Source organism: Canis aureus, chromosome 1, assembly GCF_053574225.1.
Source record: "Canis aureus isolate CA01 chromosome 1, VMU_Caureus_v.1.0, whole genome shotgun sequence".
In the NCBI taxonomy this organism is placed as follows: Eukaryota; Metazoa; Chordata; class Mammalia; order Carnivora; family Canidae; genus Canis; species Canis aureus.
The window spans coordinates 33,046,839-33,191,017 of NC_135611.1; the positions used below are offsets into that span (position 1 = coordinate 33,046,839).

The window sequence follows — 144,179 nt, forward strand, 5'->3', positions numbered from 1 at the left end:
AGACTGAGATTTGAACACAAGTAATATTCCAGAAGATTCCTAGCTGATACCTACTGAGGCAGGGAGTCAAGTACAGGCTGGTTTGGTCTCAGAGTCTGTCATTGTGTTGATCTATGTGGTTATTCATGGGGATTTGCTTGAGTATCATATCAGAAGTCCCAGGGAGTGCTCTCCAAATTCACAGATATGAATGAAAATCTCCTGACTCATGTCATTTGTGTGGCAGTCACGTATGTCACAAAAATTTCCCAGATGACTTAAATACACACTCTGATTGAGGACTCACATACATGGGGTTATTGGTATGTGAAGACATAGGTGAATACTCGTGTCATTTATTTATTTATTTATTTATTTATTTATTTATTTATTTATTTATTTATTTATTTTTACTCGTGTCATTTAATGAAGACTTTCTTTCTTTCTTTCTTTCTTTTCTTTTTCTTTTCTTTTCTTTTCTTTTCTTTTTTCTTTTCTTTCTTTTCTTTTCTTTCTTTTCTTTTCTTCTTTTCACAAAAGAAAGAGTAACTGGGTGACAAATCCTACAATTCAAATACTAGACATGCCTCCCTCCTGCAGGTACAGCCCATTTCAGGCAGTGCTGGAAATTTTGAGAGTTTCTCTGGATAAATTTCAAGTGCAGCAGGGGAGAGGCACTATAGGACCCATTTCAGACAGATTTTTCAGTGCAGATGAAAAACTCTGTGCTCCAAAGTGATTGAACTTGTCTTTCACTCTTCAAACCCAATGTTTCCATCATAATCCTTTGCTAACAACACTTGCCAGCTACATGGTTCTAATAACATGGTACCTGAAGTAGGAAATCTAGTTCTCATTCTTGCCCTACCCTTGTTTCTCTCCTCTTCCTTCACCTCCTGCTCCCCTTTCTTCTCCTTCTGCTTCTTCCAGCTTCTCTATTTGAGGGGTGACAGGGACTCTGGGGTTCTATTCTGGAAGGCTATATCAAAACAGCCGTGGCTATAGCTGAGACACTCCAATTTGAAGAGTCTTGGACAACTCTCCCTTGCTCCCAATTCCAGCTCTACTGCCCTGGGTATCCAACAAAAATTGTCATCATTTTTAGTATTCTTATTATTTTCTAGATGGGCTGCAAGTGCAGTTTTATCTTTGCAGCTGTTTTTCTGATATCAAGTGAGCTCTGTTGCTGATTCCCTTACATGCTATGTTTTATTAGTTCATTGGATAATTTGATGAGGAGCAGTGGGAAGTGCAATGAATTATTCTGTTCCAGGCTAGTTATAGAGCATCAAGAAGCCTTAATGCCAACTGATTTAGGCTCCAGAGAAGGCCTCTCAGTCCCCCTTACCTCCTTAGGGTCACTCAGTCTCATGGGATGGTGGGGACTTAGCCCATGTCTTCATATCCTCTTAAGTGCCTTCGAAGTGGAGACATGCACCCCAGACTACTGTAGACCTTCTGCCAGAGCTCTACATAAGGGTGCAAAACAGAAACTAGTCAAGATGCTAAAGAACATTCAATTGTAAGGTCATAGGTCATAGTTTTTTAAAAGATCTTATTTATTTATTCATAAGAGACAGAGAGAGAGAGAGGCAGAGACACACACAGGCAGAGGGTGAGGCAGGCTCCATGCAGGGAGCCCAATGTGGGACTCGCTCCCAGGGCTCCTGGATCATGCCCTGGGCGAAAGGCAGCACTCAACTGCTGAGCCACCAGGGATCCCCGAGGTCAAAGTTCATATTTGTATGCTGCATCCAACCACAACAATAATGGATTGAGCTTCTAGGAATAATAACATTTTAAAACACTTGTCCATCTTTTACACCCCACTCTTTTCCTAATTGTTCCTTTTCCTTTTCTTGTTCAGGCAGGAGGGGCCAGTAGGGTGACGATGTGAAGGATGTGAAAGTACCTACTTCCCTCTGGACTGCTCAAATGTAAGTCGAGGCCTAAGGGTCAAAACTGTTTGCCATTGCTCAGCACCTTGGGGTAGAAACAAATGTTTTCAAAAATATGAGGGCACTAGAGATTTAGGCAATGGGGAAAAGATTTTTGGGTCAAAAAATAAGAATGCTTCGTGACTTGACCACCCAGAATCAGATGATAGAATGTTAACTACGGATGATGACAGTGGATAAGAGAGTACCTCAGGCCACATGTCCTTCTATCCAATTCAAGCATTCTCTATTTTCATAGGAAATCCTCAGTAAAGACAGGGAAATCCTTAACTGGCTGATGAAAAGTTACCAAGACCCAATGACATAAAAAAAAATTAGTTAAATTATACATTATCATACAAAGTTACAACGCATACATGCTTGTTTTTCAGACTGAGGTTGTTATTAGAAGACTGCTGTTGTTGATAATGACATCACTGAAAAGATATACTCACCACCATATGCAGTAAGAGTGTACAGGTGGCAGTGATGAGCTTAAACTACATGTAAGTTAGAATCCAATAAGCTCTGGGGCCTTGGAATAATTTGAATATTATCCAGGAATCTTCGCAAGCATGTTTGTTTGCTGTTAAAAAATTTTCCATTAGGACAATATCATCCAAGATTTTCAATTATAAAACTTTCAGTATAATGGATTGTCATAATATAGTGTCATAATTCAGAATTAAAATTATTTTAAAACAACTATTTCATGTAGATCATATTTGTGTAAGAGAATAATCCATTTTTCTAGCATTTATGCATAAGGTGTGAGCAAATATGCAAACATGCAAACAAAATAAATATAATTTATGAATGTCAACACATTATTTACACTTAAAATGCAGTAGACTGCAGAGAAGAAATATGAATGAGAATTTGAGTTACTTAGAAGACAGTCATTTAAATTACCAAATCACTCTGTTACAGGAAATTTAGCTTAATTATTTAAGAAATAGGTCACCATTCTATTTCTTATTGTGGCATTATGCATCATAAAGGACTGAATGATTTTCTTTCAGCTTTTTTTCATATTATTTTGTGTGACTGGCTTTCATTGACTATGCATAAAGGACATTTAATAATTTCATATATATTACAGATTCCTAGTTAATTAAATATGTACAATATAAATTGACTAGAAATATAAATATACCTTTCCAGTTTATTTTAGATTACCACCTTCAAGGTATTATAAGTATATTTTTCCCAATGAGTTAATGAGGCAGAATGATATACTGATGTGAAGAACACATTAGGGACTTTTTTCTTAACTTGATTTGGATAAAGTATCAGAGTAAAAAAGAAAAGTTACTTACAAGTTTCCAATTGACATTTAAATTCTCTATTATGCTATCTTCATTTTCATATCTCTCCATCATGTTGTATTAATTGGACAGCTTCTCTAAAATATGGGCCACCTCTTACTTACGTTAGAATTGCCAGCATCCACTACAGTGAGTGGCACATAGGAGGTATGCTATAATAGCTCTATTTTCTACATGAGCCTCAACAAAATCTTTGCATTGAAATAACAATTATAATATATTGCATTGCCATGACAGAAGGAATACATAAAGCAGTATATTAATTTAAATACTTTCAATTTATAAAACAATACTAATCTTATTAGATTTCATTATGTAGATTCTATCTATCCTTTAAGATGAAGTTGAAAACATCTATTCTCTCTGAAGTTGTTCTGATTACCCAATTTTACAATTATTTCTTCCTTTCCCATGCTCAATTTTCTTTTTTTTAGACAATGATTTTAAAATAGGCTAATGCAAAAAAAAAAAAAAATAGGCTAATGCCATTTTAGAAACAAGACCTTAGTCCAATACACACATTATGTGGAGGAAGAGGCTGAGGCCCAGAGAAACACATGGGAAGAAATGAAATCTTTTGACTTGGGTGACTGCTCTTTCTATGATTGTACATGATTAGGAACTGATTGACAGATCATGTTAAAAACATCTCAATCTCTTTATCTGTAAAATCAGCGGACATTAAAAGAGACTGTCTAGAGAATGTTGTGTTTCAGGACTGATCACAATATGTATGCCATATTGATTCTGTAACACAATTGTTCATTCCTATAGCTGTTACAAATAAATTATACACCAGGGGAAACTGCCTTCAGAAAAAATGCATCTATATTAGCAGATGGCATTCTTCCATTTCATAAGGAAAATGAAGCCGTCAGGCATGACCAGCTTTAACCCTACTCCCTCAAGGAAATAAACAGCAGTACTCTTTCCTATGATACTAAGGTAAGGGGAAAAATCTTCATGTTTGTTTCAGATAGAGTTTTCATTCTCGGTCTTTAACCAAATCCTTTTTTATCTTCTCTGGTACTTTGTTCCATAATTCATAATTCATCCCCATTTTCTATTGAATTTTCACCTTTTCCCTCCCTAATACAACATTTCCTATAAAAACCCTTACTTATTTCTTCTAAATAAGATTTCTTGACCTGAGGTTGCCTATTGCTAGCATCATCTCTTCCTCTTTCTTGCCTCTTGAAAAGTTTCTTTTTCCCAACTTGATGCTTACTATCTAACCCATTGCTTTTAGGCATTGTATCCAGGTGTTGCAGGATGTTATTTGATTTAATGTGACAATCTGATTGGATCATGAGTGCCCAAATATTTGGCTAAATATGATTGCTGGGTGTGTCTTTGTTTCCAGACAGAATCAGCATTTGTATTGGTAAACTCAGTAAAGAGGTTTACACTCTGTGGCATCTTCCAATCCTTTGGGGATCTGAATAGAACAAAAATGTAGAGGCAGAAAGAATTCATCCTTTCTTGCCTGGTTGTTTGAACTGAGACATCGGTCTTCTACTGTTCTTGAGCCTCCTGGTTATCAGTCTTTCCTATCTGGGCTGGAATCTATATCATTGGCTCCCCAGGTTCTTCGTCCTTTGAACTAGGACTTAATTACCTTATGGGATCTCCTGGGCCTTCAGCTTGCAGACAGCAGATGGTGGACTTTTCAGCCTCTATAATTGTCCAAACCAATTTCTTACAATACATATCTTTATACATACACACACATATACATACACACACACAACTATTGTTTCTGTTTCCCTAGAGAACTCTGACTGATATGCTGAAATGCAGGGTCTGAAATTTATATGCAAGTGTAGAGCTTTAAAGTTCAAGCTTCAGTGGCTTCATAATAAATTTGCTTTTGTCTCCATGCTTATGTCTCTTTCACCAACTATCAAGAATGCTCTCATTAGGGTCACCAAATACTTGTCGATGTTAAGAGAGAAGGAACACTTGAAAACTTGTTTGAATGAATTTGTAATTATATATTCAAATTCAATACCTATCCCATAGGGCGTCAAAGGTGTTGATTTTTGTCATCTAGAGTCAGTACTAATTCAGCTTGACAGCCATCTGATTCTCATTCCATGGGAAGTAATCTTTTCTCCTGCTCACCCAAAACTTTCCTAAGGTTTGGGTTCTTATGTTTATGTTCATTATTCTGAAATTCAGAATGATCTCAGCGTGGGTCTGTGTATATACATAATGCTCTACAGTTGGTGGCTTCTTACCATACAAACATTCAGAAATATATCTAGCTCTTGGAAATTTTCTTCTAGTTCACATTAATTATTTTTTCTTAAAATTTGGAAATAATATGAGGCATTTTATAAGTACATAAATATGTGCAAATATGTGTACACAAAATTATTTATATACATTTATTAAAACATATGAAAAAATGACAAAAACAATTAACTTTGATAATCTTTGGGGAGATTTGTATGAGTGAGGAGAGAATAAAGGGAAACATTTACTTTCAGTTTTTTCTTAAACAACTTGTTAAATCATTGAAATTGAGTATACTGGACATATTTAAACTGTATGCTTAGGTAAGTTTTGACATGTGTACAACCATGAAACAATCACCATAAACAAGATAATGAACATATCCATTCTTTCTAGCAGTTTCCTCCAGCCTCTTTATAATGTCTCCCTCTTTTTCCTCCCCATCCACTTCTATTCCAAGGTTATTACTGATCTGTCTCCATCTATTAGTTTGTATTTTCTAGTATTTTATGTAAATGAAATCATAGAGTATATATTCTTTCCTGTCTGGCTTCTTCCAGGTCATTTAATAATTTTGAGATTCACCATGTTACATCAATAGTTAATAGTTCATTAGTTACTCGGCTGAAATTTTTATTAGTATTGCCCATAGTACAGATCAATTTTGAAAGAATTGTCATCTTAACATTTGATCAATGTCCGTATTTAGCCTTTCCTTAAAATTCTAGTGGTGATGGGGCACCTTGGTGGCTCAGTCAGTTCAGTTCCACTCTTGATTTCAGTTCAGGTCATGATCTTGGACTCCTGGGATCCAGCCCCACCTCATAGAGCTCTGTGCTCACTGGGGAGTCTGCTTGAGATTCTCTCTCCTTCTACTTCAGCCCTTGCCCCTGTTTGCACTCTCTCTCTCTCTCTCTCAAATAAATAAATAAACAAATAAAATTCTAATGGCAATGATTTTTAGTTTGCAGTACATAGGTCTGACACATCTTTTGCCAGACATATCCCTAATTATTTCATGTTTTTATGTGAAGAAATATTATTTTATATATCAATTTTTGATTATCTTTGATAATAAATTGAAGTTTAATTTATTTATGTATATTGATCTTATATCATATCCTGTAACTTGCTAAACTTTCTTATTATATTTGGTAACTTTAAGTTCCACTGTATTTTTACATATATGAACATGTAGTCTTCAAATAAAGAGAATTCCTTTAAAACCTGGATAAATTCTATTTTTTCTATTTTTTTCTTTTTTACCTTATTTCACTGGCTGCAATCTTCAGTATAATATTGAAAAGAGACAGTGAAATCAGGCATGTTCTTCTTATTTCTGGTTTTAGAGTAAAAGCATTCGATTACTCACAATTATGTTTTTTTTTTTTTGTGAAAGTTTTTTATCAGGATGAAAGATCTCCACTCTATTTCTAACTTCCAGAAAGTATTAAAAGGAGTGGATGTTAAATTTTGTGGCATACTTGCTCTACTTTTATTGAGATGGTTATTTTTGAAATTATAATTTGTTAAAATGGGGGGCTATTAATTGCTTTTTAACTGTGAAACCAATTCTACTTTTCTCCTCTTGATTACAATCTATTATCATCTTTCTTATTGTTGAATTTAATTTGTTAACATTTAGTTTAAAATTTTTGTATCAAGAGGAGTCTTTATTTATAGTTTCTTTTGATATGTTTGCCTTCTTTTAGTAAGATGGTTGCTTCACAGAATGAGTTGTGAAGTATTTTCTTCTCAACATTTCTCGAAGAGTTTGCTCAGAATTGCTACTATTTCTTTTTTTTTTTTAAAGGATTTTATTTATTTATTCATGAGAGACAGAGAGAGAGAGAGAGAGAGAGAGAGAGAGAGGCAGAAACACAGGCAGAGGGAGAAGCAGGCTCCATGCAGGGAGCCTGACATGGGACTTGATCCGGGATCTCCAGGATCAGGCCCTGGGCTGAAGGCTGCGCTAAACCGCTGAGCCACCGGGGCTGCCCTATTTCTTCTTTTAATTTTATTGAATTGTCCATTAAAACCAATCAGATCTGGGTTTTTCTTTTTGGAGTATCTTTAATAACAAATTCAATTACAGATATTAATTATTCAAAATATTTCTGAGATTGGTGGTTTGCTTCTTTCAAGATATTTTTCCATTTATTCCACATTGTCATATATGTTAGCATAAAATTATTTACATTTACATTATTTACAATTATTGCTGTTGATAATATGAATCTTCTCTCTTTTTTCATGATCCCTCTCACTCAAGCATTATAAATGTATTGATCTTCTCAAGGAATCGATTTGGCTTCATTTTTTCCCATTGTTTATCTGTTTTCCATATCACTGATTTTTGTTCTATTTATTTTCTTTTTACCTTGGGTTTAACTTCTTTTTCCCATTCCTTGTGATTCATGCTGAAGTGCCTATCTTGTTTTCTAGTATAGGCTGTTAGTGCTTTAAATTATCCCTCTAAATATTGCTTTTGATATGCTGTGTTTTCATTTACATTCAGTTCAAATTTCTTATAATTCTCTTTTTGGTTACCTCTTTAATCCATGGATTATTTAGAAGTGTGTTATTTAGTTTCTAATATTTGCACATTTTCCAGAGATCTTTCTGGTATTGACTTCTAATTAATTACACTGTAATCAGAGAACATATTTTGTATTGTTTGAATGCTTTCAGATTTATTGAAATTTATTTTGTGGTGCAAAATGCAGTCTAAATCCTTCTTAATTAAACAGGTTAGCCTCATTCAATATGAGAATGGGCTCTAAGGGCATGGATACCAGGGTGTGTATTGGCAATTATAACTGTTTATTATGTTCTAGTCCTCATGCAACTGGCAACCCAATATGCTCTTATGAAACTTACATTGTACTCAGGGAGGGGCACTAAAATAAAAATGTAAACCAATAAGTGAATAAATGAATTATATATTGTAAAAAGTATAACGGAACATATATACAGGTTACGGTGGCAAAACAGATGCACTGTATGGTGCTGTATTACTAAGGACAACCAGACTGTCTACAGAAGAACAACTGGGTCCTGAGGGTGCAATAAATCAGCAATTCAAATATCTGAGGAAGAAAATACCAACAGAGGGAATGCGAGAAAGAGCCTGGTGTTGGAGTGTCCAAAAGTGTGGATTAGAAGAGTAGGGGTAACTTTAAAGAGTATAATATGGCATGTATTTGTAGAAGTCAATAGAATCCATAGGATAAGTTATTTCAATCTTTTCCCAAGTAAACTAGAAAGTGAGAGAAGAATTTTAAGCAGGGAAAGTGACATAAACTTATTTACCATAAAAAAAAATAACAATCTGGCTGTTGCTTAGAGGATCGAAGCCTAGGGTGAAGTAGAGATAATAACCATTTTGCTGATTAGAATAAAAGTTGACACAAAGATACCAGTTGGGAGACTACACAATTTTCCAGGAAGACTAGGCTACTAGAAGTGGATTAGAGATGTGGATAGATAGTAAATATATTTTTTTGAGATATAGAGCCAACTAGAATTGCTGATGGATTGGATATGGTGGGCGAAAGAAAAGGCAAATGAGTCTCAAAACCATTATACTAAGTGAAAGAAGGCAAACACATAGGACTACATATCTGTATGGTCCATTCATATGAATTTATAGAGAAAGCAAAACTCTAGTGACAGAAAGCTAATCAGTAACTATCTAGGGCTGGAGGTCAGAGAAGGGGTGAAGTCTAAGGTGTCAGAGGAATGTTTAGGGTGATTGAATTTTTCTATATCTTGATGGTGGTGAAGGTTACATGACTATATACAATTACTCAAATTTGTATAACCATACACCTACCCTGAGGAAATGTTATTGTATGTAAATTATACCAAAATATGACTATTAAAAGTAGTCAAATGTAAAACGGAACATATTTCCACCTGCACTATAGATAAGAAGATTACTGTAAGATACAAAAATAGGTAGAATTTTAGTATGCTAAAATGTTCCATAAACACATCTTCTAAGAATATGAAGTATTATAAAAATGGACTAAGCATATAAGAACATAAGAATTATCAAAGAAATTTAAATGGTCAAGGTATAGAAAAATAGTCTTCTGGTTTCATTATTATATGTAGAGTTATTGGAAATCATTGCTCTTTTCCTTATAACATGAATAGGCTGGACAAGAAAAGCTAAAAATCAATGCATTTTCTTAGATTCATCAGAGAATTTGGGTCACAAAGCAAACTACCTTGAAATCTGAAGGTACACTCGCAGAGATAGAGTGCCTAAAATCAGCTCTCCTGTATCAGAAATCATCAGACTCTGTAAAACAGTAGAAGGACTTAAAGAATATTTTGGACAAATTTCTAGAGGCTGAATGTGGATTATTGTGAGGATAAAAAGCTCCTGAGGCTACAGAAAATAATACAAAGTACACTCACAGAGCAATTAAAAACTAGAAATCAGGAAAAAGGAGGTAACTTAAAAATACCCAAATATTTGGAAATTAAATAATACATTTCTTAATAATTTGGGTAAAAGAAGCCTCAGGAGTTAAAAAAAATTGGAATTAAATGGAAATAAAGCTACAACTTACAGTATTTGTGGGATGCATTAAAAATAGTGCTTAAATGGGAATTTATAGCTTTAAATAATTTATATATTATTTATATGTGTGTATACACACATATATACATATATTGAAGATATTCATTATATTATATATGATACAATTATATAATATTCATTATATTATATATATAATGAAGGTATTCATTATATAATATTATACCTTAGAAAATGAGGTAAAAAAAAAACAAGACAAAGATCATAATACATTTTAAGTAGAAATCAATGTTATTGAAACTAGAAAAGTGATAGGGAACACCTTTGAAACCAAAATTTAGTCTCTAGAAAAAAAAATCACTCAAATTGATAAAATTCTAGCCATGTAAACTAAGAAAAAAATAGAAGACAAAGGACTAAGAGTCTTCACTACTGATTCCATTGACATTAAGAGATAATATGGTAATACTTTAATCATTATGTTTGTATTTGGATCTCTTAGATGATAAGGATTACTTCATTGAAAGACACAAACTACAAAAATTCACTCAAGGCAAATTAGATAACTATTAATAAAACTAAAGAAAAAAAAAATTTTCAAAACTCAAAATACCAGACCTAGATGGTTTCAACAGTGAATTGTATCAAAGGTGTAAGGAAGAAATCATATTAACTTTATGTAATGTCTTTCAGAAAACAATGAAGGAGGAAACAGTTCCCAGTTCATTTAAGAAACCTGCATTTTTTAATAGATGTTGACAAACTGATTCTAAAGTTTATATGGAAATAGTCCAAATAATACTAAAGAAGAGCAAAGTTGTAAGCATCATAGTATCTGATTTCAAGAATTACTATAAAAGAACATTAATAAAGATAATGTAGAATTATGAAAGAAGAGACATAAATAAATGCAACAAAATTGAGTACCCAGAATAGACCCAAATATAGTATATTGATTTTTGCAAAGGATCAAAAAGTGTTTCTGGAACAAATGGGTATCCATATGCAAATAATAATAATAATAATAATAATAATAATAATAATAATAAAATTTTAAAATTAAATTTAATTTAAAAACAATTTAAAAAGTGAACTTAGTCATGAAGTTTACACCTTACACAAAATTAGCTCAAAATGTAGAGTGGACCTAAATATAAAACTCAAAAAATAAAACTTTACATGGAAATAAAGGAGGAAATATTTTTGACCTTGAGTTTGGTGTTGAGTTTTTAGATATAATACCAAAAACATAACCCATGAAAACAAAATATGTTGGATTGGACTTCAAATAATGTTAAAAACAAACAAACAAAACTTCTGCTTAAAAAGATACTATTAAGAATGAATAGAAAAGCAACCCAGGCTCGAATATTTTGCAAATACAGAAAATATTTTACAGAATACTTATCTGATGGAAGTTTTCTATCAAAGAACTCTTGAAACTCAACAATAATAACCATATTTAAAAATGAACTAAATTAAAAAAAAAATGAACTAAATTTAAAAAAATAAAAATAAATAAAAATGAACTAAATTGCTGAAACTCACCAAAGTAGATAAAACAAATATGGCAATGTAAGTATACGAAAAGATGCTCAACATCTTTTTTTTTCCCATTAGGGGAATGCAAATTAAAACAATACAGAGATAATACTACAGAGCTATTAGAATGCCTAAAATCCAAACAACTGGTCATATTCAGTGCTGGTAAAAATATGCTACAACAGGAGCTCTCATTTGGTGCCTGAAGAGGCAAATGATAGAGCTTTGGAAGAAAGCTTATCAATCTCATATAAAGCCAAACCTAAATTAACAAATGACACAGAAGTCATACACCAGGTGTTACCCAACTGACTTAAAAACGTATGTCCGTACAAAAACTTGCATGCGAATGTTTATGTCATCTTTATTTATAATCACCAAAACTAGAATCACCAAGATGCTCTTTAATTGGTGAATGAATGAATGAGTTAAGGTACATCGATCCTATGGAATGCTGTTCAACAATCAAAAAGAACAAACTATTATTTCACACAATAATAGGGATGAATTTTAAAGGCAAATTTCTAAGTATAGAATCCAATCTGAGAGGGTGATATCTTGTGTAATTCCATTTATGGCATTTTGGAAGATGCAGAACTAAGAGATAGAGAACAGACTAATGGTTGCGAGGAGTTTTGGAAAGGGGAAGCATTACTCTGGTGAGGCACAGGGGATTTTGAGGATGGTGAAATTATTCTGCAATGGTAAATATATGACACTATTTGTTTCTAAAAATTATCACTTTATAGCATGAGTAAAACTTAAAATTTGTAATTTAAAAACAAATCTACTAGAAGGGTGGGGGATTTCTGGATGGATTTTAAACTTTAGCAAAATATCTAACTGTCCTACAAATATATGACACATCTATACTGAAGACAACAGGAAGAAGAAACTGTAATTCTCATGACAAAAGGAGCTATACATAGTTAATAAAGTCCTTTCTCACGGGGGTATGTATGAGTTAGCAAATTTGAAACTGCAGTGCATAAATACTGGAATTGATCAAATGAATGAATGGATGGTGGATGTTGGGAGCCATATATGTGTATTACGAATATGTGTGGTATATACATATGTGCTCAATATATTTGTATGTGTGCACATGTGTGTATGTGTGTGGACTAAAAATGTAGAGTTTTATAAATACAGAAAGCAGGGAATTAGTATTAGCTAAATTTCAAAATATGCTAATATCATAGTTCTTTTGAGTTTTACAGTAAGGACAGATCATTTGTTTATAGTATTTCTTTATTTCTTTGCTGCAATTGATACTCCTTGTCTTGTTTAATAGCTGTAGTGATAGACTTTATGTTGCTATATGCTGAGCGCATTTTGACAGATTCAGCAAGGAAGTTATTTTGCACATGCTGGTAATTAGGTTTATTGTCAGGCAATACAACAAAATGGATCTTTAACCAAATAATGCAATGCACAGTGTGTTAATTCCAAATGATTTCTTTTGAATGTTAATTCGCTTCTGATTATATTATTATTACCGGTTTGGAGTGTTGAGATTTTTTTTAAAGACCATTTTGAGTAGTTGTAAAATCATGACGAATTTGAAAGGAAGACACAGATTTCCCACATATCCTTTGTCTCACAAATGCACAGCCTTCTGTATTATCAACATCATCCACAAGAGTGGTACATTTGTTATAATTAATGAACCTACATTTTCACATTATAATTACTCAAAGTCTATAATTTACCTTAGGGTTCACTTTTGGTGATGTACATTTTATATATTTGAGTAAATATGTAATGATATGTTTCTATCATTATAGCATCATACAGAGTATTTTCACTGCCCCCAAAACCATCTGTGCTCCAACTATTCATTCATGTTGGGTTTTATTTTGTTTTGTTTTACTGACTCTGCAATTTAATACGATTATATTTTATACACCTTAATATAATTTATGAGCCTTAATATGATGATTTCCTAGGAGCTTTTCTTCCGCCTAACTAAAACTAAATTTATTTGCATCATTTTCAATTCCTTCTGGATATGGTCAATACCTGAGGAGTCATGTGGTTCACAGCCAGCAGTATACTACATATAAAGCAAGAGAGAGAACAAACAGCCTTTGATTGAGAATAAGCAGATTTCATCTCTAAGTCTGTGGTCTGGCTTTTTGGATTCCTGGTTTCTGGATTTCTTCAATTGACAAACATCTATGTTTACTTCTTTTAGTATGTATAATTTAGCTTTATCCTTTATGCTACATGATTTCCCTATGTCATTTCCAATTTTAATGTCTTTCAGAATACAAAATACATTGTGGATTGGTCTGAAAGTTTAGGTCTTAGGCTTGACCTAGAATATGGGACTTTTAGGAGTCCCAACTTCCTGACTTTATAGTAGACTTTCTTGAATTGCAATCATCTATCTAAATGATAGTCTAAAATGGCTACATCTCTTCAATTTTGTAAACCAAACTGAAATCACAATATAGAAATTGACCTAGAATTTAATTAGTCTCTAAGAAATTAATGGGGAGCTGAATCAAGTGTTTTACTTGCCCCCTTTCATTTGTTAAACCCTACAGCAATATTTTTATCTGATCTTACTTTGCTTCTAAAATACAGCTACAATGATAATTATGCAGCACAAATTATACGCTTTTTTTGTATTTCATATGCTTGAGAAGTTTCCCTATTTTGAGTTATCCTATAGCAATACCTGTCTTAAACCGTGTCTCATAAGACACTAGAATCATGTATCCTTACTTGATTATATTCATTAAATCAAGAAATATTTATTGTGTTTAAAGATATTAGGAATAAAATAATGAGAAAGAAATACATAATTCATGCCTCACAGATTCTATCAATTGGAAAGACAGATCTTATCAATTGCTATGATAGAAAATTTCAAGGTTTTGGAATCCATTTTTGCACAGTACTTTGAAAAAGCATTACCAAAAATAAGGGTTATGTAAAAATGAGGTGCTGTAATCAAACAATAACCCGAATCATAAGCTGCCTTTCAAAAATCAGATTATAAATGTCAATCCAAACTGAATTTATTAGACAGAATTGGAAGTTCCAGGTAAAAATAAACCTGAACATATATTATCTTTAATTAAAATTTTATTCACTTTTAAAGATTAAAATATTTCCATCAAATCGAATCCCAAGTGAGTCTCAAAACACTCTAGCTTTCCATAGTAACCTATGTCTCACCACCAACGTATGTATGAAAAATACCTGGTCTACTGTAGCTATATTTTAGCTTCTACAATCTCTTAGAAGTAATACACTTCATTGTATTGTTACCTTTTGTGTGAAATAGTGGTTGAGTTTATTTTTCCTGGATATATGTGTGTGAAACAGTAATTGCATTTATTTAGTGTAAATTTATCAAGGGAATGACTCCCTTTGTACTGCTTTCCTACTCAGCCCGTACCCCTTTTACCAGGGTTCCACAATAAATAGAATTTATAAATTTTTATATAAGTATACTTATATAAATATATAAACTTATAAATTCCTTAGGCACCAATTACATACTATAGTAAATCATGTGGGATCAACAATAAAAATAATAAACTGGGTTCTTATTTCATAGAACATTGAGCTTCATTATGATGGGGAGGGTCTCTAAATACAAATAATTAAACAAGTAGCTATTTACTTGTTACAAGAGATATGAAAGACAAGTAAAAAATGCTATCAAAGTGGTAATATGTAAATCAATAAGTTTCACAGAAATTAATTCTAAGTAAAGGAAATTGAATCTAAGACAAGAAAGGTAAACAGATGTTGAGAGGCACTGATTTGGATGCAGGCTGTAGGAGGTTTGGATAGAATGGAACAATAGGGGAAGGTTGACTATAAAAGGATTGGGTGCTGTCCAGAAACTCAAAGAACTCAAAATTCTTGCAGTGAAAGAGCAAATGAAAAGAAAAGTATCTGTAACAATAGATCAGATCAATCTGAACTTTGCAGATTATGCTTAGTATATTCACCTACTTGAAGAACACTGTATTTTTAAGGAGTCAATTTACATTCATTGTTTATGTTTTCTTAACCTTTCTTGCTTTGTTATTTTTCTTTATTTTAATTTAAATTCAATTAGACAACATATTCTTTTTTTCAAGTAATCTCTATACCCAATGTTGGGCTCAAACTCACCACCTCAAGATCAAGAGTCATATGCTTGGGACACCTGGGTGGCTCAGCAGTTGAGTGCCAGCCTTCTGCTCAGGTCGTGATCCCTGGGGATCTGGGATTGAGTCCTGCATTTGTCTCCTTGTATGGAGCCTGCTTCTCCCTCTGCTTGTGTCTCTGCCTCTCTCTCTGTGTCTTAAATAAATAAATAAATAAATAAATAAATAAATAAATAAATAAAATCTTTAAAAAACAGTCATATGCTCTATCAACTGAGTCAGCAAGGCACCCCAATTATGTTTTTTAAATGTTAATTTTACTGCTGTCTTAGCAGAGTATTGGAGAGAGACAGGAATAGAACCAGACATCAATTAGAAGGCTTTTAAAATATTTCAAATAGCTTGTAATAAGAGAAAAGAAAAAGAAGAAAAGAAGGGGACATTTCAATAGAAATTCACTTAAGTGGGAATGGATTAAGGTGCGTGATGAGACAATGGTTTCTAGAACACTTTCCAGATTTCAACCAGGAGCCCTGGATATATAGTGGAGTTCATTGCTCACATTAGGAAGACAGAGAGAAATATGCTTGGGGGATGATGCTAAGGGTCTGGTTTCACACATGATATATTTGTGACATTTCTTAGTCACTGAAATGATGATATCAGAGAGACAGATGTGCATTCCAGAGCTTAGAAGGGAAGTCAGAATAAAATGTGTGAGTCATCTGCATATTCATGGTGTATGGAGTTATGGTAGTGGACAGTACCTAAAGAGAGGATACAGAGTAAGAAAGAAAGTGGCCTCATATGGAGTCCCAGGTGATGGAAACTTGACTAATTTCCTGAAGCATTCAAGTTGAGGGAAAGTTGACAATAAAGATGTTAATAGACCAGATAGTTGGGTGAAACTACCTGAAGAGTTTTGTGACTCTGAGATGAAGTAAAACGTTTCCAGATAGAATGATAAACTGTGCCAAATGTTACTGAGAAATCCAGATATTTTAAATAAAACAATAACCTCCATTGCCCTCATTCACATTTTTATTCCCCCACTATTTCTCCCTAACCTAGTCCATTTTCTAAAACAAAACAGAAACAAAACAAAACAAAACATCTCTTGATCATTTTCATTTCTCATTTTTCTAGGAAGATTACTCATGCTTCTAAATAATTTGTTTAGACCTTTAGTTTTTGATTCATTAGCTTAAAATATATTCAAATTTCTTAAGAAGTATATCTTTTTCATCATATTACAGAAATAGTTATATTTTAATATGTTTATTTGTCAACTATTGAATTCTTGAGAATACAATTTCTAGGCCTGATTTACTGGAATCATCCTGTAATTTTGCTTGTTTGCTTCCAAAAACATGATGACATCTGGTCCTCATTTTCAAACGATAATTTATATCAATCTACATTAAGATCTTGTTATCCTTTATACTTCTTTAGAACATATATTGGTTTGACCTTCATTTTTCCTATCATTTTTTTCAACTTCTCTTTCACTTGACTTTGTCTTTCAGAAATTAGAATCTTTATTCTGCTTCTATCCATACCTACCATCTGCAAATACACACAGAAGATGTGTTTATTTTGTGTTTTGTACCTATTATTCCAAAGCTTTCAGGAAATAAATTTACATACTCCATATTTTTTGAACTAAAAAGTTGTCCATTGCAACATGGGCTGTCAGAGTGGGTTTAGATACTGATGCTGGTGGGAAAGTTTGAGTCCAGAGTAAGTGAGCTACTGAAGATGCAGGAGAAGGATAAACACAGAAGTGTTTTGATCAGGAAGGAAATTACATCATGTGGAGCTTCACCAGACAGAATTAGTTTTTTCCTCTGAAGTTTGCAGTCCTCTCCTTTCTTGGGAAATTTTAGATGCTTGGAGATTTGGAGATTTCGCATATATGTAGCCTTCTAGTATAGTATAAACGCAGAAGAGTATTGTTAGTAATTTTCCAAATAGCTTGCTTAATGATGATAAGTATTTGCTATATTTAAGTACAATCATTCCTCTTTCTTTCTGTCTTGAAGGATATGTTTTGTAACAATGCCAAGGTCCATGACCTATGTAAAAACTGATATTTACAAACTGAGCATCCTCTGCATATGATTTTAATTTTTTTCTAAGTAAAATGCTCCAATTTAAAATTATTTTGCCATTTATAAGCCAAATTACAAAATATTCCTGAGATCACTTAGCTCCAGCAAGTTTGCACTACATAGAAAATCTTCCACAATCTTTGAGATTCCCTTATGCACTTTTCTTCTAAATCATTTATAAAAATGTTAAATAAGGCATATGCTGGCACTGCTCCCTAAGGAGCATTGCTGTTTACACTTCTTTATTTAGAAAAGTGACTACTTATTCCCAACCTTTCCACTTGTCTCTAAGCTAGTTTTGTATCCATGACAAAACAGTTCCCTAGATCCCATGTTTTTTAAATTTTTAATACATTTTGGTACATAATTTTATCAATGAATTTTTTAAAAAGTCCCAGTAGTTATTATTTTTATTGACATGCTTTTGCACTTTTTTTATCTCCCTTTAAAAGCCTTTGTGATTTACCTTTTATAGCTCATTTATACATCCTTTTTATGGGACTCATTAACTATTATACTAATATTTTTTGTTTTCTCTCTTTACTAGACAATCTACTAGTTTTCTTGGAATGTCATTGGAATCTATTATTTAATTTATTTTGGAACATCTTATTCCAGAGGAATGAGAGACCATCACCTTAGTAAGATATAATGATTTTTTTTAACTTCTTAGCTATTTCCCTACAGCTCAGACAGGGCTAGACATGTCCAAAGTATTTACAACATTATTTCATGAATTATTCCATATTTTTCATCAGTACCATGCAAGGTATTTCCTTTTTTGATGTATCCTAAAAGTATAAAATCCCCAACCAGAATTATTGGACTGAAACTTCGATTATTTGGCATATCTTTAGCCCCTTATTCACTAGTCAACCCACTTGAGGAGGGGTTGTCAGATAATTTCAGCAGAAATATAGTAGGTCTCACAATATCAAAGCACACAAATACATTTTGTCTTATAATGCATAGTACAAACTTACAGAGTAAGCAAAAAATAGTTGCATGCAATCCATTTCACACAATGTCCTTGATTCTCAAAAACAAAGCTAAACTATTTTTATCACACAGTTAAAAGAAACACACTTGGGTGTTTGATATGCTTCTATTCTCAGAGCTACAGCTGATAGAGGCAGGTTAATACAAAGTTACTGGTCCAATTTACATTGTTTTCATGAATACTCATTTAGTGCATTTATGCTGGATTGAGGGATGTATATATATATTTCTTATTCCTGATTGCCTCTTTGTCTGGTGCTCTGACCAAGGGATTACACAACATGGTTCATTACAGGTATTTTGTTCCAGATTCTGATTCCTTTAACCTCTCCTACAAGCTGCACGAGCTGCTTCACTACCTATCTCTTCTACTTTGTGACACCCAAATTTTATGGGAATGGCAATCCATTTATAAAAATGACATGTAACAAGAATATCTAGCCATTTAAAAATTAATAGATTTGGCTTATTAAAAATTAATAAATGAGGTAGAGAGACACTAAGTCAAGAGCCTTGGTCTTAAGAGGATGGGCAAAGCAGTTGGGACAAATTTGCTTTCAGTCGGCTCTGCAGAATGGTGTTCCTCAAATGACTGCAAACAACCCAAGCACTAGTTACCAACATGGAAGGCAATTCAGGCTTATATGTCTTACAGGTAATGAAAACCTTTCCCAGATTCTGGTTGCAGTTTGGCTTCTACTATTGAGAGTCGGTTAAAGGTTACGTATGTTTTTGAGTGTAAGGATTTTAAGGATATTTTGGGATACTGAAAAATGATATTGAGCCAGAAAACTGAATGTGTGATTTTTGACATAGAACTTGAAGAATACCTAAAATTTCAACCAGGCAGAGATGGAATGCGAGTGAGGACATCTGAGGTAAAGAAAGCAGAGTGTGCAGAGGAGCACAAAACAAGTAGTGTTAGGAAGAAAATAGATGGTTCAGTTTGACTGCAATGTAGACTATATATGGAGCGTTAATGGGAGGTCAGGATAAAAATGTCGCCGCCATTTAAAAAGTGCATTGTGAAGATTGGGAGTGTGTGTGTAAGTGGTGGCAATGGGAAGCCATTAAAAGTTTTGAGAGCTGGAGTGATGATCAGAGGTGGTCATTTGAAGTCCAAATCTGATTACTGTATATTATGACAGTTGGACCACAGAGATTCTGGAGGCAGGTCATTCATATCAAATATCGGCCTTACTAAGAGGTTATGAAATATAGAAAAAGGATAATGTTTTGGAGAAAAAAAATAGTCAATTGACATTTTATTTCCTGTAAATCTTTTTACCCAGTAGGTTTCCACCTATTGAATATATGCCATGTATTACTTCTGAGGGCAGACAGGTACCGTTTAGTTAGAACAAAGAAGTCATTGCTTAACTTTGGCTTTCAAATCATAAATATTTCTCAGATAAAGTTTAGAGCTTTTAGTACTTTTGTTCATTTTCTCTGAGAATTGATTGGGCAGTTAAGTTGCCATAAATAATTTGGATGTGCATGCTCATCAGATTTCCTAAGGGTGTGTGTCTATAAGACATACTTTAGCAATTGCAGCCCTATGTATCTTTTAAAGAAGGCTGTGATATTTCTTTTGTTTTTCTACTCCAAATCTGACATTTTCTTTCAAAGGAAGTTTGTATTGGCTCACTCTCACCTTGTTATTTAGAAACAGAGCTTCTGAGAACTACACTCCCCAGAGGGTGATAGATCAATGTGGGAGCTCACATTTGTTTGAATGTATGTCAGGTAATCATAGTACAGCCCCTGACTATTGACTGAGCAAAGAGAAAATGAGAAATTCTGGTATTTTCCATTGGAATCACAAATTCTAAGGATATTTCTGCAATAAAATGAAAACGGTGAGTTTTTCTGCTTATGTTCAAAACACAACTTGTTAATCCATGATTCATATAAATAAATCGTGGTTTGGATGATCATTATACCTGAAAGGCTTTATTTAACATTGCACTACTTTATTTCTGTATTGCAATTTTCCCATGGGTAGCTAAAATTACTATTTAATATTGCTCATTTCTATGCTGCCAACTTCTCTAAATATGCATTACTTAAATATTTTGATATATACTAACGCTATTGCTTTCATGTTTATATATATCCCAAAATGGAAACCTAAAATGACTAATAATAGACCATAAAAAACATAGCAAAGTTATAAGACATGAGATTTTGTACTCTTTCTAATTCCCAAGGCCAAGTGTAAAGGCTCAATTATCAGTCAGTTGGTTTCCCTTTCATATGAAATAATTATTAATAATAGGGACAACTGGGTGGCTCAGTGGTTGAGCATCTGCCTTTGGCTCAGGGTATGATCCAGGGTCTGGGGATTGAGTCCCCCATCTGGCTTCCTGTGAGGAGCCCGCTTTTCCCTCATGTTATGTCTCTGTTTCTCTCTCTGTGTCTCTCATGAATAAATAAATAAAATCTTTTAAACAAATATTTAACTAAGACTTAAATAATCCTTTGTAACTTTTCAAATGTTTTCATATGAAGTATAATATTTTCATGATATCCCTTCATAGACAGTATCCTTTGCTCATTTTCCCCTTGGTTCCTTGAACCTCAGTGGGATTAAGTTACTTTTCCATGATGACACTTAGAAACAACCAACAGGTTTCCTTCTCTGGAACAGGTTTTCTTCTCTGCTAGCTGTGCCTGCACTCTTTCCCTAATAATACCTCTATGTTGCCTCTCTCCATCCCTCACCCCACAGCATCACTAGTTCCCATTTCTGAGCTTCTCTCCAATCAGCTGGACCATGATCACATCTCCTAGGCACAAGATCACATGTCCCGGGCACAAATGGGTCGATACATGGGCAAGTAAAGAGGAAATATCTCATAGCACTATTTTTTTAGCAAGTCAGTAGCATCATCTTTGTGGATGGCCTCCCGCCTGCGTATTTGTTTCATGAGTGAAAGCATCTCTACAGCTTTTATGCAAAATGAAAGCATCATTATGAACACCAATTTAAATCAGAGTAGGCAGCGTAAATCTGTAAAAGACCAAAAGAAATTAATCACCTGTGGCAACTGTCATTTGAAGTTATCCTTCCCTCATTCCACCCCAGCTCATCCACATAAACACAAAGAGAGATCATATTGTTTACTGGTATCAAACTGCAGAATTTGGCTTGCCTCAGGCATTGCTCTAGCCCAGAATCCAAGCCGCCACAAATATCAATTTGGAATGCAGCTTCAGCTCTAGTGGAAAAGCTGTCACAGGCAAGTCTAAAATACTGAGAGTGCTGAGCTACTGACATTGCTAAAGATGATCATGAAGACATTTATCCAGCCTCTCCTACCTCCCCTTCGCCCAGCCCTTCAGAAGCTTATGTCAAGTGTGACAGGCTAGGTGATGAATGGGTAGAAAGTTGACAGGTGACGACAGGCGGCTGAGTAAGTGAAATCCTCTATCGTTAATTCTTGTGATTTTACCTTTCTGACACAATGAACTGATATTAGAATGTGTGACTAAATAAACCACACTGAGAAAAGTCATTCACTAAAAATTAGAGTCCAGAACAGAAAGCCCTGTTCTCTGTTCGGTCAGGCTGCTTGATTGCTGGACCTTTGGAATACACTACACAATCAAGTATACAGTCTTTAGACTTAAGTGGGATGATTAGCTGTGCTGTTTTTCCCAGGAATATGTATCTGGCATACTTAGCTTAAAGTCATGAGTCAGAAAAATCCCATTTCTCATAAATCTCTTCTAGACTAGACTAAAACAGAAATCAGCTCATTGGAATTTTGATTAATGAGAAAAGGAGAAAGGTTTCAGGGTGAGTGCTTTGTTCTATTGATGTCCATGAAATGTTGGTGACTGCCTGACACATCCCAGTCCAAAGCAATTGAAAATCATTTTAACTTTGCTTTGTTTTGAGAGGCTTAGGGGTTATTGAATTGAGAGAAATTGGACTGAAACAAGTAATTTTTTTGACACAGGCCACTAAACAGCTCGGAGACCAAGAGCCTTAAGGCGCCAAGCAGGTCATTTAGTATAGAGTAGTGCCTTTCTCAGGGGGTGCTTTTTTATATAAGTATCCTGAGAAACAGAGGTCTTAGTGATCTTCCAAATTTCTTTATGTCTTTATACTTGCAATTAGCAATTAATAAGGCTTTTGCCTATACCTCTATCACAATTGGGATCAGTATGGACAGAGGAGAGGATAAAGTTGTAACCCTCATTGAAGTAGGGAAAAAGAATTTATAATTCAAGTTCACCAACATAAATTTCTTTTTTTTTTTTTTATTATTTATTTATTTATGATAGTCACAGAGAGAGAGAGAGAGAGACAGAGACACAGGCAGAGGGAGAAGCAGGCTCCATGCACCGGGAGCCCGACGTGGGACTCGATCCCGGGTCTCCAGGATCGCGCCCCGGGCCAAAGGCAGGCGCCAAACCGCTGCGCCACCCAGGGATCCCCATAAATTTCTATTGTAGATAACGTATCATACTCTTTGAGGACCCAAAGGAATTACATTTGCCAGGATTTTTAAATATAGTAGTACTGGGGTAGAGACTAAAAATAATTCTTACATTTCTTTTCTACTTTTTAAATAGTTTTATGACTACAATGTTTTATTTTATGCATTCTTTTATTTGAAAATTCTCATTCTATTGAAAAATATATTTCCATTGGTAAAATAAAAGTGCCCTAATAAAACCAATTTTCAATTCTTTTTCCTCTTTTTCCTGAAAAAATAGTATCATATTATGATACTATGACTTGCTTGCTGATTTCTTCTTGATTTAGGACATTTTATTTTTTATAATACCTTAAATAATTTATTGCAATTATATCCATAAGCTATATATGTTATGTTTCCTATTTTGGAGGCTCCTATAATGCTCCTTCTTGAAAAGTATATTTTGCAATATCTATAGTCCTTATAGATTTATACCCTTTTTTAGTTAAAAACTTTAATGTCAGTTATCTGTTTTTCTTATATTTATGTACCATCTTCTTGGAAAAACTATATTTTTATTATACATGCTCAAATAATTATTAATACTATATATTACAGTATATGTTATGATGGTAAGATATTTTATATATAGCTTTACAAACAAATTCAGTTGTAATCACTGGATTTTTGTTACTATTTTTTTTCTTTTATACCTAAATTTATCTTATGCTTATTTTAAAATTTATCTTTCTAAATTTTATTATTGCCAAATCCTCATTGTCCTACAACTGAGGCAAAGTAGAATTTAAAGCATTATTCCCAATTTATGCTTTCGTGTATCTTAGAGGAATTTTATGATTCTCTTTATTCTAGGGTCAAATCCTTACCCATGATGTCATAAACAGGTTCTAGATCTTTGAGTTTGGCCCAGAAAATTAATGACTCAGAACCTCAAGTTTCTTCTGGAAAATTAACTTAATTATCCATAGTGAGTCTTAAATAACATGAAATGTACCCAGTGCTTAAGAAATAGCATAGCAAGCCTTCACTAATGAGAAATTATTACTTTTCTTCTAGATTCTAGGAATGACTTACAGATTACAAAATGAATTGTCTCCTCTCAACTTAGTTTAAATAGTTTTATTGTGAACCAATTTTGTTTGGGGCATTCTGCACGCCACTGGTGATAGTAGGGAGAATCAAGAACTGTTTCTACTTTCAAGGAAATCTCAGACTATAAAAGAAAAAGAACACATTCTAATGGATAATAGCTCAATATGATGTGTATTTTATAAAAGCATGTAGCATACAGAAGTTTATAGGGGAAGGAGTGATTCACCACTTTGGGGGAGGGCAAAGTTGTAATAACAAGCTACTTATAATGAGCAAATTTGTCATTTGAGCAAGTTTGAGAGGAATGAATATTGTTTACTGGCTATCAAGGTGTGAAGAGGGGAAAAAATTGCAGGTGAAGTAACATCATATAGATAGCATATGTATAAAGCCATATAGTATGAAGATTTTATATGTAATAGCATCACAAATATTACAATAAAACTTAGTCAAATGTGTTGTATATATTTTAAATATTAACGAAGAAATTTATTTGGTTTATCATGCATTTATGTAAGCCTTTTAAGCATAGATATATACATCCTGACAGTAAAAAATGTAAACTTCACAAAGAAGAGTATGAAGTATAAAATTAAGGTCACCTATCACCATCAAAATATTGATATCTATTAAGAATTTTTCAGGAAGCCTTCTAGAAGTACAGATATCCTGTATCAGGATTCACCCACTAGGAGTTTGAGGAAAATTGTTCTTGGTTTTGTATGGGCAATATGGTAGTTTAAAATTTTAAAACTAAATTTGAATTCATTTAAGTGTGAAATTCATCCTACATCCTACCACTACTTCTTACTCTTTACTTAGCTACAGATATTACTAACACTTGCCTGGTCTTTGAAAGATATCTGTGGAATTATGATCCTTGAAGCAAACATGCAAGATTAGAATGTGAGCAGGTATGAATGTGTGTGTGTGTGTGTTGCATGTGTGTGTTTTATGTAAAGAATTGTGTTATGTTTCTGTATTCCACTTTGCTGCTTTTTTTTTTTTATTGGTGTTCAATTTACTAACATACAGAATAACACCCAGTGCCCGTCACCCCTTCACTCCCACCCCCCGCCCTCTTCCCCTTCTACCACCCCTAGTTCGTTTCCCAGAGTTAGCAGTCTTTACGTTCTGTCTCCCTTTCTGATATTTCCCACACATTTCTTCTCCCTTCCCTTATTTTCCCTTTCACTATTATTTATATTCCCCAAATGAATGAGAACATATAATGTTTGTCCTTCTCCGACTGACTTACTTCACTCAGCATAATACCCTCCAGTTCCATCCACGTTGAAGCAAATGGTGGGTATTTGTCATTTCTAATAGCTGAGTAATATTCCATTGTATACATAAACCACATCTTCTTTATCCATTCATCTTTCGTTGGACACCGAGGCTCCTTCCACAGTTTGGCTATCGTGGCCATTGCTGCTAGAAACATCGGGGTGCAGGTGTCCCGGCGTTTCATTGCATTTGTATCTTTGGGGTAAATCCCCAACAGTGCAATTGCTGGGTCGTAGGGCAGGTATATTTTTAACTGTTTGAGGAACCTCCACACAGTTTTCCAGAGTGGCTGCACCAGTTCACATTCCCACCAACAGTGTAAGAGGGTTCCCTTTTCTCCGCATCCTCTCCAACATTTGTTGTTTCCTGCCTTGTTAATTTTCCCCATTCTCACTGGTGTGAGGTGGTATCTCATTGTAGTTTTCATTTGTATTTCCCTGATGGCAAGTGATGCAGAGCATTTTCTCTTTTTAATATTATTTAATGAATATTTTTCATATCAGTAGATATAAATTTACATCATGCTTTTAAAATAATTATACAGTATCCCTTTTTAAGGGTATAACATTATTCATTTAACTGGTCCCTGACTAATAAGCATTGTTTTCTTTTATCTTGTTATTTCAACAATTTTGGAAGCAAGAGTCTGTATATATAAATTCAGGCATTTATACAAATGTATCTATAGATAAATGTATAGAAAGAGATTTAATTGGAAGTGTTTGGGATATTAACCATTTGCCCTTTCGATGTGTTTTAACAAATGGTAAAGAGAAACACAGAGGAAAGGGAAAATATAAAGAAAGCATTTATTAATGATGAGAAATGTGCCAAATTCCATACATTAGGGGTTCTTTGGGAAGCTATAGTGAAACACACAGCTGGACTCTGAAGCCAAATAGTCATCTCTCTCTACCCATTACTGTCTAGACTTCATACCACTCCATGAGAGAGTTTGGCCTTGCCAACCAGGACAACAAGTAGCCAGATGCATGATTGCACATATCCCACCTGCCTTTTGACTCTGGCTCTAGGTGATGACCATATTTAAAGAGGAGATTTGAGTAAGCCAAGCTAGGCCTGCTGACAGACCAGGAAATAGGCAGGCCCTGGGTGAGATCTAGTCGAATATGCTTCTAAGGGAAAATATCTTATCCACTAATGGTGAGATCACGTGTTTCTTTTTTATTTGGATAGTAATCAATGATTGCTTTCAAAAAGCAATTGCTAAAAAAAAAAAAAAAAGCAATTGCTTATAGCAATTTAGGGTCAACTAAAAATCCTCAGCAATAGTTGGTATTACTTAATATTTACCAATCTAATGGGCAAAGGAGACTTCTCTAACTGTTTAGAATTGTACCACTTTAAATATCAATAAAGTTGAGGAGGATTTTTTCTGTAAATTTATTGACCACTTATATTTTTTACCTCTAAACTTTTATATACATAAGTACTCATTTTTAGGGAGTTAATATATATTAAAGCAGCCATAAAAAAGTGACATCTTGCCATTTGCAACAATTTGGATGGACCTAGAGGGTATCCTGCTAAGTAAGTCAAACAAAAACAAATATCATATGATTTCACTTACATGTGGAAAAACTAAAAACAAACAGTAGCCAAACCAAACAACAACAACCACCACCACCCAAAATCAGGTTTATGAATTCAGAGAACTGATGATTGCCAGAGGTGAGGGGTAGGGGAATGGGCAAAATGGATGAAGGAGAATTGGATACACAAGATTCCAATTACAGAATGAATAAGTTATGGGAATAAAAAGTACAGAATAGGGAAAATAGTCAATGATGCTGTAGCAGCGTTTCCAGGGACAGATAGCATATACACTTGGGGTGAGCCCAACATAATGTATAGGCTTGTTAAATCACTATATTGTATACTTGAAACTAGTGCAACATTGTGTGTCAACTATACTCGAATGAAAAAGAATAAGTAAGTGGGTCATCAAGAATAAAACACAGACTAGACAGATAATTGTATTAGGTCTTTAGTTTTCCTAGGAAACACTGACCAAAATGAAATGTCACTAAATATGCTATAGTGATAGGAATATTGGAGAAAAATGTCACATACTCTTTAGTTCATTGATATTGAGTAGAATCTTCAGATCTTTCTATATCTTTCAGTAAAATTGAATTTCATAAATATGGGTGTTTGGAAAAAAGGAATGAAATGGAGAAAGCTTCAAAAAATGTGTGCTCCATTTCAAATACTACTTATTATAAGGAAAACTATATTGTTTTCTGGCTACTCCATTTTACCAATGCTGTAATGAATAATCCAAAAATGTTCATCTTTATTAGACACTAAATTCCCATATAAACTTGGAGACCCTTCTTTTTAAAAAATATTAATTGACTTTTCTGGTTATTTTTCTGCCTATACCATGCTCTTTATAATAATGTAACTTTATACTTTATTTTATTACTAGTAATATCTTTTTGTTTTGGTTTTCCTCAGATCTTTATTTTTCCAGGTGAACTATCAGAATCATTTCTAAAGACAGTTGATAATAATTAAAGAAATTAAAGATCATTAACATTTTCACAGCACTGAAACTTCATATCCCAAAAAAGGTTATTTGTGTTTTGATTTTTTAAGGAAATCTTGTACATGTTTATCATTTTTTTAAAAAATGTAGGTTCTGTTACATTATTGTTTTCAGTATATTTCACAAAGAATAATAGAAGAAATGTGTTTCTATTTGCCTAATTTTGACTAAATTTGCAGTATCAATTTTTAACTATGTGTTCCTGAGCTTAGTTCTTGTCTCTCTCATGGTTGTATATGTTTTAAACACTAGTTTAGGCTTCAGTTTTTTGTTGGTGGTGGGATGACTTAAATTATCTTCTACGACTGGTTCTAGGTTACTTTTCCTTTATGCATCAGTGCTCTTAAAGTTACCATGAGTTTTATGATGAAGACCTCTAGAGATGTCTTAATGGAAACGCCATGAACTTCCTTGACATATTCAAATAGCTCATTTTATTTCTTTATTCTGCATTCATTTAGAATGGATATCTTAGTCGTATTTTTACATTTTAGTCTCTATCTGCTGACAAAACGTTACATGAAATATTCAGGGTTACATTTAATATGTAAGTACTTTTCCAGAACTAATATGAAAGTACTCTTCCCGAACTCCAGGTAAGAAGATGGCTAATAAGCCATCCTACCTTTTTCCTTTCATCTTATATGATTTTACAATAAACTTCATTTCATTATCTTGTTCTTTCTATAAAATAACCTCTCCTGAGCTCATCCAGCAGTAAAAACAGGTCACTTGGGAAACAATTTGGGTGTCATATACTTTTAGAGACAATTATCTAAACTCCAAGGAAAAAAGTAATGTAATTTGACATATAAGATGAAGTTGGTACTATAGTGCATGGAAACAATAGCATTATCTAGTTTGGAGCCCAAAGCATATTCTGCACAAAGAATGCACACAGGGCTGGTAGCTATGCAACATCTCCAAGACTGTAGAAAAGTACACCGCCATCTTTTCTGAGGGGATTTGTGTAGTCAGCATGTACTGTCAGGTCATAAGCCAATCATGGGAGAGAAGGGAAGAAAAGCAGCCTCTGGAAAGGATATTGAAGATCTTTTACAGCTGGGTTAGCAAACAGGCCAACATTAGTGATCAAGCAAGCATGCTACTTGCAGAGTAGCATACATTTACTGTGTATCATAAACACATACACACAATTGTAGTTATCCAGTGGACTGGACTTCTTAAGCATTTAAAATTGTATACTGTTAAGATAACATTGACCACAAACCTTTAATAATCTGTTTTGTTTTGTATTCCAACAGGGCTTTGAGGCTATCCATTTTAGCCTGTTTCATGTTTTGAGATTATCTTTTAAAAGTTTTATCTTTTGCAATTTGCCATGATCTCCTTGAGAACATGGACCTGTGTAATTTCAGCACTTAGTGAGAGTCTGAAGTTGTAAAGCATTAACAGGAGGTCTTTTATTGAGAAAAGTCCTCTTCTTAAGGGAATGGCTTGAGCTGCAAATATCCTGTACCCTGGAAGATACCATGACACCTCCTAGGTAGAGTTGCCCTTCTTAGGTATATGTAAAATTTATATACTTTCTAGGTATTAGAGATTTGGAAACTTAACTGTAATATTATTCTTTGCAGAAAATCCCCTTCACACTATGAATAACTTTCTAACTTTTTTGAACTCAATTGTGAAATTAAACACATACTAATTTTGTACTCTACCATGCTTCCAGATGAAGTTGAACAAAAAAAATATCAAAACTGATCACTAAACTGATGACTTTAGATGAGTGTAATTTTATGTAAATTCTAAAAGATTTGGTAATTAAGAATGAGTTTGATTTTAACTACATTCTTCATTTGCTCTTAATTGTTATAACAATTTAATTCCAAAAATGATAAAATGGCATCTTTCCCTGATACACCTGCAAGTTTTTAAAAATTTGTTCAAACTTTAGGTCAATTAAGAAATAAAGGGAGGAATACCAGACAAAAATCATGATGTATTTGAAGATTACATTTTCTGGCTCTAAAACACTGAGTTTATTTATTCCTGTAAAGTTATATCAATATCAAATTCATCTATTCAAATTTCTGATTTTGTATCAAATAGGAAAATTGCCCCCTCAAAGCAGGAAAAAATGTGGAGTCATATTGTTTTCAATTTATAAAATATATCTCAGTTGCCTATAGCAGATATTTATTATCGTAACAATTCCTATTAATATTAAAAATTTAAAGTGCTTTTTCAAACATCTCCTTTGATTCTGAAATCATATATCTGCAAGAAAGGTTTATTACCTCCATGTTAGAAATGAGGTAATTAAAACACCAAGAGTCAAGCTAATCAAGGAACCAGGGTTATTATATCAATTGATAATACAATCCCCTTTTTCTGCTGCTTTCTCCACTGTTCTCTGCTGTAATCTGCATGACATTTGAAATGTTAATTAAACTTTAAAATCTGCCAGACATACAAACAAATAAATATATATCCCACATTAGGAAGATACAATAGTTTATTTAAAAAGTAATAGATTGGGGTGCCTGGGTGGCTCAGCGGTTTGGCGCCTGTCTGGCCCAGGGCGTGATCTTTGAGACCCAGGGTGAAGTCCTGAGTCGGGCTCCCTGCATGGAACCTGCTTCTCCCTCTGCCTATGTCTCTGCCCCTCTCTGTGTGTCTCATGAATAAATAAATAAAATCTTAAAAAAATAAAAAAAATAAAAAGTAATAGATTTTTGTAACAACTCTTATTAAATTATTTGAGACTAAGACCTAACATTAGACCATGAAAAAAGAATTGCGGAAGATGTTAAATAAGTATGAACAATAACAACTGTGCTAACTAGGGCTGTTACATAAACAACATTTAAAAGCTATTATATAAAATGAACTTTTGGCATTAAGGAAATGGCAAGAACCTTGGGCTTAAAAAATGTATAAAAAATAAGTGGGATACTTACGGACTAGATAGAGCCAATAGTTTTCCCTAAAATAACTAGGAAAACGTCATCAAATATCCTTTATCTCACATATTAATTTTATTTTAGAAAAATACATACTCTCTTAAATGATTAAAAAAAGACAAATAAAAAACATTTTATGATAAAAATGCAATGCAACTCATTAAGAGATAATTATCTCAATTAGAATATAATTTTAAAACATTCTTTAAGGGAGATCTTATTTCTTCTAAGAAAAATATTTTCATGATTTTTGCTTTTATTTCCCTTGCTCGGGAAGAAAACATATCTAGAACATATCTAGAAAAAAAGTTGTTATGGCTTATGTCAAAGAAGTTACTACCTGTGTTTTCTTCTAGGATTTTTATGGTTACAAGTCTCACATTTAGGTCTTTAATTAATTTTGAATTTATTTTTGTGGATGATGTAAGAAAGTGGTCTAGTTTCATTCTTCTGCATGTTGCTGTCCAGTTTTCCCAACACCATTTATTTTTCCCCCCATTGGATATTCTTTCTTGCTTTGTTGAGGGTTAACTGACCACATAATTGTAGGTTTATTTCCAGGTTTTCTATCCTGTTTCATCATTTTCTGTTCTGTGTCTATTTTTGTGCCAGTACCATACTGTTTTGATTACTACACCATTGTAATATAACTTGAAGTCTGGAATTGTCCAGCTTCGTTTTCTTTTTCAGATTGCTTTGGCTATTCAGGGTCTTTTGTGGTTTTATACAAATTTTAGGATGTTTAGTCTAGTTCCATAAAAAATGTTGTTGGTTTTTTATAGGGATTATATTAAATTAAATATGTAGATTGCTTTGGATAGTATGGATATTTTAACAATATTTGTTCTTCTAAACCATGAGCACGGAATGTCTTTGGTTTAGACATTTGGTTATGTTTATCCTAGGTATCTTATTATTTTGGTGCAACTATAACATTTTTTTAATTTTTATTTATTTATGATAGTTACAGAGAGAGAGAGAGGGAGGCAGAGACACAGGCAGAGGGAGAAGCAGGCTCCATGCACCGGGAGCCCGATGTGGGATTCGATCCCGGGTCTCCGGGATCACGCCCTGGGCCAAAGACAGGCGCCAAACCGCTGCGCCACCCAGGGATCCCTTGGTGCAACTATACATGAGATTGTTTTCTTAATTTCTCTTTCCGATGCTTCTTTGTGTATAAAAGTGAAACTAATGTAACAGTATATGTTTTCTAACTGGAATTAAAATAAAAACTTTAAAATTATATTTTTCATTATTTAACATTTTACTCCCCATAGGGGTATGTATATCTCAGTGGAGCTCATTGAAAGTCAATGAAAAATTTAAGAACATCCATGCCCTGAACCAAAGGCAGACACTCACCATTGAGCCACCCAGGCGTCCCAGAATTGCCTATTTTATTTATTTAAAGATTTTGCTTATTTATTCATGACAGACACACACACACAGAATGAGAGAGAGGCAAAGACATAGGCAGAGGGAGAAGTAGGCTCGAAGCAGGAACCCAAGTGGGATTCCATCCCAGGTCCCAGAATCATTCCCTGAGCCGAAAGCAGATGCTCAACCTATGAGCCACCCAGGCATCCCAAATTTTTAACTTGGAACTAGGAATTTTTTTAAATTTTTATTTATTTATTCATGAGAGACACAGAGAGAGGCAGAGAAAGGCAGAGGCAGGAGAAGCAGGCTCCATGCAGAGAGCCTGATCTGGGACTTGATCCCAGAACTCTGGGATCATGTCCTGAGCTGAAGGCAGATCTCAACCACTGAGCCACCCAGGCATCCCAAATTGCCTATTTTAAACATAGTTTTAAAGAAAATATTTTATTATTTAAATTTCAATTCAAACTTACAAAAAACTATAACAGGGAAAACAGATGAATAAATAAATACATAAAATTCAAAATTAAAGCATCTAGAAATAACCTGGTTCTATATTTTATTAACATCATTCTAAAATTTACTTTATGTATACATACAGATTTTTTTTTAAAGATTTTATTGCTTATTCTTGAGAGACACACAGAGAAAGAGCAGAGACACAGGCAGAGGGAGAAGCAGGCTCTACACAGGGACCCCGATGTGGGATTCAATCCCTGGACTCCAGGATCACGCCCAGAGCCAAAGGCTGACACTCCACCACTGAGCCATCCAGGCGTCCCGCATACAGATTTTATAATAGTATCAGTTATACTATAATTCTATCTAATAAATATATGATTTATTTTTGTTTAATTAAACAAAAAACTGAATCTGAAGAGGATTAGAATGGCAAATATTAATGCTAATTAATGTTTTAGCTATGTCAAGAGATATAATTTTTAAAAGACCCTTTTAATATTAGCAAAACAGTTTCATTGTTTTAATGGTTTTCTTAATAAAGTTTTAATTACTTTTACAGAATTTATTGAGTGTTGCTGTAAGAAATAACATGATTGCTACTGTTATATTTTCTCTTCTTCCATTTATTTTCCCATTATTTTCCCATACATAACAGTAGATCCACATGCAATTGAAAGAAACAATACAGAGAAATCCCATGGATCCTTTTCCCAGATTCCCTCCATGGTAGCATTTTGAAAACCCATAGATGATAATACTGACATAGATAAAGGCAAGACACAGAACTTTTCTATCACCTGAATCTTCACAGGTTTTTGTGTGAACACAACTTTTCATTTCTCTGGATGAAAGACCAGCAATGCAATTGCCGGTTACATAGTGATTTCATATGTGGTTTATTAAGACATTGACAAACTGTTTTCAGAGTAGCAGACCATTTTATATTTCCACTGGCAATATATGAGTGGAAGAGTTTCTCCATATCCTCACAAGCATTTGGTGTTGTCATATTTTACTTGAGGAATTCTAGTAGACACATATTCATGCATAATTAAATATGCATTTGCCTAATGAATGATCATGTTGAATATCTTTTTATGTGCTCTTTGCCATCTATATATCCTCTGTAGTAAAAGGCTCTGTCATTTATTTTGCCTAGTCTATAACTGGTTGTCTGTTTTTTATTGTCAAGTTTTTGGAGTTCTTTCTTTAAATACCTTGATAGTAGTCTGGAGTCAGAGATATGGCTTGGAAATATTTTCTCTCAGGCCATAACTTGTCTTTTCACCTCTAAACAGCATCTTTATCAGTTAAAAGTATTTAATTTTCAGGATCCCTGGGTGGCTCAGGGGTTTAGCGCCTGCCTTTGGCCCAGGGCTCGATTCTGGAGTCTTGGGATCGAGTCCCACGACCGGCTCCCTGCATGGAGCCCGCTTCTCCCTCTGCCTGTGTCTCTCATGAATAAATAAATAAATCTTTTTTTAAAAAGTATTTAATTTTAATTATATCCAACTTATCATTTTTTCCTTATATGGGTTACGATTTTGGTATCAATTTATATTTTCGTCTAGATATAGATCATGATTATTTTCCCCTATAGTTTTTTTTCTAAAAGTTCTCTATTTTTACATTTTACATTTAAGTGTGATCTATTTTGAGTTAATTTTTGTATAAGGTTGAGATTTATTTTATTTTTCCTACAAATGTCCAATTTTTCCAACACTATTGAAAAACCTATTCTTCCATTGGATTTCTTTATTACCTTCATGAAAAAATCAGCCAGACATATTTATTTCAATCTATTTCAGGGTTCTCTCATGTTCCACTGATCTGTGTCTACCATTGAACCAGTACCATATAGTTCTGCCTACTGCAACTGAATAATAAAAGTTGAAACTTGGAAGATTTATTTCTCTCATTTTATTTTTTTTTCCAAAATTGCTTAAAAATTGAATTCCTTTAGTTTTCAATTAAAAATTTTGAATTATCGGGCAGCCTGGGTGGCTCAGCGGTTTGGTGTTGCCTTCAGCCCAGGGCGAGATCCTGGAGACTGTCCAGTCCCATGTCCGGCTCCCTGCATGGGGCCTGCTTCTCCCTCTGCCTGTGCCTCTGCCTCCCACTCTCTCTGTGTCTCTCATAAATAAATAAAAATCTTTCAAAACTTTTGTTTTGAATTATCTTCTCTATAACTACAAAAATGTTGGAATTTTCCTGTGCATCAATTGGGAGGAATTGGCATGTTTATTATGCTGAGCTCCTGATCCAAAAACACAGTATGTTTCTCTATTTATTTTGATATTCTTTTTATTTATCAGCATTTTTTTATTGCCCAAATAATTCCACCTTTGGCCACTGGGGGCTCTTCTGGTTGATTCCTTGTCCCTTTGATTTAGCCCCTTGGTGTGTGTGTGTGTGTGTGTGTGTGTGTGTACAGGCTTGCACTTGCATATGTGTATTTAAACTTCCTTACTTTTTTTTTTAAGTTTCCTTTTTTTTTAAAATAATCTCTACGTCCAAGGTGGGCCTCAAATTTATGACCCTGAGTTCAAGAGTTACATAGTCTTCTCACTGAGCCAGCCAGGAGTCCCTAATTTTCTTACTTTTAGACACTACACCTGGCCATCTTGTACATGTCCTGCTCCAGAATTGCAGTCACCCATCTGTCCAAGAATCCTTGGTTCCTTCAACTGGAGAATGGTATTAATAATCAATATCAAGCTACTAGGTATGCTCATGGCTACTGGGTCTTGTTGCCTCTCTGCCTGTTCAGTTGACAGAGTAAGGAAATATACATGCATATATTTACCCATGTATATACACATAAGCTAAAAATTTCTGTATTCATTCATCTATATTTATATTAAAATAAACTAGACTCCCACCAATTTCTGCACTCTCCTCCATTAAACTACAGGGATCATTTTAGCCTTCTGCTTTGCTTCCTTGGTAATCTTCCACACCAAATGAAAAACCTGGTTTCAGTCTTCCGCCATCTGTTTATGTATTGTTCAACTCCAGTTAACAAACAATGGTTTCAAAATTGCCAACCCATACCCTTATAAGACGCAACTTTATTACTGGTTCTTATTCACAGTTCTCTTTATCTTTAATCTTATGTTAACCCATCATTTCCAAAATTACTTAGGTCAACTGAATTTTCCCCTAGCCCCCCTCAGCAAGTTGTTTCATACATTTGTGGTAGATCGATGTCTTTTGTCACAATCTGAATTCTACTCATGGATCTCCTTACTTCTAGCCTGTATTTTACAGCAGAGCCTTCCGGCAAGCATCAGAGAGAGGTAAAAATCTGTTTGATATTGAAATTGCAGTGCTATAGTTAATTTATTACAGTTACTGGTGATATCAGAATGGAGGAACATACAATTTCCTGTTGAAGTATAATACATAACTTTTATATAAAGACTTGGTAAAGCTTTACACTAAGGTTAAGGGTATTATGGACAGTGAGGTCCTTCTCATAAAACATACAATCTCTGAAATATTGGTATTAGCACTATTTTTCCTGTACAAACTTAATCTTGGGAAGACCGAAATTGAGCATCTCTTTGAGTTGACAACTCTTCCCATACAAATATTAACATGGTGCTGAGCTAATTGAGAAATATGAAGCATACAAAACAAATCTATTTCTACCATCTTTATTTTTATAAAATGAAATATTAAAACTTTTTTTTTATTTTCTAGGAGCTCTTGTTACATCTCTAAGATAGTTTTAGAGGTAAAAGAAATCATGAATATGTTTTCTTTATTCTATTTTATTTTTTGATCCTGTTACTGACAAGGTAAAATCAAAAGAGTGGGATCTTGCTCCAAAAGCAAAGGCAACAAAAGTAAAGAGGGACTACATCAAACTCAGAAGTTTCTGCACAGCAAAGGATATTATAAACAAAATGAAAAGTCAACCTACTGAATGGGAAATTATATCTGCAAATAAGGTAGTATCTGATAAGCAGTTACCATCCATAATATATAAAGAATCAATACAGCAAAATAGCATAAAAACAAATGATCTGATTAGAAAATGGACAGAGGAACTGAAAAGACAATTTCCCAAAGAAGACATAGAGATGACCAATAGGTACAGGAAAAAATGCTGAACATCACTAATCAACAGGGAAACACTAATCAAAACCACAATGAGATATTATCTCACATCTATTAGTATGGCTAGTATCAAAAAGAAAGAAATCACAAGTGTTGGCAAGGATGTATTGAAAAAGAATACCCTTGTGCACTGTCGAGCATGTAGATGGTACAACCACTATGGAAAACAGTATGGGCTTTCCTCAAAAAATTAAAAATAGAATTTCTGTATTATCCAGGAGTTGTTCTGGGTATTTATCTAAAGAAAATAAAAACACTAATTTGAAAAGATATATACATTCTTATGTTCATTGCAGCATTATTTACAATAGCCAAAATATGGAAACACCTAAGTGTCCATCAGTGGATGAATGGATAAAGAATAAGTGAGGGATATTATATATATAATATACACATATATATAATGGTATACTATATATATAATGGTGTGTGTGTGTGTGTGTGTATATATGTATATACATATATATATATATATATAATGGTATACTACTCAGCCATAAAAAAGAATGAAACCTGGCCATTTGCAGTAATATTAATGGAACTTGAAGGAATTATGCTAAGTGAAATATATCAGGTATAGACAAATATAGTATGATTTCATTTATATGTTGAATCTAAAAAAAATGTAATAAACTATGAGCAAAAAACAAGCTCAAAGATAGAAAACAGACTGGTGGTTGCCAAGGCAGGGCTGGAGGCAAATGGGAGAAAGGGGTGAAAAATTATAAACTTCAAGTTATAAGTAAATCATGAGGATGTAATGCACAGCATGATGACTACAGTTAATAACACTGTATTGCATATTTGAAAGTTGGTAAGAGAGCAGATCTTAAAAGTCTATCACAAGGAAAAAAAGAGAAACATTTAAGTAACTATATATTATGAAATAAAGAGGAATTGACAGGAGATTTGATTGATTGCTTAAAATATGCTCATGGAGGGAAGCCTGGGTGGCTCAATCGTTGAGTGTCTGCCTTTGCTCAGGGCGTGTCCTGGGATCTGGGATCAAGTCCCACATGGGGGTCCTTGCAGGGAGCCTGTTTCTCCCTCTGCCTGTGTCTTTGCCTCTGTGTGTGTGTGTGTGTGTGTGTGTGTCTCATGAATAAATAAATATAATCTTTAAAAAAAATAAAATATGCTCATGGACACATGAGAAATAGTTACTTGCATTTCAATTTAATCAAAGTGACAATATTTTAAAGTGAAAAAAGGATTAACACAAGTGAGGAGCCTTTTTAAAATTATTTTATAATGTTTTAAAAAATTATTGTTTTATTTTGAAATAATCAAGCACTGCTATTTAGCCACCACAAAACAAAGAAATCATTCAGGTGTGATTTGTTATCTCTTTGATAGTCATATATTAGTTAGGATTTAGGGAATACTTTTCATGGGACTCCTGGGTGGCTCAGTGGTTTAGCATCTGCCTTCAGCCCGGGGGATGATCCTGAGTCCCAGGACTGATGCCCACATCGAGCTCACTGCTTGGAGCCTGCTTCTTTCTCTGCCTTTGTCTCTGCCTCTCTCTCTGAGTCTCATAGGAATAAATAAATAAAATCTTTCTTTTTTTAAAGGAATACTTTTCATTAGCCCATGTTGAGATTTCTAAGACCAATTTACTATTCTAATAAGAAAAAAGACAAATTCTATGTAGATATCAACATAGTGCCTTCCAGTAAATATTTCATAAGTTTCTCTCTCCAATTTTACACAATTATCTTGTCAATAAGCCCCAAAGTAGGGCATGTTAAAAAAATTAAACCTATTTCTTAATTTTTTTACAGACTTACCCATTACAAATAAGAAAAATTAAATTACATTTACCCAAACCCTGTACAACTTGAAAAAATATTCAGGTTTTGTCCTTTGCTATGCTTTCTCATATTTTAGATAAATTGATACTATTTGGGCACAAACTTTCCCTCCTTTTCCTTGAAAAATAAACTCAGTTATCATATATAAATAGTTGTATTTTGATATCACCATTGCTTCTAGAATAGCCTCAATCACTATTACTTGTAAATTTTAATAAAGTAACTTTCAACTTCTATTTGAGGGACAAAATGGTATAAACTGTCGTATGTAGGATTTTAGCAGGCTAGAGAATATTACAATAGAGGTGAAACTTTTGTCAGTCACATCCATCCTTTTTATAACTTCTTAAAGTGTCAAAAAATATGTCAGTTTAGCACACGTCTCAGTTATAGCCTTCTATAGCATATAAAAATAAGAAGCAAACATGTATGAACTTTTGTCTGCATTTATTTTTGTAAATAGTTTTATTTAACATAGTCATACTTGTTCATTTCGCCTTGACTGTGCCTGTTTTTGCATCACTACTCATATTTAAGTAATTGCAAAAGAGACCCTATCTTCTGCAAAGCAATACATATTTACTATCTGGCCCTTTATGGAAAAAGTTTGCCAACTCTTCATTTAGGCATCGGAGGATTTTAAATGTGTTGATTCAATTATCCTAAGGTTTTTACACCATTACCTATGAATCTTAGAAATTATTTTCAAGAAATGCACGGTCAGTTCTGTTCCAACACTTGTTCTAAAAACATGGACTTGTTCCAACGCATTTGATATATTAGGGGACAATTTGAGCATACTGCAAATTTTGCTTTTGTTTCTGCACAATTTATTCTCCAAGAAACACTACTTGAAAACAGAAAAAAAGAAAAAAAGAAAAAAAAAAAAAAAGCTGTACCCAGCTGAGCTGACCTGCATAGGAATACACGAAATACATATACACATGCCTCAAACATCTCCCAACTATTTCTGTTTACTGTGGTGTTGTGAGCCACACTTCCCCAGCTGGTGTTACAACTTCCCATCAGATTTCACATAATCCTCCTTCTACCAATTCATGCTAATCACAAACTGCAATCCCTTTCACACCCTCTTCCCCAAGCAAACTTCTGGTCCTTTCAAGGAAAAAGTGCCAAAATAATTGTAATATTTATGTATCTGTTAATCATTCCGTATGTGAAAAACAGTACATTATTTTAATAGGTTTTTATTCTGTGTATGTGTGACTGTGTGCCTGTTACTAACAAAGTTTCTGAATGTTGTAGTCTTAACTTTATCTTTTCTCATATGCCTTGTGGTTTTTATTGTGTGATTTCTGCACAACAGAGTAATTTTAGAAATACATATTTTCCAGTATAGCAAACTGGCTGTTCTATACCTCTGTTTCTTTATCTATGCATCCATCCACCATCTATCTGATTTCTCACAGAGAATTCAAAGTTTTGTTTTTGTAGTTTTAAGATTTTATTTATTTATTCATGAGAGACACACAGAGAGAGAGAGAGAGGTAGAGACACAGGCAGAGGGAGAAGTAGGCTCCATGCAGGGAGCCCGACATGGGACTCAATCTGGAGTCTCAGGATCACTCCCTGGACTGAAGGCGGCACTAAACTGCTGAGCCACCCGGGCTGCCCGAGAATTCAAAGTTTAACAAGTACTTTAATCAAAGAATGTATCATACAATGGATTCGCATAATGTTCAAATTAATAACTCTTCGGGGATCCCTGGGTGGCTCAGCGGTTTGGCGCCTGCCTTGGGCCTGGGGCGTGATCCTGGAGTCCAGGGATCAAGTCCTGCATCGGGCTGCCTGCATGGAGCCTGCTTCTCCCTCTGCCTCTCTCTTTCTCTCATGAATAAATAAATAAAATCTTTAAAAAAAAAATGACTCTTCAGTACTGCTATTTTTTCAATAATATCCATGATTGTTATATTAAAGGCACATTTCAAAGTAAATACATATATTTTTAGATTTGTTTATTGGAGCACCTGGTGGCTCAGTTGATTAAGTATCTGCCTCTGGCACAGATCATGATCCCAGATCCTGGGATCAAGCCCCACATCTGCTTCTCCCTTTCCTCCCTACTCATGCTTTCTCTCTCTTTCTCTCTCTCTCTCTCTCTCTCTCTCGAGAGAGAGAGAGAGAATGCAAGTGATTGAGGGTGGGTAGAGGGATAGGGAGTGAGCAAATCTTAAGTAGACTCCATGCTGAGTGTGGAGCCCAACATGGGGCTTGATCTCATGACCTGGAAATTATGACTTGAGCAGAAACCAAGAGTCTAATGCTTAACCAACTGAGCTACCCAGGTGCTCCTGAAGGTAAATATTTTTAAAATTTCCTATTAGACTAAAACTTTTAGAATTAATGGATTTTTTTAAGGAAATTCTCAATGTTGGATATTCCAAATTTTTTGAAGCACCAGTTTGGAACAAATATGTCTCCAATTTCTTCAAGTAGCAATGTTTTAATCGACATGTTTTTAAGCATGGTCATCTGTCTAGTTGTACCATTGTGAAGATATAAAATCAGCTTTCCTATGAATTATATCATGGAAGCCTACTGTAGGTAATCTTCAGTATCCTGAGAAGAGTGTCTAAAAAAGTCTGAACGCTGAGATTTTGCACACTTGTCAAATTCAAAGGAAAAAAGTACAGAATATTTTTGTTAAAATATTTTTAACGTGAGCTAACTTTGTATTAAATTAATTAATGAAACATGTTTCCCTTAGTGCACAGCATGTTTAAACTGATTAGTTAATTGGTTGTCTCTTTTTTATTCTGATTACAAATCAAAAAAGAAAAAAAAAGCCAGGTTTCTTATCAGCATTCATTTTATTTTGTGTTCAGTGAATGCTTTTAAAGAATTAAAAGCCATAAATACATCTACATTCTCAATCACCTTAGTACTTTATATAGATAAATTATTATTAGAACTAGAGGTGTTAGCTGACCTGACAAGCATTATAGTAGGTGGAGTTAATTTTCTGATTCTGTGGAAAGAAACTTTTAAGTTTGGTAATTTTTCAACTGATTGAAGAATATGGAAACAAACTTCAGATTAAATATATAGTGTTGCTTAGTGAAAGCAGAATTCTTACTAACTACTCTTCAGAGGTGACTGATTTGTGTGTATATGTGTGTATATGTACACTTAGTTAAAAAGAAAAAATTGGGCTTCAATCAATTCTGTTGTGTATTTCCTGGAGTTCCAAAAACCATAGGTTCTAATAGTGTAAAAAATAAGAAGGTGTCTTTATTCAACATACAACCCATAATTTAAAACAATGAATAGACAATTGTGTCAAATATCAGATTTTAAAAATGTACTCTGTTGAGCCCTGGGGTGGCTCAGTGGTTGAGCATTTGCCTTTGGCTCAGGTCATGATCCCTGGGTCCTGGAATGCAGTCCTGCTTCTCCCTCTGCCTATGTCTCTGCCTCTCTCTCTGTCTCTCATGAATAAATAAATAAAATATTAAATTTTTTTTGCTATGTCTAAAACCATATAGTGTTTCCTTTGAGTATTCTAGGTTCATGAAAAACACAAGTGGTTCTGAGTTTTTAATCAAGTAGCTTTTAATCAAGTTACTTGTATAATGGAGTCAATGAAAGCTCAGAATTTATTAGAATGTAGTGATTTTATTTTGCTTTCCCTCAAAAAAATTATGCTTTTGATTGTTGCAGGGATTAGATTATTAAGTCTAATATTTATTATAACAAATATAATATTTTGAAAAGTAAACACTATTCTTTTAGGTTTAACTTCTCAACAAACTTAATAATATCAAATTAAAAATAAAATAAAGTGATGTTTGTTTCATATGCTTCATATTCCAGATTTCCTTTCAACTACACTTTTAACATTTTGTTTGTTTGTTTGGGGTTTTGTTGGTAAAGTCCAAAATTAAGAAAAATCTTAAAATTGTTAAATGTATGTGTGCTTACTCTCTCTAGTAAATACTGTAAAGAAAAGTAAAACCTCTGTTCGAGTATTGTGATATGCAAGATATTTTGCATTGTTTACCCTCATAAATGTTAATACAAACAAACAGGAAAGGATATTTGGCTAAACGGTATAGATAGTTATCACATTCTATTTTCAAAATAGAAACTTTTAAACTGAGAGTCAAGCTCATATTTAGTGTTCTTAGACAACTAATTTGTAAATGGCAAAATTTATACAAGGAAATCAAATTTTTGAATAAGAGATACATGTGAATTAATATAATTTGTTTCATGCAACAGATGGATAATATGTGAAACTAGAAAACAAATCTAATTTACTCAATGATCAAAGGATAATTCAGAAAACAATCTGCCAAAAAACAAGGAATAAATCCAAAGAAATAAAATATAATCTATCAGCAGATGAACATTAAGTACAAGAACTGACCCTAGGAAAACCACCATCAGAACTTTCTTGACTTTTGAGGGGTCTGCTGACATATATGTCACCCCTAAACATTTTTTAAGTGTTCCTGAGTGCCTGGCACAGAGACAAAGAACCTAAGTAGAAAAGCAGTGTCCTCAGAAAACTGGAGCAAAATGCCCTTTTTTTCTTTTTCTAATTGTAAAGAAATCATTTTCACTTTAAACTTATTTATAGAGATATCTACAATTTAAAAAATCTATGACTATTATCCAGAAAATGATCTTGAGTAAAAGATTTATCAAGTCCATATTTCTTCTGTTTAAACCAATAAACCATTAATTTGTCCTACCAGCTAGACATTAGAAGGAAATAAACATATTTACATAACTCTGTTCATTTTCAACTTGGGAAAAATTAGAAAAAAAAATTTGACCATTTTATCAACCAGTAATCATAGAAATCTTTTCTGGTTGTAAGAAGGAAAACAAAATTGAAGAACAGGGATTTGAGTAGAGATTAAATGTGTGTGTGTGTGCATGTGTGTGCATGTGCATGTATTTATCAACATAATGCCATGCTGCTTTAATCATCTCTTCTAAAATTTTACATATTTCAAAAAGACTCTGATATCTAAATAAAGTAAAATACATTTCATTACTGAGAAGCCTACCAGGATCTAAATATCTAAAAATTATCTTTTTTTCATGATTCCGTTTTTATACGTGAATTGGCTGCCACTAAATCCACTCACACATTTATACTAGGGCTTCAGCATCTCTGATTGCCCTTTTCCCCATGTCTCTGCCTTGGCCATTTCTACTAAATCATGTTCCTGCCAACCTTTGTCTACAATGAATGCCCTATTATTTAGTAATTGAATGTTTATGATGAGTTGTAATCCCATACTGCAACAAAGTGAAGTAGCTCTTGTTTTGATGAAGGCCCAGTCTCCATGCCAGAGACCCCAGAGACAAATAACAGCAGCCTTGATTCACAACTCTTTACCACTTTGGGCCCCTTTTACATTCTTTTTGAGTTTCTGATCTAATTACATATCCCATGGACTGTTTGTAGTTGGTATACCATCTTCCTCTTTTGCCTGTCTCTGGCATCTTTCTTTCTTTTTTCTTTTTTCTTTTTTTAATGTTCATCCTATTTGGCTCACACTTTAATCCTCCATTGGATTCTTTCTTGTCATTGACAAGTCAGTGCTGATCAAGATGGAACCAGGAGAGGTGAAACCCTGAGAATCACAAAGTGTCACTTTTCAAAGAGATGGTTCTAGCTTGACAAAGGTTTGGCTATGTTTCTTAAGCTTTAGATTGGTTTTAACAAGTCTCCTTTTCCTATTTTGGGACCATAAATGGGGAAATTTTCTCCTCTCTATTCACTTATGGATCTGGCCTTGACACGTCTTTCCTGACAACTCCAGGGAAGATTTGTGAATCTAATAGAAATCACTGAGATGCATTCTGTAATAAATGATGGAATCTTAGACGTTATTTATGCAATAATTCATAGTATTTATAGAATCTTGGATCTTTCCTCCACTGGCCTCCTGGTTTATCCTTCCCAAATTCTTTTTTTTTTTAAGATTTTATTTATTTATTTATTCATGAGAGACACAGAGAGAAAGAGGAAGGCAGAGACATAGGCAGAGGGAGAAGCAGGCTCCATGCAGGGAGTGGATGCCGGACTGGATCCTGGAACCGTGGGATCACACACTGAGCCAAAGGCAGATGCTCAACCGCTGAGCTACTCAGGCATCTCTATCCTTTCCAAATTCATGAAAGAGTGATTATCTATCTTCTTCCTTCCTTCTTTCCGTTCTTTTTTTTTTTAAAGATTATTATTATTATATTTTTTTACTTATTCAGAGAGAGAGAGAGAGAGAGAGGCAGAGACACAGGCAGAAGGAGAAGCAAGCTCCATACAGGGAACCCTACATGGGACGCGATCCCGCGACCCCAGGATTACACCCTGGGCTGAGGGCAGCGCTAAACTACTGAGCCACACGGGCTTCCCATCTCCTATTTTTATATATCTATATCTGTATTAGTCTGTTACGTGAAATCTATTTTGATTTTCTTATCAATTTTATGTGACTTTTAGATCTCAAATCCCTGTAGAAGCCCACCAACTGAATTAGTACTTTCTTTGAATACAATTCCAAAAAATATTTTGGCTTTTTAGCATTTAGGACAGACTTTTAGTATTTTAATTTTTAGTAGGGAATTATGTTTGCTCATAGTATGTGTGCTGGGATAGATATTGAGCTGTGGTTAGCTTTGTTTAGGTAAGAGATCTTGGTGATATATATGCTTATATGATGTGGGTTAATTATTTCTCATTCTAATTATACTATTTATTTTATTTTTATTTTTTAAAAAAGATTTTATTTATTCATGATAGACATAGAGAGAGAGAGAAAGAGAGAGAGAGAGAGGGAGAGAGGGAGAGAGGGAGAGAGGGAGGGAGGCAGAGACACAGGCAGAGGGAGAAACAGGCTCCGAGCGGGGAGCCTGATGTGGGACTCCATTCCTGGACCCAGGATCATGCCCATAGCCGAAGGTAGATGCCCAACCGCTGAACCACCCAGGCATCCCTGACTTTACAATTTAAAGAATATAAATCATCAAGATCTAAAATAGAGTGAATTATATCTTCACAATTTCCCAGCCAATTATTAAAATCCAAAACATTATTATCATGAAAAATATCTCATAATATTCAAAATACAGTTTATTTAAACATAGCAGAAATTCAAGGAGAAAATGGATTGCAGTCAACAATATTTTCAAACTGAGCATTATTGGTCATTACAGACTCAAATGAGGTTCATAATATGTGATTGAGTAGTGAAAAGCTCTTTATCCCATTATCAATCCCTTGAGGCAAATGAAAACGATTGGAAAAGGAACCCTAACGCACTATAAATAATATGTGTATATGTGTTCAGGAGTAAGGAGCGATCTAATGTGATTTTGTGGTGGTATATATTAGGGGTTTGCATGGCATATAAAGAGAGTTTAAATTCTGTGGTGTTCACAGATTGTGAACCTTCATAAAATCAGTGGTGCAGGCAGTAGGCACCACAAATGTTTCAAGGGAATTGGTGTACTTATCATAAAGCAGTCACAGATGATAATCTGAAAACTCTAATTACAGGCTTATCGCAGTGTGAAATCTTTCATATTGAAAATAATGCCACAGTATACATTTAGTTGGTATGCGTAAATATCAATGAAAATATCAATAGATGGAACCTGTCCTCTTAATATTCATTAGACACTCCAAACCACAGTTCACCTTTTTCTGTAAATGATAATTATTTTTTGTTGTTGCCATGAGGAGCTATAGAAAAATACCTTATTTTAATTATAAACGCTCACACATTTCTTTGCTGCAGAAGTAGGTCACACTAGCACCTCAGTGTGATTAAAAAATTTTTTTTATCCTATGGCTTTTTTTTTTCTAACATGTGTTGGAACTCCTTGACTACCATATGGGAGCCTGATATAAGCTGTATTCAAAAAAGCTGCACCTGTATGCCTCTCCCGGCCGACGTTGCATGTTGCATGTGTTCATTTTCCAGAGATACAAATGGTATGGAGCGAAGGGAGCATCACCTTTGGGTATTCATTATTCTGGCGATCACCTGGGGATGGCCAATTTGAAACCACCTTGGAGGTAAGAAATCAACTAGGTTTGCAGAAGAGGGTGACGGCTGCAGGGCTTCACTTTTGCTGGATGTCATTTAACATGGATGAACTGTAAGTGCCTAAAATGGGGGTGCTTATCATGGAGAAGCACTGGGTTTATATGGCCACACAGAAAGCTCAGTGCAATATTGTTCAGCATAAAAAGGGAGGAAGGGCAGCAAGCAATGCAGAAAGTGACAAACCATTAAGCTAATCCTATAAAGATCTGGCCTGTCAGGCAGCACATTTCCTGAATACTTAGAAAGCATGAGAGAGGCTTATTAATGGTTCATCACAGTTCTTACACTGCTTACATGGCTAATATGCAAACACTGCCCTTTCTTAGTTGGGATTTTCAGCACATCAGGACGTCACTTCCATGGCTACTGTATTTTTTTTTTCCTCCTGGGTAATTGAAGCATTACCATAGAAGACAATGATTGATGATGTCTTTAAAGGTCTAAAAAAGCACAGGCTATTTTTGAAACTGTGCCATGTCTATATAAGGAGAGAAGAAGGAACAGTCTGAATTCTACAGTCTGCTAGAGCAACAGCAACAAAGCGCTGAGGCATATGCAGAGCACAGGGCTACTTTCGTTTTTTTGTTCCCACTCTGCACCCTTTCCTTCCCCTTTTTGAGTTACTGCCTGCTGCCCATTAGTGCAGGGATGGTCTGGAGTTTGTCACATGCTCAGAGTAATTAGGCCACCGGTGCCAGGAAAGTGTGACTCCACACCTCATCCTTAGGAGCTGCAAAGCTCTTCTCACCTTTGAAGGCTGCTGGAGTGAGTTGAAAACAAGAAATAGTGGTGGTGCTGGTGGGATTACCATAGTTTTGCATTTAGCACAACAGCTTTCTTTGAGGTATTTACAGCACTTTGAAACTACCACCTTATGTCCACGCATCCCTTCCCCTACTTTTTATTTGTCGTTTTCTTCTCTTCAGCTCTTCTGTCAACCTTTATGGGTGTTGGTTCAATCCAATAAACATTTAGGAGGAATCTGCAACACCTTACTAGGTACTGAGAATATGAAACTCTTTATGTATGCTTTTATTTAATTCCTGGAAACAGGATTGTAAGATAGGCACACATGGTAACAAATGTCATTTTAAAATCACTGTGTGTTTTTTTTTTTTCTTTTTTCATCCTTGTACCAATAATGGGTAAAGACACAGAGAGAGGACTTATTTTTGAGGGATAGGAGAGTGAAAGTTGGGAACAAAACATTGGTTTAGGTTAATTCATCTCTATGCCCTCAAAATTACCTTAAAAGATGGAAAAGCTAGGGCCTCGTTCACTAAACCATTTGAGCTGCTCTCCAGTGTTTGATTTAATACATATTTAGTACTTGTCAAATATATAACTAAAGTCATAAAACCTAAGGAAAACAATAGGAAGCACACTATTAAAACTGGTTTTTGTTTCTGTTTGTTTGTTTTGTTTCCCTCAGAGCAATTCTGGCCATGTCAGTTTGGGCAAGTTACCCAAATTTTCTGGGAATTCAGTCCCTCATTTATACAATGAATATAATAATAACTGGCTTAAAAAGTGTTCAGACTATTAAAAGAGAAAATAAAGAGCACAGCGTATGACACACGGTAATGAATTCATATTCCCTTTGAAATTGGGAAGAAACTGTTTTTGCTCAGTATTATTTGGGGAAAGATTCTTTTATAATAAATACAGAACTGTATTTTTCCTCCTCTTTTTGACTATGAAACTTCTTATAACCAGGAATGATATATTTTATTTGGGGAGTATTTTTTTAAAAGATATATTTATTTATTCATGAGAGACAGAGAGAGAGGGGGCAGAGACACAGGCAGAGGGAGAAGCAGGCTCCATGCAGAGAGCATGACGTGGGCCTCGATTCCAGGTCTCCAGGGTCTGGCCCTGGGCTGAAGGTGGCACTAAGCCACTGAGCCACCTGGGCTGCCCTATTTAGGGAGTATTTTTCGTTGGTTGACTATTCCATATTCTTCATGCATCATAGAACGAGGAAGTGCCTAATAATATTATAAGTGAAAATTAGGATGCAGATGAAGCAGTTGAAGTGATTTTTTTTTTGCAGAGAAATTGAGGCAAACAGGATAGGTTGCCTAAAGTCACATTAAAAGATAATGGAAGAGAGGAAAAATAGAAGAATAACAGAAAAAAATTAGAGGACCAGAATAGAGGCTTCAGAACCTTTTCAGCTAATGAGTATTACTTTTGAGGCTTGACCAATACTTTCACAAAAAAAGGGGGGAAAGGAGTAGTGTTTGGGTGGCCCAGTTGGTTGAGTGTCCAACTTTTGATTTCAGTTCAGGTTATGATCTACCAGTCTTGAGATGAAGCACCATGTTAGGCTCTGTGCTTAGCGTGGATTCTGCTTGAGATTCTTTCCCTCTGCCCCTTCCTCTACTCCCTCTCTATCTCTCTCATAAATAAATAAATAAATAAATAAATAAATAAATAAATAAATAAATAAATAAAAATAAATCTTTAAAAAGAAAAGAGGAAGGAAAATTACTCTTCTCTGAATCATAAAATCCTGGAGCATAGCTTCACCACAAATTAAATCAGCTTACAATGTAATGTATCTAAAAATACCACTTTGTGTTTCCAGTTTTCTTCCTCATCATTGTCTTGTGCTAATGCTCCTTTTCATATTTTTCTTCTTTTCATATTGTTAGCTAGGCCTTCTCCAGCTATGTGCTTATGACTCATTTCAAAAAACGGGTGTATGAGTTCATTTGGAATCCAATACCAGAAGTTAGCCCAAATATTCTCTGACCTTCAGGAAATCAAAACTAACTAGAAATAAAAGAAAAAAGAAAAGGTCTCTTCAGACTCAAACCTAATTCAAATACATATTTAAGTGATTATTATACATTTTTTAAGTCTCTGACAGTAGTGACTATGAGAATATTGCCAGCAGATTCACATTAATCTCTCAATATGTTTATTTTCCCATCTGGGCTTTAAACCTAAAATTAAATTTTTATATAATTCTAACCAAGTTGATATCATGCATTCTTTCCATTAATAGTTTTATTCAACTGTCAGTATACCATGCTTTACATGGCAATGGAAAGTTAATTTGATTCACTTGTGATATGCTTTTAGGCTCTGAAGTTCTAACATAATGAGGTAGTGTCTCCTCTGCTTCAATGTTCTACACTGCAGGGTGATCCTGTGGATACCTCAGCGTTCTTGTTAAAAATGCTTTATCTGTATGCCCCATCCCCAGCATGTGCACATACCAGATGTATCATTAAAACTTCAGAAAAAATTGTTCATGGCACAGGGAAAGAGTCTCCAGAATGTCTTGGGAAGAAGAGCAACATATATAACAACTGCTGTATACACTTCAAGCATCAAGATATTTTGGCCATTTGGTGATAGGGGTTGGAGATAGGAAACTTCTTTACAAGTCATCTGAGAGGTTTTTAAATTTCTAGCAATCACATTTTTACAGTGATAGGAATTGGATGACTGTTAGAATCCATCACAAACAGAATAAAAATTAAGCCCAGTAGTTGAAAGAATTTTTGTTTTAATTGATAGAAAGGATTAATGAATAACTAGCTGACTACAAGCTCTCCAGGAAATCTGGATATATCCAAAATAAAATCCTTCTTAGGGCCTGACTTGCATTCCTCCAAAATTCATATGTTGCAGCTCCAAACTTCAGTAGCTCAGCATGTAACTATATTTGGTGTTGGGCCTTTAAACAAGTAAGTAAGTTAAAATGAAGCTGTAGGTGCACCTGGGTGGTTCAGTTGGTTAAGTATCTGCCTTCGGCTCAGATCATGATCCTGAGGTCCTGGGACAGAACCTGTATTGGGCTCCTTGCTTGGCTGAGAGCCTGCTTCTCCCTCTCCTGTTCCCCCTGCTTGTGGTCTTGCTCTCTCTCTCTCTGTCAAAAAAATAAAATCGGGACACCTAGGTGGTTCAGCGGTTGAGCATCTGCCTTTGGCTCAGGGCCAGGTACTGGGGTCCCAGGATCAAGTCCCACATCAGGCTTGATACATGAAGACATGAAGCCTACTTCTCCCTCTGCCTATGTCTCTCTCTCTCTCTCTCTCTCTGTGTTTCTTATGAATAAATAAATAAAAATCTTGAAGATAAATAAGTAAATAAAAAATAAAATCTTTAAAAATAATAATGAAATGAAGCTGCAAGAGTGGGCTCTAATCCAATTCAACTAGTGTCTATAAAAGAGGAATAGAAAACAAAGAGAGACCCCAAGGGTAGGTTGCACAGAGAGATGACTCTAAGGAGATAGCAAGAGGGTGGGTGGCCATCTGCAAGCCAAGGAGGGAGGCTTCAAAAGAAACCAAACCTGCAGACACCTTGACCTTGCACATCTACATTTCAGAACTATAAGAAAGAAATTTTTGTTGTTTAAACAAGCCTCTCTATTATGGCAGTTTACCAAGCTAATATAATCAGAAACATGGAATTCTTTTATCTTTTTAAGATTTATTTATTTATTCATGAGAGACACCAAGAGAGAGAGAGACAGAAACATAGGCAGAGGGAGAAGCAGGCTCCCTGCAGTGCCCCCCATGTGGGACTTGATCCCTGATCCCAGGATCACGCCCTGAGCCAAGGGCAGACGCTGAGCCCTGAGCCACCCAGGCATCCCAGAAACATGGAATTCTTTATTAACATCTACATGAGTTGTTCAAATTATTTACCATATTCCTTAAACTGTAGCATAGCCCATACAACAATATTGATAAATCTAAAAGCCATTCCTCAACCTTGGTTTCTGTTTCATTTTGCATTACTTTTGACCCGTGGATTTTTTTTTTTAACTATTTTCAACCACTGCTATGCAACACTGAATGGCTTTTCAAATTAGTTTTTACTGCAGACTTGATGACTTTTTTTTAATGAATTCAATCTAAAATTACAAGGCAAAACAGTTCTTATATGCAAAACTTACATTGCTGTAAAGTCATTTTGACAACCCAAGTTTTTTGTTTTGTTTTGTTTGTTTTTATTGAAGTATAATTAACATACAGTGCTATATTAGTTTCAAGAGTACAATATAAAGATTTAACAATTCTTTACATTACTCAGTGCTCACCATGATAAGTGTAGTCACCATCTGTCACCAAACAATGCTATTACCATCTTATTGACTATATTCCCTATGCCATACTTTCCATCTATGTTTCTAATTTTGTTACTAGTTTGCACCTCTTAATCCCCTTTATCTATTTCACCCATCCCCTATTCCTTTTCCCCTTGGCAACCACCAGCTTAGTCTCTGTCTTTAGGAGTCTGAGGTTTTTTTGTCTCTTTCTTTCTTTGTTCATTTGTTTTATTTCTTAAATTCCACAAATTAGTGAAATCATATTGTATTTGCTTTTCTCTGTCTGACTTATTTCATTTAGCCTAATACCCACCAGGTCTATCCATGCTGTTGCAAATGACACGTTATCACTCATTTTTATGGGTGAGTAATATTCCATTGTATTTCTATTCCCTTCACTTCAAGATATGATGTTCTGTATTTTCCAACTTTCACACTAACTTTTTTCTCCCTTTCTTCATTGCAGGTTTGTATTTCTAGGATGTTGTGTTTATATTCTTTATCTCCCTCTGCATTCTCTCTCAAGGAAATTTCATATACTCCCACATGCAAAACCTCCAATATTCTATGAATATCAGTGCATTGCCTTACTTCTCTTGTGGTAAAATTAGTTTTTTTCTTTGCTTTTTAGTAATAGATATCTTGACAGGATTTATTAGAGTGAAGATGATATTCAAGGAAGGCACTGTTGGTGCTGCTGTCATTAGCTTTGTGGCCAGGAAGGAATCTTCATCCACTGTGTTTGTTTTAATAAAGACAAGTTGTTAACTCCTCCATAAAATAAGGGTCCAATGGAATCAACATGCCATGTGGGGAGGGGTGGTTGCTCCTGAAGTAGGGTGTTGTATTAGAAACTCAGGTTTTGTTCAGCTCTGACCAAGCAGTGGCTATATTCTGATTGGTCTTAGAGATGAGAGGTTTATAACACTAGGTCAAATATAATTTTTATGTACCATGGCCATTCTGTTATGTAATCCCATTTATAAGCCCTAATGTGATTTTCTATCAAAACCCTGGCAACATTGCTATGATCCTCTCACTGAGACATCAGTGGGCTCCATACAACATTCTGGCACTTCCAGCAACATTGGATCTGCTGAGGTTTAAGAGCAAGGAGTAGAGTCATTCATATTACCATGTAGGTTAGCCAGACAACCATCATGTTCTTTGGATTTCACTAAATGTCAGAAGCATATGGACTAGTTCATCACGAAGTAGGTCTCCTACCTAGTGGTAAAAGTTAACTGGTATAGTAACAAAGAATATTCTATTATGACTCAGACACTGCACCCTAGAAATATCAGATACAAGACAGTACTTCCTGTGTGATTCTATGTACATCAAGCTCAAAATCTGACAAAATAAATGGCTATTGAAGTCAGGATAGTCTTTGTCTTTTGAGAAGATGGGTTATAGTGAATTAGAAGATACACAACATAACATGCAGAGGACTAAGTAAAAATATAAAGTGTATTAGTTGGTGAAGAAAAAATAAAAAAATATCCAACAATAAGGGAAGATGTGGGTATCAGAGATGGACTATTTAATTTAGATAGGAGCATGGTGAGTCTTTGCTGGGAATGAAACAAATGAGGTCAGAGCATACCATGGTGTGATCTAGAGCAGGATCATTTCTGGAAGAGTAAACAGTTCTTTTACCTGTGACATTTGCTGTATAATGGTCTATTATCTCATCAGATTAAAAAAAGCAAAGAAACAACAACAAAAAATTAGAATTGTCCACTGAATTAAGAAAATCATTTGGCATAATATGATTCCATTTATTATGTTAGAGAGATTTTAAATCCATTTAAAAACAGCTTATTACTAGATTTAAAATTACATTGTGCTCTATTTCATCAGTGATAGTATATTGACATGTTAAAAAGCAAAGTTTTAGGATACCACTCTATCAGCAGAATTCTGAGGAAGTTATTCAAGAGTGGCCTGCTGAGATATTTTCCCACAGCAACAGCTCCGTTGCTATGTTCATGAAGAGACCCATTTAAAATTCTTTAAAAATATGCTAAGTGTGCTACTTCTTTTTATGTGCCAAAAGGTCATTGATGTACATAATTAATTGATAGATGATTATCCAAATATACAACTAGATTGATATTTTATCATAGTAACATTTATTTTGTAGAATCCATTACAGTTTTGAAAATGATCTTATATATTAGCCTTCTTGATCCTTATATTAATGCTGCAAGTAGACAAAAAGGTGTCTGTGCTTTATACATCTCAAGTAGAAATTCAAAAAAATTGAGGTTTCTCAGCTTGCAGGTAACAGTATCAAAATCAGAGCTAGAAGCACAAGCTTTCACATGCCTCTTGTAGTGTTCTTTCTACAAGTCCTGCTGCTGACATATTTCAGAGCATCCAACAACAGAAATTCCTGATAGGAAAAGAAAAATGAATCCAAGTGAATACATTCTTGTCAGTTGTGAAAATTATGAGGTTTCCATTTCCTTTTCCAATAAAATCTTTGTCTTCATTAGAAATGTCTTAATTACTGTAAGTAGAAAAATATACAATGTACTATGGCAAATGGAATGATTTTAATAGATTACATAAAAGTGTGATCTCTGGATGACTCAGTGGCTTAGTGTCTGCCTTCAGCCCAGGGCATGGTCCTGGAGTCACGGGATCGAATCCCACATCAGGTTCGCTGCATGGAGCCTGCTTCTCCCTCTGCCTGTGTCTCTGCCTCTCTCTCTCTCTGTGTCTCTCGTGAATAAATAAAATCTTTAAAAAAAAAAAGATGTGACATAAAACAATGCATAAACTGTATAAAAATATGTATGACAAATTTATATTTTTATATAATGAATATTTTTAAATGCATGATATGGAATTTAAAAATCTCCTCATATTAAAAAGCAAAAGGAATGTGTTCACATATCTATGTTTAAGTGTTATTTTTTTCATCTTGAAATCGCTTTGGAAAATTGTATATCCTTTTTGCCCATTAACGCAAGATGAAAAATTCTGTGTTTGTCTTGCTCGGCTGGTGTACAATTTTAGATCTGAAGTCTTAGAGTGATATTTCCTGGGTCTTAGAACAAAAATAATCTCAATACTTCATCAAAAGTCGAATGTGAGTCAAATATATTAAAAAAATAAATGCAATAGCTTCTGGGTTCAAATTTTAACACAATAAATGGCAGACAAGCATAAATATTTCCAAAGGTTATTAGTGACAGTAACTAGTAAATTAGCTCCTTGTGGCTACTCTAACACCACAAACTTGATTACTTAAAATTCCAAGAAAATTTTTCTCAGTCTCTGGAAGCCAGAAATCTAAAATCATTTTTACTGAGCCAAAATCAAGGTGTTGACAGGACTGTGCTCTTTCTGAAGGCTTATAGGGAAATCTGTTCTTTGTCTCTTCCAGAATTCTGAAGACTGCCAGCTTTGCTTGACTTGTGGTCACAGCAAGCCAATTTCTGCCACCCTGGTCATGTTATCTTTGCCTTTTTTGTGTGTATTAAATCTCCCTCTGCTCAATTTGGTAAGGAATGCCAAATTGGATGTAGAGCTGACCAGAATAATCCAGAATAATCTGGCCATGTCAATATCCCTAACTTAATCACATCCACAAAGACCCCCCCCCCTTTTTTTTCCCCCTTACAAGGTAACATTTACAGGTTCCAGGACATGAGACTGGGTATGTTTGGATGGTAAGTATTCAGCTTAATATGAGTAGTCTTAAATTAAAAAAAAAAAAAAACTGTGTAAGAGAATGGAAACAAATTTAGATGGCAGAATGACAGGAGTGTAGCTCTCTACCACCTTACCAGGGGCACCTTAGTCTAAGAAGGAATGTACTCAATAAAAGAAGATAGTATCTTTTATATAATCATCAAATGATGATATATTTTAATCACATTTACATTTTTTAATTTTTAATTTTTATTGGAGTTCGATTTGCCAACATATAGTATAACAACCAGTGTTCATCTCATCAAGTGCCCCCCTCAGTGCCCATCACCCAGTCACCCCATCGCCCCACCCGCCTCTCATTTATAATTTAGAAACTCTGAAAATCAAAACAAGAGTCCAATTTTCATCTATTAACGCTTAATAAAAAATATGATATTCTAAATTATGGCACAACTGCCAGACATTGCTCACAGCATTTTACATTGGCATAAACTTTTTGAAAATATTATAGGTATATGCGTTAAAAAAGTTTATAATTTTTTTTAAGATTTATTAATTTATTTGAGAGAGAGAGAGAGAAAGAGAGAGCAAGAGCAGAGAGATGGGCAAAAGGGACAGATAGAAGCAGACTCCTCACTGGGCAGGGAGCCCGATGAGGGGCTAGACTCCAGGAACCTGGGATCATGACTTGAGCCGAAGGCAGACACTTAGCCAACTGAACCACCCAGGTACCCTTGTTTAAAATTTTTGACAAACTAATTCACTTCTGGAAATATTTCCTAAAGAAATATCCTTAAATACAGAAAATTATAGATTTTCTGTAGAAAATTATGGATTTTCTGTATTTAAGGATATATACATTTAATAATATTTTATTAATAATGCTTTTATTATTAATATATTTTAATAATAAAACTTTGGAAACAATCAAATGACTTTAAAATAGAATGTCACTCATGTTATGGTATAAACAGTCAATTGAGTAAAACGCATCCATTGAAATTATGGTTTTGAAAATAATGAAGCAGGGATCCCTGGGTGGCGCAGCAGTTTGGCGCCTGCCTTTGGCCCAGGGCGCGATCCTGGAGACCCGGGATCGAATCCCACATCGGGCTCCCGGTGCATGGAGCCTGCTTCTCCCTCTGCCTGTGTCTCTGCGCCTCTCTCTCTCTCTCTGTGACTATCATAAATAAATAAAAATTAAAAAAAAAAAAAAAAAGAAAATAATGAAGCAACAAGGAATAGAATAATAATAAAATAGTGAATGTAGTGAGATAGTATAATAACTGACTTTAAAATCTATTTTTATTGTTATGTTTGTATTTTATTACGAAAACATTTTAAATGTATTTGCTTTGTTTACTGATGTCTTACCTTTAACTCATAATTTTTTAGGATCTTCATTACAGTGTTCCTAAAATCATTATTATACATGCATTTTATTTTGGAAAAATCATTATTGTAATAGATTTTTTTTTCTGGCATCTTTCCATGAAACTATTAGCTCATTTTTTCAGCTCATGTTTTGTCATTACAAGCAGAGAACACTTTCTATGAATTCCTATGCCCATGCTTAAAGAGGTAGAACTTTCACAAACCAAAGACAGATACAAATTTTCTTTGGAAATCAAGTCCACAGTTAGTAACTGCACACATATTTATTGCATAATAAATAAGTTTTAAATAATAATTCCAAATATATCCCTTTATGAAATTGTGTTTTTTTACACAAAATTTTATACAAAATGTTATATGTAAATACAGAATTTTCCCTATTTTTGTCCCTATGAATACATTTCATTATCTTAATGTTATTTTAAAAGTCACTTCCTCTATCTAACCATTTTGAGAAATCTGAAATCATTGGTTTATTCATAACTTAATCATGCTATTGATTTTTTAAAATTTGTTTGAAGAAAGTTCTACCCATTAAAGTCATAATCTGGTTTGACATTAACTATTTCTAAAAGACTGTATTAATATTTTTTAAACGCTCTTTACAAGTATTTTGGGAGATTTATTCTAGTGTTTGATCATATTCAGACATAGATTCTGGTTTCTTTATATCCTAACTCATATTGAGGGATTCATCTGGGGAGAGAATATTATCTCTTTTTCCTTCCTTCCTTCCTCCATATAGATAGGCCAAATCGCAAATTAACCAAGTAACCCTGAATGATATGGGAATAGGGACAAAGGGGACCCAGACAGCAGAGGTCCCAAGCATTCACTGGCCAGTTTCTCTAGAGTTCTGAAAGTCTTTAAATATTTACACAGTCAATGGACTTGAGACTTTAACTGCTGACTGGTATCTAGAGGCTTAGTTTATCCGATTGCTTAATAGCTAATGCCTATACACGTTTCAAATGTCCTTGTCTCTGTACATGTGTTACATTTAGTTGGCTTGATCCTTACTATTGCTCATGAAATTCTTAGATCAATAAGTTTAACATTATAGCCCTATGCAGCTTGCAATTCTGCAGACAGTTGGATTTCTTATGCAAAACAAGTCACCTATAAATAGATCCCATGGCCAAAACTTTAGCCTGGATTCTCAGAAAAGTAATGTTTCATGTAAGTTTCATGTTCCTCAGAGTTTGTATTCACTTTGTCTTCATCATTTATCTGCAGTGTTAGTTTTAAAACAGTAATATATTAAATAGTATGGATTTGATCATTCTTTCTAGTTTGCTCTACCTAATCTATTTCGACAATACAATCTTGATGCATCATTGTAACTTCCCTTAGTTTTAGAGGAAATCTGTCAACATTTTCTCAGAAGAGAAAGCTTCCAAAGTTTCCCTGAAGTAGAAAGTTATTTAAAACTAAATGAGATCCTTAGACATCTCTATTTATGTCTTTTATATTCTTCATAGCACTTGGTTTACTGTTAAGGGTGATAACCAAGTTTATGTATGAAATTATGAACTAAAATGAGCAGAGCTCTTAAAACTATAAAACGAAAAATTGGCACTATTTTAATGATTTCTAATGTCAACATGGAAAAATCATGTACAAAAGAATGTATGGAAAATAATTTTTGTTCAGAGATTGAAGGAGAAAATAAAGACAACTTTGTGGCCTTCTGAAGCTATTCAAACAGCATCAGATGAATTATAAGAGGACCTAGCCCCCTTATTCAGAATTTCATAGATTTTAATTGTGTGCTTTCTTCTTTGCTATCACAATGGCTATTGTGAAAGATTCAGTAATACAGTATCCTTTAGCTAATGCAGGACCAAGATCATTATTTTAGAGCTTTCTTCTACGTTAATTTTAGAAATTTATGGCTCGAAAGACTACTACTAGCTTTATAATGTATCTCAAGCTACTGCAAAATTCATTTATACTAAAGATTAAAGACAAAAAAGATGCATTGTTCTGAGTATATTAAAAGCACTAGATTTTTAAGAATTACATTTGAGGTTCAAAAAGTTTGATATTTTATGCCGTATAATATAGACTTACTTATTGTGATAAACTGTACAGATGTAGTAGGTAGGTAATAGATGAGAATGCAGATAGAGCAACCAATAGAATATACTTTACTTTCAAAAGACCCATGAGAAAATTTAACACTTATTAATTTGTTTTCCCTGTATTCATATTTTAGGTAAAAAATTTGCATTACTAGAAAAGTAGATGGTTATTTCTAATTAAAACACAAATACAGTAATTACAGTTTATATGCTATTATCCTGAATCTACACTGGATGAGTTTAAACAGCCAAACAGCTATTAATTTTACTGTTCAAAGAAATGCTTGTAATCTTTTTAAAATGTCATATAAAATATTCATTTCTAAATGCCCTACGGTGATTTTTGAATTTATTTAAAGTGGGCTGTTGATAGCTCTTTTTATAAATAAGCAATTACAGTGAATATATCATGGCCCATCACATTATACATTCTATAATTTCATGGATGAAAGGCCTACAGCTGATCTGCATAAACACAGTGCATATCTCAGCAGGTGAAGGGTTTGATTACACAGGATAATCAGTGTTATTATTTATAGTAACTATTTATGTCTGTTATTTATTAAATCTCTACAAATCAGGTATCTATTTCCCTAGAAGATATATTCAAGGAATATATGAAAAAGGTTATAAACCTTTTGAATATTTTACAAAATGGCCTGAATATGGCCTTTTACATCTGAATTCCCAGTTTCAAGTACTGTTAAGCTGGACATAAAAATTAGGTTTTAAATAATATTGGCTAAAATTAGGCTTTAAGTAATATTGGCTCCCCAGGTATTTTAGAACTTAAGTATGTTTTTATATATTCAATAGCAAGAAGAATTTTCAAATTCAAAGTACATACCTGATTTGATAAGATCAAATTTGGTACTGGTAGAAATCTCACCCTCACTGATAATGATGTTAAAGAGATAAAAGGACTCCCATTTTTATAACATTTATCTAATTACAGTCATTTTGCATCTTATGAGGAAAAGATACAGTGAGAACAATAGTAGGACTTACATAGGTAGCAAGAGAGTGAGAGAGATCTGAAATATGGGTAAAGACTAGTCAGTGTCCAGGGAGGTGGCTGTGTATATGTGTGTGCCCAGGGAACTGGAGAGGAAGGAAGAAGATTGGAAGCTCAGGTCATTGCAAAGAGAAAGAGCCTCCTTAGGCTATGATGTAGCCTCATGTTCTCATTCTCTCTCTGTCTTTCCGTGTGTGTATGTGTGTGTGCAGATGTATGTGTGGTGCACAGGTGTGTGTGAGTGTGTGTGTGTGAGTGTATCTCTTTGGTTTGGCAGTATAGCAGGTTAGTGACCCGGGGGCTACTTTATTTACAAATGTATAGAGCATACTTTTAATGCATTGCTGGGTTTATAAGAAGTAAGGAATACACTCTCCCCAAAACAAACAAAACTTGTAAATTGACACCAGCTGAGAACCTTAAACAAAGCAATATGCTGGTTGCTCTCAAAGCAAATAACAATATCAGCAACAACCTGATGAACAAGACTTGATAATGATTTTCACAGTAAACTTGAGACTTCAAGGAGACTGGCAGCCTACTCTACCCATATTGGATTTCCCAGCCCTAGCTCAACTACTCTCTGTAGACAAACAGCTTCAATTTAGACCTTCAAGTCTCCCAAAGTTCAAAAAAACAAGTTTATAAATAAAAATCAATAAATACATGGAAATTTAAGTCACCTTGGATGAGATTCAGGAGAAACAAAACAAAACAGACTTAGACATTCAAGAATATTACAAAATGAAGTTGCCAGTTTAGAAATATGGCCTAACTATGGATTAAATGTTTAAAGTACTAAAGTCAAATGAAATAAATAAATGGATTACTTAGTCATCAAGCAAAAAGGTACTATTAAATAAATGACCAGACAGATTTAAAACAAAACTATAAAGATACAATAAAAACATACAGTATTGAAATAAAAATAAAGCCTTAATAAAGGAGGTAAAGACAAATTAGCCCCACCTGAATGATGCTAGAATATAAGAAATATTCAGAATACAGGAAGAGCAATAAAGAATTGAAAAATAGGAAAGCAAAAAAAAAAAAATAGGAAAGCAATGGTAAAAACATAAAAGGTCAGCAGAAGATTTTATTTATTTATCTATCTATCTATTTATTTATTTATTTATTTATTTATTTATTTATTTATTTTAAAGATTTTATTTTTTAAGAAAGACTCAGAGAAAGAGGCAGAAACATAGGCAGAGGGAGAAGCAGGATCCTTGCAGGGAGCCTGATGCAGGACTCCATCCCAGGACCCCAGGATCACTACCTGAATAAAGGCAGACACTCAACAACTGAGCCACCCAGGCATTCTTCTATCATGTATTTAATTGGAATCCTCAAAGGAAGACATAGAGTGAAGAGAAGAGAGTAATATATGAAAAGTTAATTTCTGAGACTTTTCCAGACATTTATCTACAGATATAGAAAACTGAGTATAGGGATCCCTGGGTGGCGCAGCGGTTTGGTGCCTGCCTTTGGCCCAGGGTGCGATCCTGGAGACCTGGGATCGAATCCCACGTCGGGCTCCCAGTGCATGGAGCCTGCTTCTCCCTCTGCCTGTGTCTCTGCCTCTCTCTCTCTCTCTCTGTGACTATCATAAATAAATAAAAATTAAAAAAAAAAAAGAAAACTGAGTATATACCAAACAGAAAAAAACATTTAGACTCAGTCACATTTTAGTAAAAATAAAGTACATTAAATCAAAAAGAAGATATTTAAAACAATAATGAGAGAGAAAATAATGAAACAGCTATGAAGGAATAACATGCCACTAGCAGTCTGTACAATATCCACAATAGAGCCTTAAAATACAATTACACTTTATTCAAAATGTTGAAAGAAGGTAGCAGTTAACTTAGAATTCACTTAATAACAACAAAGAATCTTTTAAGAGCAAAAGGATATTAAGGACATAGAGATAAATACAAATTGAAAAGACTATCAAAAAAAAAAAAAGAAAAAGAAAAGACTATCAACAACAGGTATTACTAAGATATTACTAAAAGAATTACATAAGAATGCTCCTCAAGTATAAATATAAGTTATCCTAGATAAGAAGACTGAAATATAGGACATACATTCAGAAAATGAAAATGTAAACATTTAAGTAGACCTTAGCAAACCATATAAGTTATAACCAAACTAATGGCTAATAAGGAGCTAAGAAAAGACAGAACAAAAATACAGAACGTAAAACTATGTAAATTTGGAGAGGGGTAGTTGAAGTAAAAAATGTTTCAATTCCTCGATTGCTAAGACAGATATATAACGTAAAAATACGGTTCATTTTTAAAGATTCATTATACTTTTCAAAGTTATCATTATAATTTTAAAAATTAGGCTGCAAATTTTTTAAATGAGAAAAAGGAAAACAGAGAAATGAAATGCCCCCAAATCAAATATAACAAGGCAATAAAAGAGGGGAGGAAAAGACCTAAAAGTTCCACATAGGAAAACAAAAAGTAAGACAAGAAAAATATACACTGACCATTAATAATTAATGCAAATGGTTTAAACTCACCAGTTTAAGGCCAGAGATGTCATATTTTAAAAAAATACATTCAAATACTTTTTATTAAAGATCTAAAACATGAAAATATGAAAAATAAACAAACAAAAAAGACATCAACAGAATTCTAACCAAAGGAAAATGGAGAAACATAGAGCTTTTCACTACATAATGACAAAATTTCTGACTTATCAGTAAGGATATATAACATCTCTAAATGAGTAATCACATAATAAAATTGCCTCAAATTATACTGAACTATATTCCAGAGAAATAGCAAGAAGTTTTTTTAAATATATTATCATACTTAAAGATTTCAATGTAGCTTTATTATTTATGATCACTTTAAGACAAAAATTATCAAAGACATTTAAAACTTGAACAAGGGGACGCCTGGGTGGCTCAGTGGTTGAGCGCCTGCCTTCCGCCCAGGGCATGATCCCGGAGTCCTGGGATTGAGTTCCACGTTGGGCTCCTGCATGGAGCCCGCTTCTCTCTCTGCCTGTACCTCTCTTGTGTCTTTCATGAATAGGTAAATAAAATCTTAAAAAAATAAATAAATGAAACTTGAACAACATGGCGAATTAGCTTCATTCAGTAGGTATATATAACCCAGAAACCAACAATTAACAAATAAATATTGTTTTAAGGAATACATAGTCGTAAAAGCCATATTCTCTATGAAATCAACAAACCAGCAAATGAAACAAATAAAAAAAATTAAGTAGGATGCCAATAAAAAAGAACATACAAAAATATCTCCATGTGTTTGGAGATTACCAATACACATTAGTAAATGTGATCAAGAAGAAATCATAATGGAAATCAAATCTTACTTTGAATTTTTTTTAAAGGTTTATTTATTTTTTTGTTCATAATAGACATAGAGAGAGAGAGAGAGAGAGAGAGAGGCAGAGACACAGGCAGAGGAAGAAGCAGGCTCCATGCCGGGTGCTCAATGCGGGACTCGATCCGGAGACCCCAGGATTGCGCCCCAGGCCAAAGGCAGGCGCTAAAACGCTGAGCCACCTAGGGATCCCCCTTACTTTGAATTTTAATGAAAATAAGATATAAAACTTTGGACTCCGTGAAGGTGGTTCTTTGAGGAAAATCCTCTAGATGGGTTTGTTAAAAAAACAATTTTCTGGGCAGCCCTGGTGGCTCAGAGGTTTAGTGCCGCCTTCAGCCCAGGGCCTGATCCTGGAGACCCGGGATGGAGTCCCACATCAGGCTCCCTGTATGGAACCTGCTTCTCCCTTTGGCTGTCTCTGCTTTTCTCTCTCCATCTCTGTGTCTCTCATGAATAAATAAATAAAATCTTTAAATAATAATAATAATAATAATAATAATAATAATAATAATAATTTTCTGAAACTGAATGACCTAATTTTTCAACTTAAGAAGTTAGAAAAGAAAAAAAAGAAGATACATATACAAATAAAAAATAATAAAAATTTTCAGATATAACAAAAAAGCAAAAAGTTAGTTTTTAGCAAAAATAGAACTAGAAACTTGGGCAAAACTCAGAGAAAAAGAAAGGGAGGAGTATGGGGTTGGGGGGATATTAATAAATTTTATTATAAGTTAAACTGAAGATATAATTATAGCCCCTACTAAGAAGTTAATAAGGTAGTTTATATCAATAAACTTGAAAACTTAGATGTAAGAAACAAAATCTAGGAAATATAATTAAAAGTGGAATAAAAAATAGAAAGATTGAATTGAAACTGTCATTTACTTTCCAGAAGGAAAATGAGTCAAAACTGCCTTACAGCCAAGCCCAACAATTTTGAAAAGGTATCTCATAGCCAAGTGATACAAACATTTGTGGAGAGAATATTCTCCAAATCATTCTATGAAGATAGCAAAAACCAGTCAAGGACAGTGTAAGAATGGAAAATCACAACTCAAAATTACTCATATACATTTATTCTAAATCATAAACAAAATATTAGCAATCTAAATCCAGCAATGTAAATTTAAAAAGCGTGATAGATATATATTACTTTGCTCAGGTTCGTATAAATATTGCTTAATCTTAGAAATTCCACAAATATAATTAATAACTTTTACTAATTAAAGGAGAAAAAAGAGATGATATCAAAAATGCAACAAATGCAGTTGATAAAATTCTACATCTATAGATGGTACAAACTATATGATCTATAGACTTATCCTTATAAAGGTTGTTACCAAAACCTACACAACATTGTTAATGTTGAAAATTAGAAATATTCTCTTTAAAAAAAGGAACCAAACAAGGGTGTGCATTACTACCATCTTGAAGTGGTATTCTAGTGAAGGTCCTGACTAGTTCAGTAAGATTCAGAGAAGTAGATAAAGGGTTGAAAATGGGGAAGAAAAACTTTATTTACAAAGAATGCATGATTACATAAAAAGAGAATGAGGATCTATAGAAAGAACTAATCTAAATTACTCTGTATATTTAACTTGGAAGACAGATTTCAATGAAGTCTGAGGAAAGTGGAAGGGTGGTATGAGAATGTCAATTCTTTGCAAAACTAGGTTGTGAAAGGAATGAGAAGAGCTTGGGAAGCAGTTAGAGAGAGCTCAAGTGTTAAGTGTAGATTTTGTGTTCTCATTTTTCATATTGTTTTGTTTTGCTTTGTTTGAGACTAAAGCATGTTTCTATGCTGAGGGGAAAGATTTGACTGAAATCATGAGCTAGGTTGTAGCCAAGTACCCTAAGCTAGAACTCATGACCAGTGATTTGTAGTCTAATGCTCTTACCACTCTATTGCTCTGATTTTCCTTATTAGTCATGGTAAACACCTGTATGTTAACATGATTGTTCATATTTCTTTTACATTAATTTTTACCCAACCCATCCATCTTTGATAATTTGGGGTCATTTTATTAAAATAATCTATAGTATTTCACATATCTTCATTGTGTATATGGAAATCTGCGAATAATTTTCTCATTTTATAGAAATAAACTTTTAAATGTACATATTGTAAAATGTAAAACTTAGATATTGGGATCATTTACAACCTTAAGTCTATATCTGGTTACTGTGATCATTGCAATGATTCAACAGAGATATTCGTGTTGCTAAATTCTTTTCTACAGATAGTCTCACATCAAGAATTAAAAATTATTTGGAACTTAGAGAGCTAAATCCACCTGTTATGATCTTTCATCTTAATATTATTTAAAACCTTTCTGACTTGTCCAAGAGAAATTTCCAACCCTGCAGTAAATCAGTAGCTCTTGGGTGACAAGAATTGGTTTGTGGGGCTGGCTGTCTTCCCTGCTCGCTGTGCTCCTTCTGACTGGTTCACGGTGTAACCTATACTCAGTGTTTACTAACTCCTATCTGCCATCAGTTTAGTTGGGCAACTAAATTTTCTGAAAATGTAAAGAATATTCAGGTAAAATATATAAAATACTCTGGTTTAAAATAAATATACTTTGTCATTTTTTTTTCTTTCAGAGTAGACTATTGCCCTCATAGAACAATATGGGAACAGAAATAAAAAGACCCGCTGATAAAAGAAGAAAAATAATTGCCAAAATTAAAGGAAGTATTAAGAGTTGCCACCCAAATTCTGTATCCAGTGAAAATGTCTTTCAAGAATGATGGCAAAATCAAGACCGTTTCAGTTGAAGGAAAACTAAGGCAATTTATTGTCAATAGCTATATCTTAAAGAATGGCTAAAGAAAGTTCTAAAAATACAATGAAATAATGAGAGATGGAATCTTAAAGTGTTAGCTATGAGTGAAGATGAAAAGAAATAGTAAACATAGAAGTTAAATATAGTAAGCAATATTTTTTGACTTCTTTAAAATGTGTTTGACAGTTTAAAGCAAAATAATAAAAATAATATTTTTGTTTTATAGAGTTTTCAGTGTATGTAGATGTAACATATAAGACAACTATAGGTTAAAGCGGGGATAAAGCAATCTGTATGTTAGAAATTTTTCTACATTTCAATAAAAGTAAATTTTGGTTCTAAATAGAATGTGAAAAGATAAGCATGAAATTTGTCATCTTTAGAACAATCATTAAAAAGATTTTACATAGTTAATCAAAATCACAAGTGATAAGGAAAAATGAAATATTTAAAAATGTTCACATAGCCCATAGAAGGCAGTGAGTGGGATACAGAAAAACAAACACAATGAAGAAAATAAATAGTAAAGTGGTAGACTTAGATTCAAACATATCAAATATTGCATTAAATGTAAATTGCACATGCCAATTAAAAGAAAGAGATTCATAAAATGGATTTTTTAAATTAACAATTCTATACTATCTACCATACACTTACTTCAAATATACTGATACAGGTAGCTTCAAAGTAAAAGGTAGAAAAAGATACCATAAAAAAAAAAAAAAAAAAAACAGAGTGATTATATTTAATATTAAGGGAAAAATGATTTATGCGCACAAGGAAATTATCAAGAACAAAGAAAAACATTACTTAATTATAAGATTAATGATACCTTTGATAAAAGGATTAATAAGGTAGCAATCCCAAATGTATACTCACCAAAGACTTCAAAATACATGAGCCAGAAACTGATAGAAATAAAAGGAGGAAAAGAAAAATTCATAATCAATATATTGAGAACATGAACATCTCTCTCTCTTGTTAATTGATAGACTCACTACACAGAAAATCAGCAGAGAATATAGAATAACACCATCAAACAATGGGATCTGATTGGCATAGATAGCATATTCCAAAACAGCAGAACACACATTCTCCTCAAGTTTACATGGAACATTCACCAATACAAGCCCTCTCTGGAATTATAAGACGATAGATTTTAAATAATGAAATTATACAAAGTGTACTCTATAACCATAATGGGATTAATTGAATTCACTCAGAAATCAAAACAAAAAGAAAATGCTCATTTCATTGGGACTTAAATAACACAATTCTAAATAATCCATATCATGGAGTGAACTGTGTCTTCTCAAAATTTATATGTTGAATGCCTCTGAATGTGATGGTATTCAGAGATATTTAAAGAGGCAATTAAATTGAAATGATGCCAATTACAATGGATTCTAACCCAATTTGACCGATGACCTTTTATAAAGATATTTGGATACAGAGAGAGATACCAGAGGTTCCCTTGCACAGAAAGAAAAACCATATGAAGAGGCAGCCAGAGGGTGACCCTCTGTGAGCCAAGAACAGAATCTTCAGGAAAACCAACCCTACTTGTCATCTTAATCTTGGACTTCCAGCCACCAGAACAATGAGAAAATAAATTTATCTCTTTTAAGTCCCATCAGTCTGTGCTATTTTGTTATGGAAGCCCTAGCAAATTGATACAATTCGAGTTAAAGGAGCAAATCTTAGGGGAAATTAAAAAAAAAAAAAAAAAACAAGTTGGGTAGAATGGAAATAAAAATGAAATATTGTTCATAGGGTTCAGGTAAATGGGTACTTAAAGGAAAATTTATAGCCTAATATAGCTTATATTATAAAAGAACAAATATCTCAAAAGAATGCTCTGTTTCTATTTTAATAAATTAAGAAAATAAGGTCGAAATGTACCCAAAGCAAACAGAAGGATGAAAATAATAAAGTAGAAATCAATGCAATTTAAAACCAAGGAAGAAGGACTGTGTGTGAGTGTGTGTGTGTGGGGGGGGGAGGTTAAAAGAGAAGGTCTTAGAAATCAAAAAAGAGGTTCTCTAAAACAATCAATAAAATTGGTACTCCTAGCAATTCCAACAAAGAAAAAGAGTGAAGACATCAATAAAAGGAACTGAATGAGGAGGTAGAACTACAGACTCCAACAGAGATTCAAGGTATTTAAGAGGAGAATGCCATGAACAAATTCAACAACTTAATATTCAAACTACCTATGTTCTTGAATATTAAAACAATGACATTTAAAACTGTATTTGTATAGGATTCATTCAGTTGCTCGGAAACAAAGTCTAAGGCCTAACTCATTTTTCTGTATGAGACTGTGTGTCTTCCCCTCAAGAGAAACCCTGAAGCAATAAATTCTGAAAACTCAGTGGGGCAGACATGGGGATATAGATGGGGAATTCTATGGAAGAGAAATAAGGAAAACTATTTAATCACTCTAATTTTCATTCTATAATTTTAATACCCTCCTGCATTCAGAAGCAGAAGAGCTGATCACTTCTCCTTAACAGCCTAATTCAATTACAGTTGTAAAATCATACCTTTTTACTCTCTCTCCTGAAAGATGAGCAAATACTTGTAATTTTCACAAAATTTTTACACCAGCTTGCAACGTAACCTCTTTTGCAATAGAGTTGGTCAAGGAAAGTGGCTGCAGGGACTTTTTGAGCTCAATCATGCACTACTTACTCTATCTTGCACTCCTCAATCCATCACATTCAGGTCAAATGGATTATACTTTCCTCAATGTTTTTAGGAAAAATTTAAGACTGGGGAACTACACTAAAAATGTGCATTTCCTTTTCTCCTCTGCATCTCAGAATGTGAAAAAGACCATAAAGGTGATCTTTTTATATATCTCCTAAATTAGCTACAGGCTTGAGACATCAGAAGAGAAACTTTTGCAGCTTTTGAGAGAGTTTTTCACTCTCACCATCCCAATTTTTAATATAATTGTGTTTAATAACCCACTATTTGTCTTAATAGAATGGCTTAATAGGGGGCAAATGATGAGGATTTCTATGTTGTGCATTTAAAATAGTGCTGAAGATAAGATCACTTGAAACATATTCAACTAGATTGATGCCTGCCTTTATAGCTTCAGGGATACAAATATAACATTTTTGCATATCAGAAAATTAGGAATTTAAATGACAATTTTAGCTCTAAACACTTTCATGTTATTGATAAAACACAGATAAGCAAATGGGAGGCTATATGCCCTTAGAACTCTTCCCATGTTCTCAAAACTCCTCCTACAAATACACAAATAAGAATGTTTTCACAAATGCATCATCGGGTAAATATTTAAAATATCTGCATTCTTGCAAATCTGAAAATGATGGTTATACAGAAAAAACTTTCATTGAGTCACTATTTGCTTTCTTAACCATTAGCAACATCAACATTTTTAATATAATATCCATGTATCCAGAAAGCAAATAAAGGCTTATGGATATAAGCCTCTATTAAATACAACATGGACTACAAAGTTATCATTTATTTTTTTTCAAAGTTATCATTTGAGTAGTATATATATGTAAGTTATAGATCAAAATATTTTGTTGATTTTGGGGAAGATATAGCAGTTTCTGGGGTAAAGTGTTTCCATAAAGGCATCATCACAGGATAAGCCTTTGTTCCTTTTTGTATATTCCCCTTTACAATGGGGCCATAGTTGTCAAAAATGACATGAAAAGCAGTCCCAGAATCAGAAGGGATACCCTGAACTATGAAAACTGGCTAAGACATTTCCTGGTTCAGCTTTGAATATTCCAATCACTCTGTTTCTTAGAATTTATACTCAGTTCTGTGACACTATTTCCAGGTATATAACAGAAAGAATTCTAAGTACAACAACAAAAGAAAAAAACAAAGGGAATGGTCGATACAATTTTAGGTGCCAATAACCATAAAGTTAACTTGATGCTATAAATATCTTTTGCAAACTATATTTTCCACATATTGTTGCTTTTCTGACTCCTAAGCAAATATTTTTCAAAGGAAAGGGAAGATTAGAGCATCATTCATTTTCAGGGAAATCATCCAGTAGTAACCAAGTCTTGTGACCTATTCTTATCAGAGCAAAAACAAATAAAAACATAAACATGGGATCCCTGGGTGGCTCAGCGATTTTGAACATTATTTTCATGCAGGAAATAATGCAGGAATTATTTTTCATACAGCAATCTCAATTCATCTGGCCTTGTCAATTCCAATGCTCTTCCTAACTCTTAAAATGGTTATTATAGGTCAGCTAAACTGAGAATACCTACCGTGGACTACATGTTCCACTTACTATCTAGCATACAGATCATTTATCATCAGTTCATTTAAAAGTTGGATGCCCGGGCAGCCAGGATGGCTCAGCGGTTTAGTGCCACCTTCAACCTAGGGCATGATCCTGGAGTCCCGGGATCGAGTCCCACATCAGGCTCCCTGCATGGAGCCTGCTTCCCCCTCTGCCTGTGTCTCTGCCTCTGTGTGTGTGTGTGTGTGTGTGTGTCTCTCATGAATAAATAAATAAAATCTTTAAAAAAGCTATAAAATATATGTGTATATATACATATACACATTTGCATGTATGTATTCATAACTAGTCTTGATTTACTAAAGCAGATAAATTTTTAAGTTTTAAATATTTTTAAGATTAAATTTTATTTTTTTATTTTTTTACCTAAGTTTAAATTTTAAATTAAAATGTTTTCTAAGGTAGCATATAATTTAAAGATCTCTTACAAGTTTTTTCCTGTAGAAAAAAATTAATTTATTAACTATTCCTGATTCTACTCTTGTTGCCTAAAAATTAAATAAATGAATTAATGAATAAATAAATAAATGAAAATTAATAAATAAAAATGTGAGTAACACTGTACCATTCCCACCAGAGTTCATGCTTAACGTTAACAGAGCCTTAAAGGACAACTTTAAATGAAATAGGGTAAGTGCTATGATAAAGACATGATCCTGGAGCTAAACACACAAATAAATGAAAATGATTTTTCCTACCCAGGCCTTCTACTAAAGGCTTTCCTCAGGAAAAAGTGTAGGGAGACAGAGCCAATGTGGGCAAATAGGTATTTAACCAGGCAAAGAATTAGATATTATTTGGAGACACTAGGAGCCACATGAGCAAAGGCATAGTATATTAGTTTCCTAATACTGTTATAACCAACTACTTATACTTTATTGTCTTAAAACAACACCAATTTATTGTCTTATACATCCAAAAGTCAGAAATTAGAAGGTCAGAAATTACTTTCTCCAGGCTAATGTCAAGATATTGGTAAGGCTGGTTCTTCCTGGAGGCTCTGAGGGAAGCATCCAATTCCTTGCCATTTTCAGTTTTTAGTGGATATTTACATTCCTTGGCTTGTGGTCACTTCCTCGATTTTCAAAATGCATCACTCCAACTTCTGCTTCCACCATCCTGTCACTCTATTAGCTGTTTCTCTTTCTATCTGAAGCTTCCTGCAACATTATAATTACATTAGGCTTCACATCATTCCAGGATAATTTCCTCATCTCAAGATCCTTAAATTAATCACATTTGTAAAGTCCGTATTGATACATAAGGTCACATTTACAATTTCCTGGGATTAGGGTATAGGCATACTTGGTGGTCATTATTTAGTGTACCACATACAGTTTGGCAGGTTTAGACAGAGAATTCTAGATTACTAGAACGATGGCAATTTGGAATGTAGTTTAATGAATCTGAAGAAATAGTTAAAGATTAGATGAGTTTTTCTCAAAATGGGAGTCAGTAACCACTACTAGTTCAAAGATACATGTCATTGAATTTGGGGGAGGAACACAGCATATGAAATATGAGAATCCTACAGAAGATGTCTTTTTAAAAAATGTGTTTACCTTTAGAAGGGACTAACACACAATATATGCACAGTTTAGATCTTTTGAAGGTTTATTGATAACTGAGCTATACAATTATACATTCATATATTGAATATCAATGACTCATGTTCAACTGTTTGGTTTTGTGGTACACCTTTAATTAAGAAGGTTAAACTGGACTTAAAACATAAATGATATTCCTGCCAAATGAAGCCTAATTATATTGTGTGTAGTTGAACAAAGGAACTCTCACATAGAGAAGTATGTTTGGAGGGTTGAGTCATCATATGGCATATGAGCTATGTAATATGGACATACAGATCTCAACAAAAGTACCTTGCTGCTTTCAGCTTATCTTAGCTCTGTATGTTTACGATGAGCACTAATTCATTTAAGAAAAACATCCTCATTGCTACATTAAATTAATATATTTATTTTGAATTGCTTTAGTTTTTTGTCCACTGATTTTTGACAAAGTTATATAAAAGTTATATAAAAATAAGAGCATCATGTTTGTACTTTTCAATAATGCTTTAATAAAATAATCAGTTTCTACTTGGCTTTTTATGAGATTTGTTTTCCTTCAAAAGTGATTTATTATTTAAGTTCGAGAAAATTTAGGTATTAAATGTTTATGTTAGAAAAAAAGGCCTCAAAATAATAACCTAAGTTTCCATTTTAAGAAACTAGGGAAAAGAGATCGAAATATACCCACACCAAGCAAAAGGAAGAAAAGACAGAAGAAAATAGGAACTGAGAGAATAAAGTCCAAACCTGACTCTGGTCTTTTTCAGCCCTGTCACATATAACTTCCAAGACCTTAGGCAAGGTACTTACCCTCTCCATGCTTCCACTTCCCCATCTGCAAAACAGAGTAATAGCACCTACGATAATTTTAAGTTCTGTGAAACATAAAAACCTTAGAAATGAAATGCAAAGTGCTTAGAACAGTTCTTGGCATATAATAAGGTGAATCAAAATAGGGCAATCATATGTTACAGTTTGTCCAGGGTAGTCTTAGTTTAGAATTTGTTATGAGTTTTTCATTTAACAATGAAATGGTAGTGTTAATCATTGCATCAAGAGAAGCCACTCCTGCCATGGCCTCATAGATGAGTCTGAAAAGCACATTTACTCTTACATGTGGAAGAACACCAATGATCCCTGTCTGTTTTGTTTCAGTGAAGGGCAACTAACAGTTTCCCCCTCAACAAAAACATATGGTGTACATCTGGTAAAACAAAATATTAGATAATGCTTATCGGTAAGCTACTTGGTATAATAGTTAGCTGTATTGTGGTTCATAACAAACTTATGAGAGATAGTAAACTGCAAGTTGTAGAGATCAATGAAAAACATTAAAATTATAGGATAGAGATAATAAGATAATTGTGGGAAATAAAGAGTGGGCCATCTTAGAGTGCAGAATAAACCCTCTTGGCTATCATAGTATTACCATGAATATACATTGAAATTTTTTTTAAGATTTATTTATTTATTTCAGTGCAAGAGAGAGAGAGAGAGAGAGAGCAAAGAGGGGAGGGACAGAAGAGGGAAAGAGAAACTCAAGCAGACTCTGTCCTGAGTGGGGAGTATGACATGGGGTTTGATGTCCCCGCTCTGAGATCAGACATGAGCTGAAATCAAGAGTCAGACACCTAACTAACTGCCACCCAGGAGCCCCTGAAAAATTCTTAACAAAATATTGGTAAGCCAAATGCCAGCATTGTATAAAAGATAACATATTATGCTTAAGCCTTACAAGTTTACCGATTTAAAAATAAATTACTATATTATCACAATGATTATCCTAATAGATGCAGAAAAATTTTATCATAATAAATCAGTTATCAACTTAAAAATAGAAGAAAATTCCTTAACTTTGCAAAGTCATTTACAAAAATGCATTCGGCACATATCACTTGCAATATATAAGCACTGATAGTATTCAGGAAGTAAACAAAGCAGTCAGATATCATCACCTATTCAGCTATACTAGATCCCTAAAGCCAGAATATTAGTGGCAGGTACAAATGTCAAGAAAAACAAATTAAAATTGAACAAATTCATTATGCTAACATCTAATTATCTATGTAGAAAAAAAAAACAGAAGAAATTACTGATAAATTTGTAAAGAATTAGGAAATTTTAACAAAATTTTCAAAACCATAAGGTATAAAGTCAAAGCACAAAAATCAACTGCATTCATATACACTTGTCTTAATCAAATGGAAAACAAAATTGTGAAAGTAATATATAATAGGATAAAAAGTGTAGCTCTAATTTCTAGTTTAAATTATTTACACACACAAATAAATTTCATTTAAAGTCTCCACAGGGGGCAGCCTGCGTGGCTCAGCAGTTTAGCGCTGCCTTCAGCCCAGGGCTGAAAATCCTGGAGACCCAGAATCAAGTCCCTTGTCAGGCTCCCTGCATGGGGCCTGCATCTTCCTTTGCCTGTATCTCTGCCCATCTCCCCTTCTCTGTGTCTCTCATAAATAAATAAATAAAATCTTTTAAAAAAATAAATAAAGTCTCCACAGGATTACTTTTATTTTGTTCATTTTCTGTGTTCTTTTTGTGTGTGAAACTTAAAAGAATGAGTTTAAGTTGATATCAAAGAACAACCAAACACTCCTAAAGAAGAAAAATAATGGGGTCGGGTAGGGTAGATTTGTCCTGCCAGTTATCAAGAATTAATATAAATCTATAATTAATAACACCATGTACTATTGAAACAGATAGAAAAAGCAAACAAATGAACAGACTTACACATATGTGAACACTTGATTTCTAATAGTATTTTACTAAGGATTAGTGGAAAAGAATAGACTTTTCAACAAATCCTACTGACACAATTGGTTATTTATATGAAGGAAATATATAATTGGTCCCCTGATTGTATATAAATGACTAAAAGATAAAAATAATGTTTTATGACAATTTAGGATCATATCTTTATGAAATTAAACAGAATATAATTTTTTAAACCCAATATCACTGATGATTTCAAGTACATTCAGTATCAACCACTGTAGCATAAAAAAAGAAGCCCTGAAACAGAAGAAAATACACATGACACATAGAAGTGATCAGTACAAATATTCAGAATGAAGGAATACCACCTATCAAACAGGTAAAAAATACACACTATGATGGAAATGAGAAAATGTATAAACAAGCACTTCATACAATAGAAAACCCAAATGACCAATAAGCATATGAGAGGATTTCCAATCTGATTTATAATCAGGAACATGAAAATTAATAATGACATTTGCCATCTTATGCCTACTAGACTGGCAAATATGAAGAGTCTGGCAACATTAAGTGCTGGTGAGGATATGGAACAATGGGAGCATTTAGATACAACTGTTAGAAATGGAGATCACACTTCGAGAAAAAATGTGTTGTCATATGGGACATTTGAAGATGTTCCTACTCTAAGAGTCCCAGAATTCTGCATGTGCCCCAGGACCCTATAGTGGAAGAACATCCTCCATAACACATATAGTGGCAAATATGAGAATTAAAAATATATTAAGACAAAATCATAGAATAGAAAAATAGATATACATGCATGCAATTATATAGATGAATTTTCAGAACATAATGATTAAGGAAAAAAGCCAACTGTGAAAGAGCACACACTGCACAATTCCCTTCTATGCAAAAAAAAAAAAAAAAAAAACTAAAAAAACTAAACAGCATTTTGCTTAGAAATACAAATTTTGTGGTTAAGTAAGCAAAAAAAAAAAGGAAATTATGAACACATATTTGGGTTACTGGGAAGCAAAGGGTGAGCTGGGTAATATACACGGAACTACAGTGATGAGGGTCTCACTTTTTCTCTTTAACATTGACCTTGCTTCACTACCATGTAAGCAATTGTTCATACCATCAATGTTCTTTATACCTTAACACACATAGTTTAAAATATTCCTCTAAATCTACCCCTATTTCATAAATTGGAAAAGAAATGTTCCTAACATGTATTTTAAGCTTTAAAGTAAAATAGCATACCTTTCAATAGGCTGCCATAGAGATGCAAGCATTTGTTAATTCCTTGTCTGTTCAGGTTTCTTGGATGTGTGAATCTCATTTGACTTTCGCATACCCCTGATGGAGCTCAGAGCATATCTAAGGCATTGTGTTTATTTTAACAGTGTCAAACAATTAAAAAAAATTTCACAGATAGTGTTGTTCTTTTATTTAGTAATTTCTTCATCTGTCAAGTATGTACTATTTTTAAGTCTCTTCTGTATGTTGAGCATGAGGAAGGCTATTGCCCTCTCACTGTTTACAATTTTAGCGGCAGAGATAAGACTAGTCCAAAGACAGCTCTTTTGCAAAGCAGTAAGGGAGAAGCACTGCCCGAGGAGCAAAAATGCAGGTGCTACAAGAATTGAAAGGTGGAAGAATGATTGCTAGGGTAATCATGCAGCTGTTTCAATACTATAGATGCCCGGGGAACTTCATATGCAAATCTCTAAGGCTGGGATCAAGAACTTGGAAGAAAGTCTCAGGAAGGAAATTGTAAGGTCATAATAAGGAAGTGAGTGGAAGTCAGACTTCCTTTAAACAACAGCTGTCAGATTCTCTCTGATGAAGCAAAATGCTGCCTGAGACTGATGGAGTGGTGACCATCATCTCATCTGTGAGTTAAATTTAAATTGACATTCTGACCCTATCTCACTATGCAAGCTTCTGTGGTGTACTGTAAGTTCAGGCACACAGCATGCTGTATGCTGTATCTACAGGGATTAGGCAAAGTTGTGCATGTATGTGCACGTGTGTGTGTTTGTGTGGGTGAGTAAAGGTATGGAAGTATGTATGAGTATGGGATGGGATCCCTTCACAGTGAGTAAATAAAAATGCAGCAAGGAGTATTCAGTACACTAGGCTAAACAATATATTCTTGGTCCAGTCTTTCCTTTGGGGAAGTCAAGCATTACCCTATCTTAAGAATCATGCTTAAATAACTGATTTCTTGATGTAGACTTCATATCTTAAATATTTGCCTGATCTTTAGATCAGTTCAAATTTCTTGTTAGACATTTGCACATGATTTTACCAATAAATATTTCAAACTTGATATGTTCAAACAGAAATTTTTCATCTGAGGATGCCTGTGTGCCTTAGTGGTTGAGCATCTGCCTTTGGCTCAGGTAGTGATCCCAAGGTCCTGGGATTGATTCCTGCATCAGGTTCCCTGTAAGGAGCCTGCTTCTCCCTCAGCTTATGTCTCTGCCTCTCTCTCCATGTCTCATGAATAAATAAATGAAATCTGTTTTAAAAAAGAAATTCTTTATCTGTCCTTCTATTAAGTTCTCCCTCATCTTTTTTTAAAATTAATGTTCATGTCATTTTCTCAATTCTTCAAACCTACAGAGACATCTGCAGTGATTACTTTTCATTTACCACTTGCGGCCAGTTGCTAAATTACTTGGTTTGTCTCTATAAAGTCTTCTTCAAATATCTCATCCTTGGCATTTTCATTGACATTGCACCGATTTATGTACTCATGATTTTTCTCAATATATGTACAGTTTCCCGTTTTTCTATACCCTCTCTCATCTCATCCAATCTCCTTCATAATCCCTCAAATATTTTGTCTAAAAAGTAAATCCAACTGTATTTTACTCATGTAGAAAATCCTTTAATAGCAGTCTTTTGCTCTCAAGTGAAGACTCTGTTATTCCTCAAGGCCATCTAAATATGGCCCACTCTAAATTTCCTCTTGTCAGGTTTTCTATTCTCTAATCCAACTAGTCAGTTTGATAGTGCACAAAATGGTCTATATTTGTCTCTTCTGATTCTGTCCATGTTCCTTCTATATGGAATTCCCTCACTCTATATTTATCTATCAAAGTTGTATCAAGCCTCAAGTCTACCAGATGGAAAGGGCTTTTATTTTTTATTTTTAAAATATTTTATTTATTTATTCATGAGAGACACAGACAGAGAAACAGACGCAGAAGGATAAGCAGACTCCCTGTGGGGAGCCTGATGTAGAACTTGATCCCAGGATCCCAGGATCACGACCTGAGCCAAAGGCAACACTTAACCACTGAGCCACCCAGGTGCCCCTAGAAATTCTGTATTTCTTTAAATCTTAAAACTCTTGTTTGCCACTTAGCTATTCATGGCCTTCCCATAAGAGCACTTACCTTCTTCTTGTTCAAAATTTTAAGCTCCTCAGGCTCAGACACTTTGTCATTAATACCATAAAATTCACTACACAACCTACACATACCATGCACAAAATGAAATGGAGAAGCTGGAAAGACAAATAAGACAGCCCTACAGGCAAATATGCCATCAGTATTATGTGTATTATCTCAGCAGAAAGTCTTAGATGTTATAGGTATACATAAGCTATTTTGCATTTTTTTTATGTTGATAGTATCAGTGAGGCCACTCACTGATCAGTTAGTGACACTCTCCTTTAGTCTGTGATTAAGTTTCTTTAAATCTTTCCTCCTCCAAAATTTCAATATTTCTTGATTTAAAAGAAAATTCTCTCCCCTGATACATATTTATGTAGATTTTTATTGTTCTTAGATATAATGCCCAATATTACATCTATAGCACAATCCTGAGAGAAAGGTGCATTAATAGTTCATCTGTTTGTATCAGTAAAAAGAAGTAAAATTATAGCAACAGATATTATTTTGAAGGACATGATCCAGGATGAGAGGTTCCAGTCAATAGCACTAAGTCATTTGACTTGCTTATTTCACTTCACAGATATTACCCAACCTATCTACTGAGTTCCTTTAAACCTCTTGGAGAGATCAGAAACTATTGTTTACTCCACTTTTCCCTTTATCCGAGAAATGAGCAAATGTTAAAAATATTTATGGAAATTTTTAATGCTACTAATTATGAAAAGAAAAAGACAACAGGTAACTAAAAAATGTCAAATATTGGTCTGCATTGAAAGACAAGAATAATTATGAATCTCTTTCCCCAGGGGTTTTTGACTTATTAATTTATGTGTTTTTTCAGATTGAAATAAAATACAAAACTAAATGCTCTTTAATTCCAAGTGTTATTAATTTTTATAATATTACTTAAATATATATAAACAAAACTTATTTTACTTGTAGCTCTGAAACACTATTAAACCACACTTTCAAACACTAAAACTTCCCACCAAACCAATAAAATTCAAATTAACAACATTGATTTAATATGACATATATTTCAAGATATTAAAAAAACATAATTAGTAATGAATTTAAAAGTATAAAATGGTGCTTTTTCAGTTTTCTCATTTTTATTTAGAACATACTGCACCATTATTTGAGTTACAATTGTATGATTGCCATATTTTTTTGCCTCAAAAAAAAACTAATAATTTTAACTATCAGGGAATTATTTTGAAGATTTGGTTAATTTAATCATGCTCATAAAATATAATAAAAATAATTTGAAGTGTGAAGTCCTTTATTACATATTTAGGATCATAATTACTTGTATAAAAATTAAATCTAACAACACATCTGGTCATGAAATGATTATGCTTGACTGCTATAGGACGGGTTCTGTTGAGTTCTGCAGAGTTCAAAGACTATGTGCCATTTGATGACTTAATTTCCCCACTACTCTTCCTCATGTAAATGATTGTAAAAGCTTTTATTTATACAGCTTGCCATGAGGTAATTTGTCCTTTACATGGGGCCAATGAAAATGCAAACTCCAGAATTGCAATAAAGTAGCAGAACATGGTCATAAGTTGATCATACACACAATTTGTGATATGCCTATGTATATTTTAAGATTACTAAAACAAATGCAGAAAATTCAATAATGTTTTTAAAACCAGCAAGTAAATCTTTAGAAATAAGTGTAGCAATCTCTTATTTTATAATCACTCCTTGGGACTTCCTCATTTTCCTAGTCCTATGAAGATAAATATATATATATATTTAAATATATATCATTTAAGATTTCTCCAGATCTGAATGTTATTTACAGCACAAGGTAGATCCAAATTAAAATGAGAGCTTTTTTGTTTTACACAGGAAATATCTACTTAGGTCATTCCTGACAGTTGCCCAATCCAAAATAAACTAAATATATCTTAGATATTTGAAGGAAAGACGGATTTAGGTAAGAAAAATGAAGAATGAGACTTGTGGAAGAGCAAGATTTATCTGTTAATTAATTAACAAACAATCCATCCAGTAAAGGTTGCTAGAATATCTATCATATGACAATTTTGGAGTAATTTTATCATCAGATAGCTTTATATCCTTTGATTTCCATTCCCTGGAAATGTTACCACAAAAAGTAAGCAAATAGGGCTCTATGTTCTGTAATTCTATTTATGTTCTATTTGCATTGTTTTCCTCTCTTTTCAATAAACTTCAGTCTTTAAATATATAGGGATGTATGTGTGTATGTATCTATGATTCTACCATTGTTGCCAATATATGAAATTCAGTACTGTAGTATATTTTACACATTTTCTAGACAAAAATAAGATGTAATGCATTATTACATATAGTAGAAATTCTCAAGTTCTGAGGCTACAGATGAAGATTGTGTGAAATAAGGCACAGAAAAAGAATCTCAAAAGTCATAGGCAGGTAAAAGAATAGAAATGTGATAAAGTTGAAGGGAGAGTAAACTATTATTATTATTTCTATCAGATTACTTCTGCAAGAAATTTTTTTTTCAATTAGCAGTGGAAAAGAATGGCCCGAATTCATATTATTCTCTCTGAAACATGTTCAATTCAGGCTCTTGGAGCTCTTTTGTTTCAAGAAAATGAACTTCTGATTTAATAATTTGGGCAAAAATAGTATTAACTGTATCTGCAGTGTAACTCTATACTCATAAAGCAAAAAGCATTAAAAGGAGAAGAATTTGTTAATATCTAATGAAAACACAGAAGCAAGATACTCATTCAGTTCTGAAATATAATCAATTTTTAAATAATAAGAACAAATTTAATCTTGGAGACCAGACAATATAGTTTACTACATATTTAACTGTTTCGTTTTGGTTTGGTCCTGGTAAAATAGTATGAGAAAGAAAACCATATTTGGTGTTGTTAAAAAGAAAACCACAGGCCCAATAAGGCACCCCTTGTGTTAAGGCCCCAGTCAGTAAATTTGCTGAGAAATTCCCTCTGCTCCCCTTAGGAAGATGATCTTGAGTAAAGCAATGGATTGCTTGCTAATATTTTTTTCTACTCCCTCCATACTTTTAAAAATCTTTCATTTGCTGTAGCCCTTTGAAGCTCCCCTCTACTTGCTAGACAGGGTACTGTCAGATTCATGAATCAATTAATAAAGTCAATTAGATCTTTACAATTTACTCAGTTGAATTTTTGTTACTTAACAGTATTTACAAACTCTGTTTAACACATGGCTGATCTTATGGTATAGATTAATTTCTTTAGCAAATGGCTTCTTAAAAGCAAGCTCTTGTTTTTAGATTATTTTGCAAGTCTATCATTGATGAGGGGAGTGAGTGAAAGGATAGATCTGAGTAATAAGAAATCCACCTATTGCACCAAAGTTTCATTCTCCAGACTGAATTTGATTGCTGATGCTCTCTTCATGACCATCATTTTATACCCTTCAATACAGCCTTTTAAGATTTAGGCTATTATTTTAAAAGTTGCTTGTCATTCTTCCTCAGTTATCCATTTTTCTTGATTTTATAGGCTTACTGAAAGTATCTCAGAATTAAATATGGCCTGTAAAATCTATTATGGCATATGCAAATTCACAGGCATATGGCATATATAAAGTTAGATGTAAAAGACACTTTTCATAGATTACATGAAACGTTAAGAAAAAAATGAGTAAACTATTCAATCCATTGTTATGAAAATGGGATCTATTCTCTCCCCTTTGATCCAAGGCAATATTACTTTAAGTAAACAACTTGATTTAAAGACATTTGTCAACTTTGCACACTGTTCAACATAGTCAGTAATATTTCCTTCCCCTTAAACTGACTGTACTCGTGCCTCTAGGACATAACGTAGAGAGATAAACTTATTGTTATTAAAAAGGAGGATTTAGCAATTTCCCAATTAATTTGATCAAGTACTGAAATGAAACTTTATAATTCATGCCAATATCTGATTTATTTTAAATTATCTTGTTTGCCCATAGGCCTTGGAAAAATTAAACAGATAGCAATATCCTCTTCTACTTTTTCATACTGTAAAAACCATAGTCCAAATAAAATGAATCAACACAATAAGGTGGAAATAAGGTTTGCTGTCTTGTAATCAATCAGCATTCAGGGCATAAATATATTATTGACAAACTTATATATATTATAATAATTTTTTTAAAGATTTATTTATTTATTTATTTATGATAGACACAGAGAGAGAGAGAGAGGCAGAGACACAGGCAGAGGGAGAAGCAGGCTCCATGCCGGGAGCCCGATGCGGGACTCGATCCCGGGACTCTAGGATGCCGCCCTGGGCCAAAGGCAGGCGCCAAACTGATGAGCCACCCAGGGATCCCCGTATTATAAGAATTTTTATCTACCTACCTAGTTCAAGAGCAGCAAGATCTGTCCTCAGGAGTTAATTTTACTATTAATAATTAAACAGACTTACATAAGCTATTAAAACTGAAAATCATTAGAGTTGATTATGTCCTCTTTTACCCAAAACAGGTTGCACTCACTGCAAACCAAGATGTTGATATAAGCTAATTCTCTTTCTGTCTCATTTTTCCAATGTTGAATTTTGCATATGTATTTACCCAAATTACCTTATTTTTGTACAGATCATTGTTTTCAAGAGATCAAAGGATTTTTTGAAGATAAAAATTTAGATAGTTTCAGCAATGCTTACACCACCTCCTAAATTTGGTAGTAACTAATCATATTATAGTTTGAAGGATAAATGATGCCAGTTGTAGAGCTAAAAATCTATCTTCTAATGTTCTCTCTAAAAAAACATAATTGCCTCTTATTTCATTTAGTTAACTCTTTAGTAGTCTACATTATCTTGCCTACATCTGAAGCATGAGATACTTTCTGAAAAAAAATTAAATAATATACATACATAACATTTTAGTGCTTATTGAACTCAGTCACTCTAGGTACTTTGTGAGTCCAGGATGCAGGTGAGCTCCAGCTGCTGCGGTCTCCAACACCAGGTCTTGGGGTATTGGCTTCCTCCCTGGTAAGCAATGCTGAAAGATGATGAGCAGTTGAAGAAGCAAACCATTTTACTTCTTTGTTAAAAATGAAAAATAAAAAAAAAAAAAACTAAAAAGATTCCATTTTAATATGTTTCCCTTGTCCTTTTAGAACGATGAATCTTTTTACTACAATCATTGAAATTAATTTCCAAAATGGAACCTCTTTGGAGAACAATTGTATGAAAATCAGTAGGAACAAATTTTTATCATCAGAAGTTTATCAACAAAGGAAAATATGGAGTATGTTCCTTCTCAAACTTGAGGTCAAAGGTTGACTGTTCTGCTGACTTGATAATTTTAACTTAAAGTATCTTATACTTTGAAAAGTTCAATCAATGTTCAAATTGCTTTAAATTTCTAATAAATTATTGAATAAAATGTAGCTTTTGTTGCTTAACCGACTAGGTAACTTATGGTTAATTTATGTCTGGAGTTTCAGCTTTGTGATCTGTATCATAGGGCTCAAAATACTTCTTCCCTCACAAAGGTGTTGTGAAGATAAAATGCAACTACATAAGAAAATGTTAAAAGAGTGGCTAGCATCTATTCCATGCTAGGTAAACTGTAGGCATTACAAATGCAAGTTCCATTTAATGTACATTTCAAAATTGTCAAAGGAGCTATCTTAAATATAAGATTTGTTTATTTTAAAACTTTAAAAAGTAAATGTCACCACTCCGCTGCGATAGCCAATCCAAAAGGAAGAGAGAGAGACAGAAAGATAGACCTAGAGACTAAAGCAAGTAAGCCAAACAGGTGTGAAGAATCCTGTCAATGGACTTTGCTCCAGACTGGCATCCACTTGGAAGTCTGAGTCCAACACTTGATTTCACAAAGAGTTTTTAGAATGTACATTCCCCAACCATTTCAGTGTGCACACAATCCACTTACCAAAGCCTGGGGAGAAAAGGATTAGAAGTAGCTTTTATTAAAACTAAAAATAGCAACTAATAAAATATTAACAAGAACAAATCTGCACTAAACACAAACAGCAATCTTTTAGGAATATAGGCAGCTTTTCATGAAAAGGGAAGTCAAGCAGAAAAGGAAAATTCATGAAAAGCAACAATATGTACTTCTGAGATCCTTTATACCAACATATTGTAAATTGACAGAAATCCACTTTTCTGAATTGTAAATTCATGTGATATTGAGTTCATATACGCAGTTTCACAGTAAGATGACTGCCAAGTATCTTATGAAGATGTTATTTTACTTACTTTTGAAGACAAGTAAATATTGGATTTTGATAATTTTTAAAAGATTTATTTATTTACTTTAGAGAGAGAGCATAAGCAGGAGGGGCAGAGGGAGAAAGAAAGGGAGAGAGAATCTCAAGCAGACTCTGAGCTCAACACAGAGCCTGATGTGGAGCTCCATCTCAGGAACCTGAGACCATGATCTGAGCTGAAATCAAGAGTCCGATGCCTAACCAACTGTGCTAGCCAGACGTCCCTGATTTTGAGTATTTTCAAGGGTTTTTTTTTCCCTTAAGGCATATGATGTATAAGATGATGTATGAAGTAAAAGCTAGTCTCTCTTCTGTACCTATTATGAGCTAGGCCATTTATCTGTATCATCTTTAGTCCTCCTACCTCCATAAATCAATTATTTTTCCCATAATTCAGTTATTTTAGCATTTGGCAATGGAATAACCTGAGGCTCAAGAAGATTCTACCTCAAACCATGTTAAAAAATAAAATACACAGAATTAGAACATAATATTTTCAATAATAAAATATATCTTAATTTCAATATGTATTGTTGTTTTCACTCAGGGAATGTAAGTTACTTTGTTTGCTTTTGTCCATAATTGATCAAAAACAAGTTATAAAGTTTCATAAATCTCTGATAGTGATATTGAGTAATTTTCCCATATTTTGCAAAAGAAACATGAAATTGGTTTCCTGATAGTTTCTGAAGAATGTTTCCTTATTATTTGACAATTTTAGCATATCTTATTTACGTAATAATATACTCATCATGGAAACACAGTGCCCAAAAAGAGAAAACTATAATGGCCGCAAGTTCAATAACCAATCAGAGTATCTATTTTCTAAATCAAACACGTTTCATAATGTTTTTATAACATGATCTTTAAAAAATTAACAATATGTCAAGTACATTTTCTGTGTCAGTATGTTTCTAAATGAGTAGATTTCATATTTTAGTGGTAAAATTCTTTGTTCAAAGAAATCTGAAGGCAAACTCTTAATAGATACAACCATAGATGTACAGCTGATCTCGTTGAAGGGAAGAAGAGGAAGAGTTTGCCTAATTTTGCTGCTGCTCATGTTGCGTTTCTTCCCACCATGGCTACCTGAAGAATCTCAGTGGAACTGGGCTTTCATGGGGAATTTTTTTTTCTTTTTTTTTTTAAGATTTTATTTATTTATTCATGAGAGACACAGAGAGAGAGGCAGAGACATAGGCAGAGGGGGAAGCAGATCCCCCCTGGGGAGCCTGATATGGGGACTCAATCCCAGGACTCTGGGATCACGACCTGAGCCAAAGGCAGATGCTCAACCACTGAACCATGCCGGCGCCCCTTATGGGAAATTCTTGGAAAACTCTTCTTCTGTATCATGTTGTCTAATGTTTATAACTCTATCTGGTTGAATATCCCTAAATAATTTTAACACAGCAAAACTGCTATGAAGACTCAGAATAATTAAAAAAAGAAATTCATTTTTATTAAAAACAGAAAAAGAACTAATGTCTGTTCATGACTTAAAAGAGATAATCAATTGATGACTAAAGCATTCCTATGCAATAAACATGAGGAGATTGTGGCATTGAAGTGCTGTAACTCCTGAGAGAAAAGGAAAAGCCTCACATTCTACATGGAGGAACTTTCTGGGACTTAAAACAGGAAGGGAAACTCAAGCAAAGCACAGTGATTTCATTGAGTAGAGAAGACAATAATCAACGTTTTAAAACGCTGTTACAGCTGGAATTTATGGACCAGAGCGTGACCCTATACAAGGAAAAAGTTCGAGAAATCTGCACACGGGTTTGGCTCCACATGCTGAGACAGGGTGCACCAGGCTGAGCAACAAACTATTAGGGATCTGTAAACTGAGCAGTTCCTAAAGATAATATGGCTGAGAGATATTTGAGATACCACCGCCAATGGGGAGATATCTTGTTGAACATTCACGGCTTCCAGTAAAGGACCTAGAAGGAAAAACCTAACAGGGTTAAATCTATCGAGTAATGGTTACTCTAGACTCACCATTACAAAACTCAAAAACAAACCTTGAAAGGACCAAGCTGATTCTTAAGTAATTCAACTGCCACTTGCCTAAATAAACCGCAGAATCCAGATAGTAAACAATGTTAGCATCAGGATTGTTTGGTTTAGTATCTAACCAAAAAATAACTAAACATCCAAACGAGCAGGAAAATATGACCAATAAACAGGAGAAAATAAATCTCAGAAATGTGAGAGACAATGGGGTTAGCAGTCTAGGACTTTAAATGATTCAATTTTGAAAAAAAAAAAGATGTACAAATTTAGTGAAATTTTAATAATGATTGTAATATTTATTATAAAGTTGGTATTAGTCAATACAGTAGGACATGAGGATAGATAAATAGATCAATGCAATAGAGTAAAGAATTCAGAAACATGCCCACTCATAATGGTCAATTGATTTTTAAAAGCAAGTGCTGAAATGAGTCATTGGAGAAGGGCTGGCTGGCTTTTCAACAAATAGTGAGAGAAGAACTGGATTTCTATTTGTTATTGGAATGTTATTTGGTGAAAGAATGAAACTTGATCGTTAAAAGATAACATACCCCCAAATTAACTCAAAATATAAAAATTAAAGATTCTAAATAGAACAGAAGTAAATTTTGAGGTAAACTTCCTTGAGGTCTCTTTCTTAAAGGGGACTTTGAGAGTACAAACCATAAAGAATAAATTGATAAATTGGATTTAACTAAAATTAAATATTTCTGTTCTCTGGAGAACATAATAAAATGGCAAGTCAGAGACTATTATTTCATATAAATCTATATCTAACAAGTCTTATATTGAAATATATATAAAGAACATTTAGAACTTAATATTACAAAAACAAACCATTTATTTTAAAAATAAGCAAAATAGTGAACAGCTTATGAAGAAAGATGATGAATAGTCAATCTGCATATGTAATTGGGATGTATAAAGTAAAACTAAATGAGGTATAACACACACCTTTTAAACAAAATAAAATTTAACAAACTTAACAAGTATATGGAGCAACTGAAATTTTTGAAAGTTGCTGGCAAAAGGATGAGACTATGTGACCATTTGGAAAACATATTGTCATTTTCTTATAAGATTACACATGCATATACTATACATTCAATCCTTCCACCTCTAAATACTTGCCCAATAGGCTTTTTAAAATAAGTCTCCACAAAGACTTGCACACAAATGTTCATGGCAACTTTATTCATAATAGCCCCAAGGTAGAAACTACCCAAATATTCAGTAATTAATGAATGAATCACAAAAATATTATATGTATAGTAAGGATAATACCCCTTAGCATGAAAAACCAAATTACTTACATATACAACATAGATGAACATCAAAAGTTATATATTGAGTGAAATATGCAAGACATAAAATGGTACCTACTATATAATTCCATCTATATGAAATTGATAGAGGAAGAAACTAACTTCTAGTAACAGAAACCTTATTGGTCAATTTTGGGGCCATATATAGAGCTTAAGAATTAAATGTGAAGAGGCATAAGAGAACACTTTAGGTGATGCAAATAATATATATGTTAATGGTGGAGATTACTTTGAGCTCAATTATTTGCCAGTATTCACTAAACTGTACACTTCAGATGAGTCACATTCTTGAAGGTAAATTATACTTGAATAAATTGTTAAAAATACATAAATTAGGAGACTCTCTTTTCTCGTGCTATAAAAGGAATATAATAAATGATTTCTTTCTTGAAAGTCTGAAAAAAATCACGGGGGAAAGCATAGTGTTTAGGTAACCCTGTTGAAGTAGTTGGCTTTTTGTATTCTTCAATTTTCTCTAATAGATATATTTTCCTCCTTTACAAATTTTTTTTAAATTTATATCTTCTAGACAATTAGCTATTTCTTTATGCCTTCCTTATTTTATAAGCAAACAAAAAAAGTACCTTCTTCTTTTAAAAAATATCTTTGTTAAAAAAAAATCTTTGTTACCTATATTCCACTTCTTATTTCTAACATTTCACAATCTGTTTTTTAAAGCTACTTTTTATGGGATAGACAGCAGAGAGGTAGTTGAGGGCACAATTAAGGATACACATTTGTGATTCGGAGAAATGAAGTTCAATGTCTGACTTTCCTCACTTGCTGATAGTACCCAACCTCACCACTATTGGGATTTAGCCTTTGCTCACCTCAGTGTATAGGTGCAAATTCATACCATTTCCATAATTTAGTTTACTGCCTCTTTAGTTTTTGCTTTTTCAGTTAGCATGATCATTATTTACATATTATCCAGTCTCTTTTTTACTTTCCAGTTGGTTTCTCTAAACATATGAGACAAAAATATCTCTAAAGTTCACCTTAGTTGTTACAAACCTATCCAAGTCTCTAATCTGTCCATGAGGACCATATAGTGTGCAATCTTTACATAGCTTTTCATATCTCCATATTACTAATTTTATTATATAATCAAAATACCTTCATGAATAGACTAGTACAAACTCCTCCTCAACTTGATTATGTGTTGAGGATGACACCAGATATCACTGAAAGTTATTTTTTTTCCATTTTTTTTCTTTAAGGAAATAACTTTTATTTGTAATTCCCATGATACTTGGTACTAATAGTCTCCATAACAAAGTGTTATCTAAATTTTTTTATTTCTTTTTTTTTTGTTAATAATGCCTCTCTCTGATTCTATCTCAATATAATAAAGCTTCTCTCTCTTTTTTTTTTTTAAAAATGACTCATTTTAGATTAAAAAATAGAGCTTTAAAAAGGAGTGAATATCCATAATCCCTGGTTTCAGAGTGATAAGAACTTGATTTTTAAAAAAATGAATAAATAATGCAGTTAAAGATGGTTACAATGTGGTAGCCGTCTCTTTCCTGTGAAAAGACCGCTTTCAAGAGCTGGCAGCAGATAGGTAGTGTCCCATTCTGAAGGTTTTACCAAAAAAAAAAAAAAAAAAAAAAAATACTGGCAGAAGGAAGGCAGCTGGATTGAGTGTCCAACATATGTATACCTATTTCCTTCATATTTATATGTTACAGGGACATTTCTCTGTGGAGTGTAATCAGTGAAACATTTAGGAAAAGAAGGCAGGTGATAGAAAAATATATCAAAGTCATAATGAAAGGAAAAACAGAAAAAAAGTTTTAACGGGAATATAGGGAGAAGAGAGTTAAACTATTTCTCTCTTAGGGATGACCTCATATTGGTTCTTTCTTGTGATCCAGGCTTCTTCATACTCTCATGAGTGGCTTCTTTTAAAGATAGCATTTAGATGAAGCCAGAGGAAAGGAACAATGAAATCTCATTGGCATTTCAATTGAAAGCAGGTGAAGGACGTTCTCACTACACAAATATTAGTAGGCATGAGTTTTAAATCAATTTTGGTCATGCTGCATTCTCTGCTTTATTCATTGCTTCCAACATGTGGAAGTGAGATATCTTCCTCCTCATTACATACTAAACATCTACAAAATGTGTAAGGCACTCCATATTGGAGATGTAGTTCAACTTGAAACTACCACTGTTGATTTAGGAAGACACATTGAATGATGAGCAGTCTCTCTCAAGATTCTGTTCTATCTTATATTGCTTTTTTGCTTTGAATGTCATACTGACAGGCTACAAAAGTATTTCAGTAATTTTAACATCTACAAATAAAATCGAGACCTTGAGATTCTGACCTTTCATTCTTTAATATTTTAAAAGAATTTTCTTGGAGAAATTGCTTTGAAAAGCAATGAACAGATACATTGACAAATCTTTTCTACATGAACTAAAAATATGTCAATGATAGACTTATTTAGGTCATATTAAACTTATTTCTCATGTTAATAATGGTTGCATATTTGGAAGTATTTCCTGGGAACTCTACTTACCCGGTTGTGGTTTAAAATATTACACATTTCCATATTCATGAGATGCTTTAATAACTCTGGTTAGGAGCTGAACAATGAGATAGATAACTCCATGATAATACCCAAACTTTCTCACTCTTAGTTACAATGTCAGTTCTGCCTATGTGAAAGAGAAATTCTTGCCACTATTCATTTAATGTTTAAATCAGTAAGTACTGATAATGGCATATATCTGAAAGTTTTACATAAGCTTCAAACCAGAGTCAAACTGCTAAAATCCATAGGATTTGCAAAGATAAACTAATTACATACTACTCTTAGTTTACATATTATATATTTTGGTACTCAAAATCACTAGGGGGCCTTATTCCAGTTGTGGATCTTCAAATTTGCAATTTAAAGTTTTTGTTTTAAGATTTTATTTATTTATTTGAGGGAGAGTGAGAAAGAGAAAGAAAAAAGGTGAGCATGAGTGGGGGGAGGGGCAAAGGAAAAGGGAGAAGCAGATTTCCCCACTGAGCATGGAGCCAGATGCAGAGCTAGATCTCAGGACCCTTGGGATTATGACCTGAGCCCAAAGCAGATACTTTTAACCTACTGAGCCACCCAGACACCCCTAAAGCTTTGTTTTATTTTTTTAATGTAGTGATTATTCTAATATAAAAAAAGAATTTTGTTTAGTCAACATACAAAATAGCATTTTTAGTGAATTGTTTGATATTTAAGAGAATAAATAATGTATTTAAGTTTCATTAATTTGGGCTAATTTAACCCACATTGTTACCAAAGCAATATCTATGTTGCAAATGAAACCAAGAAGAAGTTTTATTATATATTCTATGAATATGTGAAATCAGCAAAAAACTTCAAGGAAGAATAGCTTCTTCTTTTTTTAAATGTAGCTTTTGTTATAGTAACCTTCTTATTTACCATTTCTTTTTTGCTTCATTTGGCCTGTGGATTCAAGTTACTATCTGGAATCATTTCCTTAGCTCAATACTTACTTGCAAATACCATCTTTGTGATGTTATTGGCAAATATATTACATTTCTTCCCAATACACACTCAACAAAACATTATACACATATTGTCCTATTTAATTGCTTTCTAAATCAATTTAAGAGAAGAAATGCAAAATATATGCACTTGTACTCTATTTTATGGTTCCATAATTACCTTTTTCGATGCTATTTGTTTTTCTTTGTGGATTCAAAATACTATCTGGGGGTCAGTCCCCTTTAGCCTGAAGAATTTCCTTTAGTATTTATTTTAAAGTGCGCCAGCTAGTAACAGATCTTGGGTTTTTTTGTTGCTGTTGTTCTATGAGCACTTTGAATATGTTAACCCACTGTTTTCTAGTCTTCACGTTTTCTGATAAGGACTCTTGTTAATTTTGTTGGGGTTCTCTTGTAAGTGAGGAGTCATTTTTTCTTTTACTGTATTCCATATTTTCTCATCTTTGGTTTTTAGTATTTTTATATCTGTCTGTGGATCTTTCTGCATTCATCTTGATTGGAGGTCATCAAGCTTCTTAGATGTGTAGATTATTGTTTGGCAATAAATTTTGAAAGTTTTCAGTCATTTCTTTGAACATTTTTTTTTTTACTTCTTTCTCTCCTATGCTTTTAGTGTTCCTATTACTCATTTGTTGCTGTGTTTAGTGGTGCTCATGTTTCTATGAAGTTATCTTTTTATTTTTCTATCTCTTTTTCAGCTTGCATGATCTCTATTAATCTATTTTCAATTTCACTGATTTTTTTCTCCTGCTAGTTCAAATCTACTGTTGAGCCCCTCTTATGCAGTTTTCATAATAGTCATTGTACTTTTCAGTTGCAGAATTTCCATTTGATTATTTTATAATAATCTCTTTATTATCATCACAATTATTCTGTAATCATATTTCCTTTATTTCCTTGAATATTTTATAATGTATACTTCAGCATTTTTGTTGATGTTATTAAATGCTGCATTTGCATACACTCATAGTTTCTGTTGCACATTTATTTGTTTGTTTTTTCTGGTATATGAGTCACTTTCTTATTTCTTTGGATTTCAGAAATTTGTTGGAAATTGGATATTCTAAATAATGTATAGTAGAGTAACAATTCTAGGTACTCCCTGACTTCAGGCTTATTATTTTTGTTTGTTTTTTTTGGTTTAGGGTCTGGTTGTATTATTTTAGTAAAGTCTATTTCACTCCCTTAGTATTAAGCATTTGATTTTATACCTTAGGAGTACCCTAAGTCATCTTGAAAATAATAATTGTTTTTGCAGAGCTTCCTTTTACCATATCTTCCTTTGGACTATGTTGAGATCCATTACTTGCTGTTGAAATCTAGTAATTGAGATTCTCATGGTTGAAATCCACCACTTGCTAGCTCATTGCTTTATCTTTTCTTTTTCTTTTAAACTCAAGTTTATTTGAAGGCATGGTTACAAATATCAGCTTTTGAGATTTATTCTGACCCCAGGAAGGCATCTTCTAGCACTTTTCTCCTAATTCTCTCTGGAAAATGAGCCAGCCAAATTTAGCCTAAATCTTTAATGGATTTATAAATCTCCTCCCTATTTCTTTCCACTACATTCTTTTCTGTTAGTGACAGCACACTTAGCTTCAATTTCACCACACCCTATTGCAAATGTAGTGTGTTATTTTTGGAAGAGACACAGAGGTGTTTTATGATTTTCTCTCCCTTCACCCTCACAAAAATTATTTAAGCCACACCTGTGGATCTTGGGGTAGAAACAATGTGCATTTCTCTCTTAGTGACATCCCGGTTTAGGAACTGAGTGCCCGGTGGAAGGAAGAGTAGCATGAAGTGTTCTCAGCTTGCCTCTCCAATATGGAACCATTGTTTTATGGACCTACAAAAGGGTAACTGGGGCCCCAAGCTCAAGACAAAACTTCCTTCCATCAGTGTGGGCTAGGCCAAAATAAAAGAGAGTTATCACCTCTTGCCTGGATATTTGACTAAGTTATTTGTAGGGCAGGATGAAAAATACTGACATTCTGACCATCTGGGAAAGTAGACCTCCAACTAGAAGATCAGTGTAGAGGGAGTCCTGAGTTCTTGGCTGCACTAATTTCTATTGCCTAAATTCCTTTTGTTTAAGTTACTGAATTACTGAATTTTTCATTTGTTTTCTTGAGTAAATATTTCTGTGTTAGCTATATAACTTAAACACCACTTCCAGATATTTTAATGGTTGTTGTCTTGTTTTGTTATGTGTATGTATATGTGTATGTGTAATTTTTCACTTATTCCACTGGTAAGTGAGTCCACAGACCTCATCATGCTGTTATGCCAGTAATTGTTCTTTAATAGATCACTTTTCCTTTTTTTAGTTTACCTGTTTTGAATAGCTTTATTTTGGTGAGTAATCTTCAATCTTCAAATGTCTCTTTAACTTGGTATTTTACAAAATGGAGCATAAGACTGGTTTGTCATCACTCATACAGACTACATCATTAATTCCATATTCTCTACTTGTAAAAACCCATTAAATTATTATATTAATCAAGAAAAGTAAATAGTTTTATAAGCACCAACAATTAATGTTAATACCAGCACTAAGAAATAAATGGTTAAACTGCAGTAATGTTCTTGTTTTAGAGGTTCATAGAGGCAAATATGTTTCTAATAAATGTTTAACAGTCTTCATTAAGCTCTCTTAGAACATTAAAATCATCTAAAATTGCTACAATAATTAGTCTTCTAAATAGCAGAGTGAGCACAAGTAGGATTGATCACTTGCCCAGATTAAACAATGCAGCCTCCAACATTTGATGACTCTCACTAAAAACAGAAGCCATCATCATATGCCCTTTTATATAGAAAACAATAATGTCAAGAGAATATCAATCCTTGGACACTCATTCTTTCAGACAATATCATATCAAGCAATAGATGAAATATTTCAGCCCAAGTACACATGGAAGATCAACACGCTACTAGAAAAAAGTATTTTTCTGGAGCTAACATAGCATGAAAAACAGAGAAATAAAATAACAATCTGTGCTGCCATTGTTAGTGTTGCAGTCACTTGGATGATTATGGAGTTTTGAAAGATGGACATATTTTGACTATTTCAATCATAGAAGATACGGTCAATTGACTTGTAGAAAGGCTAGAAATGGAGTTTCAGATTCCTCTGTTCTATTTTTACCAAACTAAAGAAGGACAAAACCATTTATGACTTATCTTCAGTGTTTTGAGGTTATTTTATGGGCATTTGAGTTGCAAATTGTCTATTATCATGGAACTTAACTGAGGTTACAATTGCAAAAAAGGTTTTGAATTTCATGTAGAAAAAGAAATAAAGTTGCAATCAAAACAACTTTTCTTGATATTGGTTATCTATTTCCTGAAGCAAAATGAATTTAAAAATCTCTCTTTGCTAAACTGAATCAATGCCAATTAGTCCCAGTAGTAATAATGTAAGTTCATATGAGTTTCGAGACTGAGGTAATTTAAAAGAAAATATCAAAAGTCCAATGGATGCTGATAATATTCCTTCACTAATGACTTAGATGTGCACTGATGACTCTCAGGGAAATGGTGCAGAGCAGTTTTCTGAACTTACAATATATCATACAGAATGCTCCTCAATATATCACCCAATCTTATTTCCTATTGGGGTGTGTTTTAGTCTTTGCACATTTTTGGATATTAAAATTTTATCCATCTGAAAAATTCAGCATCCTTTATAAGAGATGTTTGTATTTCCTTTGGAACATTTTGTTATTTATAGCATTTTATGGCCTTTAAACATTGGAATAATTGTCTTGAGACATTCTTTCCAGTGGCTAAAAGGACTAGATTTTTACCCCCTATCATGCACAAATTAACCATCTCTTTGAAAACCAGGTAATGATTTTTTAAATGTGCAATTTAAAATTTCAAACCATATTACCATTTTCCTCCCAGAAGCTTCACTGTCAGTGACTTAGTAAAACCATCATTAATCACAAGATAAGCTACAGTCATGTGGTGATTGTAATTTGGTCCCACGGAACCAAAGACAAATGATATGGAATACTATTAGCAATGATAGCTTTAATGTAGACATTCATCATGGACTCAGGTTCACTTGATGTGACTTTGGGATAAAAACAGGGGAAATTGCCTAGCTGTTGAAAATTCTATTGCTATTAAATCATAATTTTGACAAAATTGTACAAAATAAGGGTGGTAGATTTTGTGTTTCCCATTTTTCACTCTTAAAAGACAAAATTGCAGGGGACTTTGAAGAACACAGATGCAGTGCAATTAGAATAGTGAATCCTGATTAGTTCTTATCTATCTAATTGCTAATAATAGAAACTGAAGTTTTGGCAAGCTGGCTATTTATAGGAATCACAAGGCTGTTCCAGCCTCTCAGAACAAGTAGTCTGCTAACAGAATCTAAGACACACACATACATACATGCATATGCGCATACGCTGCACACGCAATCCCCCCATACACACAGATTCTTTCATGTGTGAAGTATTTTACTGTCATAAACTTTCTTGAGTATACTGCATTATAAGCTCCTAAAGCAAGAGAGCACAATGTTTAGGAAGAGACCTTTGTTACCTACTTCAACTTAAGTACTATTCAGTGGTAACATTTAAGAAGATATTTACATTTACAAGGACCTACCCATTATTATTAAATACTTCCCCACTAAGAAATCCCTAATGTGAACTGAATGCAGTATCAAAAGTAAGATTGCTGTTCACAACTGGAAATAAATAATGACTATGGCCTGCAGCCATCTCCTAAAGAATATATGAGTTGAGCTTTAATTCTTCATGTGGAAAAAAATAAAGTCTGCTACTTTAGGAATAAATTCAGGCAATGTCACTGTGTACTTTATTTCAGTTATTTTATTTCATTTATTTTGATTGTTTCTGCCACCCAGCCTACCTGTGTAGCTTGTTCAACTATGCTGGGTCTCTGCCCATATAAATTTAGCTGTTTTTTTTTCCTTGCATTCTTTAGTTGGGTTATCCAATAAATTTCCATATTCCCAGGGAATCAAGGTAATTTTGTGACATAGATGAAGCAGATCTGCAGTTAAACCATAAGATCTCTGCAGAGTCAGATTTGAGGTCTGACCCACCAAACCTTTTGGTCTTTCAGAGTTGCATTCATGAAGAAAGTGAGAAGGATTCTAACATTTTATATCCCTGAATATTTTAAAATGCATATGTTTTTGTGGTTTAGAAAGTGTCTCAACATTTCATTTGTATTGCTGCCATATAGAAATTTATCTTTTAGTTTCAATGGATTTATCTATATTGAACTTAGTTTAATTTTATCTATACTTTGCCAGCTGAATTCTTAGATTATAGGGAATATTCCATAGTTTTGGGGAACCCTGAAGAATCAATGCTACATGTGCTTGAACATATGTCTTGCAATTGGCCCTATGATCAAGTTCTTAGCATCATGAAAAGGTGCTTTCAAACATCTAGACTACAAAAAAAAATATGAGCTTTTTAAAAACTGTTGAAAAATCTCTATGGTGAAAGAAATTTGAAATTGAAGGAGCCTAATTTTTAATTCTCTTAAAGAATCTGTCTGCTGCAGTAACATAAAAGGCAGAAGGGTCTAGTGGTAAGTATAACAACTTGGAATCTAACTGCAGACTATTATAGACACACTATAGATTTTGTGAAATTGGAGAAACTATTACATTTATACAGCAGATATTTGTGAGTACTGTCTTATTTTATTAGGGCTGCCATGACAAAGTACCACACAGTGGACGGCATAAGCAACTGAAATGTATTTCTCACAGTTCTGGAGACCAGAAGTCCAATATCAAAGTATTAACAGGGTTAGTTTCTTCTGAGGTCTCTCCTTGACTTTCAGATGGCCATCCTGCTGTTGTAATCCCCACATGGTCTTTGCTCTGGATGTATGTATGCATTCTGGTGTCTTCCTCTGTGCGGAAATGTGTCTCTCTATGTGTCCACATTTTTTCTTTTGGAACTACACCAATCAAATTGGACTAGGGCCCACCCTAATGGCTTCATTTTTAACCTATCACTTGTTTAAGGGCTCTATCTCCGAGTAGAGTTACATTCTGAGATACTAGGGGTTAGAGCTTCAACATACAAGTTGGTAGGTAGCATAAGTCAGACTATAACATTAACCTTAATGTAACACTGAGAATACAATACTGAATGAAATACAGAAAATCTCTGCCATCCGGGAACTTACATCTTTCTACTTAATATCTGTTAAATCCTCAATTTCCTCATTTATATAAAAACCTTACAGCTTGTCACTGGCATTATGCTAGATAATGGTGGAGAGCAATTAAGATAGTTCCTGGCCCATAGCAAATCTCAACAAATCATCATGTGATAATAAAATATGTTGATAAGCATAGAACTGTGATAATAAAACATGCTGATAAGCATAGAAAGGTTAGATTTTTAAAACCTTCACACACCCTCTCCTACAATTTCAAATGAGTTGGTTGCCTTCAGGCAATGACAAGGTTGCTGCCCCAAGTGCTTTATTCATAGGCCCTATGCATTATTTCACAAAGTCTCACTAAATTTATTGCATTCACCACTACTACAATCATAGGAGTCACTGAGTTTCTGTAAATGATATGAGAAATTTCATCTAATTGGATGCTTAAATTCCTCTTTGTTTCTTCTTGAAGGGAGTGTAAAGTGCTATTTGTTTAGTTCTAGTTTATTATGCTTGGGTCCAAGGTAGAATGGTACTGACCCCTTCTGGTTAGCTCTATTACAAATTCTGGGAAATGTATTTTCATTTTGTGATATCTCAGTTTAAAAAATTCCTTTCAACCTTGGTATCTTTGGTTACAAAAATCCTTCTTAAGAAGTTTTCCCCTTATTCACTGCGCATATCCACTTACTCAACAAAAATATAATTTGTGTCTACTATGTATGGGCAATGTTCTCAGTGTTGCAGATACAAAAGTAAATAAAATAGATGAAAGTCTCTAACTTCATGTCCCTCATAGTTAAGTGATGATTGGTAGAAGTTTTTCTGTGGAAGATGCAGTGTCCATACACACTGCTCCACTTTTAAGCAGTATCAATCATTGCTGTAACTTAGAAGGTACTGTAGTCTCCACTGCAAAGTTGAATCTAAATAACATACTTTCATTTTTTTTGTATAATCTTTCATCCTTGAATAATAATCTGAAAATAAAAAGAATTGCAAATGTAGTTTTGTCCAGAATCATTTTGCTTTAGATGTTTGAACATGATAGAATTTCTTAAATGCACTCTTAGGAAATTATCAAATTGCATTATGCTAAATCTTAGCAAGTATATCTCTTAAATATCACTGGTTTCTTACTGCTGTTTAAGATCATCCCTGCCATTATTTTAGTTCAATCAATTGTCATTTCTTATATACATTAATGCAAGTTTTCAGTCTTGATCTGTACACATTGCAGAAAAGATTTCTGTTTCAAAGTTGTCAACTGACTTTCACTTCTCACTACCCCCTCATCATACTATCATTTTCAACAGGAAAAAAAGAGGAACTTTCAGTTCCTCAAACATGACTATCTGCAACCCTAATACTAACTATATTTCTGAAACAGAAAATTGTACCGGAATCCATTGGTGGATTTTTTTTTTTCTTTTCTGTTTTTAGTGGTAGTGGGCAGTGTTTTGTGGCTATCTTGTCTCTCTCACTAGATTCTCTAAGCTGGGAGCTAATAAAGGTGGTGATCCTGCTCTACTCATCTTTGTATGATCACTTTTAAAAAATATTTTATTTATTTATTCATGAGAGACACAGAGAGGGAGAGAGAGAGGCAGAGACACAGGCAGAGGGAGAAGCAGACTCCATGCACGGAGCCTGATGTGGGACTCCTGGGTCTCCAGGATCATGGCCTGAGCCAAAGGCAGGGGCTAACTCTGAGCCACCCAGGGATTCCCTGATCACTTTTTTCATAGTTCCTTCTTCCTCCCCCTTCGCTTATTTTAATAAGCCTTCTGAGGCATATTTGCCTACCATATAATTCACTCTTTTAAATGTACAATTCAGTGATTTTTTTTTGTAAATGCATTAATTATTGTGAACCATCACAATAAATCCATTGTAGAACATTTTATCCCCCCCAAAATGAACATGTACTGTTTATGATTATGCATTGTTTATCCTTCTTCCTCCCTCCCCACTCTCTGGGTAACCAATAATCTATCTGCTGTCTTTATAACTTCATTTTTTTCTGTGGATTTCATATAAATTAAATAATAAAGTATGTGGACCCTTGTGTTTGTACTTTTTCACTGAACATGTTTGGGCTTTTTTTCACTAAAATATTTTTGAGATTCATTCATGGGATAGCATATATCCCTAGTTTGTCCCTTTCTTTTCTGAATAGTATTTTATTTTTTACATTTGGACTATTATCATATCTATAATAGAATACTTATAGATATATAAAAATAGAATGAGAGAATATGTATGAAGTCACTTCTACCAGTCTCTACTCAATCAACGATGTCTTAATTTCTCCTTCATTTATGAAGGATAGTTTTATAAGATATAGAATTCTTGGTTGACAGTCTTTTTCTATTAAAACTAGAATATAAATTCCTACTGCCCTGTGGCCTCCATGATTTCATGATTTCACATGGATCAGCTGCAAATCATATAAAAAATCCTTCTACATGATAATTTTTTCTCTTTATTTTTTTTTTTTTTTTTTTTTTTTTTTTTTTTAATTTTTTCTCTTTATACCTTCAATCTTTTCTCTTCATCTTTAGGGAGTTTCATTAGGTTGACTAAGAAGTATCTAGGTGAGGATCTCTTTGAGGTTATTCTACTTGGAGTTTGTTGAGCCCCTCATATATTAGCTAAAATATTTTTTATTAAATTTGGGAATATTTCATCCATTATTTCTTCAAATATCGTTTCCTGTTGATTTGCCACTATACATTTTTGGTTCCTCCTTTATTCATACATGCATGCTTGATGTTGTCCCTCTAATCTTTATTTTCTATTCTTTTTTCTTTTGTTTTTTTGTTGTTGAACTCAATTTGGATTATATCCCTCAATCTATGTTCAAGTTCATTAGTTATGTTTTTCTTCCAGCTCAAATCAATTGGCATATCCCTCTAGTAAATTTTTCATCTCAGCTATAATACTATTCAGGTTCAGAAATTCTATTTTTTGCTTTATTTTTATTATAATGAAATTGTTATGGTCTGAATAATTATTGTTATTCTTATTATTTCTATCTTTTTGTGACATTCTTTCTTTGGTGACACATAGTTGCCATACTTTCTGTAAGTTTTGTGTGTATAATTTTATTTTACTGAGCATTTTGAGATCAAAACACAGCTATACGTAGTCTTTGTGTAATTCACTTTAAATATTAAGGCACAGATGGTTAAAATTTGAGAGACAGCACCAATCAAAAGAAAGCTGGAATAACATATCTTAATTTTATGGAAAACAGACTTAAAAATAAGGAACATTTTCATGGATAAAGGGGCACTATATGTTGATAAAAAAATCTATTACCCAAGAAATCATAACAAATCTTAATGGCTATGCAGTTAACAACAAAATACACGAGAAGAAAACTGATAGAACTGCAAGGAGAAATAAACTAATCTGCTATAATAATTAGAAACATTAACACTTCTCTGTCAGTAATTGATAGGTAAAGCAGGCAGGAAATCAATAAAGATGAAAATGAACTGAACTGCACAAATCAATCAACTTTATGCAATTGACATTTATGGATACTCCATCCAGCAACAGAAGAAAACACATTTTTCTCAAGGTCACTTGGAACATTTGGCAATGTAGGCCACATTTTGGGATGGATGATCCACTTTAACAAATTTTTAAAAAGTTGAAATCCCACAAATTATATTCTCAGATCACAATGGAATTAAGGTAGAGATTAATAGCATAAAGACAGCTGAAATATCCCTAAATATTTGGAAATTAAAAAAAATACACTTCTCAGTAGCACAAGGACCAGAAAGAAATCTCAAGAGAAATTTTTTAGATGTTTTTTGATTTTAATAAAATAAAAAGACATGCTATCAAAAATTGTGGGATGCAGCAAAAGAAATGCTCAGAGGGAAATGAATAGTATTAATGAGTATCTTAGATAGAAAGATCTAAAATCAGTAACCTAAACTTCCAACTTAGAAATATACAGAAAGAAAAGAAGATTAATTCAAACATGCAGAAAGAAGGAAATAATAAAAATTAGAGCCAAAAGAAGAAAATAATAGAGAACACTAACAAACTAAAAGCTGGTTATTTGAAAAAAATCAGTAAAATTGGAAAACATTCAGACATGTTAAGCAAGCAAGAAAAAGACATAAACTACAAATATTATAAAGAAAGAGGAGTAATTCTGACTAATCTCATATTTTTAGGTTTTATTCCACGATGTATTACATGACCAACTGACATTTATGCCAAGTATGCAAGCCCAAATCACATTTAAAAAATCAGTAAGTGTAATAAATCATATCTATATGATCATTTCAATTGACTCACAAAAGATTTGACAAAATCCAACTTCCTTTCAGGATAAAAATTCTAGCTAACTAATAATAGAGGGGAACTTTCCTGACTTAATAATGAACATCCACAAACAATCTAAAGCTTATATTATACATAATGGTGAGAAACTAGACATTTTTCCTCCTGAGATCAGGAACAAGGAAAGGATGTCCTCTGTCACCATTCCAATTTAACATTATACTAGAAATCTAGAAAGAATAAGAAAAACAAAGTATATATGAATTGCAAAGAAAAAATAAAACTCTTTATATGCAGATGACATGATTATGTAGATAACACCAAAGAATCTACATAAAACCTCCTAGAATTAATAAACAAACATCACAAGATTGAAAGATACAAGATCAATACAAATATTAAAAGATAAATAGCTTTCTTACATATCAGTAAAAAAAACTACTGAATTTTTAATTAAAAAGAACCATTTATAATAACATCTACCAAATGAATATATTTCAGTAAAAATTTAGCAAAATACCAACCAAGGTCTATGTGCACTAAACTAAAGAATAGATTAAAGAAATCAAAGACCTAAACATATGGAAAGATATTCTGTGTTCATAATCAATATTGTTAATATGTCAATTTTTCTCAACTTGATATACAAATTCACCACAATTCTTGTTACAATCTCAGCTATTTTGTTGATACTGACAAATTCTCAAAGCTACACAGTAAAGGACTTTGCATAGCCAACTCAGTCCTGAGAAGACCAAAGCTGGAGGACTCACATGACCATATTTCAATATTTATTATAAAGTTATGGTAATGGTAAGACAGCATCATGTTGGTGAAAGAACAGATACATAGATCAATGGAACAGAATAGAGGGCCCAGAAATACAGTTAACTGATTTTTGATGAAAGCACAAAATCAATAAAGGAGAAAGGAAAATCTTTTCACCAAATGATGGAAAACAATTGGATTTCCACATGCAAAAATTGATTTTAGGCTTATACCCTGCATATTACACAAATATTATGTCAAAATTTATTACAGAACTAGAATAAATGGAAAAATATAGACTTTGTAGAAGAAAAAGAATTGGAAAAAAAACCCCTGTGATTTGGTTTGGTAATGAGTTTTTAGACATGACACCAATATCAGGATCCACAAAAAAAATAATCAGGCTATACTTCATTAAAATTAAAAAAAATCACTTTGGGGAATCCCTGGATGGCTCAGCAGTTTAGCACCTGCCTCCAGCCCAGGGCATGATCCTGGAATCCCAGGATGAAGTCCCACATCAGGCTTCCTGCATGGAGCCTGCTTCTCTCTCTGCCTGTGTCTCTGTCTTTCTCTCACTCTCTGTGTCTCTCATGAATAAATAAATAAAATCTTTAAAAATAAATAAAAATAAAAATTCACTTTAATGAAATGAATAGAAAAAAAGCACTGATTAGGAAAAATATTTACAAAATCCATGCTTAATGAAGATACAAAGAAATCATAATCCAACAGTGAGAAAATAAAGAACCTGCATTGGTTTCTTGTTTTTATTGTAACAAATTGCCACAAATTTCATGGCTTAAAACTACACAAATTTATTATCTTAAATTCTGCAAGTCAAAAGTTTAAAAAAAATTGCAAGTATTCACTCCTTGGGAAGATGTGTGGTGGAAACTCTCTCTTGCCTTGTCCACTTTCTAAAGGCTGATACTGGTCCCAAACACTCCAACCTTTTCTTCCACCATCACAACTCTTCCTCTGACTCTGAATCTCCTGTTTCCCCTTTGTGAGCAAAATTACAGTGAGCATTACAATGAGCATATCCAGATAACCCAGGTTAATCTTTCCATCTCAAGATTCTTACTTTAATCACATCTATAAAATCCTTTTTTCCATTGAGTGTAATATTGTTCCAGGGATTTGGATGTTGACATATTTCAGGGTTGGGGAGGCCTTATTCTTTTTATCACAAAATCCAGTTAGAAAAGGGCAAAGGATTTGGTTAGACACTTTACTAAAAGAAAGATATCCAGATATAAACATATATATATATATATATATATATATATATATATATATATATATAGTATATGTAACATATATCATAAACATATGAGAATATCCTCAACATTATTTGTATTAAAGAAGTGCAAATAAAAGCAACAATAAGATACTACTTCCCACCTGTTTGAATGGCTGAAATTAAAAAAAAAAAAAAACTGACAATACCAATTGCTGGTGACGATGCATAGTGACAGGAACTCTGATGTACTGCTGGTGGGCTGCAAAATAGTAGAGCTATTTTGAGGACAATCTCAAGCTAAATATAGTCTTATCATAGCAGTTACACTCAGATATTTACTCAACTTATTTGAAAATGTATGTGCATACAAAAACCTACATGTGGGTTTTTATAGCAGCTTTTTCATAATTGCCCAGCCTGGAAATAACCAAGGCATCCTTCAATAGTTAAATTAAAACAAGCAAAATGACAAATGATGAAATACTGAAATACTATCCAGTGATAGTAAGGAAAGAGTTATCAAGACATGTAAAAACATGGATAAATCTTAAATGCTTATAACTTCCAAATGAAAGAAGATCTTTTGAAAAGGCTATGTGGTATAGGATTCAACTCATATCACATTTTGGAGAAGGCAAAACTGTAGAGAAGATAAACAATTTAATGGTTTCTTTTACATCTTTGGTCAGGCTTTTGTCAATCCCAACTGTGGTGATGTTATCAGCAAAATCCTATTGTCTGCAGTATTTTCTAGGAATAGGGTTTTTGTTTTTGTTTTCGAGTTTTGTTTGTTTTGAGAGCTGAGTCCCAAGTTGAATCAGACAGCTATAAAGATTTCAGATAGCTCAGGAAATAGAGATTTTCCAGAAAGTTTTTTTTTTTTTTTCAGACTATAGACTATGTTCTGTGATGGAGTTTCAACAGAGCTTCAAAAGACATCAGTCATCTCTATTGACTGTAAGTCTACTGGCTTTCATGCCTACCATGCTAGTGAGCTGGAGAGCGAGGGAGAATAGGAATAGCTGTAAGTCAAAATGATAGTCATGCTGTTTTTACTAATGTCCACCAGTGTTTCATGAGAGATGCTTTCCATTTATTCCATGAATTTGGTTAATTTCCAGAATTCCAAAATACTTTTTAAAAATTGTTTTCTCAGTAGTTTCATTGCTTTTTTGGGAAAACAGTTTCACTGATGTCCTTAACCCCTCAATTCAGAAAATAATCTCTCACAAGCATAGATCTTGATGCCGTGTGTGTGTGTGTGTGTATGTGCATATATACATATACATATATATGTGTGTGTATATATATATATATATATATATGCATACACAAAATGGAGTAGAATAATGAATGCAGCTGGACAGTACTGATACAACAAATTGAAGTCGGAGTCTAGGGACAGGGAGCAGTTAGGTGCCAGTATTAAAGGTTGAGATTTTGTTCCCCAAAAATAAGGGAAAATCCTTCAATATTTTGAATAGAGGAACAATCTGAAAAATAAGATTTGTGGAAAAGTATTCTAGTGACTGTAGAGCCATGGAAGAATGCTTTGGTGAAGAGAGGCAGGTTGGGAGGTTTTTAAAAGTATCTGGCAATAAAATGATAACTCATGAGTTAATGGGGTCAATAGAAATATAAAGATTTACAAGACACATTTTTAATGGAAGTTTGAGGTGAGTGAATAAGAGGAAGATTAAAAGCTAAAATCTGTAGTTTTTAAGTTTGAATTTGGAGAAATTAATCCATTGACATAAATAAGAGGTTAGTATTAACAGAAGGAAAACTGATTGAAGAATTTGAGTTTAAATACTGATGGAAAATGCAAGATGAAATTTTCAGGCCAGACGTTGGAAATATGCAGCTTAAAATTCAGTTTAGAGGTTACAGTTTCCTAAAAAAAGATTTGCAAATAAATGGATGTGTAAGATTCCAAGCTGTGAGAAAAGAACATTACTGAAAAAGAGACATGATATTTATAAAGAAGGACCTTGTAACACACATAAAAGCACAGTTTTGAAGGTGGAAATAGAGTCTTAAGATAGAAATTGTGGATAATTTGCTGTGCTCTATCAAAGGTGTGATGGTTTCTTGGGAGGATAACACTTCAGAACATGTTGACTACAGTTGAATCCAAGAAAAACACTTGGATAAATGAAGTGGGAGAAAAGAGTACAAAAGAAAGGACACCGTTTTTAGGATTTATGCAGTTTTAGAAACAATCTATTGTTACCTTGGATTGGAACATAGGAAGGGGATCCCTTTAGTGGCAAAACTGATGAAATCCTATTCATACCTGGAGTTTAGTTGATAATTAATACGAATATTAATATTAACAAAGGCATTCCTCTGTCTCTCTAGTAGGTAACTACTTGTCTGCTATGGAGAACAAAAACATAAGTAGAACCAAAGCAGTACTGATGTGCCAATGAACTACTTGGTGTTAACAAATTAAAGACATAGCTTTTTATTTGAGTTCTTATATGTTCTATTCTCATTAGGTGGAAATGTGAGATGTAGCGAAGGAAGAATTGAAATTACATCAGCTTTGAAGAATCAAAGCTAAATATTTATTTCATAGAGCCCAGTTAAAATTTTTGATAGACCTCTGTAGAATGAAGTAGTCAGTTTATAAGTATTTATTTTATATTTTGTAATTGCAGTGACACTGAATATACATTTCTGACTTGTAATGATGGAGCTCAAGCTAATAATTTTACTAGAGAAGTATTATTTCTAATGTCACCAATTCCACAACCAGAATCAAAACATGTAATCACATTCATACTTGGTTTGATTCCACTTTAAATCAGAATAATAAAATACCAAAAATTTTTTATTCACATTCAATTTGTTGTCAATTGAATGTACGTATAATTTTTCATTAAAATGTGTGTTTTTCACAGTTTATTGCTTTATTATTGAAAAGACATTTCCTTATATGAAGTGCAAAATGCTAATGTTACTGAGCCAACAAACTATACTCAAGTTCTGACTAATATAATTCAATATAAACTCTCTGTTCCATTACCTCATCAACATGGCTACTTATGTGTTTAGGAAACAATATTATCAATAACATTGATATCAACTTTAAAATTACAAGTCAAATATTCTCTTTCCCTTACTACATTATCTGAAGATCTACCTGATACAGGTCACAATCTCCTTTATTTATTTTTCCCAAATAAACAAATAGTGAACGTCTGTCTCATTTCATTGATACCATTTGTTGTTTACTATCTTCCTAACTTCTCTTTAAAATAAATCTTCACAAATTGTTGACTTCAACAATTACAATGTCATCCCTGAAACTTTTATTACTTAATGGTAATAAAAAGAACTAAAGATAGATTCTTATATGTATGCTCTTTTCGTTTTTAAATTTTTGAGATACAATTTCTGGAATTTGTATTTTTACAATTTGCTATATATACAGTACAAAAATAGCCTGCTTCTGTGGAGAAAACCTCTGCCAAGGACTTTTTGTTTTATCTTTATGATGAATGCAGATTCTCCATTAAAAAGCAAATTTTTCATTTCAAATGTTGAATAACTTAAAATAACCCAGTTGGTTAAAATTAGATGCTGAGGAAGGAAAAAGACACACACACATGTGAATATTTTCTGGTTCTATAGCAGTTTTGGTTGATTGCAAAATAAAACTGTTAATCACTTAACAAATAAAAAGCCAAATGAGTCTTCATATTCATGATGATCTGAGTAATGTGACTTTCTTCACAAATGCAAAGTATTAAGCACACTTTTTGATATTGCATATTAAATTAAGCCAGCCTTATTTTTAGACAATGGAAAAAATTACTTAGCAGTATGACTGAGCTTTCTTCCCACTACAATAGTATTCATTTTCTTATTTTAGTCCGTATACTGTTTGTCTTAAAAGATGTCATTTGTAAATTCAGGGGCTAATTTTGTCCAAGAGATATCCATTCTCTGGGTATTTCTGTTAGACTTAACTATATCTCTCCCATTACATTACCTACCTAGTTCTTTCACTTAAGCTTTTTGTGTTTCCCACTCATGGAAGGGAAGTTTTTAATAAAACCTAATGTATAGCTCACAGCTAAAAAAAATATTGATTTCTTTAAAAACCTTTATTGTGTAGATAGTGCAGCCAGGTCTTTAATAAAATAAATAAACAAACACAAACAAAACCCCTAATGACTGGGCTATTTAATGGGTGGAAAAGAAACTGTCAACTTCAAAACCAATTGGATACTATGATAGATCTGTATTTTTCAAAGTTTGATCCATGGATGAACTTCATTCAGAACCACCTGAGGGTGTTTGTTAAAAATGATTGTTCTGTGGCCTTTTCCTAGATCTCATAAATCAGAGTGGCTACATTTAAAACAGCTACCAAGAACACTGTTGTATGCGTGAAAACATGAGAATCATGGAGTTAGAAGACAAGTCAGATTCTGGATGTTCTGTATCTAAGTCAGTTCTCTTTGGTAGGCATTTGAAATTGATTTGACAATATTCTTCTTTAAGAAAGCTCCACAGAAGGCTAGTTGTGCTGCATTTCATTACCTCCCCAAGATCCCGTACATCCAATGCTCAATTTCTTGCACTCATCCCATTTCATTACAATATTCTCAATTATATTTGTTTGTAGCTTATTATTGGAATATCTCTCAAATATTCTGTTGAATTATTTTCTCTATTTTTAAGCATTCTTAAAGGGCAGTGCTGTATTTTCACTGCATTCTAACTTTCAAGACTCGATTCATAAAAGCAAGAGTTTTCTTAAATATATTCTTTATTTTTTATTTTTATTTTTTAAAGAAAGGGAGAGAAAAAGCATGTGAAGGCAGAAAAAGAGGGAAAGAGAAAATTCAAGCAGGCTCCACGCCCAGCACAGAACCCCAGCACAGACCCTGAAAGCATGACCTAAGCCAAATCAAGAGTCAGACACGTAACCACTGAGCCATGCAGGCTCATCTTTTATTTATTTATTTATTTATTTATTTATTTATTTATTTATTTATTTATTTTATAAGTGATGGTAACAAAGCATTAAACCAAACATGGAACTCTATGAGCTCTCACTAAGTTGCATGTCCATAAAATTGTCTCTGCCAAGGGAATATTCATATGAATTTTACTTAGTAAATAGCCAAAATATTGTTTGACAAAATTTAAAAAAAAAAGAAAATGAAGACTTCTCATTTAAGAATGAACTATTTAAAAAAAATTTTAAAAAGAAAAAAAAAGAATGAACTTATATGCTTTTTTATGGTTATTTGAAATTTGAAAATATTAAACAAAAGTAAGTCTGCAGTTATATAATGTCATCCTGATGTTGTATTAATTTTAGAGAATAAAGTCGAGTATTTTGAAATACTTTTGAATAAATTCACTTATGACAATTGATTTCTTCAACTGATTGCTTATTTTTAAGTGAATTCCCCATCTTTTCAACCTCATTTTACTGACCTCCAAACCATACTAACCAAATAAATCTAGGTTTGTAGAATACTACTCCAATAATAAATATTTAATTTGACAGAAAATAGAAACAAATAGAAGATGCCCAGGTAGGTCTTTGGCATCCAGTTAGGATAGAGCTAAATGTCTCAGGAGTGATACGAAGTCTTTTAATGAAAATAGAAGAAATATTTATAAAACCAGAATACTAACGTAATAGAACCAGAAGAGGTATTTAGCACATAGTTTCCTGCTTTTCACTTCTTTTGCCATTGTAAACACATTTTTAAAATTCCAGTGTTTCTAAATCCACACTCCCTTCATATGTTGTACACAGAGACATTTAAATAACTATGTAGTATGGGTAAAACAGAATAACCTTTAAGATCTCTGCCAGCTGGCACTGAAATGAACCTTCAAAATCATTGTTTTCCCTTTTCTGAAGGACTCCCTGAGGATTACATTGAAAACAATTCTGTCTTGCTGTCTAACACAGTTCATGCATCAACTCCAACCTACAGTGACACAGAATTTCTGCAGTCTATTAGCCTGAATGATACACAATGTATGCTCAGAAGACAACTTTAGCATTCATGTTCTCTATATCCACATGTATTGAAATCTAGATCTTACTGACATTTACCAAGGTAAGCTATAATGGAGAAAAAGCTTAAGAAAATATACCTAATGGACATAATTAAATGTATGAATGCAGGTAAGACAATTACAACTCAGTGTTCAAACAGTTGCATCAAATCTAACTATGCCTCACTTTATCTCGTTTCAGAAAAATGGACACCGTATAGTGATAATTAAAGAATTGTACTCAAAAAACTTGTTCTTACTCTCTTTTGGTTTATACTCTCAACTTGATATATCCCCTTTCATTATGTCTTAATTGCCATATTTTAGCTTGATTTTATCTCATATATCATCCCTTAGTTCTCAGATAAGTAACAAATCATTTTATTTGTATTTTTAATAAAAAAATTTTAAAACTATATACCCCTTTGAGTATACTTAGTTTCCATTTAAAATCTTCCTTTGTATGTTTCAACAGATGCAAAAATGCAATTTCCAGCGTATTGAAAATATCTTCAAACGAAACTATTAACGTTACTTTTTAAAGTGGAGCCAATTAAATCTGAATACCAAAGTATTTTGTTAGCTACTATTATCCATTTTCACACATACATAAATGAACTCTTTGCTAGCTAGGGTATTTGCATTGTACCTTTTCTTCTTATTTTTCCATTTCAAATTCTCTCACTAATTTTATGCAAATATAATATAGCATATCATTTAAAATATATAATTGATTATCCAAGCATGCAGTTTAAGTATAAGCCTTAAAGATATTAATTTTTTATGACTGTAAGCCTCTAAGGGTTCTAATTTTTGTTCTTGATTAGTTATCATTGTAATCAGAATTAGTCTACAATAGATCAAAGCATCATTAGCATATTATAATTTTTGATGATTGTAGATGGGACTGTGTTTGGTTATAATCCATCCATGCTTTCATTGATGAGGTTTACTCATTCTTTAAATAACGAATAATCCACACTATGTATAATATTATTTTTTAAATATTATGGGTGTAAGCACTGAGAAGTCTAATGTGTGTGTGTGTGTGTGTGTGTGTGCGTGCGCTTTAGCAGTGTCACAGCTATAACTTCCTTTTTGGATTATGTTAGAAAAGTCATATAGTGAAGAGTCAGCAAAAATTATTTTTAACGATCTATCAGCTGGCAACCTGAATAGTTCCTACATTTTCAAGTTATGACATCACCTGATTGCATAAGTATCCTCATTGTTCAAAGTCAATTTAAATGTCATGTCTTCCTGGAAATAATTGACTTCTCAGACTTACCAATTTTTTCTCTTATTCTACACCATTGCCTTGTTCTATCTCCATCAGCACATAAATGTTGTCTAAAAAATAACCTGCATTCCTGTTCAATTACTGAACTTCTTAAGTATAAGAATATATGTCTCTTATTTACATATTTTATTTACATTATTTTGAATAAATGAAATAATACATTAATATAAACCTGTTTTTATTATACACATTTATAACAGGGCATTCATCACATAAAAGATTTTAATTCCATGATAACATAAAATTGTTTCTTGCTTTCTAAAATAGGGCTATTTATTTAACAATAAAATCTACCATATATATTCTTCATTTACTGCTGCATTGGGATGTATAATTCTTTTTTTTTTAAGATTTTATTTATTTATTAATGAGAGACACAGAGAGGGAGAGAGAGAGAGAGAGGCAGAGACACAGGCAAAGGGAGAAGCAGGCTCCATGCAGGGAGCCCAACGTGGGACTAGATCCCAGATCTCCAGGATCAGGCCTTGGGCTGAAGGCAGAGCTAACTGCTGAGCCACCCAGGCTGCTGGGGATGTATAATTCTGAATTGTGGAAGTTATTTATTAGAAATGACTTCTTGGGACGCCTGGGTGGCTCCGTGATTGAGCATCTGCCTTCAGCTCAGGTCGTGATCCTGGGTTCCTGGAATCTTCTCCTTCTGCTTGTGTCTCTGCCTCTCTCTCTCTGTCTCTCGTGAATAAATAAATAAAACCTTAAAAAAGAAAAGAAATAACTTCTGATTTTTTTAATGATTTTATTTATTCACGAGAGACATAGAGAAAGCCAGAGACAAAGGAAGAGTGAGGAGAAGCAGGCTTCATGCAAGGAGCCTGATGTGGGACTCCATCCCGGGACTCCAGGATCAGGCACTGAGCAGAAGGCAGATGCTCAACACTGATCCACCTAGGTATCCCAGAAATGGCTTCTAATCTTAATTGAAAAGCAGCGTAACACAAATTCATGGGATAGTAGCATGTTATATGATTGATTGAATAGTTTGAAGGTCAGACAGATTTTCTTCCATTGACTCTCTGTCTAACATTGGGGAAATTATTTAATCTCAGTTTCAGTTTCTTCATCTGTAAAATGGCAATGATAGCAGCACTGACTGTATCAGTTTGTTTTAAACTTTAAAGGAGATTATAAAAAATTAAGTCATCGGCTTGTGTCTGCTTACCATAGATTAAGTTTCTAGTAAATATCTTAGTCAGCTCAGGCAGCCAGAACAAAATACCATAGACTGGTTGGCTTAAATGACAGACATTTATTTCTCACAGTCTGGAGGCTGCGGAGTCCAAAATCAACGTGCTAGACGATTCGATTCTGTTCCTGGTGAGAGTCCTTTCCTTGGCTGGCATATATGGCTGCCTTCTCTTCCTATCCTCACATGACAGAGATTGAGAGAGCTCTTGTTTCTTTCTCTTCAGGCAATGTCACTAATCCAATCATGGTGTCCACCCTTGTAACTTCATTTAGAACTGATTACCTCACAAAGGCCCCACCTTTAAATACAAGCACACTGAGTTAGAGCTTCAACATATGAATCTGGGGAGGACACAAACATTCATCCACAACAGTAAATAACGTGTATTTTACTTCTTTTTGTTTTACTTTTCCCACCACCACCCCCCCCATAACTAGCACAGTAGTACTTTATTGTTTTAACTAACGTATGTGGCCAATATTTTAAGCACAAATATAACTCAGTGTAATGTATTTGTGGCTAGAGAACACGTATGCAAAAAGATATAATAAAATTCCACATTTGGTTCATCCGGTGAAAACTTGAGTGAGCAGATGAGGTGGGGTTTGAGATAAATGTGAAACTATGGCTTTGCAGTTAATATCTGGAGCTGTTTTCCATGCAATCACATCTTTTGAAATCTTAATGTAAATTGCCATAAATGTTGTAATAATATCCTGTTTGCAAGACTGATGATTTCTGAGGAAAGTGCAATAGGCCAACTAACTTTTTCTCCTTCCTTCCTTCCTTCCTTCCTTCCTTCCTTCCTTCCTTCCTTCCTCCCTCCCTCCCTCCCTCCCTCCCTCCCTCCCTCCCTCCCTTCTTCCTTTCTTTCTTTCTTTCTTTCTTTCTTTCTTTCTTTCTTTCTTTCTTTTCTTTTCTTTCTTTTCTTTCTTTGTAAATGTTATTTATTAAGGTGGGTTGGTAGGGCTGGATCCTGGACATGTATATGAGTGCATGCACCTGTGTGTGTTTGGCTAGTAGAGTGTTATGCCATGAGTAACAAAGGCTCAGTTCTATTCTCTCTCTTTTTTTAAAAAAAATATTTTATGTATTTATTCATGAGCGAGAGAGAGAGGCAGAGACACAGGCAGAGGGAGAAGCAGGCTCCCTGCAAGGAGCCCAATGTGGAATTCGATCCCGGGACTCCAGGATCATGCCCTGAACTGAAGGCAGACGCTCAACCACTGAGACACCCAGGCATCCCCTATTCTTTCTCTCTTTATTTGAGATTCATCATTTACTGCAGAAAGAGCTATAAGAAAGAAAGAAAGAAAGAAAGAAAGAAAGAAAGAAAGAAAGAAAGAAAGAAAAAGAAAGAAAGAAAGAAAGAAAGAAAGGTAAATTCTGTGAAATCTCCATTAGAGCAATAATTATTCCTTAACATAACCTCAGATCCTGGAAGAATATCTGGCATATATGCAGCATTCAATATATCTGTTGAATTAATTAATGATTATGTAATATTTTGTGTGCTTTACATATAGCTTTCCAAGTCTTAATCCAATTGATGGGCTAAAGAGCCATGTCCAGAATGAAACCAGGAGATGTCTCTAAATTTGATTTACTCATTCTCATCCATTCATTACTAAGCACCTATAATGATAATGTTACAACTTTTGTGAATAATTAACATATTTTTCAGTTATTCACTAAAATAACCTATTTTTATTATATGAGTAAATGGTATACAACTCAAACTAAATCACGTCAGATGAATTGAAACAGGTAAAGGAAGAACATTTAATTTTCAATACTCAATCTTTCTCCATTATTCCTTTTTTTTTTAAAGATTATATTCATTTATTCATGAGAGACACAAAGAGTGAGGCAGAGACACAGGCAGTGGGAGAAGCAGGCTCCTTGCAAGGACCCCCATGTGGAACTTTATCCCGGATCCCAGGACATGCCCTGAGCCAAAGGCAGACGCTCAACCCCCGAGCCACCCAGGCATCCCTTTCTCCATTACTCTTAACAAGGATTCATCACAGTACGAATTAAATTGGTTAGTAACAACATTATTATCACTACGTATATATCAAATTTTCAGAGGATCCTCGAGGTTCATTTGAGACATATAAAGAATCAAAGAAATCTATTTTCCTGATTAAAAAAAAAAAAAAAAACTACGTCCATCCTGAAATGGTACAAATTCAACAATAAGTAGTGAAATCTCCCTTTGCTTATGTTTCTAGGTCAATTCTGTACAAAATTGTATACATAGTTTGGATATAAACTGATACCTTAATTGTACATTGTTTAAAGATTAAAAGTCAAGAAATTCATCCCTTAGAAGAGTAAGCATTGCCTTGTTTAAAATGTTCATAATAATGAATAACTTAAATTGAGTAAAGTACACATCTGATTGGCACCTGGAATTTACAATATAGTAAATAGCTTCCAAAACCCCAGAAGCCCCACCCCCAATTCCCAAAAGTAACCAATATTCTGTTATCTATTACCATATATTGGTTTTGCCTGCTTTTAAACTCATATGACTGGAATCACACAATTTGTATTATTTCACGTCTAGCTGCTTTCATTCAAAATTGTGTCTCTTAGATGAATCCATGTTGTAAATAGAATTACTTTTTTAAATTTGTACTGCTGTCTAACACAGGATTCTCCTGCTATCCACAAGTAAAGTGATCCTATGAAAATCTGTAAGCTGAAATGGCATAAAGCAAAGAAGCAATTACCATTAATTTAATACGGAAAAAATTTTAAGCCATCGCTGACTACCTTCCTCCTCCCAAAAGCCTCCTCTCTTAAGCTTTTCTGATCGGTTAACAGATGCACAGAGTAGATCTAGATAAAGTACAGAGGCTCACAGACACAGTGCAAAGCTATGGCACTCTGATACTGAGATGCTGAGCATAGCTCCAGGACAAAGGAGCTGGGTGGGGCGGATCTCCCTGTTCAGTGTGGACTTATACTCTGCAACCTGCTATAAAACACTAAAAGCTATTTTCACTTTCCACCTTTTCTCATAAAAGTGAAAATCCTCTTCAGATTTCTTCAAGTTACTGAAAACAGGTCCGTTGTACATCTTTCAGAAAAGTGAAGCAGTGAAATGTTCCCCCACTTTCAAAAGCAGGAAATACCTGTATTTCAGTGCATCAATATACCACAACTTATATATTTATCTTATATTGTGAGATATTTATTTATTATTCATTTATTTATTTATTATTTTAGTTTGGGCTATTAGAAATAATAACTAGGAATATATCTGTACGTAGTCATTTTGTTTTTGTACACATTCAATACTTTTTCTCTGTTTCTCCCTAGGCTTTTTTTTTTTTTTTAAGGTTTTATTTATTTATTCCTGAGAGACCACACAGAGAGAGGCAGAGACATAGGCAGAGAGAGAAGCAGGCTTGACACAGGGAGCCCGATGTGGGACTAGATCCCAGAACTCCAGGATCACTCCTTGGGTGAAAGGCAGGCGCTTAACTGCTGAGCCCCCCAAGTTGTCCTTCTCCCGAGGATTCTAATTCCAAGATCATAAAGCAGGCATTTGTTTAGCTTTAGGAACTACTACCAAATAGTTTTCTAAAGTGGTATACCAACGAGCATTCCCACCATCCATGTATCAGAGTTCCAGATTGCGCAACATCTTTAACCACACTTGCAATTATAAGTTTAGCCAGTATTGTGATTACATATTAATAGCATATAGTGGTTTAAATTCGCATTTCTCAGATGACTAATAATGATGAAAACTTTTACATGTTTATCAGCCATAAATATATCCTCTGCTGATAAGCACCTGTTCAGGTCCTTTGCTAACTTTAAAAATGGTTCCCTACTTTTATATTGTTTGTGTATTGCTGACTTTTGGATAGAAGACTTTTGGGTTTTTTTTTGCTATAGTATTGCAAATATTCCCTGTCAGTCTTGCTTGCCTCTCACTCTTTCAAGGATTTGCTTTGATGAACAAAAGTACTAAGTTAAATTATGAGATCTAATTGATCAGCCGTTACTGTGTGTTTGTGTGCCCTAGATACTAATCATTGCCTACTTCAAGGTTAGGAAGATATTTTTCTATGTTTCTTCTAGAAACTTCATTGTTTTATTTTCATGAGAGGCTATGACTCCACCTTGAATTGATTCTTGTAAATGTGTGAAATGTCAAGTTTGGTGTTTTTTTCCTATGTGGCTTTCTAACTGACCCAGCATTATTCATTGAAAAGTCCATCCTTATGCTCTCTGAATTCCACTGGCCCTATATAAATAAATTATATGTCCATATATGAGTGTTTTTTTCCAGATTATGTAATCCCTTCTATAGGTCAATTTGCTGTGTGCAATAGTACAATGGCTTAATTACTGAAACTTTATAATAATTACTAATAGCTGGGCAATTTGATTCCTAAGCTTTACTCTTATTCAGATCACCTCAAATAATGTAGGTACTTTGCATCCCCATATGAATTTTAGAATGAGCTGGTGGATTCACACACACATACACAAACTGCTGGGAATAAATGTAATAAAAGACATAAAATAAAGCTTTTAAAGTTGCTGAAGAGAATTTAATAATATATTCTTTAAAAATCATTCCCCAGGTATGATATATGTGTGTATGTATATATATATATATATATATATATATATATATATATATATATATAATGATATATCCCCAATCATTTTGGCATATATTCTTTTTTTTATGATCAGTTATGATCAGTAAAGAATTAGACATCATGTTCCTATGCTTTATTTTCTCTACATAAATGCTTCTCCAATTTCTACATTATTCTCCAAAATCTATTTTAGAAGAATAGTTTTTCTCATGTTTAAATTACATTTAACTTAGGGGATGTCTGAGTGTTTAGTCAGTTAAGCATCCAACTCTTGATTTCAGCTCAGGTCTTGATCTCAGGGTTGTGAGTCAGTCCCACATTGGGCTCTATGCTAAGCATGGAGCCTACTTAAAAAAATAATAAAATAAATTACACTTAATTAATGTACTATGATATTTATGAGGTATATTATGTAGTATGTATATAATAAATATCAAGTATATAATGTGTGCAGTTGATGGTTTTTAATTTAATTATAAATTTAACTGGCCCTAGTAACTTTCAATCAGTTAATTTAATTAATTTTGTTGACTTTTTCTATGTGTTTTTATTTAAGTATATTGAATTACATATACAAAGTTTAAATAATATAGGTTAAATGCACTGTGATTTATCTGTACAACAAAATACTAGGAAATTTTAGCAAGTTTATATAATTTGATTCCATAGTCTTAAGAAGAGGGATACATAGAGGGAAAAATCATACTTACCTTAAGAAAGTCCAAGGGAAAGACTATAGGAAATTGGGTCGTTTTACTCTTTGTTTTACACACTTCTATGTTGTTTGAGATTTTACACTCTGATCTGTTTTTATAAATAGTATAGTTGACCCTTGAACAATGTGGGAGTTAAGCACACTGACCCCCTGCACAGTCAGAAAACCATATATAACTTTTGATTCCCCCCAAATAGAACTACTAATACTCTACTGTGGACCAAAAGCCTCATAATTGAACAGTTGTTTAACACATATTTTACATGTCATATATATTATATGCTGTATCCTTGAAATAAAATAAGCTAGAGAAAAGAAAATGCTATTAAGAAAATCACAAAGAGTGGGACACCTGAGTGGCTCAGCGGTTGAGCATCTGCCTTCGGCCCAGGGCATAATCCTGGAGTCCCAGGATCCAGTCCTTTATGTCTCCCTGCATGGAGCCTGCTTCTCTCTCTGCCTGTGTCTCTGCGCCTCTCTCTCTCTGTGACTATCATAAATAAATAAAAATTAAAAAAAAAAAAGTTAAAAAAAAAATCACAAAGACAATACATTTACAGTATTGTACTAGATTTTTCAAAAAATCTTCATGTAAGTAGACCCATGCAGTTCAATCCTGTTGCTGTTCAAGGGTCAACTGTAATCACAATACAGATATTCTTAAAGCACGTCCTACAAATATGTAATTAATATCTCTTTATATAAAAGGAATATGAATGCACTAAAATGGTTTCTCATGAGGGTAACTGAAATCCTTAAGGGAAAGATATATTTTGTCTTTATTCCCCAAGGCCTAGCTTAGTACCTGAACAACAGTAGGCACTCTAAAAATAATTGTTGATCTCTATCTGGAGGCAATATATCTTATATTTTTTGGATAGCCTATTTATCTATGTAGAGCACCTGAATATCTGTGAATTTATATCCAACTTTAAATATTATGTTCCTACAATTTTTTAAAAACAGAAGAATTAAAAGTATGGTTTCCTAACAAATGACTCTTAGAGAATATTTGAAGATAAAAGTCGTTCAAATATTAGTTACATTATATTTTTTCTTTTTTTAAATTTATTGCAACTTCTCTCTTTTTTAAATAATAAACTTATTTTTTATTGGTGTTCAATTTGCCAACATACAGAATAACACCCAGTGCTCATCCCGTCAAGTGCCCCCCTCAGCCCGTCACCCATTCACCCCACCCCCCACCTCCTCCCCTTCCGCCACCCCGAGTTTGTTTCCCAGAGTTAGGAGTCTTTATGTTCTGTCTCCCTTTCTGATATTTCCCACACATTTCTTCTCCCTTCCCTTATATTCCCTTTCACTATTATTTATATTCCCCAAATGAATGAGAACAAATAATGTTTGTCCTTCTCCGATTGACTTATTTCACTCAGCATAATACCCTCCAGTTCCATCCACGTTGAAGCAAATGGTGGGTATTTGTCCTTTCTAATGGCTGAGTAATATTCCATTGTATACATAAACCACATCTTCTTTCTCCACTCATATTTCGATGGACACTGAGACTCCTTCCACATTTGGCTATTGTGGACATTGCTGCTCTAAACATCGGGGTGCAGGTGACCTGGCGTTTCATTGCATCTGAATCTTTGGGGTAAATCCCCAACAGTGCAATTGCTGGGTCGTAGGGCAGGGCTATTTTTAACTCTTTGAGGAACCTCCACACAGTTTTCCAGAGTGGCTGCACCATTTCAAATTGGCAAAGAAGAAGTCAAACTCTCCCTCTTTGCCGATGACATGATACTCTACATAGAAAAACCAAAAGTCTCCACCCCAAGATTGCTAGAACTCATACAGCAATTTGGTAGCGTGGCAGGATACAAAATCAATGCCCAGAAATCAGTGGCATTTCTATACACTAGCAATGAGACTGAAGAAAGAGAAATTAAGGAGTCAATCCCATTTACAATCGCACCCAAAAGCATAAGATACTTAGGAATAAAACTAACCAAAGAGGTAAAGGACCTATACCCTAAAAACTATAGAACACTTCTGAAAGAAATTGAGGAAGACACAAAGAGATGGAAAAATATTCCATGCTCATGGATTGGAAGAATTAATATTGTGAAAATATCAATGTTACCCAGGGCAATTTACACGTTTAACGCAATCCCTATCAAAATACCATGGACTTTCTTCAGAGAGTTAGAACAAATTATTTTAAGATTTGTGTGGAATCAGAAAAGACCCCGAATAGCCAGGGGAATTTTAAAAAAGAAAACCATAGCTGGGGGCATCAAGATTTCAGGTTGTACTACCAAGCTGTGGTCATCAAGACTGTGTGGGTCTGGCACAAAAACAGGCACATAGATCAATGGAACAGAATAGAGAACCCAGAAGTGGACCCTCAACTTTATGGTCAACTAATATTCGATAAAGGAGGAAAGACTATCCATTGGAAGAAAGACAGTCTCTTCAATAAATGGTGCTGGGAAAATTGGACATCCACATGCAGAAGAATGAAACTAGACCACTCTCTTTCACCATACATAAAGATAAACTCAAAATGGATGAAAGATCTAAATGTGAGACAAGATTCCATCAAAATCCTATAGGAGTACACAGGCAACACCCTTTTCGACCTCAGCTACAGTAACCTCTTGCAAGATACATCCACGAAGGCAAAAGAAACAAAAGCAAAAATGACCTATTGGGACTTCATCAAGATAAGAAGCTTTTGCACAGCAAAGGATACAGTCAACAAAACTAAAAGACAACCTACAGAATGGGAGAAAATATTTGCAAATGACCTATCAGATAAAGGGCTAGTTTCCAAGATCTATAAAGAACTTATTAAACTCAACACCAAAGAAACAATCAATCCAATCATGAAATGGGCAAAAGACATGAAGAGAAATCTCACAGAGGAAGACAGATATGGCTAACATGCACATGAGAAAATGCTCTGCATCACTGACCATCAGGGAAATACACATCAAAACCACAATGAGATACCACCTCACACCAGTGAGAATCGGGAAAATTAACAAGACAGGAAACAACAAATGTTGGAGAGGATGTGGAGAAAAGGGAACCCTCTTACACTGTTGGTGGGAACATTATATTTTTTCAATCACTGCACATTCTCTCATTTATGTCACTAGTCACTAGTCAACTTATTGACTGCCTCATATCTTATGTCCTAAAATTATCTAAGTGACTTTGGCTTCAAAAGGATGAAGATGAAAGTGAAATTTGTGGGACGGTGTGCACTGACTTTAGACAAATAGTGAAGCTATAAGAAAAAAGTTGATGGGTATAAACAGTATCTGAAGTAAATGAAGATCATTGGGAAACTGGTCAATGTTGATAGCCTCTTAAAGTTATTTTTCCAGCATCATGGTAAAGTCTACGAGTGGTGTTGGCAGAAGGGTCACTTAGGGAACCCCAACAAGATAGATATAAGGCATAGAAAGTGTTCATTATTTCACATGTATACTTTGTGTAATGACATCTTAGCCTAATTTCCAGATGTACTATTTCCTTATTGGAACTCCTTAAATTTTAGACTAGCTGTTGACCAAAAGCTGATGCTTTTATAACAATGGGAAATAAGGAAGAAAATTCATACTGATTTCAGTAATTCCACGTGATCACAGCCTCAGTGATTCTCAAAAATATTGTTGATGCACTTTTCTTTTTCTTATGACTTTAGCATGGTTCTCAGCTTCAAATGTAATGCTTCATCAATTTTGATTTTATTAAATTTTCTTAAGATTTTTGCTACCGTATCACATGAGACTAAAATATTAATGTAGCTTATACAAAATTTTTGTTTTCTTATTTCTGGAAATCTTTTTTTTTTTTTTTTTTTTTAATTTTTATTTATTTATGATAGTTACAGAGAGAGAGAGAGAGAGGCAGAGACACAGGCAGAGGGAGAAGCAGGCTCCATGCACCGGGAGCCTGATGTGGGATTCGATCCCGGGTCTCCAGGATCGCGCCCTGGGCCAAAGGCAGGCGCCAAACCGCTGCGCCACCCAGGGATCCCTATTTCTGGAAATCTTATTGAGAGAATTATATAGTCTCATGTACAGATAATTTTCCTTATATGGAAAAGAATTAACTTCTTTTTTTTTCATTTGCTTTAATGTAGCTAGGTTGTTAATTTGTAGCACATTGGTGGAAAAAGCCACAGCAGGAAGCTTTTGGCTCTTACTAAGAAATGTAAATTACAGTAATAATCTTTGCATTAAAAGTGATAAAATAAACTTAATGGGTCCAACCTTACAGTTGCTATTCTGAACCAAAAAAAGAAAAAAAAAACTTTATGAATAAAACTGGAAATGTTCAACTAAATTGTGTAGAGCTGTTTCCATAGATTATAATCTTCAGTTATTCTTAGAAACCTCCTATGAAAGCACAATGGAAAGATTCAAAAGAAACTGACCTGTCCCTGACCCAAAGTTTCGTGTCCCCATTAATAGGAGCTATAATTGAGTAAGTATCATATGCATAAGAATATATAATAAGCTATAAGTCTGTTTCCTCTTTACAAAAAAACAAAGGCTTAAGTGGGCCTTCTGAAACATGAGGGGGAGTGGATGTCTGAATATCTGCCTTTTTTTATACCTTGCCACCAGACCTAAGATTGTCAGGGTTTCTTTGAAATAAGGTTCCCAATATGACTTCATGAGATGCTCCTGAAAATCCCATCACATCTGGGGGAAAAGGAAATAGGAACACTGCAAATCATCATTGTCCTTTAAAAGAACTTCAAATGATTTTCTTCTCAGTCATGAGCAGAGTCTTGAAAAAGAGATGGATACATATTATTAGCGCATAGAGAAGAGAAGAAAGGGCAACACCAGGAGTGTAAATTATTACCCAGATGCTGGCTGTCATGGGGGAGGGGCAAGGGCTGGAAGTACCTAGGGCAGAAAGGGAATGATTAGCTCCTGAAATGCCATTCCCTTCCTGTGTGACCCCCTCTTGAGCTCACCCTGTCCCTGACACTCTGGTGTCAATAACAAAAACACAAAAAACAACAATAATAGCACTAATAGAATTTTTAGAGTATTTACTATGTATTTTTGAAAGTGCATGGAAATCTCATGTGTTATTTCAACTTACAGAAACAGGTGGGCATATAAGAGGAACCTCACAGAATCGAGAGAATGAGCCTACATTTTCCCAAAGAAGGCATTATTTTTTTTAAATAGAAGTTTACTAGCCAAATGATCATATTCCTTAGAAGGCAGCAGCATTAAACATTTTACATGCACTATTTTTACATACACTATTAAAATTTTACGGGCTCAAAAAGGAGCATGTCCAACTACTTTTCCAGTCTCATTTCAACTTTGTTTTATAATCTCCCCAGTTGAGAATGGTTTTTCACAGATTATCATGCTCGAAGAAACAAGATAATTTAAAAAAAGAAAGTCTAGGGTTGATTTTTTTCCCTTGATGTTTAAAAAGGTATTTTTTGAAGCCATGGCCTAGTGCTCTAAAAGTAACTGGTTTCTCCCTCTAATGAGAATTCCAGCATAGGCAGGGCTGATTCAATCCACATTGCTGTGCTGGTTGTTTATGAGCGGTGTCTGTTCTAAATGGGTACATGTGTACTCTGATTGGTTGGCATGATTGTACCAGTTATTATACACAGTGTTTTGAATAACACTTTAGAGAATAACTGACAGAAAACTTGGAAGTAATTGTCACCTCATCCAAAAATCCAATTATGTAGGAACTTGCATCATAGTTGTAGGAAAGCTGTTATATGTATCCTATGTGAGCAGCAGATGCCATTTTTACTATTGCTCTATTGAGACATAATAGCTCAAGGATGCCCAAACTCTTAAGAATATAAATTGAAATATTTATTAAGCTTTCTATACTTGTTTTTAGGAGTCTTGTTTTGACACGCAGAAATATATGTGAATACTCTTTCAAATACTTTGTAGTTTTTGCTTGCTTCTTACAAAGTGATGATTACTGCCCATTTTAATAGAGGGCAGTAAAGGCTTTCTTATATCAGTCTAGAAAAACTGTCCAAAGGGAGTCTACATCTACCCTTACTATTCAAAAACTTATTAAACACTTACTAATATGCAAATTTCCATGATTGATGCTATGACTGTTTCAGAAAAGAAAAAAAGAAAGAAAAATAAATTCTTGCTCTGCAGCAATTCTCAATGTATGAGGGACATGTGCAATGTCTCTTGATTTAATTCTACATTTCCTTAAGGTTGCAGGAAAAGCATTTGAATTTTTAAAGAAAGATTTAGACAAATCTTTAGAAAATACTGCCTGACTATGGGAATAATAAGAAAACGGAAATGCATTTATAGAATAAATGTTTATTGAATGTAACTTAATAAGGAGACCAACTGTCTGCCTTGAAACGAAAATAAATCTGATATAACTGGGGACATATCAGATAACTTTGGCTCCCTGTTCCATGCTACAGGATTCTTAGAGGAAAAGCCTTTTAGAACGGGAGGTTCAAGGGAGGCGTGAGAAATGAGGCTAGGAGGATGGCAAGGCCAAGGATGAATATAACCTTGTATGGATGCTATGATGATTCAGCCTTATAAATTGAGCTTTTTATGTTGCATGTGAAAAACACCAACAGGTTTCGAGTATGGAGGTGGCTTAGCTAGATTTTGTATTTAAAAGAGAGCGGATAGCTGCATGGGTCTGTGGTTAGCAACCTCTAAAGCTGCCATACTAATCCAGGGTCATGCTTGTAGCTCATTCATAGGTGAGCATATGAAGGCAAATCAGTTTTAGTTAGGAATATTTCACCCGTGTACCTCACATTTGCTGGGATTCATAAAACTTGGGTGTTCAAATAAGGTGAGATTATCTTTAGGAGACTTCATTCCAATGGCTCCTTTCAATGAAGATCCATATAACACAAGGTCTTGACTCACCCATTTATGACACGGAGGTTTCTTTGTACCTGCCATCAACTGAGGGCCAGTTCTTGTCTCAACTCCTCTCCAGGCCACCTGTTAAATCTGATTTCTTTGAAGATCTGGCCTTACCACTGCCACAACAGGGGCCCACCTTGAGGATTCTGGTGTTTGTGGCAAGCAACTCTCTTCCAATAGGGATTTTATTTCTGCCAATAGCCAATAGCAACTCAGCATCAACCATGTAGAGAAAAGGGGGGATTAAAAGAACATAATAGTCGATGGTACTTTTAAGCAACAACTTGTGAGTGAACAGTTGTTCCTACTTCTATAAATAATCTAGGCAAGAAGTTACCCAAATGCTTTTGTGGTTGCTCATTGAATAATCAGGCAGCTTCCAAGTCCACTACGATAATAGCTAACATTTGCTGAGCACTGCTCACACGCTGTACACTGCCCTAACCACTTTAGTATTTTTTTTAAGATTTTTAATTTATTTATTCAGGAGAAACACAGAGAGAGAGGCAGAGACATAGGCAGAGGGAGAAACAGGCTCCTTGCATGGAGCCTGATGGCGGGGACTCGATTCCAAGACTCCGGATCACAACCTGAGCAGAAGGCAAACGCTCAAGCACTGAGCTGCCCAGGTGACCCTGTCATAACCACCTTATACACATATGCTATCTCATACAATCTCCCAGGACTCATGGAGTGGATGATATTTGTATGCCCATTTCACAGAGAGTAGAATAAGTTTTAGAGACCTCCCTAAGATCATGCAAGTGTAGCAAAGTGTATAGACCCTCCTCTTTGGAGTGTTAAGAAATGGGACTTCTCATCTATTGCAAGACTAGATCAGAAGTAAATGCTAATGTAGAGTGCTTAAAAAATACATAAAGTAGTAAACTAAAAAAGAGTATGAATTAATTAATTAATCACAGGACAGCAGTCACAGCTGTTTCGGATCATGCTGGTTATATTTACCAGAACTAGCACAATTATTGAGAACAGAAAGCAGAAGCAGAGCGCTGATTGAAACTGCAGGGGAACTTTGGTAGGCAGAATATAATTGCTTATTATTTTTATTTGTATCTTCCCATTTCCTTGTTTCTCTTTCCTTTGTTTTTTTTTTTTTTAATAATACTCAAGACTTCACATGAAAACACATTCTTTTCATTGCTTATATATTTAGCCTAGTCCTGCAGCTTGTCTCACTTGGAAGTCATAATCAGTTTCTAATATCATTATAATTTCCACAGTAACCAGTTGGGGTATCATAATCATACAAATAGGACTTTAGTAGAAACAGATGAACTAAGAAATAAAAAAACTTATTTTTCTGCAAACCATTACAAGCAATAAACTAAAAGAACATTAAATACATAATGATAACTCACTATTTTGGATGTTTCAACTAAAATCTTCTAGAACTATCTCTGCCTTATAAATGTTTTATTGAAACTCAGTCTCATCTATGCACCCAACAGTATTCTTTTTTATACCAACATTTGGCTTCATTCATCTTATTTAAAATTTTAAGGAAATTTAAAAGATTTGGGGTTTTTAAACATCAATATTTTTGGTATTTGAAGATTGCTTGAACATTAAAGAATTTTTCTTTCCAAACAATTTAAAAATGAAATAAGAGATAATTATGTAAAGTTATTTTGTCGCCTAATATATGTCTGAAATACATTAACAAAATGGCAACAGGCTGTTGATACGGTATTTCCATGCTGCATGTTTAATGACAACTCTGCTTTTTACCAAAAACAGTAGAAACATAAGATTGTTTTAACAAATACAATTTGACAAACATATGGAGTGTTCATCTGCTCCATTGTATTTTATTCTAAATAAATATATGGATGCTGTTATACCATCTCCTCTAAAAATCATTGAATTCAATATCAGATATTATTTAGATCAGGAATCAGCGTGCTTTTCTTTTTTTCTACAAAGGGTCTAATAGCATGTATTTTTGGTGTTGCCAGCCATGTGGTCCCCGTAGCAATTGAGTAACTCCTTTGTTGCAGCATTAAAGCTGCCATAGACAACAGTACATAGCACAATTTGTGAGGTTGTATTCCAATAAATCTTTATTTACAAAAACAAGTGGAGTAGATTTGGCCTGAGGGTGCTAGTTTGCCACCCTGGCTTAAAGAATGTTCTCGACATGAAAACCTCTACAAACAAACCTTTGTTAATGTTTACTTTAAATCATTTACTATGATTTTTTTTTTTAGTTTTAAATGAGTTTCAGTTATGATGTAATTATTATTGAAAGCAGGAACATTTTATTAGTTTAAACTTGCTGAGTTGTTTGCACCCTCCCATTAGAGAGATCTGGCTAAAATGCAAATATGATTTCTAGTAGATTTGGGGTCTGGATCATGGTCCATGATGTTGTCTCATAATTTAAGAGATGTTAAGGAGAAGCTATTTACTCTCCTAATTCTCACTAACTCAGGAACTTTGGGTCTCTCCTACTTGGGAAACCTGGGCTGCTCATACTGCTTTAGGTGAATGTGCTCTTTTGAGACGGCAAAGCATTCTTCCATTCTTCTCTTGATGCTTTGCACAGCTACAATCTTATGATCTATCAAAATGACCTAAGAGGCCCTCATGGTAGAGCAATCAAGCATCCAAAATGAAACATAATGAAAAGATGAGAAGAGTCCTGGTATCTGTAGGAAGTGTCCTGCAGAGGTCCTATGCTTCCTATATTCTATCATTTAAGAAAATTTAGACACACTGGTTAAACATTGTAACTAAAAGAGCTGACCTACAGAGGCTAGGAACATAGCTTTCAAATGAGGTTCTGAGAAATTTTACAAACTATAGTGTCTTAAACAGCCCAGCTTTCTGCAACAAAATACCAGAGAATGAGTACCTTAAACAACAGAAATTTTATTTCTCACGGTCCTGGAGACTAGAAAGGCTAAGACCCAGGTATTGACAGATTTAGTGCCTAGTGACAGGCTATGTCCTGACTTGTATACTTCTCACTGTATACTCATACGGACTTTCCTTGTTGTGTGTGCTTGGAGAGACAGAGAGCTCTCATGTCTAGTTCTCTTCTTATATTAAGGGCACTACTCCCAACCTGAGGGCTCCGCCCTCAAGACTTCATCTACACTTAACTATCTCTCAGAGGGTCCACCTACAAATACCATCACAGTGAAGGTTAGTGTCAACATATTAATTTTGGAGGGATTCCAACATTTAGTCCATAACATGTAGCTTGCCAAACATCTAGCTGTTAGAAAGCTTAATAGTTGAGTTTTCTAATCAAAATGGGAAAAGTGCCCTGAATTATATCCTTCAGTATAGTGAGGATGCAAATGAGATATATCTTATAATATTCTGTTAAAATATATCGTTATTTTTCACTATCTCTCTCTGTTGCTTCTATCAAGAATAACAATTAAATGTTAAGAATCAGGGATGCCTAGGTAGCTTAGTTAAGCATCTGCCTATGGCTCAGATCTTGATTTCAGGGTCTTGGGATCAGGCCCCACTTCAGGCTCCCTGCTCAGCGGGGAGTCTGCTTCTCTTTCTCCCTCTGCCCCTTCCCCTGATTGTCCTTTCTCTTTCTTGTGCTGTCTCTCGAATAAATAAATACAATCTAAAAAAAAAAAAAAAAAAAAAGGAAAAAAACCTGTTAAGAATCATATTATTGGGATCCCTGGGTGGCTCAGCGGTTTAGCGCCTGCCTTTGGCCCAAGGCATGATCCTGGAGTAGCAGGATCCGAGTCCCACATCTGGCTCCCTGTGGAGCCTGCTTCCCCCTCTGCCTGTGTCTCTACCTCTCTCTCTCTCTCTCTGCATGTGTCTCTCATGAATAAATAAATAAATAAAAATTTTTAAAAAATCATATTACTGAGTACCAAGGGAGCCTCAATAGGCTAATAATTAGGATTGAATTAATCTATGAATTCAATTATTGAATATCACAGTATTTTAGCTTTTTAGATAGAATCATGATATATCTTTCTACTTATTTTTTCTTTTGTATTTATTAAAAAATGCATATTTCTTTTCCCAAAGGCCACAAAAGTTTTTATTGTTTTGTTATTGTATTTGTTGTTAGTTTCGGAATATTAACAACCTTATTTTCTACCTCAGTGAAACTAGTGAATTTTGAGAATTTTCTTACATGGAAAAAATTTTATTTCTTTGGGATTTTTTTTTTTTTAGTACACATATTACATAAAATAACGGGCTTTTAATCTTCTTCCACTCTAGATCTCTTATTTCTGTTTCAATCTAAATGAATGAAATATAATTTCCAAAATAATCTTAAAATAATATAATAACAGATATCCAGTTGGGATTGCCAATTTTAATAGATACTCTACTGGTAGTTCATCACTTGCTACAATTTCCTTTGCTGAAAGATTTTATTTATTTATTATTTGACAGAGATTTTTTTTTGAAGATTTTATTATTTTTTGAAGATTTTATTTATTTATTTATTGTTTGACAGAGAGAGTGTGTGAGAGAGCACAAGCAGGGGGACAAGGCAGTAGGAGGGGGAGAAACAGGCTCCCCAATGAGCAGAGAGCCTAGGACCCTAGGATTCTGACCTGAGCCAAAGACAGATGCTTAACTGACTAAACCACCCAGGTGCCCTGAAAGGAAATTTATTTTTAAAAGGAAATGTCTTTGTTAATTTTTTTCAAAAATTTTTAATAGAAATTTGTGTTGACTTGATCAAATAAAATTACTCAAATTGCTTGAGGATAAAATGCTTTTTAAAATTTTTTTAAAGATTTAATTTATTTATTCATGAGAGACACAGAGAGAGAGAAAGAGAGGCAGAGACACAGGCAGAGGGAGAAGCAGGCTCCAAGCAGGGAGCCTGATGGGGGTCTTGATCCCAGGTCTCCAGGATCAGGCCCTGGGCTGAAGGCGGGGCTAAACCGCTGAGCCACCCAGGCTGCCCCGGATAAAATGCTTTTAGTTAACTTACAAATATAGTGATTTATCTTAGTTCCTTTATATAGAAAACCCTTACACTTCTTTTGAAAATTACTAATAATTGTTAAATCATGTTTCTATTTCTATGCTAATTATTCTGGCTTATATATCTACTGTTTTCATATAGTGATTTATATAATTTCTTATCTCTTAAGACCTGGAACAACTTATAAAACATCGATTCATTTGTTCTGTGAAAAGTTATACAATGCATCAGTGATAATTATGAAACATTTTATAAGTTATTAATTATTGACTGAGACATCTCTGTGTAGTATGTGAAATTATAAATTTATTTAGAAAATTATCCATTTCATTGACATTTTTTACTTGAATACAAGGAAATTGTGGATACATTTTACACAACTTATTGTGTTTATAATTGTTTTTGTTTATAACAGAGCTTTCCTTGGTTTGTCTATTTTGCTATTTTTTTAAAAGCTATCTTGGATGCATGAATACCATTGTTTTCATCATGGTGTCACAATAAAAGCAAAGCAGTTGAGTAATGAGCAAAATGCCTCAAAGAAGACAAAATTTAGAATTTGTACTCATGAGTCACTGTCACCCATTTCTGGTGTATTGGTTTTCTATTGCTACTCTAACAAATTACTACAAATAGCGGATTAAACAACATAAATTTATTATCTTCCTATTCTGTAGGCCAGAAGTCTGGCATGGATTTCACTAGGCAAAAAAAAAAAAAAAAAAAAAAGAAAAAAAAAGAAAAAAAGTGTTATTATTTTCTATTTTTCTTTGGAGCTTTTCAAGAGACTTTGATTTTTCCAGCTTCTAGAGACCAGCCACATTCGTTTGCTTGTGGTCCTTTGTATCTTTAAAGCCAACATGGTAGGTCAAACTCTCCCATATTGAATCAGTTTGACTCTCTTCTTCCACCACCCTTTTCTACATGAGAGGACCCCTGGTAATTAGATGGGGTCCATTCAGATATTCCAGGTTAATCAAAACCCTTAACCTAATCACATCTGCAAAGCCCCCTTCATCATGTATGGTAACATTTTCTTTTTTTTTTAATAAAAAAATTTTTATTGGTGTTCAATTTACCAACATACAGAATAACACCCAGTGCTCATCCCGTCAAGTGTCCCCCTCAGTGCCCATCACCCACTCACCCCCACCCCCTGCTCTCCTCCCCTTCCACCACCCCCAGTTCGTTTCCCAGAGTTAGGAGTCTTTATGTTCTGTCTCCCTTCCTGATATTTCCCACACATTTCTTCTCCCTTCCCCTATATTCCCTTTCACTATTATTTATATTCCCCAAATGAATGAGAACATACACTGTTTGTCCTTCTCCAATTGACTTACTTCACTCAGCATAATACCCTCCAGTTCCATCCACGTTGAAGCAAATGGTGGGTATTTGTCATTTCTAATAGCTGAGTAATATTCCATTGTATACATAAACCACATCTTCTTTATCCATTCATCTTTCGATGGACACTGAGGCTCCTTCCACAGTTTGGCTATTGTGGCCATTGCTGCTCTAAACATCGGGGTGCAGGTGTCCCGGGGTTTCATTGCATCTGAATCTTTGGGGTAAATCCCCAACAGTGCAATTGCTGGGTCGTAGGGCAGGTCTATTTTTAACTCTTTGAGGAACCTCCACACAGTTTTCCAGAGTGGCCGCACCAGTTCACATTCCCACCAACAGTGTAAGAGGGTTCCCTTTTCTCCGCATCCTCTCCAACATTTGTTGTTTCCTGCCTTGTTAATTTTTCCCATTCTCACTGGTGTGAGGTGGTATCTCATTGTGGTTTTGATTTGTATTTCCCTGATGGCAAGTGATGCAGAGCATTTTCTCATGTGCATGTTGGCCATGTCTATGTCTTCCTCTGTGAGATTTCTCTTCATGTCTTTTGCCCATTTCATGATTGGATTGTTTGTTTCTTTGGTGTTGAGTTTAAGAAGTTCTTTATAGATCTTGGAAACTAGCCCTTTATCTGATAAGTCATTTGCAAATATCTTCTCCCATTCAGTAGGTTGTCTTTTAGTTTTGTTGACTGTATCCTTTGCTGTGCAAAAGTTTCTTATCTTGATGAAGTCCCAATAGTTCATTTTTGATGGTAACATTTTCACAACCTCCTGGTTTGGGATTAAGATAGGGACTTAAGTGGGCCATTATTCTACCTACCACATCTGTTTCCTTTCTCATTTATATTTTCAGAATCAAGTCAAGTTGCACACCTTTTGTAAAAGAAATTAATGTACATGCATCTGATGCTTATCCATGATTAATTTTCTTTAATCTTTATCAAATTTATCTTTTAATTGGTTTCTAAGCATGTTCCAAAAAGTTGTTTAACTCTCCATGGTTGGCCAGAGATGTATCTACATAAATTATTTCACTTGGACACATTTGTGTTAAATTATAAATATCCCCAGTGTTAATACACAGATTGTGTTGACAGAATTTGTTTGCTTGAGTTGACCATCATTTTAATCATGCTAATTACTTTACAAGCTCAGTAAACAGTCTTATATTTGGAAAACATCTTGTAATGCCACTTAAAAAATGAGCAGATATCAGATTATAAGAAAGAATGAAATTTCATTTTAAGTTTGTATATGCTTCAGAAAATATGTGCTTATCAATGCTACTTTTAAAAGTTGTATTTATACTAGTAATATACTAAAAACTATTTTTAAAGAAAAAATGAACTATTGGTACAATTTTTTGAAGGAAAACCTGCTATCTGAACTGAACAATGACATTTACACAGATGCAGCACAAATCCAAATTTCTTAGAAATTCTTAGAATTCTTAGAAAAATTATATGGAGTGTTTCTATGGAATCTGAGCTGTTCACAAATCAATTCCTTTTTCAGATTAAAAACATTTTCTCTTATTCTGCCTTAGAAGATTTAACAACCAAAAAAAATTGTCACTACTAATATTCCTTTTAGCCAAGTTCTAGGAATTTTCTTGGTATAATTATGTTGTGACACGAGTTTTTGGTAATGTACCTTCTACTTTATATGTTGAAGCAAATTTCTCAATATTATAGCTTTAAAAATAGTGTGTGTAGGTAAACAGATGAATGAATAGATAATATATTAGATCGATAGATACAATCTGGAGATGTTTAAATAGACAAGTCTATATCTTGTGAGTCATGTTTGAGATAATCATCAACCTCATTTATTAGTTTTTCACACTCTTTCATATTTGGTTCATGTAAATCAGTAACTTCCTAAGGTCTCTCAACTGCCAAAAAACAACAACAACAAAAAATGCAGTAGGAATGCATAATAGTTGAGCCATCATGGAAAAGTATTTGGTGGCTCTTTAAAAAATAGAGTCATCACATGATACTGAAATTTCAACTCTGGGCATATACACAAAAGAAAATTGGCACTCAAACACATGTTAATAGCAGTACTATTTACAATATCAAAACATAGAAGAGCTCAAATGTCCATCAATGAATGAACAGAAAAATACATTGTGTTACATACATATACGAGGAAGTATTATTCAGTTATGAAAGGGAATGAAGTACTGAAACATAGCACAACATGGATGAACCTCCAAAACAACTAAGCAAAAAAGCCAAGCACAAAAAGTCACATATTTTATGATTCCACTCACATGAAATGTCCAGAATAGACAAATCCATAGAATCAGAACATAGATTGGTGGGTGCCAGTGGCAGAGGTGGGAGTAGGGAGAGGAGAGAGGAAATGAGGAGAAACTGATTACTGGGTAGGAGGTTTTACTTTGCAGGGATGGAAATGTTTTGAAACTACATATAAATGGTGGTTTCATATTGTTCATGTTCTAAATGCCATTGAATCATGTTAAAATGATGAATTTTATAGCATGTGAATTTCACTTCAATAATTAGTATTTTTTTTAAAAAATGACTGTGGTATAAACTGTATAACTTCTCATTTAAGGCTAAGATATTTAAGCTCTTAATTTCACAAGTCTGATGCGGGCTTCTGCCCATTAGCCTTCACCTGCTCAAGCTGTATCCACATACACTTTCCACTCTGGACCTTTGAGCTTCAATGCCTACAGATAGGTGTTTTATTGCTTTTCAATAACAACCACATCTCCACTCTCCATTTCTTTAAACTTCTTCATTATATCTATGTCCCATTTGACTGTAATCCTCATCAGAAGCATACTGAAACTTAGAAGAGGTATTTTCAGCTCATTTGCCTATACACTGAACACGAGAATGTATTTTGCTACCCACACACGGGCATAGAAGATAGTCTGCTGCTGCCTTCCCTTTGACCCAGACTTGACCTGAGTGCATTCTGACATAGATGTCCTGCTTTCAGATTCCAAGCACACATGTAAGTTCTACTGAAACATCCCAGAATTTGGAGATCTATTTCTAATCTCAGGGGGAGACAGAATCTGCTCTGCCTCCTCACATTTTTCTACATCCTAAGTACATCACAGGAAATATTTTTAAACTAAAAAAATCAAGATGCAATCCTTTCTGTGATTCCAGAATTTGAATCTCCTCTGAGGCAACATGTGATGCTTACTGACTATGAAAGAAATGGGGACTAAAAAGAAAAATGTGATGATCTCAGCCACACATATAAGACTAAAAAAACCACGATTCTTAAATTAGTAGAGAGTTGTATATAGATGTTGATTTCTGAGAGGTAGGTTCTTAATCATTTAACATTACTGCAACTGATGATTTCAAAACCATTATATAATCCTGCCTACCTCCTGTACCTAACATCTTGTCAATGGGAATGAGGAAGTCAGAGGTTGGAAAAAGAGACGGCGTCTTGCTTTGAAAACTCCCAAGAAACATGAGTAAGCAACGGCCCATTGCTCTATCCCCAGATAACTGAAGAATATAATCGTATTAATATAAGCACACTTTGACCAGGCATTCTGACTGATGATCATTGACTATTGGTCAGGGGATTTGGCACCAGATCTTCCCCTTCCTGTCTTCACATATTTACACTGTGACATTGCACAGCTTCCCATCACATGGAATCTATTTCTGCACCCCTGATGCTGGGTTTTTCTGAGAATAATTTTGACCAATAAAATATTCAAATGTGACACAAGGGAAGACTTGAAAAGCACTTGCACATTGAGCTTGTTTGCTTATTATTCTTGGATCCTTTTAATAGGCATGTGGATAAGCTTGGGCTCATCTGCTGAAAGACTACACAGAAACCACATAGAAAGAGACCCCACTCATTCCAGCCATCTCAAACAAGGCCATCATAACCCTCCCAGCCCTGGATAGCCCACTAGCTCACTGCAAATTCTTCAATGAGCCTAGCTGAGATCAACTAAGCCTGGGTGAGATTTTATAAACCATCCTGCTGAGTCCAGCTCAAATAGCTGACCCACAAAATGTGCTAAATAAATACTTGTTTCAGGCCACTAAGTTTTGGATTGTCTTCTTATTCATCAAAAGCTAACTAATAAACCTAGTGATCTTTCTATTCAACAACTTACCATTGCATTCTACTTCGCCTAGGTAAAAAGTAAATTATATAAATTACCATTTATTGAACACTCATACAGACAAGGTATATTGCTAAAAATTATATACATATGAAAAACATCACTTAAGGTTTGTACTGTGGCCCAAATTGTATCCCCCAAATCCACGTGTTGTAGCCCTAATACACCTAATACGCCTAATACACATTGGAGGTGTTGTAATCACCTCCAATATGACTTTATTTAGAGATAGAGTCTTTGAGGAGGTAATTAAAGTTACATGAAGTCATATGGGTGGTGCCATGATATAATGGGACTGATGTTCTTATAAGATGAGGAAGAGACATCAGGAACGTGCATGCGTACATACACGCACACTGACACACACAGCCACTTGAGGATAGCCAGACAATAACCATATGCACTACTTTTGTCAAATAAAATATAATAAAATTAAAGATTAAAGATGAAATATAAACATGCATCCAGAAAAATGAGCATTTGAAAGGTGGTAAGAAAGGAAAAAGACCTCAGGGAGAGGATGTTCATCCATGATCCACTGAGAACAGAGACTCTGATGACCTATTTGGTTTCCTTTCTTCTCCTCAAGTTTTCTAGTGGCAGTTTTTATATATCATGCCAACTTTCTGCCACTTCATTTTTGATAATCCATTATGTTACCTTTTCTTTTAAATGTTTCTCTTCTTTTATGTCAATTAAATGATTGATAGGAGGTGGCTTCTTTTCACCAGGCCTCTGTTGCAAGGGCTCCATGTTCTACACTTAGGCCAAATAGGGCTGTCATTTCCTTAATTTGCTAAGGCCATTCTATTTCTTCTGTTAATTAATTCTCTGGCATGGGAGAATCAAACAGGGTTCTGGAAGTATCTGTTGTTGCCTGGCTACTCCTGGAAGGATAATATCGTAGATGAAAGGTTAATTAGTTCACTAGTAAATAATTTGAGTGAGAGAACTATCCTGTTCCCCAAATCAAACATCCCTCATAGTAAATCAATGATCAATTAAAATTAGTGAAAAACAATAATGTTTACTAGTAAATTTGGACAAATATTTGGTTTGACTAAAAACTAAATAAATAGTGATCATGCCTAAAACTCTTCTATCCATTAATAAGTAAATTGTTCTTAAAGTTAGAAAAACAAATATTTATTTTTAATGTTGCATCATGAAGTATGTTTTTGTTTCATAGATTCTGATCTAACACATCAATATGTTTTCATATAACTTGGAACTCACTGTCTAATTTGGTAACATTTCTTTTAAGAGTATTACTAAGGGATGAATAGAAAATTCTCTTAAAAGCCAAGGTTTCCACATGTAAATTTCCCACAATTTTTAGAAAAATTTATTCTAAAATGTGTTTTTGGAATAAATCATTTTTCCCTCTCAACATTAACATTTAGTTTAAATATGCTGTATTAAATATTACACTAAATGTTCATAGGATCATAATTTTTATATTCACCAATTTCTTTTATGGGATAAAAATGGTTTGTCTGCCTCATTTATGCCATAATTGCTTAATATTTTTAAGTGCCTTATGTTTGGGTTACTAATATAGATGATCATAATTCATGACTGTCTTGAACCATGACTTGACTTTTTTTTTCTTGAAGATCAATTTTCTCACCAGTTTGTGATAATTGCTTTGATAATGATCTTGTTCATCATAATCTGATTAACATCCAGGACATGTAAAATGTGTATTCTCTTAGCATTTTAAGGATTTAATGGAATTAAGAAATAAAAGAGGTTAAGTAACTTGTCAAAGGAAACAGTACTAGTAAGTGGGACAGAAAGGATTTAAACTCATGGTAGTATGGATCAGAAATGGTGTTCTCCAATGTGGATGGAGCTAGACTGTATAAGGCTGAGTGAAATAGTCAGAGAAAGACAAATACCATATGATTTCACTCATCTGGGGATTCTAAGAAACAAAACAGATGAACATATGGGGAAAGAAAAAAAAAAGTGAGGGAAACGAACCATAAGAGAATCTTAGCAGTAGAGAACAAACCAAGGGCTGTTGGAGGGAGGTGGGTGGGCAGATGGGATGAATGAGTGATGGGCATTAAGAAGGACATTTGTTGTGAGGAACCCTGGGCGTTGCATGTAAGTGATGAATCACTAAATTCTACATCTGAAACCAATCTTACAGTATATATTAACTAAATAGAATTTAAATAAAGCTTTGAAGAAAAACAATAAAAACAAAAAAGGTGTACTTCATATATTATTGTCCTGGATTTGAAATATGTATGTATGTATGTGTGTGTGTGTATGTGTGTATATATATATGTGTGTGTATACATATATATGTACATATATATACATATGTGTGTATATATTTGTTTTTGTCTCATAAAATTTTAATTTTCTTTAATATGTATATTAAATAGGAGGGCCTGGGTGGCTCAATGGTTGAGCCTCTGCCTTTGCCTCAGGTCATGATTCCAGAGTACTTGGATTGAGTCCTGCATTGAGCTCCCCATAGGGAGCCGGCTTCTCCCTCTGCCTGTGTCTCTGCCTCTCTATCTTTCTTGAATAAATAAATAAAATCTTTAAAACAATATGTATATTAAATATATATAAAGAAAATGTATATAATTGCTTTTAGAGTAAAATATACACACTACAATTTATCTTCAATATACGCTCAACAATTGAATTAATGTTTCAAAAGGACAATTTTGGGGACAGCTGAGAGGCTCAGTTCGTTAAGCAGCTAAGTCTGGATTTCAGCTCAGGTTATGATCTCAGGGTCCTGGGATCGACGCGCCTGCTGGACCCCTGCTCAGTGCAATGTCTGCTTCAGAATTCTCTACCCCTCTCTCTGCTCCTTGTCCTGCTGTCTCTCTCAAATAATAAATAAATAACTTTTTTTTTTTTGTTTTAAAGGGATAATTTTTCAGCTTATAGATCTTAGATTGCTTCATCCCTGTTTTTCTCAAAATAATTTAGGCAGAATTATTAGTTGAATTAACTTCTAATAATTTGAGCAATGGAAATTTTCATTTTTTATAAAGATTGTATTTATCTATTCATGAGAGACACAGAGAGAGAGGCAGAGACATAGACAGAGAGAGAAGCAGCTCCCTGTGGGGAGCCTGATGGGGGACTCAATTCCAGGACCCCAGGATCAGTACCTGAGCCAACCCAGGTGCTCCGAAAGTTTCATTTTTTTATATTACAGAATTACACATGGACATTAACTTTGATGAGATTATGCCTATCTAATCCAATGTATTTTAGAGAATATTCCTGATTACACTGTGGGAGTATCTTGAGTTGTTCTCAGGAGATCAGGGCAGACTTTCTGACCTAGTTCTAGCAATACATTTCTGTGAACTCAGACTAGACTGATTTTACACATCTTCTGTGCAATAACTTACAAAGAAGTACATCCAGAGGGCTTGAGCTCTCTCCCAAATTTGAGAAAGAACTCTGAAAATGTTATATTTGTGTTCTCTTGGAGGACAGTGAAGGGAAACATTAGTAAATTTTAAGAGAAAAAAATAAAAAAATAAAAATTAAAAAAATAAATAAAAGAAAACTTGAAGAGGTATGAAGTGAGAAACTAAGTTTTGTGAGACTTGGAAATTTTTAGAAAAAAAAAAAAGAATCAACAAATTAGAATAAAAACACCAAAGCAGTATAAATTTGGGGAAAAAAATTCCCACGCTTGTGTGGCAGACCCAGCTTATGTGTGTGACTTTGAGAAAATATAATTCATGAGCTTTAGAATCTTCAATCATAAAATGTAGATAAGACTATCTTTCTTTTAGAAATATAAATTGCCTAACATCTGAGACTTAATGGGCAATTGCTTCCATTAGGGCGTTTCCAAAACTTATACTGAAGTTTTTACACTAATAACATTTTACTTGACCATAGTATATTTTAACAAGGAAACTGACACTGTTACAAGACTATTAACTACAGATCTTTCCAGAATTCATCAGCTATTACAGGTACTCAGGGGTGTGTGTGTATGTTTGGGATGTCGTGTCTGCAACATATGTGCACATATGTTTGTGCTACGTGTGCGTGTATGTTGTATGTGACATGTGTTGTGATATGTAGTGCTATAAAATTTTATTATATATGTAGGTTCATGTAAATTCCATCATAATAAGGATATAGATTATTTTATCATTACAAAGAAACTTCCTTACACCAAACTTTTTAAGCTGCGTCCTTACATGATCCTAACACTTGACAATTTCCATATGAATTTTCTCCATTACTATACTTTTGTCATCTAAGGAATGTGATATAAATAAAATCATATGTACAGTATTTTTTTGTTTTTGAGATTAGCTCTTTTCACTAAGTGTAATGCCCTTGACTGGACCCAAGTTGTTTGTGTAAAAATAATTTCTCTTTTTTTTGCTGAATGAATTTCCATCTCATGGATGTATCATGGGTTTTTAAATCCATCTACATCTACCCACTGAAAGAAGTTTGGGTGGTTTGCAGTTTGGGATATTGCAAATAAAGCAACTATGAACATCATGTGAAGGTTTTCATATCCGTAAGATTTTATTTTTCTAGGATAAATACTTAGGAGTATGACTGTTGGGTTGTAAGCTAAGAATATGTTTAACTTTCTACAACATCACTGAAGGGACTGACTTTCCATCCAGAGGGGCTATATCATTTTACATCCCTAGCAGAAATGTGTGAGAGATGCAGCTGCAAATGCAGTTGTAGATGGGTGTTATTTTAAGAAATATAAAATATGGAATGATTTTTTTGCCTGACTTCTTGGACAAAGGGGAGTTGGTCATAAAATACATCTGGGCAAAAATTGCTCAACTGAATGTTAATATTGAGAAAGTAGGAAGCATATGATTCACTCTTATGCAAAAATGTTATTTCCTCAAATGATTGAGTGGTTAAATTGACATATGATTTGACTGAATGGAGATTTATGATTACTTTCCATATTAATCAGACCATATTCTTATTTCTGTTCAGAATAGACAACAGATTTTATCGTGTAAATTCACACCCTAAATAAAACATTCTTAATGTCTTCAGAGATTCTTGTAAATATGATCATTCATTAGCAGTATGGGGCAGTGATACTCTATCTGGTGAAAGAAGCATTAACAAGATTTGGAATGTAACACAATCCCAGCAGGCAATTAAGAGTTGCTTTAAAATAGCTCCTATTTAATGAACCCATGTGTAACACATCTTATATTATCTTCATAGTGAATAAAGACAATCCCTGGGAACAACTTCATGGCCGCAGAAGGTTGCTCCATTCATTCTTCAAGGGAGCCATTTTAAAGTGTAAAATTAATTTATTCCTAAATCAATGACCAAAAAAATCTCCCAAACGTGTTAATGTAATTTTAATTTCTTCTATTTAGTTAATTACAAAACCATAGACAAAAGAATTGAAGAATGAGATATCCAACCAAATAATGTTAAACTAGTGTGTTCTTTACAATTCAGCATCATTTATCATAGTTAATGAAATCAAAGATTGTAATTATTTACATTTTTATTGTACTTAAAATTATTTAAGCAAGCGCAATCATCTTTTTATGGTAACAATTTATTTTAAAACTTCCTTTTTATAACTCTCTGTATTTTCCTGAATTTACCTTGTTTTGCCAGCTAAAAACAAAATGAACAGAAAATGAAAATACATTTCATCAAAATAAAACAATGCATAACTGTGGATTTTCTCCTGTGAAATGGTAATACAGAATTTCGGAGTCATTGTAAAATATAGTAAGTTTAAAATAACCAAAAAGAAGAAGATAAAAAATGAAGAAAATTACACATAATCTCGCTGATGATAGGGGTTAGGCATGGACTGAGATGGGCCAGCCAGCTCTACTGAGGAGCCCACAGGGCTTGATTTGCTATTTCATCAGGTAAGATTGAGGGTGGCTGTTTGCCCTCTACTATTCTGACTTTGTGTCCTAATTCACTTTTTTTTCACATTGCACTGTAAAAAATAACATTTCTTTTTGCAGTCATGTTGTGCCTATAATTTATTTGTTCTTTCCCCTTAAATTTTATGTGTATCTTGGGGAAATTGGAAGTAGAAAGCTTCAACAAAAAGTAGTAAGTTTCTTTGAAACACTGTTAAATAGAAATCATCACCACAACAAACACAAACAAGAAAGGAGTTTCTTTTTTTTTTTTCCTGTAACAGTAAAGACACTGATAATATGTTTCCATTTATGTTGTGTACCTTTAAGGTAACCAACAGAAATAAAACAAATGTATTCTCTCCACTGATTATATTTCCCAAGACAAGTTTATTTTATCACAGCAGCTATAAATTATCAGTTTAAAACCAAATATAGATATTATTATGCACTAGGGTGCCTTTCTATGAGGATTATAAATGATTTGATGATGAAAATTTATACATAAGTATTTCAGAAGCAGCCTTAGTAAAAACATTTCCTTCATTATTATGATATTCAACAGAAATTAGTTAAAGGAACATTGTAGAACATGAATTTTAGTGCAAGCTGTTTATCAGACTCTCTCTTTGGACCTGAAAGCCTAAGTTAAGCACATTTGACTGTATACTGTAAAACACTTAAGATCAAACTCAGGATTGGGTGAGTGAGACACAATTACTGGTGTCAGCAGTTTAAATATAGCTTTTGCTGAGAACACCTTCAAGATAACTGTTCAGACCCATTCATTTTGCCAAGTAGAGGCAATAATTGGTAACTGTCGGTGCTCCCTACAAACACCAGGCTCCTCCAAGAATAACCCAGCATGATTAGCTCTCAGCAATTGGCTGCACTCTTGCTGACTTCTTGTGAGTGGTTTTTCACACACAGTCACAGATAAACCCACTGTAACCGAACACAGCTGATGACTCATTTCATGGCTTTCTGCTTGTCTCTTTCAAAGCTGTATGTTGTTTCTATTTTAGAAAGAACAAACATCTATTTTTAACAAAAGGGTGAGTTTACTACATTATTATTCAGAAGAGGACCAAGCAGGCATCTTATCTTATGCTGTGACATACAGAACATTCCTGGGTTTAGTTCTATAAATATAACAAAGTTTTACTTAAAGGAACAATGTCAAAATGACCTTCAAATCTATCTATAGACTTTTGCGTGTTGGTACAGTAAATGCAGAATTCAAATTGAATTTCTCTGCAAAATGCATTTTGGGAGGAGACATTTCTAGAGATTATAGATGGTTCAAAAGCAATTTAATGCTGGGTACACTTGGGGTGCTGTCTGATTCATGAATAATGAGGACACTTACATGTTCACTTGATATATGGTATTTAAACAGAACTCAATGAATATTTCTTATGGAGAAGGTGTCAGCTAGAGTGGTTATGTATGGGAGACTTGCTACAAAAGGGCTCAGAGTGTGAAATAATGTAAAATGATGCTAATTTTCTTTTAAAGGACAATATATTATTTGCCTTAGAACTTGTTAAGAAATGAACACTGTCAATGTTGAAAATTAAATATTCATAAAACTTGAAAATAATACTAGTCTTTACTGTAATATATAGATATAATTTTTATAACCCATATTTTATCAATATAACACAAATTTTGTTTTTTTAAATTCAAACCACTTATAATTCCCCACCAATTATTAGAAAATCTGAACAAGACAGTGTAAGTTTACTATGAAAGCAAGTTAATGACCAAACCATTTCCACACTTTGCTCTCAGCCTATAATCAAAATTGGAACTTTTATTAACTGCATGTTAAAGTAGTGCAATCAGTTATAGTCTAACACCGTGTGTGTGTGTCTGTGTGTGTGTGTGTGTGTAGTGTGTGTGATGGCACATGCTCACAAGTCTGAACACAGGTCTGAGTTCATGCATTTTTGTTGTTTGGTTTTGTGGCCTGTTTGATCCATATCAAAGATTTTTACTTTTGTTTCAGTTTTTTGTTTGTTTCATTATTTGTTTTACATTGGATTGTTCCTTTAATATCCCTACAAAATAATTGGTTATTTGAAATAGTGAAACAGGTTATAAACATTTTGCATTGTGTCTCCTGGTGCTGTTATTAATTACTTATTTCTTAATGTGAAGGTTTGGAAGGAAGTCTGGACCACTGGTGTAACAGCCACGGGTTCAGTTTCCATTCAAAAGGAATGACTCTAACACATGTTCTTCCAGTCTTATTTCTTGGCTATTATAAGTTTATAGTGCAAATAAACTCTTTCCTCAGAAAATGTTACCTTTTTATTGATGACAATCCATTTTATTTAAATTTTAATTTTCCTGCCAGTTCTCTTCAATTCCCTTAATTTTTCTATTTTTCCACAGCATTTATTCCTCCATAAATATTATAAAACATGCTTATCATTATCTTTATGGTCTATTTCTCCTCATTAGAATATAAGTTTCATGAAGACAAGGATTTTTGTCTGCTTTGTTAAACTATATATAACACTTAGAACTGTTTCTAGAGCAAATAAGGTATTTGAAAATATTTGCTGAATAAATAAAAGAACACTTTCTGGGGTTCTGAGGTAAAGATTTTTATATATGATCATTGTCATATAAGTTCATATGCTTTTTTTTGCTTTTCATTATAAAACAAAATTTTAAATTAGATAAATCTTTTATGTATTTTTTAAAAAGATTTTATTTATTTATTCATGAGAGACATAGAGAGAGGCAGAGACACAAGCAGAGAGAGAAGCAGACTCCCTACAGGGTGCCCTATACAGGACTCCATCCCTGGACCCTGGAATCATGACCTGGGCTGAAGGCAGACGTTCAACCGCTTAGCCACCCAGGCATTCTTAGATTCTGGATCTTTTTCGAATACTATGAAATACTCCAACAGAGTTATGGTACACTAGAATTTTTGTCTAGATAACAAACGTAAGTCTCCAGAAAATCAATTTCTTAGATATCAAACTTAAGGTGTATATAG

The 144,179-nt window shown here is 33.8% G+C and overlaps 2 long non-coding RNA genes across 3 annotated transcripts; one reads left to right on the forward strand and one right to left on the reverse strand.

The window, feature by feature from the left end:
• The first annotated feature begins 22,077 nt into the window (after nt 1–22,077).
• LOC144312457 (uncharacterized) lies at nt 22,078–66,615 on the forward strand. Its single transcript, XR_013377933.1, has 4 exons — nt 22,078–22,217; nt 46,876–46,970; nt 52,704–52,810; nt 66,211–66,615. It is a non-coding gene; the product is annotated as an uncharacterized LOC144312457 (long non-coding RNA).
• Nucleotides 54,189–76,401, reverse strand: LOC144312448 (uncharacterized). 2 transcript variants are annotated; one of them, XR_013377930.1, is made up of 5 exons: nt 76,275–76,401; nt 73,089–73,113; nt 71,656–71,867; nt 67,272–67,300; nt 54,189–54,470 (listed from the first exon to the last, which is right to left on the reverse strand). It is a non-coding gene; the product is annotated as an uncharacterized LOC144312448 (long non-coding RNA). The 2 variants fall into 2 exon arrangements; XR_013377929.1 differs by lacking the exon at nt 71,656–71,867.
• Nucleotides 76,402–144,179: the final 67,778 nt, after the last annotated feature.